General features: G+C 39.9%; 4 protein-coding genes and 1 long non-coding RNA gene across 7 annotated transcripts in view; 3 read left to right on the top strand and 2 right to left on the bottom strand.

Moving 5' to 3' along the window:
• Window positions 1-16,407: 16,407 nt before the first annotated feature.
• LOC141941512 (uncharacterized) lies at window positions 16,408-22,826 on the bottom strand. Its single transcript, XR_012628361.1, has 5 exons — window positions 21,235-22,826; window positions 18,418-18,553; window positions 17,918-17,989; window positions 17,511-17,639; window positions 16,408-17,319 (listed from the first exon to the last, which is right to left on the bottom strand). It is a non-coding gene; the product is annotated as an uncharacterized LOC141941512 (long non-coding RNA).
• Window positions 22,827-23,042: 216 nt separating this feature from the next.
• Window positions 23,043-63,676, top strand: PPP3R1 (protein phosphatase 3 regulatory subunit B, alpha). 2 transcript variants are annotated; one of them, XM_074864349.1, is made up of 6 exons: window positions 23,043-23,296; window positions 46,422-46,461; window positions 55,698-55,874; window positions 58,124-58,183; window positions 59,086-59,270; window positions 61,515-63,676. In XM_074864349.1, exons 1-6 carry the CDS (start codon window positions 23,294-23,296, stop codon window positions 61,560-61,562), a joined length of 513 nt encoding a protein of 170 aa, XP_074720450.1. In that variant the 5' UTR covers window positions 23,043-23,293; the 3' UTR covers window positions 61,563-63,676. The 2 variants fall into 2 exon arrangements, with proteins under 2 accessions (XP_074720450.1, XP_074720451.1); XM_074864350.1 differs by lacking the exon at window positions 23,043-23,296 and adding an exon at window positions 44,247-44,268.
• Window positions 63,677-65,188: 1,512 nt separating this feature from the next.
• PNO1 (partner of NOB1 homolog) lies at window positions 65,189-70,675 on the bottom strand. Its single transcript, XM_074864351.1, has 7 exons — window positions 70,357-70,675; window positions 70,055-70,204; window positions 68,115-68,198; window positions 67,415-67,475; window positions 66,545-66,662; window positions 65,948-66,018; window positions 65,189-65,469 (listed from the first exon to the last, which is right to left on the bottom strand). The coding sequence occupies exons 1-7, from the start codon at window positions 70,567-70,569 to the stop codon at window positions 65,402-65,404; spliced, it is 765 nt and encodes a 254-aa protein (XP_074720452.1). The 5' UTR covers window positions 70,570-70,675; the 3' UTR covers window positions 65,189-65,401.
• Window positions 70,676-70,681: 6 nt separating this feature from the next.
• DNAAF10 (dynein axonemal assembly factor 10) lies at window positions 70,682-79,114 on the top strand. The gene is made up of 8 exons (XM_074864347.1): window positions 70,682-70,929; window positions 72,090-72,190; window positions 73,263-73,393; window positions 73,880-73,981; window positions 75,322-75,437; window positions 75,782-75,916; window positions 77,381-77,478; window positions 78,234-79,114. Exons 1-8 carry the CDS (start codon window positions 70,744-70,746, stop codon window positions 78,439-78,441), a joined length of 1,077 nt encoding a protein of 358 aa, XP_074720448.1. The 5' UTR covers window positions 70,682-70,743; the 3' UTR covers window positions 78,442-79,114.
• An 11,846-nt stretch (window positions 79,115-90,960) lies between these two features.
• Window positions 90,961-106,162, top strand: part of C1D (C1D nuclear receptor corepressor) — a 15,405-nt gene continuing 203 nt past the window's right edge. The window contains exons 1-5 of one of the 2 annotated variants that reach the window (XM_074864345.1): window positions 90,961-91,126; window positions 100,885-101,031; window positions 102,357-102,423; window positions 102,900-102,955; window positions 105,808-106,162. The exon at window positions 105,808-106,162 is cut by the window's right edge and continues 203 nt beyond it. In XM_074864345.1, coding sequence (XP_074720446.1) covers window positions 100,885-101,031; window positions 102,357-102,423; window positions 102,900-102,955; window positions 105,808-105,984 — 447 coding nt within the window. In that variant the 5' untranslated portion in view covers window positions 90,961-91,126 and the 3' untranslated portion in view covers window positions 105,985-106,162. Of the gene's footprint in view, window positions 91,127-100,865; window positions 101,032-102,356; window positions 102,424-102,899; window positions 102,956-105,807 lie in introns of both variants that reach the window. The other variant, XM_074864346.1, reaches the window with a different exon arrangement.

Raw genomic sequence — 106,162 nt, 5'->3', positions numbered from 1 at the left:
TAACTTTATACCGGGAGAAGAGGCACAGATTCTCCCCAGTTAGCACACATTACCTGTTTTCACTTCTCTGGCTCCAAAGACAAATCTAAACTGTTTAGCAATCCACTTTCTGACAAGTTCTTCATGCAAGCTATTCTTGGCTGTGAAAAAATCACGAAACTGGAATCCTAAGATCCAAACTAATTATTTCTGCAGAAAGCACCATTTTCACATTGTTCTCCCTCCAGAAAGGAAGTGTTGTCTCTGTCAAGACAGCGTAAGGTAGCCCAGGAAAACTCACAGGCAAACTTCACTGTCACTGTTCCCATTTACTTGTTCTAAAGACCAGAGTAATTTTCTTTTTATTTTTCAGATTCTTCATTCCTTCGTGCTACAAATTGTGATGTAAGCTAATAATTTGTGTGGACAAACAATGCAATTACTTAAAGAGCCACCTGGTTTTCTCTTTTACAATATATCTGGTAAAAGTGCTTATCAGTTCTTATTTTCTGGAGAGAAAGATGACAAGACACATATTCATATGTATATTCACACACACAAGCACACGCAAAGAAGTGTTTTAAATGTGTTGAACGTTAGCCCCGATTTTAAAGATTAGTTACAAATAAGAAGGGCCAAAACCCAAGTTAACAGCAAGTTCAAGTGTCAAATCTAGGAAATCTTCCTCCTTTATGTGCTCATTACATGCATCATGCAAACACCTTCCATTCCATGAGATTCAAGCTTGTGTTACTCCACATTTTATTTGATATCGGAGAACTTCAATTGAGGAGAAAAAAGGTGGAATCAATTTTAGTCCATCTCCTACTTTCCTTCTGGGTTTTTATTAGTCATAGAAATGCAAGATTAAATGAGGTAATGTTCCTTAGGATGCTGTGAAAAAGGAGGCTGGCTCTATCATGTATCAGATCACTTATGAGTTACCTGCTGTGTAGCCCCTTTGATGCAGAATTCCTGGAGGAGGACAAGGCATTAGTGCAATCTGCATCAGGTAATCCAAACCAGTGCTTTAAATTACTGCAAAAACACCAGAACATCTCTCTGCAGTTCTGTTTCATTCATGGTCTAACAAATCTTCACAAATTTTTCACTTCATTTAAAGTGAGCAGGTATAAAGAAAATATATGATAAAGAATAAATGCCCAGCTCTGGTAAGTTTTCTCCTCTGTATTTTTATCATTATTTCAATTCCCATGGATCCAGTAAAAGAAAATTAACTGCTGAGGATTCAGGGATTTGAAGTAATGTTCTTCCAGCTCACAGTTCCTTCACAGAAATCACTAAAAACACAGTAAAACTTTTACTTTCCTTTTGTTCTCAGTAGTATATCTCACCGAACCAGGGAACTTTTGGAGACTAATTTCCTGTCCACCTCCCGTGGATTCTCTGGTGTTTTAATATTATGGTTAAACTCATATAGCAGCCCCTCTGTCATCATGGACACTAATTTCAATCACTGCACTCTGTTCAGATACGTAATTTCATAAAACTCGAAGCAACTCAGCCTCTCTTTCAATTTTCATGAAAAACATTTAACATTGGGGGTGGAGGCGTGCAGAGGAGGAAGAGCAAGGCAGAGTGTTCTCAACACAATCTTCAATTTCTTAAGAAACCAGACTAGAATTTCCAGAGGGAAAAAAGCCGCTATCAAAAATACTCCAGGCAATCACTAGATGGTGCTACTAAGAGGAAATATGTACCATAAAGGAACTTTAAAAACCCCGGAGCCATCTGTAAGCCACATGAAAAAGACTCCCCATCCCATTTGTAACTGTGTAGGCCAACTTCTCCCACGCAAACACACTACAATCTTGCAGAACCTAGAGCAAGTACTTACAGGCAGAAGGGATTCCCCTTCACTACTGCTGAGGTTTTTTAAATTCAAATTGGCACCTGAAGAGCAGCAGCCACTGAGTGCTCTGTGGTCCAGATGGAGAGCAGAGACAGAGGTGCACGTTGCTCAGACAGTACTGAACCTCCCTAACAGGGCACCTCTGCCAGCACCCCTCGTTACCCTGACTTTGGCCATCGTTGCATGCAGTCTCATGAGAAGTGTCTGCTTTCCCACAGGTTCAGGAGCTTGCATTTCTCAACATGCACAATCATAAGGACTATTCATCCAAGCTATAGGACCCTCACAGTTCTTAGAAATAAGGATACTACTTCCTGAATAGAGCAACTATTGCCCGCTTCAAAGATAACTCCAAACTACATAAAAATGAGCAGGTACACCATAAATTTCTAAAGACAGAACCAATCTCACTTCACCATTACATATCACAAAGAATGTGCCAAATCAAATGCTCTGTAACCAAAGTTACATCCATGTTCCTGTGTGTCACAAGCTAGAACCCAGCTAGCTCTGAACAAGATCCTAATTTAGCATTTTGCTAATTAACAGGATCTCAATACCCAACCTAAACACAGCATTTTTCTGCAGTGGGTCAGCACACTCTGTGCTGTCTCAGTCCTCTACCTGGCAATGAATCCGGGTTGGTAAATTTAAATCTCCTCTGTAATGCTAAATGATCTCTCTCCCCACCCCCTTCGAAGTGCTTCGTTCTCAGGGGAATAACATTAGCATTTATGGAAGTAAACGCCTCAGGGTTTTGCTAACGTGCTAATGAGCTAGAGCCTTCCACCTTCAGATCACAAGCATGAATCCTATTCAGCTCAAAGGTAAAAATACTGTTTCTAGCAGAAATTTGATATTAAGATGAGTTCTAGTTCCAGCTACTCCATCACAAATGCATCTTTATGCTTTCTGTACAGTTGTATTTTCCAAGTCAGACGAGGCTCTGAGCTCAGCAGAGCCTTCCACCAAGGACCCCCAATTGCGGCAAGATCCAAAAATCATTTTGATGCAGATCTTCAGGATATACAGAACAGATAATCACACTTAGAAAAGGGAAAAATAAAAAGAATTTAAAAAGTAATGTAAGCTCTACAAACTGGAATTCACAGAAGTGCTCAAAATACTGAGGTTTTTCAGAAAAGAGCTACAGAAAGCAAAATCTGTATAAACATCCACTGTTTAGGATAAAGGGTTTAGAACCCTTTAACACTAGAGATTCCACTGTAGCCACATTATTTAAACTATCCAGTTTTGCTTACACACAGCAAACAGCTATAACTGATATACATTTTTAGAAAGAAGTCATACAAAATCTGAAGAATTTGCTTTGGGAAAAATAACAGGGAATAGGGTTTTGAATTCCAGCATTTGCAAACCCCTACAGGGCTTGTGCCCCTTTCTTTTTCCTGCTAATTTAAACCCGCAGTTTTACGCCCTATCGTTGCTCCTAGTCACTGCAGAGGTTCCTCTCTTCCACAGGAGGGAGCTTTTCTCTTGCAAAGATGACTGAATCTCTTTCCCAGCTGTCATTTTGGAAACGTGTAGGAGCTCTAAACAGTTCTGGAGTGCCCCACGCCTGACAGCTTCCACACAGGATTAGCAAGGAAGATTCAGAAAATGAAGAGGAAAAAAAAACCAAAAAAACCAAAAAAAAACTGAAAACGAAAGATCAAGCATTTGTAAGCGAAACCATTCCTGGACCCTTGTGTTATATCCCACGATACGCCTTCCCACCCCTAATGCAGAAAAACCTGAGAGCGTCAAGTCCAACACCATTTATGTCCAGACATATATAAATTTCATTCATGTGACTGAAGGTATCAGCTATCCAGACAGTACTAGAAGAGGAACAATAAATCAGTACAGTAATCAGGAACAGTAATTCAAAGAACGTCAACATCTTGAGAAGAAATCTGGCCTAACAGCTGAAAGAAATAACTGAATAGAAATTTGAAAATATACTTTAAAGGACAAAAATGAAAGCAATCCTCTCTGGACAACCATTTCTTAATCCAGCAAGTGACAGTCAGCTTTTACTAGGTTAACCTGGATGGGTGCTTCTTCCAGAAAAACAGCTCACTTCCACCATTCAAAATTCTGTGCCACACTTATCTGCAGCTCTGAGCTGCGATTTCAACTAAGGTAGCATTGTGCTATCATCACATTTCACAGCTGCTACTTCCACTACTGTTTCTTTAGAAGAAAAAAAAAAAAAAAAAACAAAAAACCAAAATCACAAAATGCAGAGGTGACAAGCCAAGTGGGAACGATGCTTAAGCTGTGTTGTTCTCACCATCTAATAGCTAAAGAATTTCATATTCCCTGCTGTCTAAATTCTAGTCCAATGGGTATATCCTCCTCCTGATGTGTACAGCTAATCCCCGTCATCAAGAGTGGGAATAACACATGCACACAAAGGGGAGAATGAGCCCTTGAGGCCTGTTGTAGTAATAAATTCAAAATATCAGGGTAAACATATTTTGCATGTGATGGGTAATAACCCTGGACACCAGTTTCTGTGTTTGAGAATGCATTATGGGTTTGTACACTCAGAGCACTACAGATACCTTAGTCACCTAGTTTCAAGCTTTGTACGAGTTTCAAGAAACCGTTCTGCCATGAATAAGTAATTGCTATATATAAAGATCTATACACACAGATCTAATCACAGATCAAAGCTCTGTGGAGCAAAATGGACAGGAAGGATTAGGTGAAATACTTCTGCTGCAAAGGTCTTACAATCTTGACTTATGACTAGCCACTTAAAAAATAGCACATGCTGCTCAGAACGCTTTCCTCCTATTAAAGTAGTAACTTAAAAAAATATTACAACTCTTCCCAGTCTTCAATACTTGATACTACTTCAAAGCCAACTAAGGTATAAGCATGCGGCTGTGTTTTGGCTTACACATAATGAACACTGGTAAAGACAGATTCAGCTGCAGGCCATGGTCAGCTAAACAGAAAGCTAAATATTAAGTCAGAGAAGCCACCTCTGGTGTGACAACTTAGTGGTGTTAAATCTTCTTTAATCAAAGCCCTATCCAGCATTTTAGGAAAAAAAAAAATACATCCAAACAATCTGCAGACCACATCAGATCACACTCTACGCTCAGGGTAATTTTTCAGAACAAAACTTTTCCTGTTCACAGGTAATTAATCCTGCAAAATTATCCTGCTATATGGTAAATGTAAATTGCTAACAGAATATTAATAATGAAACAAAACAGGCCAGACAGTATAGTTTGAGAAAAGACTGCAAGTCCCAATACAAGCAAAGGCAACCAGAGAGTCTTGTTTGTGTAACACTTAATAAGTCCCAGAGGGAAAAGGGACAGCTGTGTAACACTGCCTTGGTTGTCCCTTTTTTCTCATCATAATTACATCTGTTAGTGATGTTTCATAAAATGAAATGTCCAGAGAGTGTCCTGAAAGTTCAGTGTGAATAATGACAAAGCCTGAACGTAGAAAGCAGATGAAAAAGCATCCTCAGTGATACATTTTGGAAGGTAGCCAAGATCATCCTGGAAGGTTAAATCTTAGGTCAAGTAAAAATCTTTACTGAGGAACACTGCATTTTCAGCACTCTTTTGACTTATTTTGAGTACAAGGACTTAAAGTGAACTTGACATTAAGTTTCCCAGCAGGACTTGTACCTTACAAAGTCAGTCAATATTTACACTTATTCCATGACTGCTGTTCTATTTCTTTAAGTAGATTTCCCCACACACACATTTGAAAAGAAATTATGGACTTCTTAAGGATCCTGAAAAGAATCACTCTTACAAGGTGAAACTGCAACTGAGAAACACCAAACACTGGAGTAGATTTTACTCTAAGATAAAAAGACAAAGGTCAGAGTACAAGGTAGGTAATTAGAATTCAAGTCTGGGAAACAAGAATTACTTGATTTCACTCCAGTTCCAATAATCACTCTTATAAACTGATCCAGAACATTTTAACCAAAGCTAGATACCTAGATATATAGCTTGAATTTCAGAATTGCTAAGTAGCTATCTGCTTTACTTGAAAGAAGAAGGGACATTAGAGCTGTAAGAATCAGAAAAATCTCAGACAATTCTGAAAAGGGAAAAATTGTCTCTTGTTATTTAAATCATTTCCTAATATTAAAGATCCTTCAAAAATTAGTTACTTTTCAAATAAAGTTTAGAAAAACAAGTGCCAAGTAAAACCTTACCAAAACATTTTTAAGCACATTTAGCAGAAATGAAACATTTACACACAAAAAGTTAACTGGATGTTTGGGCTGATTAATTTGTTTGCTCTAGTAGCTGGAAATTTTGTAACAGAAAATCTTCTACAAAAAAAACTTTTTTGGTCTAAAGAGCTATTTCTCCATAAGTAGTATTTCATAACTAAGATTGTATATAACTAATGTTATAGACTACTTACCTCTATACCATGCCTGTAAAATTACTATGGCACTCAGACATAAGACTGGTAAACATCAAGTGTGATGTTCTTTTTCCTTCTAAGTATTGCTTTCTAACAAATTGAAGGGTTAAAATAATAATTTGGCCCTCTAAAGTTCTCTTGGCCTCAACCCTTCCCTTATTCCAAATTAGCAGAAAATCAATGGTAGGGTATGATCCTTACTAAGCTACATATCTACTTAACCCTGAACATTAATGAGTACCAGATCTTTTATCCCAATATGGTTCCTTTTTGTGCTACTCTTGCATAGGAGGCATACCACAATTTTAACTAAAGGAAAGGGGATGTGACTGGAGAGTTCAACTGCAGTCTCCAGAGGGCATGATTTAACTCCTGCCTGGCAAAGCAACCACGAGAAAACAGAATAGTTATCGGAACTTTTCTGCTTCAATTAGACTGCTGTTTAAGTGTGAAACTTGAACTTGGGCAACTACAGAGCCTCCAGCTTAGGAGCAAAGTCAATACATAGATTTCGAAGCTCACTTTTCTGGAACATGAAACACTCACATGATGCTTGGACATCATTACAACATGTACGAAGCTTAACAGAAGCATTGAATCCTTTTAAAAGTTTTATGATCCAGAATGGCTTTATTTATTTGACCTGCCTGGTAAAAGAGAATATTTACAACGTTCTATGTGATACACTGCCATTTCCAAGTAATATGCATCAGTGAAATATCAATGGAGACAAAAGTGTTCTTACTTTTCATAGCTTGAGTACAACAACTAAATAAGAGCAGGAGCCTGCAAAAGTGCCTGCACTGAAGTAGAAGTGCGAGTAACTAAAAATTAAACTTCTCTACAAAGATACCTAATATTTAAGGAAAAGGATTTAAAAAGCATAGGGGTGTCTTCTCATATTGATCATACTGAAGCAGAGGAACCAAAATTGATCCCTTTTTGGTAATTTAGTTCCTCCCTGATACACGAGTATTGGAATTATTCCAAGTTGCTTTTAATCATGTCTATAATGGGAAATAATACTAAACCAAAAATAGATCAGCAAAAGTAACTGACAGTAGAAAAAAGGGCCAAGTCCAGTTGTGATAAAAGGTTTCAGATCCCATCAGGTTCACTGGGATTTGAGAGTACACAAACCACACTGAGTCAGGCCATACCTCTATTATATCTCCAATTCTAACACTGTTCTGTGAACTTTTGCACCTGTATTTGCAACACACCAGAAAGCTAGCACAATCATCCCCCCAAATACCAGTTGCCTCAGCTTTTCAGGAACTGAAAACTGGGGGGAAAAAAATCTGTCCATAGTATCAGAAATAAAGAAGTTTGGCTTCCTGTGCACTAATATTCCATATTTGATTGGTCTTCAGAAAGTTGAGACCTCCAGGTGAAGTTTTTTTATACAAGTGGGACAATAAGGTGCTGGTCCTCTATGGATTTTTAGCATTTTACAAAAATTAGGTTTATATAATCTTCTCTCCTGTTAGGATAATAGAAAAATCTTTCTCCTCTCCTCTGTGGCCTGTTTTGAGACAGGGAACTTAGTATTTTGGAGAATTTTGCTTATCAAATGCAGCTGATCATCACTGCATACACCTTGTTCCTTAAAGGTAGCTAAAAGAGGCTTCTCAAAATGCCAGTGTCAGTAATACTCCCCTTGGCCAGTTTTGGTTTGGTTTTGGGGTTTTCTTTTTAAAGCTCAAATAGTTATTGGCATTCACAACAGCAAAGATGCATCTATCTACAAATCTTAAAACAAAAAGGGGTGTGTGGGTGTGGATGTCTAATCCAGATCAGTTACAGCCATAATGTAAGCTCCATCGCAGCTCACTGCTAGCATACCTTAACCCTCATCTGGGAGGACCACATTTAGGCTTTATTTCCATTCCCTGGAAGAGCAGCAGGAACTCAAAAGTTCCACCAACAGTCTTTTTTTCATCAGCAGTGCCAGAAATGTAATGTGCACAGTTCTTTTAGGAGGCTACCAGATCACTCAGGCTGGCTAATAGATGAAAACCTTGCACAGTACTAACACCACATATGGAGAGCTGCAGACTCCAGTTTTCTTACATCTATGTTCTTTTTTAAACAGTACTCAGAACACGCACAAGATGTTTTTATTAGAGCTGCAGTCAAGGACACATCAGCTATAACGAAACAGTAAAATTTAACTGCTGCCAACAACATTCTGCTTTGCTCTACAGTCAGTTTGAGCTTCTGCCCAACATCCACTTGCTATCAGGCTCCCAGAGAGTGACACTAAGCTGCTTCATCAAGAGTCTTAAAGTTTATTTTGCTTTGACTGCAACTCTTCACTATGCGGTTGCGCAGTAGTAAACATGACCTTAACATCGAGTGGAAGTTTGGCAACAACTTGATAGCAAATGTAATCTACAACAGCCACAGAAGTTAACCAAGCCAAAAGCAGAGTTACAGCTCTTAAAAACTCAGACTATAAATGGCTATAAAAGATCGCATTTCATGCTGCAGTTTGCTAGCGTGATTAACTGTAGTGCTGTGTTACACCTGCAAATCATTTATCTTTTTGCAAATACTGCAGAAGTAATGTAGATGCCCCAGTACCTGACTGTCTTCAAATCAGGTAACAGTACAGGAAGAGGAATAAATCAGTGGTACTGCTCAAAACATGCATTGTTAAACAAGTGTGCGTGTCTCCATGGGATCAGGACCTTGGATGGTGAAGTGATGATCTAAAGTGCGCTGGAAAATAAAATGGCACCATAATTGTAAAGGCTCAAAATGAAGGCCTGGTTAATGTAGCAGATAAAAAATAAAAGCCTTCATCAAGTTTTTAGGATAAGTGTTTTAATAGCTGAGTCTGTAAAGTTTTGTAGTTATAAAACACATTCTATTGCAATGTTTTGTAAGACAGAGGGAGCAGCTGAAAAAGGAATAAGTCTGAGATTTATTTACAAATAGGCTACAGAAATAGCCCTTGCTGCTGTTAAAAAGAAAGCTGAAGTAAAAAGATGAGGCTTCTCTGAAAGCAATTGTCTAGGTACAGATAAAAAGAAGATAAATCTGAAACTAAAGAGCTGTAGTAAGTTTATTGTTACAGAGCTCCTGAAGTGAACATTCTGATAAAATACTGCAGCTGCTTTTCAGAGGTCAGCATATGGGAAGACACATCGTATTTCCAAACTTTTAGCATTTTCCATTCTCAGAACTGCACTTCACTATAGGCAGTAGATATACTTGGCTCTGGAATATACTGCTAAAGTCACAAAAACACTTCAAAATTAATACGGGTTAGATCATTTCCTCACTTAAACTGGCTTAACTCCCAACCCAATACCTGTTTTTCAACAATTTCAGCTACAGCATAGTCAGGCCCTAAACAAGTAGCTTCAGCAGCAGCTTTGTAATCAGCTTAATTTGTAGCTGTCTCTCCCCACACCTACCACAATCACACATGCTTGACCCTACTCCATGCATCAGTAGTGTTCAGCCAGATCAGAAGGACGATTTTGTGTACACTAATTTTTGGGGTTCTTTTTCAGTCACATTGTCTCCCTGATTCTGCCATACTTGCAGCCACAGGAATACAAAAAGTGTCACGAGGGAGAGGTCAAGAAGGTGCAGCAGGGACTAGCCATGTCTCAACCAAATCTGAAACTGCACTTTCATACAGAAGTTCAGGCCTTGGCTCACTACAGTATTTGCAACCCTGCTCAGCAAAGCACACTGATTTGAGGCCTCAGTTACTATGGTGATGAACATGGAATAAATGTTTATGTATAATTAGATAAAATCTCCCTTTGAGAAAGCAGTTGTCCTTCTCACAGGCAGCTACTCAGTTTTTTAACTAAACAGATGTAAAAAGAAGTATTAAAATTTTAAAGCTTAACGATCACTGTTATTCATTAGTAAGTTAATGATAATTTAAACCTATGGCAAGAATTTTAAAAAAAGAACATGAAAAACTAGTCAATGAGAATCCTATCTCTTCTGAAACTTAACTGCTAAACTCCCTAGAGATGGAAGCTAATGCTTGGTTTTACACATTTTGGGTTTTTGCTTAAGAAAAACAGGAATGATTAATAAAACTATCTCAGTGTTTAACAAAGCTTAAGAAATACTTATTGAATAAAAAAATGAATGTATGAGTCCTCTTCTTCTATGCAATCACTAAACTAAATCACCCCACTTGTAAAAAATAAGCAGTATTTCCTAACTCTAAGCTTACTGTAAAAGCAGTAAGGCGATATAAAGAATTAGTAAGGTAATATAAAGATATAATTTAGTTGAAATGCTTCGTTCATAAACTCATGAGTGGCTTACTTCCTTTTTCAAAAGATTATGAATCAGTAATTACAGCAGAACCATCTGTCACAAAGATGAATATTCTGCTCAGGGTTTTGGGGAACCCTTTGCCACAACATTTACATATAACTTAGACTCTTTTTTTTGATTAAGAAAATCCAGTCCTAAAATGTGATCACTAGTCATACTCCCTAGCATCTAAAATTGCTTTAAGGAATACTAAATTCAGAGTAGACAAGATGATTTCCTAGGATCAATGACTATAAAAAACTAATCACAAAAAACTTAGCCAAATACTGAATTCCTCCCTGAAGAAAAACAAATAATTGGCAAAATGCAGCAGAAACATTGCCAGCTGATGAGTTGCCTCATTCTTTCCACTATGATGCCATCTGTTGCCAGCTCTTCCCTGTCCACATGCACTATACTCCCTCCAACTCTCAGCCTGACCCAGATCCAGCCCTGGTCTCAAGTCTCATGATGAAATCCAGCTTTACCCACCCGATGTGTGTCAGTAGCTACACCTGTAGTTGGAGGCGGTGCTTTGGTGACAGTGGGCAAGTAAATCAGCTTCTACTCCCAGCCACTTATTACAGCTCTTTTCTTTCACTGAAATTTTTCTCCCTTCTCTCCAGTCTGCCAACATAACTGTATATTTGATCCCCAGCCCAATTGTCAGAGTAATTAAATCTAGAAAAACTTCAACTACGCAAAGTGTCGAAGCTAAGAGGGATAACATTTTAAGTACTGGGCTAGGAAGTAGCCACATGCAGGTTTGTGCAAGTAGATCATACGTGGGAAGCTTCCAGTAAGAAGGGCAAAACCAACAGTGTATACTCTTCTTTTTGTGCAGCACAGCAGGAGACAGTGTACACACCTGGCATCTATCCATAAAAGAACAGTGAGATCTTAACCCTAATAAAATCATTGAATAACATCTAGTTATCCTTTACATTTAGGCTGTAAATTCCTCCAATACAAAGACTTTCTTCTGTGCCTTGCACACATTGTTGCTACACAAGAGATAATAGGAAGCTGTACAGCTGATCGTGAAGCAGCAGAGTGTAATTTTGACTTGCTCTAAGAATAGGCCAAACGCCTTCCTCCAGTTCGCATGCAAATTTATTACTGAAGATAATGCAGGTATTGGAGGGAAGAAACTAGGCTTAGAATATGAATGTCTCTTCAGGGGCCATCCAAATCAAAAACAGATCTCAAACACCAAGGTTTACAGATTTAGCATCTTCTATTAAAGGATTTTGAAGTGACAAACATTTATATATTTACAGAAGTGATCTCTGTTTCAACTGAGTATTAGCTATAGCTGCAGGGAGCAGCGTGTTATTGCAAAAGGCAGTAACTAGATAATTAGGTCAAACTAAATCTCCTTTTATCCTTAAAAACCATGTGTTACTATTAATTCACAAAACATTTACATTTACAAAATAATCCGTAGCAAGGGACCAGACATCCCCAAACACTGACACTAGAGCTATCAGTTGTAAATTGTTTTATTGTACAGCTAAGCAATCTAAGTGGATTTTCTCATTAATACCTTTAATATTTTGAGTTGTTTTCAAACTTGTATGGTACACAGCCTTAGAGATCCTGTTTTATTTTAAACATGAAACAGTAAAGACTTTAGTTGAGTATCTTAAAAAGCTGGATTCATCATTAATTTAGACTGTAATATTGGAACAAAGGAAATACACAGCTTAAGATTTTTCTCCCTTTTAATACCTGAAATTTTATTAGTGAGCTATTCTGTTTATGTTTTTTACGCAGACTTTTGGCAGTAAAAATCCTCTATTTAACAGAGGTTCACAGAGGTGTGAACAGAGTACTAGTGGAGGTGTTCCCAAAGTGACAGCCAGCAAAGCTAGAAAATTTGTCTTAGACTTTAGTGTTAACGCTTATCCACCTCGCAGATGTTAAAGCAATTTATTTCTTAATAGTTGTAGCAAAGAATCACTGTAGTCCTGATCAAGGTTTGGCATCCCCAACTCCACAGGAAACTTCATAGAATCACAGAATGGTTTGGGTTGGAAGGGACCTTAAAGATTGTCTAGTCCAACCCCCCTGCCACGGGCAGGGACACCTTCCACTAGCCCAGGTTGTCCAAAGCCCCGTCCAACCTGGCCTTGAACCCTGCCAGGGAAGGGACAGCCACAGCTTCTCTGGGCAACCTGTGCCAGGGCCTCACCACCCTCACAGGGAAGAATTGCTTCCCAATATCTAATCTAAATCTACTCTCTTTCAGTTTAAAAATATGACCCCTCAATCCTATCCCTACACTGCCTGACAAAGCTTTCCTGTACGCCCCCCATCTCTCCTGTTTCCTCCCCAGCTTTCCTGTAGCCCCCTTTAAGTACTGGGAGGCTGCTATAAGGTCTGCCCGGAGCCTTCTCTTCTCCAGGATGAACAACCCCAACTCTCTCAGCCTGTCCTCACAGGGGAGGTGCTCCAGCCCCCCGATCATCTTCCTGGCCTCCTCTGGACCCACTCAAGTAAGTCCATGTCCTTCTTATGTTGGGGGCCCCCCAGAGCTGAACACAGTACTTTAGGTGGGGTCTCAATTTAGTACTGAAGTGCTTAGTAATCCCATAAAACAGAACAGAAACCGCAGGGTGTAGGCTAAACCTTACGCAGATAAGAACATCTGGACCTGCTCTGTGGTCTTCATCACCATAGAGGCAGGCAAGAGCACATTACTACAGGTTAGGACGCATTTGACCAAGGTGTGGTTCCTGAACAGGACTACACACTGCTAATGGGGATGTTAAGGATACTGGAGAGCCTATATGTTAGCTCTAAAGGAGTGGGCAACAGGGGCTGCCCACAGCAACAGCCTTTCCTTGGTCTGCTCAGGGATTCAGCACACTTCCAGCTCAATCTCATAGCTCAGTGGAACCAGACAATCCCTGGGAAACTATTTTCATCTCTTAACTGGAAGTTATCTGCAGAGTTACCCCCAACCCAATCTCTCTCAAAATATAATTATCCCAAAACTGTCATGAGATACACAGAAGACGACTCAAAGCTGGTTACTCAGGAACAGAGATCTTGAGCAAATGCTTAAACTGGCTACTATGATGCCAAGAACTGAGTATTTTAAGCTTCCATTATGTTCCATAGCATACATCTACAGATGTATGAGTTCAGTCAGAATGAACACCCACATATTCAAAACAAAATAAATGTACATGTTCACTAACAAATTAACCATTTGAGCAGCAAAACGTGCACTGAATGTTACTAAAATACCAATAAACTAAATGACTTGGGACCAGGGAGGCGAGTTCTTCCTCAACAATTATACAAACCAGATAGTTAATTGAACACTGTACAAAGATATAGTCCCAAACCTGGAGCTACAGTACTGCAAGTTTGGTTTTGTTTTGTTTTGTTTTTTTTTAATTCTCATATACTCTTCACATTAACATAAGTTGAAAGATGGCATAGTCCCTGGTTTAGTTATATTTTAGTTCAGTTCAAGAACTCACAAGAATCTAGTGCTTGACCCACAGATCCCAAACACTTTAGAAGATTCTAGCTCTGACTGCTTATATGATGGATGTTTTTCATCTTAGTACCACAAGTTTTACTGGTTTAAGACATTCTCCACTCTTTTTTAGCACCTTCAGGGGCCTTGATCAGCTAGCAGCATTTCCTCTTTAAAAAGCCCGTTTGCAGGGTCACTCAGACTTTGCAGGAACTGGGAGGCTCTGAAAGCAACGCAGCTCAGATCTGGGGAAGTTTTTTGTTTTATTTTTAAAACACTGCCTACTCCACGTAACTATTTCAAAGACTCTGACCTCCCAAGGTTTGCAACAAATGGTTTTCGGCTATATCCAAAGGCTTCTGAGTGTTGACAACCAGGTTATACTGGAAATTATTTCCCAGGAGAATTAATCTAAAATAGGCTCATTTATTGCACTCAGAACAGCAGTGCTTTAAAAAAAAAAAAAACAAACCTAACAGCCCACACAAGAAGGGCTGCAGGTTGTTCAATATAAAAGGTAAATCTCCATTTATGAATCTGAGAAAAAGAGGAAGCCTCCATACACACGGGACAAATTCTGTCACCGTACCAGATGTGGGTACATCTGACATGCTATTGATCAAGACTGTCCTGGTCAGCAGAGGGAGAAAGGGGCTCACTCCCAAGAGGATGACATATGTGCTCCTCCTTCTCCCTAACAGCAGTCCTTCTCTCTTCCCTGACCCTAAACTAAAGCCAGTACTAACTGCCACTGTATTTGATCATCAGAAGACTGGGTATGTATTCCCTGGTACTGAGGTACTTAGTCCCCTTCATCGCAGGGTCTGATTACAGGATGCAGACACAGGGAATGAAAGCTTTCAGTTCTTGCTACTGAAGTCTTGCTCAAAGTATCGCTAGAGCTGGAGAGTCCACATCCAGCAGGGCAAGACAGTATTGATGACCTGTGTTTATTCTTTGCCAAAAGAATATGCCAAAATCATATGCCATTCATATGCCAAAATCAGTAAGCAGCACGTTGCCTCACCATGCCACAAGGGTGTTTCTCAGAATGGTTTCTATTTGCAAGAGGGCCAGAACATAAACATTTCCCAGACATGTCCTACACTTTTAGCTCTGCTGGTTAGCAACAGGAAGGTAGCAAAATACTCCTGTGAGCACAAGTCAGCCAGAAAACTGCAAATTACGTTGACCAAAAAGCCACTACAGTGTTGTTTATTCTAGTCCAAAATTGGCAAGAGTTATAACAGGAAAAAGACACTGACTGCAACTACACTAAGAAGGTTTGTCAGAATGGCAGTACTGTCTCATCCACAGGCTGCTGTCACCTTGGGAAGAGGGAGTCCAGCAGAACTGTATACACCTCAGTAAATCTTCGTCCAGTTTCAATCCACGCAGTTGTAGCATTACTCAGAGGTAGCATGCTTATTACAACACTAAAGTTTCCATTTTTTTTTTTAATACCAAGATTACATGCATTACAGAGCTCTCATGGCATTGTGAAGTACCTCTCCATTACAATTTTACCAGCTATCCTTAAATCTGCAGAAAGAGTCACATAACAACTTCAGCTGAATGGCAAAAGATAAAGTTGAAAAAAATCATATTACTGTGGAAAAAACTTCAACACAAATAGTCTCATGTCATTAGTATTATCCTGATAATGAATAATCTGCACTGTTCTTTTTTGTGTGATACTGTTCTCTTAAACCGCTATTTGGTTATTTTTGCATAAGCTCATGCACCCAAGACACAAAGTGTTCTGTTGAGTTCCCCACCCGCTGAAAGGCATTAGAATCACTACTGGTCTTATTCTTCCTGCCACAGACAATGCTTACAGGAGTGGGTTTTCTGTAACTAGATTTCACACTGAGGACAGCCTGGAGTATCTCGTTGTATGATATATGCCGCTTAAACTAGGGACAGCACATTTGAGATTATCAGCCAGTGGTAAAAATGTTTGGGCTGTAGTAAAATTCCAGTGGTAGCACTTCATAGTACAAAATCTGAAGTTATTTTCAGTGTGCGAAGCAGGCTGCAAAATAAAGCGCACAGTTTCCAGAGAGCAGAATTCTTCCCTATTGACAGAGGAATGAAAAATAGTACTGTATGACTAAGTCACCCAAAATTTCATGGTATTTACTTAGGAACTTCACCTTTCATTATGTATACCTCTTCTCTTCTGGGAGATGGGGCAGGGGGAGGGTGCAGGGAGAGTCTGATATGAAAATATGAGCAAATGCCTTCATTCTGACTTTTGAAATCTCCTCTGGAAACTCTGCAGGTCCTTCCAGAAAGGAAAATCTCCATTTTTTCTTGTGGGAGAATTCAACAACAGCATGATTGATCAGAATATCAGAAGTTAATATTAAATCCACTGGAGTTATAAAGCCATTCCACACCAGAAAGTGGATGGTACTTTGCCAAACAGGTAGAAGGCAGAAGCATCATGACTTACAGCGTACCACGGTAACAAGCTGCACCCCATCCCTGGCAAGTGCCCCTTTTAATTAGGCAGTCTCTTGCAACATGAACACCCAAAGACTTAAATCACACAAAATCTCAGAATAGTACAGATTAACAGCAAATCCAGCTAAATTTTAACTCCTGTAAGGGATTCTTTAATCTCTGTGCAAGGCAAGAGCTGCCAGCAGCTGTAATGACTCCGCACAAAGAAAGTTGCAGCCTTTTAACTACTCTTTCTCTAAGGAAAGCTAAATCTTTTTATTTAGCTAAATCAGGAAGCTAAATCTTTTTATGATTCCTTAGGTGACCATACTGTGCCAAAAGTGTGAAGACCAGGCATTCAGTGGCAGTCTATCCCTTCTGGCATCAGGATGAAAGGATAAAACCTAAAGTGTCCAAACACTTTGGATTCAGGACCTGAACCTGTTTTATGGCAGCAAAACACAGAACCCCCATCCAGCAGCATGAGAGTAACTCCACTCTTCTACTGAACACAGCAAAGCAGGACAAAATCTTTGCCCACCACCAAAGAGCTGAGACAATTTTCTAGTCCTGTGCTGCAGATCCAGAATATCTGAAGACTACCAGGGTAAGAAAAAGGCAGTATCCAATGATCCAAACACTGACAGACAGGCACAGTTGATAACTAGGTGCTTTGCTCCTCAAGAAAAGAGCATCACCAAAACCAGTTTCACCACGTCTAAAGTAGTAAAATCTGTCACAGCTATAAAAATACAGGTAGTATGAACACCAAATTAGTTCCTGGGAAGTTCTTAGATGCATGTCTGAATTCCTGTGGCAAAAAAAAAAAAAAAAAAAAAATCACATCCTGTGGCAAACAGACCTAGTTGGCCTATGGGGTTATAGTCCCTCCTATTTCTCAAATTGAAACTACAAACACACAGTCCTCAATATACACTCCCAAGAAAATCTCTGCATGGAACAGAGGCACAGAGTGGAGATTCACACATACACAGTGCATACCTCAGCGCGGTCTCATCTCCTCAGCTGAGGCAGCCTGGAACATTTACATGAACACATGTGATCATGCTGCATTATGTTTCTCTTGAAAGCTCTTAACAAGCTACTTATTTTTTCACACAGCTGACAGCCCTGTAAATGAAAACAGATTACATGAGCACTGAGATCATGGCCATCAAAGCAATGGAAAAATGCACAGCTAAGATGGATGCGATTTACCATATCATACCACAGACAGCATTTGTTAATGCAATTATTCTTCTCTTCCATGACAACAAAAAGGGTTAATAGACACAGAACTTCACACTACATTCATTAAACTCCCCACAACACATACTCATATGGTCAAAGGTACTCCACATGACAATGGCATCTATGTTGATTAGTTTTGAGAGAGTCAGGTTACTTACTGGTACTCAAAATCTGTCCCCAATGCGAACTGTTTCGGGGATCAACAATCAAACAATTTCCCAGGTTTCTCTCTGCCACAAGAAAAAAAAAAACCACAACAAATTAAGACCTTTTGGCATTGCTTCAGTTCAGACTCTGTTGTTTCACTATTAAACTATTGGTCTGGTTTGCTGCCTGAGTCATCACCTTCAGAATTTGTACTGGCCAGAACCTGAAACAGTCAGCCAACACATGACCAGTGATAAAACACATACCACCTTAAAATAATTCAAGTGATTGTTTCCACAAGATCGCTACATACATTAACAGCTCATTAATATCCTGTGCAGGCCAATCTCTACTGCCTAATCAGTTACTGGAGGAAGATAAGAACTTCACAAGTCAGACCTATACATGCATCTCTAGCAGAGTTAAACAAAAGCACTAAGCCTTTACAATGGTGGTAGACAAGCACATCAGTGAAAAAATCAAACTCTGTACTCCTGCTCGCAGCACTTACCTCCAGCTGTTGCAAGGTCTTTGAGCAGTCAGCCCACAGCTCTTATCAGAGTTCCCCAGAACAAATGTCTTCAGAAAAAAGCAGCCAATTACACCAACCGTAGCTACAGCTGGATGCCATCAAGAAATCTTATCAGCTGCTAGGCAAATAAGATCACTACATGAAATTATTATGCAAACAGCAGAGTCTCAAGAAAAATGTAACCTTTTAGTCTCAATCTTTCTTGCAAATTGTTTCCATATATTTGTTCTGCAGAGAGCTATCTGATATAGTGAAACAATTACAGGCACAGGGTCAGAGATACAGAAAGCATTTTTATCCCCAGTTTATCCTAGCCAGAACTGGCAGTAAGTCTTGGAAATCAGAAAACCACTCTTCATAACCTAGTTAAGAAAAAGAAAGTTTCATGCAGGGATTTTCAATCTGTGGCTTCAAATCCTTGGGGGCTGTTAATTACCACCAAGAGCTGAAAAGGGTACCCGAAGAAATAATCCTACTGTCAGGACATTTAATTCACAGCACCTTGGGCAGCATGATTCTCAGATGAGAGGCATTTATAACCACTGTTTCAGTAAATGCACATATGCTAGAGACAACTATACATCTGCACTTGCTCTAGCAGTTTGAAATCCAGCATCCTGCAGTGATGCAGAATGAACCAACGGGTGACCAAAAATCAGCTATTAACCTACAGCTTCACAAGGCTTCTGTGGCTCGTGCCTTTCTTCTGGTCTCAAGGAGAGTCCTGTTCCTCATTTTCTAGGTAAAGAGAGCAGTGTTCCTCTGCATTCCTAACCCTTTCATTTGACCAGTTTTTTCAGCTGGGTCTCACTGCATCTGAAAAGTGTCATCTCCCTCTCCTCCCAAACCTTGGCAATTTATACACGCTCTCACAAATATGTAAGAAAATAAGGGCAAACTCCCTTTGATTTGTTTCAACTGAAAAGACAGATGTAGGTGTAAGAGAGATACAATGAGAGGCACTTTATCTTTCCAACCATTTGTCAGTTCTAGTCAGTATTGTATATTTAGATTTGCTTATTATTCTACCTGTTATTACAAATGAAACGACATGAATAAATATGGTGCATTGGTTTTACAGATGTTAGAGTTCAGGACCTGCACTAACAGGGCAATCCAAACATGCTGAGAAAGGACAGTTTTAATTTCCATCTAAAAAGGCTTCCTTTTTTGCTGATAAAATACAGCTTCCCCACCCACTGTAGAAGAGAGCACTTTCTCTCAAAGCCAGTTCATAAAAGGTGGCTTTCCTTTTTTCCTTCTAGAACATTAGAGAAGAATAAGAGTTTACTACACTACTAGAGCCCATGAGAATACACATATGCTTAAAAATCATGTATTTTCACGCTTTACTGCACCATCCCAAGAGTTTACCTGCTTTGCTGGGAAAAGCTGCTTACAGCCTGTTAAGGGTCAGGGCAGAAGATTATTTAATTATGTGGCAGCCCTCAACCTAGGTTAACAGAGAGGGAAATGCTCCGTATAAATTGCTTCCATCTACATTTGTGAGTAAGGGATGTTTATGTGAAGACCAGCACAAGGCAAGACAAAGAAGGATATGCTTTGGGGATCAAAGACACGTGCCATATTAAAAAACACCAAAACTTAGAGACAAAGCATCACAAATAGCACTTTAAAAGAAGCATGCTATGAAAATTACTGCAGCCAGAGTCCAGACACATAAGCAGGAGCACAGAAACTGTTTTCCAGACATTAGGTCAAGCACTGTGCAAGCCACATCATTAGGTTAATAACATTGAAGAACACAAACAGGTACAGAGTTTACATACCTGTTTTTTTATCTGTAGCTAAACCACATTGCAATTACATGAAGATACAATTTATCCTAGTTTGAATGGCTATAATTATGATGCAGAGTAGCTTTACAGAAACCAGAAACTGACAAAATACTGTGTTGTCTGAAACTTAACTCTAAAAAACACATTCAAATATTGGTAATTGCAGAAATACGAGTCAGAAGTACAGATAATATAATGCAAAGTGTTAACTCCAAGTCCTGGTTTTCTACAGACTCTTATCTACACACTAACAAATGCTATCTTGTATTTTAAACTTCTTTTATACATTAGATATAAAACATTTGCACAATAGAAAAAGGAATTAAAAATGAATTAGCTCATCTTTGTACTGTATCTAGAGGTTCAAAACTACTAGCAGTGACATAACTGTATTACAAGACAAAAATTATATTTTCCTAAGTTCTTGGCTGTCTCTACTTGGAACTTAAAAAGGTAACAATTAAGGTATTGTATTCCTCATTTCTGTTTATTTTAGTCCCATTACATTATGCAATAGAAATTCTAACCATATTCAGCTTCATTTAGCTGATTTTACTCCAGATCATGCATCAGCTAAATAACGCTGTAGAGAGAGAGGTAAGCAGCACAACTGTTTTACAGCAAAATTTATTTTTCTTTTGGAGATCTGAAGTTATTATTATTTTTATTTTTTTGGCTAGGATCCAGTCAGTTTTAATACTAGTTCTCAGTGAAATCTAGAAATGTTTTATTCCTAGACATCCTAGCAACTCAAATTTTTTTCTCCCCAAAAAGAGCAGCTGTCCTAGCCACCTGTATATGTTAATAAGAACAGGCAGGAAATTTCTTTCCTGGATCAAACCACTTTATGACACATAACCTCTCACTGTGGCCAGGCCCAGGTTCTTACCAGCAAGGCCTTTTATGCTGATTTTCTATTAACTCAGTTTACAGTCATGCATTGGTGTTTGTTTTGCTTTCTTCTAGTGCAAAGTACCTTTTGTTCGCCATCACTTACTTTCACTCATCACTGTGTTTTTCATTTAATTATTTTTGCTAGATTTTTCTGCATAATCTCCCTAATCCAGTCTTCGTTCTTCCTGGCCAAGTTCACCCTTCTGCAGATACAAACGCATGCCGAGTATCAGTTTCCAAACAGAACCTTTGTCAGTCATTAACAATTTCTAAGAACTGCACATTTATTGCCATGCTTTGCTTCAGTCTTTTAGATGAGAACTTCTAATCTGTTCTTGAACTTCATGGTCACCCTTTATTTAACTAGTTTCCTGACAAGGTTACAACATAGGAGATTCTCCATTCCTCTTAGCATTTTTGCATTGGCATTTGATTTCAAGATTCCAGATTTCTCCAGGAATTCTTAAGGTAACCTTTGCTAACCTTAGGCCACCTTACATTCCCACAAACAGGGCAACAGTGACGAGGTAGTTCTTTTTCCAGAAGAAGCTGAAAGGAGAGGAAATTACCATTTTAGACTGGAAAGCGCATGCTCAGCTACGTCCTAAAAAATTAACCTGGTTTTAAAGTAATAATCCAGTCTTCCCTTCTTCCTAAGTTAGGTTGTCATTCACCTTGAACTTGGCAGGATTGATCTGCATTTCCCTGGCAAAGTGTCTAGCTATTGTGAGCCAAATAGCAAATGCCTGAAAAACAACATCAGCATGGTACTGAATCTTCTCTTTGGCAGTATTAACACAACAATATTTTATATGTAATTATTATTTTCACATCACCACTTCATTTGTCACAGTGTTATGTGCTGTGTCATGGTGCTCCAAAATAAACATATTCAGCAGAGAGAGCACAGAAAGAAGGGCAAAACTAGTAAAGGGAAGGTGAAATCAAGCCATCTTTACTCACTGTTTTACTTTACCCTTCACAGAGGTTTTTAAAGGTGTCATCTGGCCTACTTCAAACTTTACAATATATAGAGATCACTCCCTGAGGGTCAGCCATACTTATGCAATCAGTTGCATTGCCCTAAATCTTGCCTCAAAGTGGCTACTAAGACTACATCTTTCATCTTCATTTGCATCCATCTCTATCGGTCATTTTAGGTAAACTATCCAGGGTACAAAGCATCAACCACAAAACATACATGTAAACACTTTCAAGAATTGTCTCATCAGAGCACACTTGCTCCTGTTTTGTGTAATTAACTATTAACACTACTGAAACACAATACCCTAAAATCTGTTAAGTACTGAGCTCCTTCCAGCCTGGATAGGCTCTTGCAATGTAAGATTAAAAACCTGATGAAAATAACAGCCAGAACATGAGGAAAGCCAGCACCACTCAGAGCTATGCTTCTAAAGGCCCACCTGTGCTGAGCTTTCTCTCTGCCTAGATTTTTTCTTTTACAGAGAACTGAAGTAACATAAGGAACAATGAAGCTAGAGGAGCACAAGCTCTAAGAGTACAGCTTAAAAAGTGGCTAAAAGAGACCAGAGGGCGTGTGGGATAACAACAGCCAGCAGCTCTCAGAGGACCCGTAGGAACCTTTCCTTGAGAGAGGCCTAAGGGAGCAAGCACAGGCCTATCTTGTGGTAACACTCAACATCCAAGGCCTTACAAAAGGAACCTCCTAGCAGTAGAGAGGATCCTCGGCCGACACTCCCACCTTTTACACGGCCTTACCCTTGCTCTTAATATACAACAGATCGGCCACTGCCACAACCCCTCCCACCTACCTGCCCTCCCGCCCTCCCCCCGCCGCCATTTTGTTCTCCCCTCCTCTCCCTTCCCTCCCCCGCCCCGGTGGGTGACGTCACGGCATCGCCCCGCCCCCGCGGGGGCGGTGCTCGTCGCGGCGGGTGCCCGGATGTGGGAGGCTCCGCCCCCGCTCCCGAGCGTTAGCGCCGCTTGCGCCCCCTCCCTCCTTCCCTCCCTCCCTCCGCGCCGTTGCGGGTCAGCGCGAGCCACTGCCGCAGTGAGGGGAACCGGAGCCGGCGGCAGCGGCGGGCCCGGGGCGCGGCGGCGGCGACGCCGAACACGCACAGCGTAGGCCGGGGCTCGGTGGATTCAGCTGCGGGGGAGACGCCTGACGCCCACCCGCCGCCATGGTGAGGACCCTCCCTCCTTTCTCCTCCCCACAGAGCCCCCCGCTCCCGCCCCGCCGGAATATTCCAGACCGGGCCTGGCCGCGGGGGTAGGGGGCGAGGCAACGGCCCCGTGGCCCGGCCCGACCGCCGCTCCGCCTCGCTGCTGCTGCCCTGCCTCTGACCCGTCTCCTCCGCCTCCCGCCCCCGGGCCGTCCACGTCCTCCCGCGGGCGAGTGCCTCGCTGGGCTTCCCCCTCCCTCCTTCAGGGCCACCGCTGTGGCCGCCCCGCGCCTCTCCCCCGGGGCAGGCACGTCCCCCCATTTCCCCTCCGCCGCCCACGGCCACCGCCTCGCCCCCGTGCGCCCCGCTGCCTCCCCGCCTACTCCCTTCGCCGCCTCACACCCCCCCCCCCTCGCCGCCCCGGCAGCGCTCATCGGGTCCGGCCCTTCCCTTTCTTCCCCCCCCCCCCCGCCTCGCTCTCTGGCACCCCCTCACCTCACCCCCGTCCCCAAACGCGCTCCCTCGCCTCCCCCTTCCCCTCAGTCCGGGGGTTCGCCTTCCCCGGCCTGCGCTTCATCTGTTTTCCAGATGTATCAGCAGCGCCCTGAGCAAGCCCGGCATTTTGGTAGCGATGTCTGGTGGGGGTTGTTTTGCAATCTCAATAGGGTTCCCCCCCCACCCCCGCCCTTGGTGCAGCAGCGATTTTCTGTTCATGTGCAGACCGGAAAGCTATAATGCACGTAGCCCATGGCAGGGAGACGGGCTAGATAATGTATACTTTAATTGGTCCGGGGTCAGAAAGCTGACACTTCAAATATGGTAGGCATGTGGGGTTTGAGCCTGCAGGAGGGAAGGTATGCGGTATGTCCAGGTGTGTGTATTACAGTCGCTCTGTTTTTTAAATCATGACGATTTAAATTTCCCTTTTATTGCCGTAAAATTAACTCAGAGATACAGTATGGAGTCCTGTAGTATTTTACGTCGACACTAGGGGTGTCTCCTGCTTTTCACCGCTGCCAAGAAATCAACGCCCTTTTTTAATAAACATTTATTTTAGCCTAAATTATCCAGTACCCTGGCTGCAGGAAGACTCTGGCAATATTTTGGTTTTACAGCTGGAGAAATACAAGTGGTTTAACCTTTTTCGTGCTTAACCCTTTAAGAGCAAGGCCAGCTGTTTATCACATTTCACATTGGACCTCACAGGGCTTGGGGGCCGAAAATGGGTTTCCGTTTGTTTTTAAGCAGGAAATTGCAGTCCTTCTTTTAAAAAATAAAGTTGTAGCAGAAACTGATGTGCTATGCTCAGGCCGGCTTTGCGTGTACACTTTAATGTCTGTTAGATGTGTGTTTGGAGAAATATTTTGAAATGTATAAAGGTTTGGTTTCAATTAGGGGCTAAATCTGTTTACTGAATGCCTTCACGCAGTCTTGAAGTACATTAAGACTGAGAAAAGAAGGCTTGTATTTCGAGAAGAAGGTATTAAAGAAGTTGAGACTTAAGAAGAAAAAAGTTGTTATGAGGAATTATGCTGTGGTTGCAATACTGCTAATTGCTGTGAATATATAGATGATCAGTGATCGGCTTCCACACAACAGTTGTGCTCATACTGCCATTAGTTGGGTCTTCTGTGAAAATTTTGTTCTCAAAGACTTGCCTGATGAGGTATGTTAACAGGCATAAAAGGAAAGAAAATGTTATTTAACCACGATGCCCACGTGGGTGTTAGTGACCTGTAGTTACCCTAATTTTCATGTACGATTAACTTTTTTTTTCTCCATTCTGTTGTAACTAAAGCTGCCCTAGCATCTGTTGATGGTATAATCATGTTGGTTATTACTTTCTGGCTTCTTGACCAGTATTTGGTTATGATCAATTGCAATGTGTAAATGCAGATGCTGGCAAAAAGGTATGCTGGATATTATCTCTACCAGTAAAGGTGTTTGCTTGCTCACATAAACAACACCAGGGGAGTTTTCACTGTAGCCATATCAGTACACTGATTCTGATAACACCTGATCTTAGGTGCCTCGTAGTCTGAAAACCAAGCTAAAACTAAACAGCTGATAAACATGAAAAAAAACGCATTTCATTTAAGTTGCTGTTCTTTTTACTGTCGCCCTCTGGATGTTTTCACTGACAGCGTTCACTTTTAATGAAGGAGTAGACCTTGTTTCAACCTATAAAAGAACAGAGCAATTCTTTTTCACAGTTTGGGGTAACACTTCTTTTTGTGTTCCTACAGGACCAGAGAGCTGACAGTTATAGTGAAGAAAGAGGTGAATGTATTGTTGTGTTCATAGTAGGTAGCTTAAGATAAAACATAAACATCTAGTAAGTTAAATAATGTAGTTCTGGATGTTTTGGTATAGCCAGTTCTAAAATAATCTATTGGGCAGAGCATAAGATGATGAGTCCATTACATAATGCTAGAAGTAATGTTGATAGGCTATTTCTGTCAGAGTTGACTTAGCAAGTTTTTCCTATGAGTAGTATTTTCTAGGCGAAGGTAAATAGCACAGATAGATGCTATTAAACAATCTTGGGTTTGGATAGATAAATTGTATTTTCTTGGGATGGTCTGTGCTCTGGTTCATATCCAGCTTTTGAGCTTTGTTGTAGGACAGAAGACGCACAACTCCACAGGAGTCACCCAAACCATGGTATGTAGTGCACCCATCTTAGCTAGTCTCTAGTCAGTTGTTTTGACTTACTTTATTTGAGGAGTGGTGCTTCTGGTGTGTTTTCTCCAGCTGAAGCTGATCTAACAGTGGTTCTAAATTAGTGAAACCAAGAACCACCAAAACTTTTTTTTTTTGCAGTAAAGCAAAACCCCAGAAGGCCATCTTGAGTCGTTGTTTACTATTTACTTTTTTACTATTTAGCAAGGAGGGTATTAAATAAGTTGGTTCTTAGCTGAAGAAAAAAATAGTTACTCCATTACCAAATCATAATTTCACTGCTATCATTACAAACATCTGAATAGTCAGTTAAGTTTTGTAACAGGTGGCAGGAACTGAGAGGCACTCACATGGTCTGTCTTAGGTTTTACAGCCTGCTAGTGGTCTTCTGCCACAGGTGGAGTAACTGGTCTAGGACTCAAACTGTGAAGCTCATGTGTAGGTATTCAGAAGTATTTGGTAGGCTTATTTAAGCCAATTTGTTTAATAAAGTATTTTATTTTGGAAGTAATTTTCAGAGGCATAGTTTAGATGCCAATTTGAATATGTAAGTTTACTTTGTGATCTTCAAAGGAGCACAGATCCTGTTGATGGAGGAGGAAAGACTTAAAAAGTGTTTTTTTTCACTATTTCTGCAGTAGAAGTAGAATTCTGTCTTTATATGGTTAAACTATTAATTTAACAGGAGGAATGAAAATTGAGTAGTTGAAGGGAAAATGGGTTGTGGTGGGCATGCCTCAGGAACTTCAGAATATTCATCTGACTTAGCACTAAAAAGGGAGCTTTAAGGGAGTGTGATTAATAACATCTAAATTGAGTTGTTCATATCATAAAGGAGATGAGAATATATTCTGTTGATCAGTGCCCGAAAAGGAGGCTTCAGTAATTCTGCTGTTTCTGAGGAAAGAAATGAGGCAGAAACGCACATTTTGGCGCCAAACCATTTCTTGGTCTGCTTCTGCCACCTCATTTCCCTCATTTTTGTATGTCAGAAAGACATACAAAAAGTTAAGTTATAGCCAGGTTTCTATAAGAAAATTATTTATCAGTTTTGATTGACATAATATACTTTCAAGAAGCAATGATTCTAGCAATGAAGATCTTCCAGCTTTCTTGTAGCTGGGTGTTGAATCAGTGCTCACCTGGCAGTGTTGCTGAAGGAATAACTTTTTTAATTGTAGGTATGCTTAATAGTGTTCTTCTTCTGTAATTCATAAATTACACCTCCATAAGATTTTTCAAAATGGCTTTGATTTCCCTGCTAGTAACAGAATTCATATGTTCTCTCTTTTCTTATAGTCTGTGTTTATCTGAGTTTCGTTAAAGAAAATTGTATCCTCTCCTAAAATGTTGCAAGTCTGAATGGTAGTTGAGCATGATGCTGTTAAGACTTCAGTTTAGTTATATGAAATGGTGACCAAAAGTTGTGTTCATAGGGAAAATTTATCTGTAATTTGAGCTACTATATGACTTCTTGAAAGCAATTTGCTCTGGATTTCCTTGCCCCTCCTCTTTCCTCCGAAGCCTGTTCTCCCTGCTTTGGATAGTATCATTTGTGAACTTCTAATTGGGAGAAAAATTACACTGTGCTGTTCTCTGTTGATTAGCAGCCAATTCATTTAGTGACACATTTCCCTATTTTCCATCCTTTCCTGCTTCTGGCTTATATGTTTTTCTCTTTTCCTAAGCTTGTTTATTCCTGTGTGTTCCCTACAGAAAGACCACAGGGGCAAAGGGGGCTGGCTGTTCCCATGCTTCCTACATGCTGCTACTTTGCCAGAATCATCAGCAGAAATAGGGAAGGTGCTACTGTGTGATGTCCTTGTCACGATCAAACTCCTCTGCTTCTGGAGGAGCGAACACTGCAAGGCTGGGGGAGTAAAGATTGAAGTGATGGGGAAGGAATGATGAGAGGCATGGATCTACATCAAAGGAGAGGACTGAAAAGTGCTTATGCTTAAAGGTTACGCAGTTGGAACCTTCTGAGCAGGATATTGTAAGAAAATAAGTATCTTGTTTTACTTGCATGCCCCTGTTAATTAAACCAGAAAAAAAGTTGGAACTCCTGGAAACTGTAAGAATTTTATTGGCTGACTTGATTATATAAATTACTTAAACATGTTCTTTCTTTCCCAAAGACCGTAAGAGCTTATCTTGCTGTGCTCTTGTGAAGCTGGTAAATACTGTCCTTGTTCTACAAATGAAAAAAATTGAGATCATGGCGTGGTAATAACTTACCCAAGACCCTTCTTATTGTTTAGAAGTTAACATAAGTGTGTCATGTCGGAAATGGATAATGTGTTTGTAGCTCTGAAAATAAATAAGTCTAAATCAAATTAACTGCTATGAATTTTGAGGTCTTGGGGCTGATGGAGATGGAATGCAGCCACTAGAAAACATGCTGTGCGTTGTCCATTTGGCTTAAGGCTTGTGATGCTGTGTAGTGTCTGAAAGCTTGATCATACACTACTTTCTTTCAACATCTTTGTAGCATTGTGTTAGACACTTAAGTGACTTAGAGATTAGACCTGGAAACAGACCGTTTATATCCCATAAATGCTACTCAGTTTCTTAGGTGTCAGTGGCCTATAGTAATCTTGACACCAACAGTTTGAGAAAGATCTGCTACAAAGATTGCCTTAATGTGCTGAATGAAGTGGGACAGACTTTGGATATGGACCAACATCTTTTAATCTTGAATAGATAGATATTTCAGTATACCAGTTGAAGTATTTTGGGAATGTTTTCACGCTGTTTCCCTGGATCAGTGATCAGGGAGCTTAAATGACTTGAAATTCATGATTTCGTAGTGGTTTAAGTACAGAGCGAGAAGCAATATATTCTGCTTGCCGTATGACGTAACTAGATTATTTTGGTCACTCTGTGAATTACTATATTTCCTTAGTAATACTGAATATTGAGGTAAATTTAACCAGGGTTAAACTTAAATTATGGCTTGTCTTCCTATTCAGGTTTGTTCTATATAGTTTGAATGGCAGAAGTCTGTGGAGAGGTGGTTTTTTTTTTTAAAGTTTCAGGTGTGTCTAAGAATAAAACATCTTTCAAGTGAAGTAATTTTTGGAGTGATGGTTCTTTTAAATAGGAAAATTTAATCTTGACATTTTATGTAACTTACTAAATGTGTAGCTAGAAAATTTTAATTTGGCAACTGTACTTTATTAGGCCTTTTCCACAAACAGAAGGACCATTAAAATGTTTTATATATTGCTTTTCAGACTGTACCTAGCACAGCCACAAGTGCATTGTTACTTTAACTGCTTGGGAAAACTGTAGATGGTGTAAAACAGGCTGGAGACTATATCTGACTTGCTTGTAACATGACAGTCGGTTGGCCCTGCTATTGATACTCTGTTCCACAATTAAGGAAGAATCCCTAGCGATATAAATAATAATCCTTAACTGCATTAAAGAAGTCTCAGAAACCCTTCAAATGCTTTGGATTAAAGGACAGCATTGCTCATGAACTGCCAATAAAAATCTTGGCTTCCAAGCTGTAAACAGGTTGTGCCAGTTATTATACACTCAGGTGGATATTTGTGAAGTCTGTGTTGATGGACATTTTTAAGCAGACTGTTAAGGCAAAGAACCGGAACTCCCCCAGTAAGCTGATACTGTGCCTACTTTAAAAAGCTTATGCAGTCAGCTTGAAGTTCACAAACACTTTATATCATTGTCTAAGTTAGGTAAAGTAGGAATTAAAAAATATAGGAAGACATTTGTTAGTTAAAGAACTTCAGTCAGAATTTGGGAGGGGCAGGAGTGGAAGGGATGGGGTAACAGATAGGAAGCCCAGAAATGAAGGCCAGGGTTCATATGTTTCTGGGAAGAAACGCAGCTACTAGAAAAGTGGATTCAGCTGTGATTCTCACAAGAATATCATCTTAGGATCATCTTTAAATGCTGTGGAACTTATTTCCCTCTGCTTGTATATCTGTGACAAATATGGAGGCTTTTAACTCTATTTTAAGCAGCTGGAAACTTTGGGAAGGAAGACCTCAGCTACAGTACTCATTTTCTACCCCTTCTCCATTGTCACTCTGTAAATAGCTTCTCTGTGTTCGTTTATCAGGTGTTTTGGGTTTTTTTGTAATAGGTAGTGAAAAACAAAACAACTGCTGTTTCGCTGCTGTGTGGGTTCTGAATAGCATCACTGAAGTTGAAAGAAGTTGCTTGAATTCCCCCTGCTCAATGGTACTGTGGCTAGCAGAGGGGACTTTAAAAGGAGGTTTTTTGTAAAATAAACTCCATGGATATGACTTTAGGCCTGAGCTTATGAAGAATGTTTCATGTACCTTGTAAGCATGATGTCGGAGCAGTTTTTTTGGGTGTTGTGTATGTAACGATGTTCCCTTGGGGAAGTTTAATTTAGTATTGAGCCACTGCTTAACAGGCTTAGCACCTTGGTATCTGAGCAGTCGTGGGTCAGTTTTGTTATTAATACTGAAGGAACACTTCACAGATTTCTCAGATAAAAGCTTGATTTGCATGTAGATCTGCTAACAAGTCTAGGAAAAAAATAATGACAAATAGGCTAACTTCTAAACAGCAACAACAAAAAATGCCATATGAATAAATAGACTTGATTTTTATAGCTGATTATCTTAGCACTCTAATCACAGTTCTTCATAGGGGTATCTAGCAAATTATCTGTTCCTTACATAAACGTTTTCAGGGTTTCTCATAAAAATGATGTTAGCTTTCCTGAAATATTTTATTCAAAACACTAGGTTTGGTTATTTTACTAATAAGATCAAAGCATTTGCATTGGGTACCGCTGGTGTCATTTATTTCAGACAGTGTGTTGAAAAATCAGATTAGTGACAAATGTAATTTATAAAATAGGAAAGGTTAATAAGTTTTAATCGTGTGTAGTCTTGAATGTTGGAGTGCAACTCTAGTGTTGGTGCAGCTGAGTTTGCCAGAGTTCAATTCTGGAAAATTCTCTTTTGAGAGGCCTTGAAAAAATGAACACTGAGCTAGAAGGTGGCCAAATTCCCTTTTTTGGTGGGAAAACAAAAAGTCTCATGAGTAAAAGGGACTAAAATTGAGGCAAAGTAGAAGATGGTGGTTTAAGGTTTAGGCATTCTATGTAATGATGTCCTGTAATGCTCTGTAGCGGGGGTAGAGCAGCTAAAGATTCCAGAAAAATTGGGAAGATAGTGAGAGAGCGGGTGGTGTTTAGCTATAGTTTTGTTGGCTGCTTTCTCAGAGGTATTGTTTAGCATCTGTGCAGTCATAAATGTTTTGTAAAGTCAATCCATGTTACCCAGCATCTCACAAAGAGCAGTTAAAACACTTTAAAATTAGAAGTGTTCTTTGATTTGCAGTTCGTATTACAAACTGGCTTACAAATGTATACATATTATGTGCTGCCTTTAAGGTGTGCAAGCAGTACATTTTTGAAAGTATAGCCTATGAAGAGGTAAGATGGGAAGTAGGAGAAAGATGGTAACCTGTGGTTCTGTGGGCAAACTGTGTACACACGCATGTTTGTCAGTCTTTGGGGGGTGGATGCAGTTACTTGGACTGTGCCTTGGACTAGGATGACTTCGTTGTGAGCCTCCAGAGCAACTGGTAATTATTACTGGAAGTCACTGGGGCTCTGCAGGGGTGCATCTACTTGACTTATTTTGGGACCCGTGGACCCTATAAATAGCAGTAATTTTTCTAATGCTGCTCTGTGTGTACTTTTATGGTTGCTTTTATGTACATTTACAACTTACAAAAATTTGTAACAGCTGTTTTCAATTGTATTGCTAGTTACAGCAATTAACAAGCTTTGATTTCTGACAGGATGAAGGAATCTTTTCTTTAGCAAGTGCTGTTAATGTTTACCAAAAATAATGCTAACATCTGTAAGTAAATGAGATTTTGGATAATTCTTCAAACATTTGACATATTGTTTATAAGCTACTGAAACTGGGTTTAAATTCTAATTTAATCTTTTGAGTACTCTTTATTAGCTTGTAGCAAGTGCTAGATGTCTCTATTTGATACTGAATGTAAATATTTGCATTCCTGTACATAAATATAAGAAACAAGTTAGTTTCTGCCCTGAAGAACTTAACCTAAAATATTAGATCTTTTTACTTGCATTTGAATATTATGTCCTATAACCAACTCCTGAATGAACATTACTTCAGTGTTACGATTTAAAAAAAAAACCCAGTATTTTCTCCATGACACAGGTCATAAAAAAGAAAACTGTTTCAAGGTTTTGGAATATTTCATAGCAGTGAAAACCTTAATTGAAAGTAGCGTGGTATTTTTCTGTGTTTTACTGTTTCATTTTGCTTTCCTTTGATCGGGAAGTCTATGATAATGATAATTGGAAGACTAGAAATTTGTAGGGCATCTTTTTCAGCGAATAAATTCCAAATTTGCTGGAAATTCTAGGTATTCACTTAGAATGGAAGCTGGTAATGCCCAGAAGACCTGTTTAATGTTTTGTAAAATTCTTGATATCTTAATTACAGTGGTTTTGATCCCCCTGTATTGGATCACAGTGATGGTAGGGTCTGTTTTCAAACCGTATGACTCATTTTTATTCGTTACTGAATTCTTGATGAGTCCTTGAGTGGTATAAACTAAACCAGAGCTTGTTAAAATGTCTCAGTTTAATAGCTGACAGGTGTAAGTTCTGATGAAATTATTTTCCTTTTGAAAAAAAAACCAAACCAGAACTAAGTATGAAGATTAGCATTAACTATTAGAGATGGTTAAAAATACTGGAATGCAATCTCTATTTTTCAGATTCTGTATCTATGCAGCAATTCCCCTTCATCATGGTCTGCTTATTCCTTTGATTTGCCTGTTGCCCAGTTCTGCATCTTTGCCTCCTTCATTATTTTCTGTTCTTGTCAGTTTGTGAAATTAAATCCCATTTTTTGAACTGTCTTTTCTGTTATCAGATACATGTCCTTTACACAATTCTTTGCAATGTTCTTCAGCCTCTTTTGAGATAGATCCTGAGTGACGTTTTAGTAATTGTCTACTTTTACTTTCAAATTTTTTTTACTGTATTGCTTCCATTTTCTCTCTTGTTGGGCAGCTGTAAGATGCTTATCTCCCTTCTTTCAAACTCAGATTTCCCTTTTTAGCACTAAGTGGTATTAAACTGTTTATAAGTTTCTTAAATGGGAAGAAAGGCTGGTGACAGCATCTATTTCTGCAACCTGTTTCTGTACTGTTAGATCATTTGATCAAGTACTGGACACTGGCCTGTGTGACTTTCCTGAGTCTTTTAAGTCCTTGTGGTATAGCCTATGTGAATTGGTGATATTCTCTGAATTGGTACTTAAACTTGCCTACTCAAATACCCTGCATTGGTACTTAAACTTCCCTGTTTGAGTCTTTTAACTCTGTTAGTAGTAGACTGTTGTATGCAGTAGAGCTGCATCAGCTTTCTTTTTCCTCCAGGCCTTCTCATATCTATTTAAAAATATCTGTGCAACTGTTCCCAAAGCCTTAGGCATTGTGGTTAACCCATCACTGAAATATGCTATTAAAATCTAAAAACTTAGTATAATCAGTTAGTAGAGAAAGATGAGCTGGTCACATTGTTCTTGAGTATTTCCAACCTACTTCTGTGAATAGGGAATTATACTCAACTGTAGTATAGTCTTTTACACTAAGTAGTATAATACTGTTACATGATGCAGTATAATCTGTTACCTTCATTTCTTCATTTCTAGACTATATCTTTGCTATTTTCTTTCCCCTCTACAAACACCACTTGCAGCAGTACAGTGAATCTGCTATGTCTAAACCCCCTGAAAAAATGAAGCCTTCTAAACATAATTTCTAACTGATACTGATCTCCTATTCGCTTGCACAAGTCTGTGAACAGTTTGTGGTGAGGGACCTTTACCAGATATGTTGGAACAAATACATTAATTTGTATGTTTGTCGGTTGCTGTCAGAGGATAACGTGCTCCATTTCATTTGTAGCTAGGTTCTCATCTTTCATATTTGCCTCAGCCTGATACGTATGTGAGATATATCTGATCAGTCACAAGCAGGCCTGTGGCCATTTCTTGCAGAAGTTAGGGGGGAGGTTTGTTTTCTCTGCTGAGGGTTCTGTGACTACTACAGCTCCTTTTCTGCTTTTGGAAAACCTTTGCAAAGAGAAGTATTATTACTCCTTTCTAATGCTCAGAGTGTTGCTGAAGAGTAGTAGTGTGAAGCTGATCTAATGATTATCGTTTTTCTTCTTGCCTGTAGAGTTACGGCTTCCAGTATTATATCTGATCTGGGTACAAGCAAAATCAGGAAGTTCAGAAATTTCAGAAGACTGGGCCACCCTTAGTTTCACTCACTTTTTTGTATTTGGAGTGTCACAAATCATATTTTTAAGAGGTAGAGTTTTTGATTCTATAGATGTTGATAACACTTGCCTTTACCTTTTTGAAAATTATTTCAAAAGTAAGTTTAATTTTGAAGCACAATACAAGTACTATACCTTTAAGTGACAGTAATTTCCACAACATACTAAAGCATGTTTAAAAAACAATACAGAGAAAAGAAAGCCTACCTTTGACACCCCTTATCAATCTAGTGGCAAGAATGCTTGACTGAAGTATTGCAGAGAATATCATTAATTTTTTTGACTGTTAATTTTGCAGGGAGGTATTGAACTGCTGACTGACTTGGCAGAGTTTTTACTGGGATTGTTCCAGAGAGCTGTTTGCTGAAGCTCCCTGGTTCTTTTTGGTTTTATAGTACCTGGAAGTGCTGAGAATTAAATTGGTGTAATTGAAAGCAGCCTCATGAGAGTATACCTATATATACCAAATTACATTTCAATATGGCTTGAGGTCAAGTTAGTATCTTCTTGTAAAGTAACTGTTCTGTTCCTATTTCTATGTAGGTCAGCCAGTGATTAATTCTCAGTTCTGCTGGACCACTGTTTTATTGCTTTGTGTTGGAGTGGAAGTTTTGAACATTGTTTTCTGGGAAGGTACTTGGGACAAAAACTGTTTTATCTCAAAATCATTGCAGAGAAAAGGAGAAGCTGAAAGAGCTTTAATTGCCTACTAAATATTTTACCTGTAAAATGTGTGGTTTGACTCTTGGGTAGTTTTGTCTTTCTTCATTTGACAGACGCTGAATAATAGTATAATCTGTTTTAATTACTGGTGAAAACTGTGTGACTACGTTCATAGTCCCTCCAGGTTCTCAGTGATGCTTGCATACTTTGGCTTAATGTTTTGAATGAAGTTTTGTTTCCTTTGTTCTGTATGTTACTCTACTTTTCCAGATCTGAAGTTGTTGTTCTTTCATACAAGCATGACACAATTTACAGTTTGCAGTTGCTTGGATCTTCTCTGTTCATATTCACCAGTGAAGGGAAACAATTCCTGTTTATGAATGAAGTGATTAAATCAGAGAAGATCATAAGTAGCTGATACCCAATTTATATCCATCAGTAATGTAATAGACTTTTTGTTTCCCTTTAGTATCCTATTAAGTGTAAGTTGATGTCATTTCTTTGTTATTAAGATGTTGACCCTTAACTCTTGATAATCCCCTGACACCTTAGTCACTTGTTATAATCCTCAGTCATGTTTTATGCTTTCTTCCATACCGGTTATTATAAACTTTTGCAGTATATACTTACAAACAAAACTGCATTCTTTGAAATGTTCTCTAAAACTCTTCAACTCCACTTTTGTTATGTGCAAAGATTTAGTTTTGTTTTTTTAGTGTTGTTTTTTTTTTTTAAATTTGTCATTTAATCTGTTGCAGTCTTCTCTGTATCTTCTACCTTGTTCTGCGCTTTGATTACAAATTTTCTGGTTGGACAGCATGGTCTTTTCATTTTCACTAGTGTGAAATTTTGTCAGTGTAATGGCACAGTCCTGGCGTGGACTGATGGGAAACTTTATTGCAATTAGCTTTAAAGTTGAGAAGGAAGGCTGCTGTGGCCTCTTCTTTAGCTAAGGGAACTGGATAAACTTCAGTGAAGAGGCTTATGTAGTAAACCTGGTAAGAGGTTTTGTAGGTGAAACCAATATGTTAACCTAAGTGGAACAAATAAATTAGTGTCTTGAAAATTTTTTTGTGACTCCTCTAGAAGGAATGGAGGACCAACCTGTCTTACCCCAAAGACTTTCGAATGTGAACTCTTAATTGCATCAGAATTTACTTTGATTTAGCAGTGGCAGAACTTTATTGTTCCCCTACTAATGGTTGAGTTGCTTCAGAATCTTTCTGGGAAACTCCTCTCCTTGGCTTTTGGAGAGTTCATTATTCATTTATGCACTTAAAATTACAGGGTTCTGAGAATTTTTAAGAGTGATGCAAGCTTTAGAAATGCCAACTCTGTAGTGATTGCATAAGTAGGCTGGGTTGTTGCCTCTAAAGATTAGTAGCTGTGAGCTGCCAAAAGTGAAATTGTCTAATACCACACAGGGAATTGTACCTTAGCTCATAAAGTTAATACTTTTGTTCCTGTGACTGTTTTTCTCTCAAGTTTTATTTACAGATTGCTTATGCAAGTTTTTTTAGTGAGAGCTCTTTTTTGTATGAGAACTTAGGTTTCTTGTACATATGAGGTTTTGTTTTTCTCCTTCAGATAACAAGATAGTAAATTTTCTAAATGTGGTACAGTCTTTTTCTCTGTCTCACCTTGTTTTAAAAACTTCACTATGCTTGTATCCAGCACTGTTAATTATCTTCCTACCTGACGTTGCAAACTCTGTCAGGGAGGTCATAGACTTTAATATTCACACATTACAAATGTAACAATTGAGTTATGTTGTTTAAAGCAATCCAGTTATCCTTTAGGTTTTTAGTATGTCTACATGAAACTTGTGTAAGATGATTTGTGGGGATAGACATATACCTAGGGAATGGTATTATCAGTGTGCTCTGACTTGATGGCTCCTTTCTCTTCCAAATTCAGGAAGAAGGCTTTGCAGTAAAACTGTTTTCCATCTTTGATCATGTGTTCTTAAGCAGTTTTACAAACTGTTTTTTTGGTGTTTCTGCTGGGTCCTTATGTGTCATTCTGATTTAGGTGACAACTTTTTTTCTTGGAGACCCTTTAGTTTATCTGCAGATGAGTAAATAGTGTGTGTGTATGTATAGATGTGTGATTAAACCAAGTACTTCTATCATACCTTCAGGATCATGTGAGTTGAGATTTTTTTCTGAAAGCTCTGCAATTGTAACTGAGTTCAAATAGGAAAAGCTATGGCATTTATATATATCAATATAAATAATATAATCCCTGCTATAACTGGACAGACTTCAAGGATTGATTTTTCCATCCTGAGCACTTCAAATTCAAAACATTAAAATTTAAAATGAATGTTTTTAATCTATTTGACTAGACGCACTTTTTATTTCCATTTCCTTTAATACTAATAAAGCCAAAGGCCTATTAAAGCTAAAGGCTGAATCCTCTTACAATTACGCTCTTTATTCCTTCAGTTTTCCTGTCTGGTAGAGGCTTTGGCAACAGTAGCTATCTCTAATTTCAGGTTTGCTTCTTGCTTCGTTGGTTTAGGGCTTCCCTGTGATATCCTAGAATAGCTACTTGACTGTGATGGCCTTAAGCCATTAATATCTCATTTTGGAGGAGACCCGTGGACAGTGGAGGATTTAAATAAAGCATAGCAGAAGTGACTGGCCAACTGCCAGCCAGAGGACAAGTGGCTTCCCTTAAAATGACTGACAGAGCTTGAGCAGAGCCATGACTGGATTAGGTGGTGACTAAGGAGTAAACTGCAGGCTTTTCCTAAGACTTGTATATAGTCTTTTTTGCCTCCTGCATCCTGAAGGGGGATGTGGTAGAACCTGATGTACATCTGAGAGGGAAGAATCTTTTAAAGGATCATCACTACTTTTGTTATGAACAAATTGAATAAATGTATCCAAAATAAGGTATTTGTAATAAGGCTTTTTATTTAAGTGTGACAAAGGGAAGTGTAACACTTAACTCTGCATAAACTCTGCAAAGAACAACAGTGCCACAATGCTGCAACAGCTTTAACCTGACTTGATCTCTGCTGTAATCCCAAATCCTGCAATCCCCTTTGCCTTGGTTCATTATCTCTGATGCGTGCAATTTAAATGCCACATTGAAGAATTAGGTATTAATCTTTTTTTGAGTTCCTTCAGTTCTGAAGGTCACAGTGTTTTCTTTAGTCAGGATTAACAAATTTAGGCTACTTTGGGGGTAGCACATTTAAAACTTCCAATCTTCTCCTTACAAAGGTAAGTTAAAACAAGCTTTTTTTTTTCCCCAGCAGTGCCCTTTTTGACTACAAAATGTTTGTAGCTTTTCTTGATGTTTGCTGTTGGTTAGCATGCAGGTGAGATATTGAGTTAGAATATTAACAGCCATAAGACCTGTCCCTTGTACCTTTCTAGTTTTGCCTTTCAGTTAAGATCATACATAAAAACTGAGCACTGAGTCAAGTTCAGTGGTTTATCAGAATTCTAGTAAACCTTCCAAGAAGTGTAACAAAGTATTGGGGGCAAAATTTACCAAAGCTTCAAGGGATGATGATTACACTCGGCAACAGGTATAGTAGAGAGCATGGTTTATGCTGTAGTCCCAGAATGGAGACTGTAACCAAAGATGAAGGTGGAATGGAAGAGTATGTTGGCAGACTTATCTTGTTGGTCTTAAGCAGCTAGGTGGAATTGTAACAGGGATGCTGAGGAGTTGTGGATGTATCATGCTGGATAGTTGTGTCCTCTTGAAAACTGGGGCTACCAGAAAGTGGAAAATGCCTCTGCCTCCTCAAAACGAAACCATAAATTGATTGGACAACTAAGTGTTAACTAAATACAGCTGTAAAATATATTTTTAACCCCAAATGAAACTGGTCCATTTTCTCTAGCTCTTAAAGATTATTTTTTAAAAGAGAAAAGATTAGTACACCTTCTAAAGCATTTGCCACTTCAGATATTACATTATCTGGGCCATTAAAAACATGCTTCTCAGTTTTTTTCAACTCTTGTAGAATTTACATTTGGATAATATTTGTGTATGTGAATAAAAAGTAGAGGAGAACATGTTAGCAATCCCTTGGCAAATTTAGAGTTGAAAAATGTGTACATTTTTGCATTAAGGTGCAACAGCTCTTAGGAAATGCTAACTAAATACCAAGATTTAAGGTCAATACATAAATTTCATAGTTTGCTTCTGTAGATATATCTTGTGTTCAGAGGTTCAGGAGAAAATAACTATAAGCCATTGCTGTAATATGTGCCTGGTTTCTGGCTGACTAAAGAATTAAAGAAACCAATGGTGGATACTCTCCCATAAAAATACTGCTCGTTCTTTGCTAACATATCATTGCAAAATTTATTTGGTAAAGACCATGTTCTGTGTTACTTTCATGACCCATGCCATTCTGTGAATTCAATATATGATGGCAGTTCTAGCTGCTGGAGTTTTAATAATTAGAAATTACCCATTTTAATAAGAAATTTTACTAGAAAGAGCAGGATAGCACAACTGAAATTCCAACTGAATGCCTGAGTCCTTTACTGTTACACCTGTGGTCTGTGCCACTTAGCTGGTACCATTACTGCTGCTTCTATGTTCTTCTTTGTCTTTTCTTTCCTTATTTTTTTCTGTCATCCCTTGCTTTTCTGGATAACCTGTAAGAATTACTTTCTCATTTGTAACCTATTTAATTCCTTCTGTTGCACATGTGGACGACTGAATGTTCACACACAAGGTGCCCAGATGCCAGAAATGAAATGGTTTCCAGCTTTCAGGTACTATACTGGACTTTTGGACAGACAAGATGATGGCTATGAAATATGTGGTGGGACTCTTCCACAGCTTTGACTACAAAAATGCATAAGCAGAGCTGAAGTTGTGAAAATTGTGTAATTGTGAACGTTCAATAAATTGTCGTCATAGTTGGATTCAGCTTGGAAGTCTTGAATCTTAAATTGCTGTCATGCTATTTTAGCTTTGGGATTAGAGGGGCAAGGAATTAGGCTGTCCCTCAGAAGAGTGAATGGATTTGTTGATGACGTGGTAAAATGATGTAAGATTGAGAAGTGTAGTACAGGATACTGCTAGAATATATTTAATTTTGGAACCTACTGAATGTGAGAGGCTGGTGTCAGGCATTTTTATGTATTTCTTTAATTCCTTCTGTGGGTCATGGTTTTAGAAACTAGGCTGAGAATTTGGAGTCAACAGTGAAACTGTCACTGCTCTTAAATTGCTCAAGCTTCTACATGCTTTCTAATTGCTTGGCTTCACTTAATTCTTTTGCATCACAATATCTGACTCAACATTAATATGATCATAAGAACCTCAGAGGTAGATTTATTCTCTTAATATTTGAGTAGAAGTCTTGTAGAGAGCTGCTAATTCTGAGGAGCTAGGATTTGGTGGAGTTGCACTCTCTGTGCCTGCGATACTTTCATGCAAAGCAAGTACTTAGTAGTTGCTTTGCATAAAACAGTGTAAAAGTCACCAAGTTGTTTTAAATGTTAATTTCTAAATCTTGGCAGTTAGTCTTCACTATTATCAGCTCTTAAATTAAGTCCAGTCTTGGTTTTGGGTAACTGCCTTGTTGTGATATCCCAATTTTAAGTAGATTTCTTTTAGTGGCTGCAAGGAAAAGTCTCAAAGGTGACTTTTAGACTTTTGTGACAAACACAAATGCCAAATTCCCTAGCGATCTTATCTAAGACATCTTCACAAGTTCCCTTTTGTAGTGTACAAATTAGATATTCCTGTTAAATATACTGGAAGATCATTTTCTTGATTCTTGGGCTTCTCTCAGGATAAGACACAACTCTTCTTTATTGAGTAGTTTAAGGGTGTTTAGGTTTTTTTGTTTCTAATCAGATTTAAGCAAAAAAGGCAAAGTATATTCACAGTTTTTGAATGGGGTAGATGAAGGTGTTTTTCTTGCTGCTTTTTTCCACTCAAACCTTATTCCTGTTTGTTTTGTGTTGTGGTGTCTACAGAAACTTTGGGCATGTCTTTGATCTGTGCTTTGGTAAACTCCTTTTAGGCTTTAATTGCTCTGGTATGTCACATATGAAATGTACAAATTATAGTAGGTGAGATCTTTCATATTTTGTGACCAACATATAATTCAGAAATTCTAATATTAAAGTGGCTTAAAGCCTCCTGGACTTGGTGTGAAATTCATTTTAACAAATAATTAAACCACTGTGGATGTGTCTGTGTGGTATGTTCTGTTCATGCAAAAATTAGGGCCTTGATAACAAATACCATCCTTCTTAGTTTGCCAACTTGCCTGGTGTTTGTTGGTGAAGAATACAGTGCCAACCCATGACAGCCAAAGCTCTTGTAACTTGTTAAACAATGGTCATTTACAAAAAAAATCCCAACCACCCCAAACTTCTTTTCACCAAGCTGGCAGTTCTTCATTGTTAAAGCCTTGTGAAAATGGCAATACATGGAAAATGAGCTCGAAGGAGGACATGGAGGAAGAATTCTCTGCAACAGGTAATTTTCATTAATCATTAATTTTGGTGGTATGGAGAAGAATGAGAAAGAAGCATTTTGTGTGTTTGTGGAAAAAGGGTCTTTTGAGTAGGCTCTTTTAAAATGCTGACTGTCAGCTTCTGCCATCTTTCTTCTTAGCACTCCTAGTTGTAGTGGATGATGGAAAGTCATCTTTTTGTGTAACTTGAGAATTGAAGTTGATTATCTTGATAATCCCTAGTTCTGACCCCCAGCTGACATGGCTTGGTTAACTGTTTCACTTGCATACTGTAGTTTCTTTCTTTTAATAACGAAGATAATTAGTAATGTAGAAGGTGCAGGAGCAAATGCAGGAAGCACAGCATATAGCGTGTTGCCAGCACCCAGTGAGGTGCCCACACATCAAAAACGCCAATGCAGAAACATCGGTAGTGTTCTGTTTCTGTGGGAAGCTTTGGTGCACAGGTGTGACAGTCAACTGCAGTGTCAAGGCAGTTTGCACGTTTGAGGCCATTTACAACAAGGATGAGTTTATTACACCACTTTATGTTCCTGCAGAAATCGTTGTAAATCTGACAACTACTGTGCATGTACTAAAGAGATCTTAGGAGGCATCTTTTGCCACTTATTGAATTAATTCGTTGTCTGGCTATGGAAAAAAGTCAAAAGATTTGAAACAATCTCACGTAAACCATTGCAGGAGTTCATTTTTATTTGTAGTCCCTCACGCACCACCTTTTGAGGACTAAATTTGAGATGAATCCTAAGCTGACATTGTGTCTTGCTGGCATTTAAACACATTTTCTGCTTTTATAAAAGCAGAAAACTAATTAAAGACTGACACTGTAATTTAAGTGTCTGAAATACTTAGAAAATCATGCAGGAAAGTAACATACAATCAAACAGATCTAGAAAGTGTATTCTACTAATGTGTGCTGAAGAACTGTTTTGCAGTCTGATGTCTTACTGTGTACAAGCTGTTTTGTGTAAACAACTTCAGCTAAGAATTTAGATTCTCTTGCTAATTTTGCTAATGGCAAACTTCCTTTTTTATTTTCTATCCACAGCTCTTCATGTCCTTTGCTAAGAGGAAACTTGTCAAGATAATTGCCCTTAACTATCCTACCTTGAAGGAGCATGTACAAAACTGATCTTAAGAAGAGAGAGTGATTAGTAGTTGAAGTAACTGCCACAGAAAAAGAAATCAAGAAACACATTTTTGTGGACAGTCCACAGCAGATATTAAAGACTGAAGTCAATCAAAAGGTTTTCCTTAATCAGTAAAAAGGCACAGCTGCTGAAAGGAGAAAAATAAGTTGCAATGAACATTTCTTAAAGGAACAAATCACATGTCATATGAACTGAAATACTGTAGTGACATGTTTTGACTTCTCTCTAGTAAACTGATACCTCTGCAGAATTCAAAATTTGGTCAGCCTTCTGTTAGTAGACTCTGGTCTGTTCCTTGATCATGTAATTATTTTTGTCTGTAACTCATGATTTTGCTGCTGTTTAACCAGCAATTTGTAGGGATCTAACAAGCATTCAAGAAAATGTCAAGATTATTCTAAAAGGATAAGGCTATTCAAAATATCCATCGTATTCCAGCCACTTGTTCTAATCATGTAACTTGAGAGAAAAGAGTTGAACTCCAGCAGTAGGGTAGTAATGCCCAGACGCAGCTGAGCAAAGCATGTTTTTTACTAGGCATAGGTGCCAAGTAAACTTCTTGTGGAGTGTTGATGCTGTACAAGCTGTGTTTCTTCAACAAACCATGTGTCACTCGTTTCTAAATGTGCCAATGTGGTGTATATGAGAGAATACTCTCACTTCATGTGAGGTATGCTAAATATATAGCTGGTAGGAAATACTAATGTTATAATGAGTTTTTTAGGTTGGCAATATTAACCTTGTTACTCTATACATTTATTTGTATAAATCAACTTTTCTGCATCAGAGATGAAATGACATGCTGTTTAGAGATTTTACAGTTACTTTTGTCTTTATAAATGAGCATCATCTTAAAACTACAAAATAAATGTATCTCAGTGCAGTGTTATTTTGCTGAATAAGGTTTATAATTACAATGATTTCTTGCAGTAACTGTCAAATTTTCTGTTAGTGCATCCAATCACTAAGTAGTATTTCCAGTATTCTTTAGAATGCTACCTAGTCCTGGTGTTAAACTTTGGTAATTCTTTGCATTAAAACTGTACAGATGAAAATGTGTACCTGATTTTTTTTCCCTTAAAGGGCTCATTTGATACTTTATGAAGTCTCATAGCTGTGCTTTTTTTCATAACACATTAATGTGGATATAGCTCTAGACCTTCCATCTTACTACCTACCTATTCTTAAACAGCAAGAAAATACTCAACCTATTTAGCACTTGAGTTTCAGGACTTGCATCTCATAGAGCATGTACGCATGCTGATTGTATATGGGCAAAAATAAGTGACCTTTTTGTATTGCTGTTCAGAATATAATGAAGAATGCCTGCCGCCAAGACCAAATCATTAATCTTCATCTGTGAGAATCAAGTCTTTGGTATAGAGGAACACCTTTGTGTTTGTCCAGGTCACAGCTGTGCAAACAGGAATCTTGGCATGAGTAGCTTGAACATTTATTTGTACCAAAAAAAAGGATTAAAATGTTTTTAAAACTTGGTAGACTTTTGGATTCTCCTGTGAAGATGAACACTCAGCACATCAATAGCAGGTAACTACTTTTTAAAATACCTTATTTAAATACTGTGTAGCAAAAATTTGAGTAATCATGTAACTTTTACTTTGTCACTTACTGGATTTTTCTAATTTTTTGTAGATATCCAAGTTCCAGTCCTGGATAGGTAAGTATTCTTAACACTTCTTTTTAGCAGTTACTGTTTCACAGAAACTAAGCTGAAGTTTATTCACTTTTTTCCTCTACTCTCCAAATACATTTTTTTTTTAGGCTACTTCATTTAGATAACTTGATTATGGCTTAGTATATGGATCTAGATGCATAGTAAGACTCCTTATAAACATTACACTCAGTTCATGAAATGAAGAAAGTTATTCCCGTTATTTAATTTTTCCTGCTCAATTTTCAGAAGCATTTTGTGCTTTTTTTAGGCAGATTGATTTAAGTAGCCTATAGTAGAATTAACTTTCTCCCAACACCTGAACAAGGATGTAAGTGCCCAGAACAGTCTTCTAATGTAGTTATGATTGTATATTTGTGTGTGCATGTGCATAAGTGCACTGGTTTTAATTCAACTTTCTCCTTTAATTTGCAGCCTTCCAGTCTGGTGTTTTTCTTGCCTCTTCATGACCTCGTGTCTTGAGCAGCCTAGCTGGATCCCCTGGTTCCTGTTTCTTCTTGTTTCAAAATTCTGCTTTCCTCCATTTTAAATCCCCCACCCTTTTATATTCATATACATACACTAGGCTTTTACTACCTGTTTTGGTCTTCATGATGTTTCTAAGACTTTGGGTTCCGTCCAAGATTTCCCATGTGGCAGTGTTCTCCTGGATTCCCTGCCACAGTGGAATGTTTCTCTTGTAGAACATCTCAGTCATGCTTTTGAGGTTTTAGGGACCTGATGGTCCTTGTCCACATTTCTGTTCTGCTACTTTGTCTTGCTAAAAGTAGACATTGGGGAAGAAGTTCAGGCTATATCTTTTGCTGCTCTACTTACAAAGTAAATGTATTAACTTTTTTAAAGAAGCAAGAGAGCGTGTGGGTTGTGGGGCTTAAGCAAACTCAATGTGTTCTGGAGGTAAAAAAAAAAGCAAACAACCCCCCCAGCAACACATCTCTTCTTCAGACATGTTTAGATTTATGAAATGTTTGTTCTGCCCCTTTCTGTCCTTATTAGGAAATGCAGTGGCATGCTTCCAGGCTAAATGTAGTTCTTCCTTTTTTTTTTTCCCTTCTGTCAAATAATATCTGTATTCCTGTTCAATTTTGTATGATTTTGAGGAGTCTTTCTGTGCAAGTGCTCAGCTATGGAATCCCTTACACTACACACCATAAGAGAAACACTGCTGAATAGAATGTGTCTTAGACTAACCTTAAATGTTTTGTTTTCTTGTATAAAACATTCCCTTAAAACATAATTTTTTGAAAATGTTTGGTTATGGATCTCTTCAGTTATCTGGTCACTCCTTTGACTGATTCCAAAAAAATATTAAGCATGTGTTGTATTGTGATCTTCTCTGGCTCTGAGTGAGGCATTTGGGGGGGAAAAATAACAACTTTTAATTTTAGTGTCTTTTGGCGTTCATGTTGCAGTAGTTACAGATTTCAGTACGTGCAAGTTCAAAGTGACTGTACCCTCAAGGCTTTAATTTTTCTTGCTATGACTGTGTTGTAGTGCAGCAAGGATTTAAAATCTTAGTTTAACTTTCCATTCAGCTACAAAACAGGAACATATTGACATAGTACATTACAAAAACATTTAAATGTAAAGCTGTAACGTCTGAACGTGTGGTCATGTAACCCACTTCTTGGCATCGTTCTTCCTATGTGAATCCTTTTGGGGGGAGTGGGCAGGTGGCTTTGTGGAGAAAGTATGCTTAATTGATTAAGGTTTGTCATGGTAATTCATAAGGATGTGTCTGTTTCTGCGTATAAAATGGTAAAGTAGATTCTGGGAAGCCTTGAAATTATTTTAACTTAAATATTGTGCAAATGCTACTTTTCAAGTAGTGAGTTTGATTTCTGGAGTTTAGAATATGGGATTGAAGTTCTTATTGTTGTATGGACTGCTGATATTTTCATGGGAATTCTCATCAGAGACCACTCAGTGGTTTTATATCTCTTTGTATGTTTTGGCAACATAGACCTATCCAAATAAAACACTCTCCATGGTTGTTGGGTTTTATATATATAAAATATATATATTTTTAAATAACCATGTAACTTGTATTGCCTGAGATTTTTACAGTACTGAAACTTAATAGTTCCTCTAAACTAAATCGGGAATAATTACAACTTTGTCCTTTTTTTGTGTTTCAGGGAAATGAGGCAAGCTACCCTTTGGAAATGTGCTCACACTGTAAGTTTTTTAATTGCTACATTATATTGTTAGAGAGGTTGATTGTACTTGGAGATCAATATGTACAACTTTCATGTATGAATTTACTGAATTTACCGCTTGAAAAATTAGGCAGTTTATATACTAACCAAAAGAGTAAAATTACAAGGTGAAAGATTGCCTTTGGAAAAAATGTAGCTTTTGCTGTTAGATTGTAAAATCAAAAATCAGTCCATCTTTTGAAAAAAATCTTTAAGTGTGTTTTTTATTTTTCTATTGGAATACGAAACAAAGATGATAGATTTGATGTCTGTACAGTGAAGCATTATAACTGGTAGTTCAACTGGTGGGGTTTTTTCAGTCACAGTGCCAGCTCCTCAGAGATGTGGAACAGCTCGTGGTGCAGTGTGTGCTGTGTTAGGAGGGAAGTATATTGCTTAAGCTGTCTTTGCACCCTTAGAGGAAAGGGAGGTTGAGGCTAAAAGAGCATTTTTTTCCTGTGTATGCTTGCAGCCAGACATTTAGGTGAGAAGCCACTTGGTGGTGTTCGCTTTTGGCCACGTGAGCATGAATTTCATTGCTCCGTCTCATGAGGTTAGTCTACCCTGTAAAAATAAAGTACTTCTTGCCTAAAGTCGACCAGAGAAAGGGTTGTCTTGTGAAGTATCTCTGGGGTGTTATGCTACATGTACTTATTTTTAACTGCTTTTCTCCTGGAACATTTTTCTTCAGCACTAAATCATGTGTAGACCTGGGTATGTATGTATGGACTGCTTGATAAAATTCCTCATCTGAATCAGATCTTGTTTTTAAACAGGAAAATAAATTCTTCAAGATAGAGACTGTCTTCTAGGTTGCTTTCACAATGCTAGTCATAACTGAACTCCAGCTCTCAAAGTCAAAACAGTAATACAAATAATCATGGAGGAATCTTTTTTCTAAATGTTTTTCAGAGAAATGAGGCTTTAGCCAGTAATTTGCAAGTCCTCTATGCCTAATGTACATGTCCACATGAATTACAGTTTTGAGTCATCAGTGTGTAAACACTTGAGAATCTTACGTGCAGCACTGCTTTGCTGTGTTATGCTCTCAGTGTATATTTTGTTAAATATGGGTATGTGGGTGGAAGTTTCATATTTGGTGACTTCAGTAGTCTTTTCCTGAATCATGTATATCAATCTTAGGTTACTACTCCATTGGTCAGTTTTTCCCTGGGGACAAAGTGGCTTCTGAAGATTTTTTTTTTTTAATTTAAACTAGATAGGTGTTTGCCAGAGTTGTAAGCAGCGTGTTGCCATCCTTAACTTTTGATTCTAGACAAGCTGTATTCAGTGGTAGCAACTGCCAACCTAAAAGTTTATTACTGAGCTCGTTTGCCCCTTTTTATTGCAGAGAGAGATAAGATTACCACATTAAGTTCTGTGGTTAAACTGTACGTTGAGGATATTGTTGTGTAAATCTGAAGTTTTGCATTATTAAAGCTTTTTCTACTTTGGCCCTTCTCACAGAGTCAGTGAACTGCTTCTCTGGGCAACATAACTGCATACACTGGGGAAGATGCAGTTACCACAGATCTCCCTTTGCTTGACTGTGCCTTATCACTGCCTGTGCTTAAAGATTCTGCATGCCTGAATATCTTCAAAGAGCAGGGTTTTTTTGGGGAACAGATGTGTACAGTAGCATGTCTGAAGAGGTTCACTAAGTAGGTATTCACCTTGTTCTTCAAATGTTAAATGTCCATGCTGCTTCCAAGTAGTTGTCAGTGACAGGACAAAAGTTTTTCACAGCAATTCTAGAAAACGTTTTTGAAGGTCATTTGATAAGGATTTTGAATGTTTAGGCTTCTGGGAGACTGTCAGCTAGCAATAATGTATTTCTGCTGTCTGCTGCATGGTATTGGGTCATAACCTTTGGCTGGTGCCACAGTTGCTATTTTGGCATCTTGTTTTATAAGAATAATTTTGTTTTTAAGTTTGCAGTTACAGGTAGCAAATTCAGGTTACTGTGCAGAGCATGCACACCATTAAATAGTCAAGAATGTTCCTTACCTTTCATTTTAGAACATTACTTCTTTTCAGTGGGTGAGCTAGTGCTGTTGGATTCTTTAGAACAGTATGGGTTTGTTTCTCAGCTGTGTTGTCTGAAAAATTACTGAGAATCTAGTGCTGTCTTAAATGGTGAAAATTTGATGTCAGCCAAGCTATGTTAAATTATCCATAAGAAAAATTTATCATAGCAAAAAGCTGTGAATAAAACTATTATAGTATAGTAAGCAATACTTCATAGTACAGTATTTTATAGTGGAAAATAGGTTATAGTATAGTATTTGATAGTATAAACAGTATTTTATAGTATGTTTTGTTTTTAGGATAAGGAGCCTAGTATCTCTTTTCTAACTTAGGAAATTGTAATTGACACATCTGAAGTCATGAAAAGGATTAGGCCAGCTGTGTGTAAGCATATACAAGACAAGCGGTTGAATGTGTTCTCAAGGGCGTCATCTTTTTGAAATCTGATCTCCAAGACTGAAATGGCTGTCTTGGTTGCCACTCTGAAACATTATATTCGTGAATCAGACAAGACTGTAGATAGAGGTGAGAACTTTTGCTGAAGGTCTGTTTTATTTTGAGATCTCTGCAATCCATTCTTGGGGGGGGAATTTTTTTGAACCTGGAAACATTTAAAATAAATTTCAGAACATGTTTTATTTACAAAATCTTTTTCTAATACTTTAGCAATATTCTTCTTTATAATGATCTCATATTTGAAAAATATGTTGAAACTAGGCAATTTGTGACCACCCTCTGGTCTGTTTTTTGTTAGTCATAACTCTGAGCCAGTATTTGAAGAGTATCTGAAAGGCCAATGGTTTAAATACAGGTTTAAATATTTAGGTAAACACTTAGATTTCAGAAGGTGCCCAGCACCTCGTTGCTGAGATGTCCAGCTTTTCTAAGGTTTGTACACTTTGCTGATGCCTGTGTAAGCATTGTGTACTTTGCAGCAATGGATGTACAGCGCTTCTGAATACATAAGCAATTATCCTGTTAAAATATCACTGAGTGTAGTGGATTTGAGATCTGTATTTTTAAAGCATTATTTACTTTTGACTGTTATTAGCCATGCACCTTTACTTTGACTAGAAAAAATATCATTAAAACAAATTTTCTGAAGTTTCATTTCTCAACATAGAGCATATTGCACTGCAGATATTTGCTTTTAATTAAGCTTTTTGAATTGCCCCTTGAATGCTTTTTACAATACTGTCTGAGCATCAGTTATGTGAGTAACAGCTTGAAACTAACAAGTGTTTTAAAACATCATGGATCATCCTTTGTTTTGGGGGAAAGGAGTAGGGTATTCAGTAATACATATCAACATATTAGTGTTCAGCTTGAAAGATAAAACTACTGTACTAAAATAGGAGTTACACAAAGCATTTGCATGTGGTTTCTTGGAAGCATGGAGTTCTTACATTTTAACCTGATTCGTCGCATTTTTAGATCCACGCAGATGTATTCAAGATATGAAGCAGGTATTGTTGGCTCTAGAATTTTAATACTTGAATGAAAGAGGAATCTTGAAAATACTGACAGTTCTTTAACCAAAAATCCTTAATACTGGAACTGCTTAATAAAAACCTACCTTGCGTTAGTTGCCAGGTGAATGAAATTCAAAATGGATTATGAAATAAAAATAACTGTGTGCTTTAAAACAGTGAATAATTTGATGTTTCTGCAGGGTTACCAGTGAAGCCTTTGAAAGAAAAATATTTAACAAGTAGTATTTCTAGCCCGTTAGTAAGTTTGTAAGCTCAGGCGTCAGTGCCAAGCGGATGAGATACTTTTTGATTCTGCTGAAGAGTATCGGATGCGTAGAGCCTCGTGTCAGCTGGTGAGCAAAGCACAAAAAAGGCTAACTTGAGTTTGAGGTTAGAGGAACGCTCACCACGGCCAGAGCTCAAGGAAGCTCAGTCCACTGTGATGAGTCACAGGCAAACTCTGCCTCAAATGATGTAAACAAAGCTTGATCCTCCTTGTTTTGCTCAGTGATGTTATCACCCTGTTTACACTATTGTGGACTTAGACCTCCTTTGGATTTCCTAGTGTTTCCATCTCTATCCTGGTCTCCTGAGCTTGAGTCTTGTAAAATTCTGTCTACTACTGCCACCATGAGTCCTTCCGGCTCAGAAACCTTCGCTGTATCTGAACCTATCCTGTGCCTTGCATTTCCAGGATAGCTTCGGGTTTTTTGTGTGGGCACTGGGTTGCCTGTAATTACGGAGCCTTCAGAGTTGCAGGAAAGAAATATTTTGTTCAGGCTCTGATAAATTGAGTACCTTGTTCTTCAGTGACAGCTCTGTGAAATACTAAGAAAGTCAGTCTGCTGCTAAATACCGAAGAAAAAGTGATCTTGTAAAAGGGGCACATCTGTCATAGGTGAGGACTGTTGTATATGCACATTTGTGGAGGAAATCTGAACAAAAAATAAATAGGATGTTTTTGAAATTTGCTGTTTTACAATAAATGTGTGCTGTTTTCCTTTAAAAATTCAAAACAAATTAAAAAAAACCCCAAACAACAAAAAAACACAAACCCAGAAAACCTGCATGATTTTTAAGTAAGTTCAGCCCAGGCAGAGGGAATCAGCAGAAGTGATGACTGTGAATTAAAGGAAGAAAGAACAGACAAAAACTATGTAAAATTAAAATAAGGATTATACTGTAATGCATTCATCCCTTATTTTATATTCTTATTATTTTATTTTTTAAATCTATTTTATGAAGACAAAGATGTTACTGAAATGACTTTTTAAAAGTGTATAAGCTTCTTAAATTCCAGCTTATGGAAAGGATTTTAAAGGTAGGTGAGGTCCTTGCCATGTATTTAGGGAAAAAGTAATTAAATTGTTCTGATATGAAATTCTCATACAGTCGGTTATGAACCACTGATCTGCAGATGTTTTTTTATCCATATATGTGCACTATAAACAGAGGCTTTTATGCTTGTGAACTAATAAAGGAAACTTTCCTATTCCAGTAATTACTTTGATTTTTCATCATGTTCTTCTCCAAGTAGTGTCATCCATGGTGTGTCCGTAGCCAGAAACAAAATGTTGGACGAGATTGATATTTGGTCAGCTTTTGGCAGAGATACTAACTTCTTCAGTACTATTCTTTGACTTGTTTTTTTCCCCCAGGAGTAGAACCTCAGCTCTCCAATGCAGGCAAACCCTTTGCGTGAATGTTTCAAGGTTAGGAATGAGAAATTTGTAATACCCATTTCTAGTAGAAACTGCTGTTCAGCATCTGTACCTGGACTCTGTATTGCAGGTGAACTGGAATTGACCATATGAGATATGAAGTTGGATGTGTGCATGTGTGGAGAAAGAGTAATGAACACTTTAGAAGTATGAGGACACTTTTATTTTCATAATTTAGGCAGTTGCTTTGCTACAGCTCAGCAAAACACAAACATTCTTGAGAAATATTCTTATACACGTCTGCAACATCTTCCTCTTCCCATCATCTGATTCTTATCTTTATCATCCATAATCTTGACGTCCTTGACTACAGCCTTTAAAAGAAAAATAAATTTGTGCTTTATCTTCTCTTAAGCACTGCTGGTTTGTAAGTTTAAGTATCTGGCTAATTGCAAATGCAAGGCTGGTTAACTAACAGTGGGTCTTATGACCAGCAGGTGATGGTAGACCATGCATCTTCGGTGTAGCATCACTGCTTAACATTTTGTGCTGGGGATCAGTTTCTGAATGTCCCAATAAAATGTTCTTTTAAAATTCATATTGATAGGTCTTGCTAGAGATAATTTCCACTGGAGCAGACCAGTGTGATGTCAGAGGGATCTGTCTTCTCTGCCAGCTGTAATAATTTAAAGCTATGTAGCAGTGTTTGACTTGTATACGTGGTAATTAGTGCCACTTCATAGCAGAACACTGACAGAACTCTAGGTTTCACTTTCAGTCTTTGCTTATTGTGAGGAAAAATATCATGGACTTCAGTCCATTTCCTGATTTGGGAGCTAGAGTCACGAAATAAGGCTTTGCTTAATGCTGCCTCTGGGTTCTGAGAAAATGATGCTATCTAATGACTGCTGGTCTTCAGTCTTAGCTCAAGCATCAGTTTACATCCTGATTTGTAAAATTGTCATAGCTGTGTTTTGATACTTAGGGTTTTCTTAAGTGTAAGTTATGTTTCAAAACTTGCAGTTCATTAACTCATTAGTTAGTGCGGCAAGGGAGAAGAGATCCAGCTATGTTAATGTTTCCTTCACTTTTTTCTCCATTGTGATTTTGTGAAGTTACAGAACTATGAAGTATTTCAGGCTGCTTAGGAGACTTTAATCTTGAGATTTTAGTCACTGATAGTCTTCCTATTAATACTGGAAGTGAGATTTCACTGATCTGGAAAGAGAATGAAACGTGCATTATATACACTAGGTAATACTTTCACTTTGCTGCTTAGTTGTTTTAAAGTGAAGTTATTTTTTTAAGGAAATATATAACATATGTACCTTTTTTATTTTTCTTGTTTTTTCCAGTAGGAAATAGTTCTAACAGTAACCTTCGTAGAACTTATTTCAGGGTTTCCCAGCGTGAGTTTTAGATGGAATTGCAAACTTCTGATTTCAAAAATAGATCATTTTTGAGGGATTTGTCTTAAAATAATAGCCAGTTACTTGAAAGATGTTGCAATTTCTGAATCCAGGTAAGGAAGCAGGAGAGTTGTGGTTGGACCAGGACATTGTTTTAAACATTACTAATGAAAGTACAGAGACACTGATGCCATGGCTGGAAAGGTCCTTATATACATTATTGTAATATAAATTACTTCTATCTATATATTCGTTTTACATTGGAAAATCTGTTTACATGTGTAGTATGAGAAGTCAGACTTAACGTTTTTGTGTTTTTTCAAATGCTTGTGCTGTGAGGATTTTTTTTTTAGGTTATTAACTTTCTTATGTGAGTTGCAAGTCTGGAGTAGAGTTTGCAGTAAAAATGAGGCTCCCATGTCAACAGCTTGCCAAGGTGCTGGCTCTGCATTAAACTTTAGTGGGTCCAATAACTTCAGGGTGGCAGGGCAGGGAGCGAGGGTGGATAGTGCCTGCCATTTCAAAGACTGACTGAGTCCATTTACAGTTTTTAAGATTTTGAGAAAAATGGAAACCAAGGAGTTTCTGCGGACAGAAACAAGAGTTGACAAATACCATCAGTGTGCTGGTGAGGAGAAGCATTTTGTGCTGGTCGAACTCATAAGCAGCTATTTGGGCTAATTGCCAGTGGAGGTCTGCTTTGCCATTCTCTTCTAATACTGTTGTCTTTGGGTCTCACAGTTATGCTCTACATACAGCTTACCATACAGTGATATGGCTCCTTTTGCGTGATCCAGAGGGGTTTCTGTGTAGCTATGCCGACAGTAGCGTGCTCTTGACGCTGTGATGCAATGACGTGCTGTTAGGGGCACGCTTTCAGTCACGTTCTAGGTTTCTGTGTAAACTGGTGGAAGAATGAATGCAGTTTTATCGCAGTCGAGAGCCTCATTAATTGAAATGCCAAATTGCATACTGGAAACTGAGGAAACTAAGCTTCTGCAAATGCTTTTTAGCCTTGTTTTTATAGCCCTGGAGGCAGAATCAGATCTGTTGCTTGCTGGCACAGCAAAGGGAAGATTTCTCTGGGTGTACTGACCCTTTTTTTGCCCCCTGCCTCCGTAGTTGCGAGCAGTTACCAAGACTAACTGCAGAATGTCAGAATTTACTATTCAGGCGAAGTAAGTCTTGACAGAAAATCATCTTGGGCTTCTGGCATGCTCTTTTCCTTTTGTTCTGAAATACTGCAGTTGTGTGTGTGTGTCTGGATTTGTGTCTGGTTTTTAGACAAGGACATCAAGAAATTTAAGTGGAAGTTTGTTACTGCCTTGGTAGAGGGTCAGGTCTCTGAATTGCCTACAGTTTCCAAACATAAAGCTCTACATGTTGGCTGACCTTACATATTGGAAAGACTTAAGTACTGTTTGTTTTCATGCTGCACTTTTTTAAAAGCCTAAGAAGGTATTAATGTGATGTAAAGTGGATCAGGTGGTATGTATGTGCCTTGTAGAAGTTAAGAAACAGTTTCTTTTACTACTGGAGCAAACGCACTGGATGGAGCTAAGAAGTGTTAAGGAGACTGTTCACGTTAGGAAAGAAACTGGTGTGGGGAGTTTGAAAGCTTAGGTTCTATAAGATATGTTTGCAGTATGCTGGCCCCTTTCTAGGACTTCTGAAGAACCTCAGTTCCTTCTTCATACCCAAACATGGTGAGCAATTTGTGACCTTACTTTGGTCTCATAAATCAAGCTGCTGATAGGGAATTTTCAGGTTGTTAAAGGGATAATTTTTCAAGCTTTTCAGCAGTAACAGAGCACAAGTTTTTTTAGCGGTATTTATGGATTCACAGATTTAGGCTATTCCTGGCAAAGTCAGAGGTATAAAGTAGGGTACGAGGTATATGCTTTAATTGAGATTCTCTTTAAATTTGAAGAGGATAGATGAAGTGGTACTGCTGCAGAACCTGAATCTCTTAATTTCTGCGACAAAAAAGTAGATGTATACAGGTCATGGCTACAGGTATCTCTATTTCCTGTTTGAGATGGAGGGGAAAAAAAAAAATTATTTTGGGTCTGTCTGGGTGATATTTTGAGTAGGTGAGTAATAACTGGTCAACAGTGGGACTGTGTTAACCTGCTTAACTTGACACGTATCCCAGGAAATCTCATACATTTGGTGTGCTGAAGAAGTGCTAGTTTTGCTAGTAGGTTTACTAATATAATTGTCTTTCTGACTTATGTTAGTCTTGTGTAAATGTAATACTAGCTCGTTCAAAGAAAACTCGGGTCTCTTCTTTAGTTTCTTCATACCTGGTATTTGTAAGAGCTGTCTGACTAAGAACTAGCTAAGCATCCTCAATCCTTAAAAATGTTGTGTCAGCATGTGGTATTCAGTGAGTCACAAGGCTAACTATTATGGCTGGTGCAGGGAGGAAAAAAGGTAAGGTTTATTTAAAATAAAATGAAAAGGCTTGTGCTTGTCCTCAGAATTTGACGCTATCTTTATAATCTTCCATGAGAGGGTTTAATAGTTGTAATAAAGCAGGAGAAATTCTGGAAGGAAAGCAATGAAGAAACGTGTGTTGTGTTTAGCTGGCAAAGGGTTTACTGAAGCATGTCTAAGAATAGTTGTGGCTTTTTTTCCTTTCAGTTGATGCTGATGAGATAAAACGACTAGGAAAGAGATTCAAGAAACTTGATTTGGACAACTCTGGTTCTTTGAGCGTGGAAGAGTTCATGTCTTTACCTGAATTGCAACAGAACCCATTAGTACAGCGAGTAATAGATATATTTGACACAGATGGAAATGGAGAAGTGGACTTCAAAGGTAAGACACAGTGCTCTGTGTTAGGTGGTGGCATTTCATTGGAATTCCTGGAGCCTTGGAATTCAAGTTTTGCTTCAGCTGAGAAAGGAAGGGTGAAGAAAACTCTGTAATCAAAATAAGGTTCTAATTCCTAGTGAAACTGAGTACCAGTAAAACTAGTTTCTCTGGCACCTTAGGGCAATGCACTCCTGAAAGAAATGTGTAAAAGAGCAGATTGTTTAGTAATAGCTTTCCAGGTCACACGATTTAGGACCACTCATTAAGTATCTCTTGAAGTACACTCATTCAGACTCTTAATTGTGGTGCTATCTGGAATATACTCTTAGGCTGAAGAGACTGGAAAAAGTGGGGTAGATTGTGTAAGCAGTGTGTCTGTGCATAAGTTGTATTCATCCAAATGTTATGAGATCTGTCTTTTGGAGTATTTTGAAAATAGTTTTCGAAATTGTGAAAGGAGTCCACATTTTTCTGTTGGTACTTCCTTTGTAGGATTCTTTTTATGATCTTGGGTAGACACTTCAAGTGAAAAACAAGTTGTAATTTATTACATTCCTCCAAAATTTTAGACTTATTTTAAATATTCATGATTAAAAGGGATGGCGGGTTAAATATCTTCGTTACCCGTTTATGTTAAAAGAGTCTCTGACCCTTAGAAGTGATAATGTCTGTAACTTCTTTTCAAGCTAATACTTATTATTTCTTACTGCTCATGACTAGAAAAGGTTAATTGGTTTTTCCTGAGGTGTTTTTTTTAATTGGAGCAAGTTATTAAATCTCATTTGTATTGACAGGCTGACATTTTAGATAAAATATTAACATACAAAAGCTGGTAACCTTCACAAAAGCCCTTACATTTCTGTAGGGAGAACTACAGCGTGACTGGAATGTTGAGTTTTTGAGACTTTATTGGTATCGGTTTCCAAAGCACTAAATATTGTATGTAACTGTCCAATATTCCCTTGTGAAAAATAGGGAGTGGTGAAAGATGATGATATATTGTATATGACATTGAGCTGTGATTAATATAATTACCAGGAGCTGTTCCTCTTGGGTGGGAAAAGGAAGTTGTCAAAATCGATTTTGTAGAGTAAAATGATGCAGTAAGTGGCAGTGAATTCTGTTGTTGTCATCTGGCCAAGTTTGATTAATCTAAATTTTTTATTTCTGTCTCAGAGGGAAGCTCGAAGGAAAGGTTTTAAACTGAAAGAGGGTAGGTTGAGGTTGGACATAAGGAAGACTTTTTTTTAATGATGAGGGTGGTGAGGCACTGGCACAGGTTGCCCAGAGAAGCTGTGGCTGCCCCCTCCCTGGCAGTGTTCAAGGCCAGGTTGGACGGGGCTTTGGGCAACCTGGGCTAGTGGAAGGTGTCCCTGCCTGTGGCAGGGGGGTTGGACTAGATGATCTTTAAGGTCCCTTCTAACCCAAACCACTCTGTAATGCTATGAAAAAGGAAACTACTAATGTGAGGAAGCTTGCATTCTTTTGTTGAAAGATCTAAACATTTTTTTTAGATGAAGCACAATGGTGGGAAAAAAAAAGTAAAAATCATGTTATCAGTCAAGTGCTTTATTGATAAATCATAGGAATTGTTTTAATTTCACAAAACTGGTTGCAACTGTAGTAGGACTTTCAACCTACTGCTATATTACTATATTGCTATATTCTTTCTATACTCTAGTTTAGCTTGTGGTTTTGCACTGCTGTCATTTTTACCACCCAAAACCTTTAAAGTGTAGTTACAGATTGCATCCCAGGAGGTTGTTTCTTTGGCAACTCAAGAGTTTGCTCGTGGGACAATGACTTCATTGTTAAACAGTGTAAATTTTTCCCCCTACTTCTTATAAAAAAATATTATTTTTAGGAATTTGTTTTAGAGCAGTTTTCAATTTTAATGTAATTCTTGCTTTACATTGTGAAACCAATCTTGAGAGGAGCTGTATGATTAGAATCCCCCCTGTAGTAGCTTTAGTAGAGATCTTGATGGGGTTTTATATCAAATTCTTGTGAAAGTCTAGCAACAAAATTACTTAAATACTGGTGTGAACAGTATTGGATTTGGAGTACTTCCTGCTAAAGAGCATTAAAGTATCAAAGTATGTGGACACTTAGGTGTCACAAGATAGGCAATATTTTAAAGTTTTTAGGGTAATTTAGATTCTTTTTACAATTTTTTAAAATTTCTGAATGTTGATTTACTTGGTTTATTAAAAAATACCCTTTTTTGTAAATGTTTTTCTTGTATTCTTTAGAATTTATAGAAGGAGTCTCCCAGTTCAGTGTCAAAGGAGATAAGGAACAGAAGTTGAGGTGTAAGTATTTTGATTTTCCTTAACAAAAGTGTCTTGATCCTCAGAGATATCAGAGTTTTGTTGGCTAACATTGAGAAACCAGCAAATTGAAATTTAAAAAATTTAAAAAGCGGGAAATAATGAAGGTAGGTTGTAAGCTTTTTGCACACATTGTCATTTGTGTGAAGAATTTGCCAGTGTTCTTTTCTGCAGGGAAGGCTAGAGGAGGTTGCCTTCTGAATGTCTTCAGTTGTTAACTGTTGAAAAAAAAAATCATTTAAGAATATGTAGTGCACAAAACTGCATAGCAATATGCTTTGCTTTATGGGAGCATAACAAGAATATTAAAGTTTTTGCTACTACAGTAGAACAGCACTGAGTTCTTGTTTGCGAACTGCATCTCAGGACTGCAACAAAACCCAAGCTTTTGGAGTGAGGAGGGGACAATTTCAGTCATGGATGTAGGTTTCAATAACTAAGACTGAAATGTTTAAAAGTAAATTCAGTCTTAATGCCAAATTGTTTGCAGCAAAGTAACCAAGTGGGATTTTGATTAATCTGTTCCCTGGAAGGTTGTAATTTTTTTGTGCTGCGAATGAACTGCTACCGTGGTGCTTTATGTGTGGTGGTGAAGACTTTCCAGTTCAGTGTTTATAGAGTTCTTTTACTGCTGGTGCTAAACCAATTCCATTTCAGTGACATTACTAAAGTGATTTTAAATTTGGTAGTAGCACCATTCATTGTATTGTTTCTGATGTTTCATGTTTTTCAGAATGAAACATGAAGGCTGTTAGAAATCTCACTTAAAATGCAGTTCATGCAGGATTGTGTCATCGCTTGTTAATGCAAAGCACATGAATGTATATTGCTCCTTTCTGACCACATTTGTTACTGAAAGTTTTACATATGTTGTACTTCTGCAGTTGCTTTTCGCATTTACGATATGGACAAAGATGGTTATATCTCAAATGGAGAGCTCTTCCAGGTGCTGAAGATGATGGTTGGGAACAATCTCAAAGACACTCAGTTACAGCAAATTGTAGATAAAACCATAATTAATGCAGATAAGGATGGTGATGGAAGAATATCCTTTGAAGAATTCTGTGCTGTAAGTAACTTCTAAAGAAAACTTTGATAATTAGAAATTTTTTTAAAAAACGAGGAAAAACAGTACACAGTATAAAGGATAAGATTATAGAGATATAGAAGCAGAGTGCTGCTTCTGACCTGGCAACAGATATCCTTTGTCACAGCTTTATTGTAGGTGGTATTGTTGTCTTGTGGCTTCCAGTAGAGCAACGTGTCTTACGACTTGCTGGTACACCATGAGTCGGTTCCTTCGGGATGCAGGCTTTCCCTTTGGATCTAGCGTGCCTGAAGAAGAGGGCGTTTTGTTCAGAGCGCAGCAACTTTTACGAAAGTAGTTTGTGTCATTTTATGACATGCTAAACACAAGACCAGTCCTAATTATTTTTGTGTATAGACAAAACTGCTAGCCTGATACGAAGCCATATATTGGATTCCAGTCTCTGTGCTGGTAGAAAATAGCAGCTTTAAAGATGAGTTGTGAGTGATTGGCTTGTCGTAGGAGGCTGGTTTTCCTTGTTTTCAACAGTTTGATTAAAAAAGAAACGGCACTCTCGGTCGTTTTAAATTTCTCTAGCTGCTTAACAGAATACACTGAGTGAAAAAAAAAAAAAAATATGAAAGCATGGTGGGCAGGCATGTACAGTCTGCTGATGGTGGGGGGATATGCTTCAAACCTCCCAAAGCTGTAAAACCAGAGTATGTCATAGCAGACCTCTTGCTCAGAAAGTGTCGCTATCAGGGTGGTGCGTGGAGGGGAGAGGTGTGTTCCACAGAGGTGAACTTTAGGTTAATCTCCCAGTCTCTGAACTAGGTGTCTGCTCCAAATCACCCTTTAGAAAGGTTTATCTTTGCAGAGTGTGGAGAGCCTGGGGAGATTATCACCATCTGCAGAACACGGGGTGGGATTTGTGTCAGTTACAGGGAGAGTAACTCCTCAAATGCTGCTCTTGACAAAGGACAAACAGTTGAAAGGTGCATTTTAAAAACTTCGGGTTTTATGGAGCAGCATGCTTGAATGTAGCACTTGAGACTTGAAAGGGTTGATTTTTACTCATATTTTTAATTAGTTGACAGCAACTTTTACATTCTCTCTTTAAAAAAAGTAAATGACACATTGAAACTTCAGAATTGCAGTAATGAGTGTTTACACATTAATTTTAAATAGTCTATGAATGAACATACACCTGGGTAGCACAGTTTGAGTTGGTAGGCACTCAGGCATTGCTTTTGTTTCCTACTCTTTGAATTTACCACTTCAGTTCAAACATAACTCATACTCCTCAATGAAAGTTCTAAAAAAAAGTTTTAAAAAATCTGCCCTCCCTCAAACTATTAAAGTAAAAAGGTTCTGCTGCCTGCGTGGGTTTTTTTGGTAGAGTTTAGTTATTTTCATGGCATCAAGGTGAAAACGCATGGTCATCTGCAAAGAATTGGGAATGAGTTGCAGCCTGCAAACACCCAGCCTAGTGAAATACCTGTTCATTTCTTGCCCTGGACTGTTGTCTTCTAGCCATCCATCAAATATGATGTTGCCTTTTCTTTTGTCCTTGGACTTCTGCCCAGACTTCCTGTCTCATACTACTGTTTGATTTTCCTCTTTTAATTTCTTCAGTTTTCGTTGACCTCCTGACAAGATCTCCTTCATTCCTGCAATCTCTTATCTTCTTTTTCTCGTGTTTTACCTTCTTTGAATTTGGTGCAATCTATCTGCTAAAGTACTTTTCTGTTCCTGGCATTTGGCCATACCATTTGGCCTTTGAATTTTATTTACGCATGATAAAAAGTTCCTCTAACATTGCACCTTTTCTCTTCCTTTCTGTGTGCGTGAGTCATACGCCTTTGAACACTGGTAGTTCTTTTTTGGCTACATGTGGTTTTGTCAGAAACCTGCTGCCTTTCCTAAGGCCCTTTGTAAAGGTGCAGAGTTTTAGAGGGTGTTTTAGAAGTAAAGTTAACATTTAACATGCAGAAGCATAATACAAGGACAGAAAATGAGATGGGGGAGGAAAGCCAAAATGGTGTAATTTACACTGTCTTTCAGGCCATTGAGTGTGTAAATTGTACCAATATAATTACCTTGGATAATAAATAATTCATTCACATATCTCACAGTACTTGCGAAATGTAAATTAGTTTGGAGAGGCCAGGGAAGTGCTGTAATTATCAACCTGAATGCATCTTCTGAATAAAGTGTGTTCTTTGTATATTGCTAACTTTCAATTCTCATCTGTCTCTGAACACTTATTTTTTTTTTTTCTCCCAGGTTGTAGGCGGCCTAGATATCCACAAAAAGATGGTCGTAGACGTGTGACTCTGTAGGGCACCACCCAACACTTTTGCTTTCTTCTCCATCTCTGAAGATCTGCTCAAGACGTCCAGCAATGCTCTCTGTGTATTTAAATGGAAGTATTTTTCTCTGTGAAGCCACATTTTCCAACATGAGCCTCATGAAGCCAACTAAGTGTTATTGAACTTTTATTCTCTCAATAACTCAGTGTAGCACTTTAAAGTCTGAAGGACAGCAAAGATGGAAAGAGCATATCAGTGTGGTGGAGAAAGGGAAGGGGTTGGCTTTTTAATTTATTTTTCTTCATCTTTTATAACAAGGAAATATCTATCTATATATATATGTGTGTGTGTATTTATATATAGATATATATGTAGCTTTCTATATGTAGTAGCTAGGTGGGCTTTAATTTAATATACTTGATTCAGAAACAAAACTAGAATACAAAGTGCCAAGCAGAATATTAACAGTTCAATATATGGATATACATCCTTACTTTTATTTCACACAGTTTTATATATATAGTAGAAGAATGTAAAATTTTAACTGGGTGTTAGGTCAACTCTTTTCCTTTTCCTGTGACTGTTCAGATGTTTCTATATATTGACTGGCTGACAAAGCATTGCTTCTTATTAATTCACCTTAATTACATTTTTTGTAACACAGGAGACTAAGTTTATTTATACCTGTTAATATATTTACCAGGGACTGTGTCTCTTTGCTAAATAACTTAGTACAGTTCTACTTAATATGAGAATATAGTTTAATGCTACTGCCAAGATCTAGCCCTCGTGTGCATATAGTAACTGCAGAATGCTTTGGCCGCTAGATTTCGTCACCTAGGAACTGGGAGCAGTTACAGCTGTCCTGAAGTTAAGGCAAATCTGCTGTTCTGGATTCACTTTAGATACAGCTGCTCAAGGTGTTAGACGCATTCATGATTTTCTCTTGCGCTTAGCTTAATGAAATTAGGATCAACGTAACTGTGCAGGATTCCCATCTACTTATTTTATACAGTACTTAGATTATAAAATGTTCTTGCCATTTAAATTCTGTTGTTTCAACCATGATAGTTTCCCCTCTGCATTTAAAGAATACTACAGGTAGCATAAATAACTGGTAATATTTTATATATATATATATGTATATAGGATTCATACAGGGGGAAAATCTTGTTAACCTATGCCATAGAGGAGGAAAACTTCACACTATCTAAATTTATACCTCTTGTGGTTCTCCAGTCCTTTGCCTGGAGAATTTTTTTCTTTTCTAGATTTGTCCATATCATAATTTGTAATGGATGGTAACTTGATATATTTGTGTGATATAAAAGTAGCGAGCCATGTTTTACAACTTTATATCATCCCTTCCCTTTTCTGCAATGGTACTATTGGCTGGAAGAAAAACATTTGCTAGATTTTTTTTTAGGACAGTACATCTTTCCTGTATAGTAGTTTTTCTATTAAAAATTGTTTTATAATCAGCAGTGGAAAGTGCAGGTTGTCTGAACCTACTTCAATCGAGCACCTGTCTGCCATAGCTGTTCCTTCAACTGAGTGCTGCACATCATGGGCTCTGTCTGTGAGAGAGAAATCCAGGTGCTTGGTGTCCTTGCATGACATGAAGTTTTGCATGTAGATCGATTTGAAATGCTCCTCTTGTTTACATAATTTGCATAATTTAAAAGATAATGTTGCCAAACTTTGGTAAATGTTAATGTTCAAAACAAAAATCTCCACTACATGTAACTTTTCTTCCTCTGGATCAGTACGTGGTTTATAATCCCAGCCAGTGGTTGTATCTGTTCCAGTGTCAACTGCCATGTGCTCTGCTTCAAGGGGGAACTAGTCTTTTGTGAATTTTTTGTACATAAGTATTTGTTACAAACATTTTAGCAAATGCTTTTGATTTCTCTTACTTGCTTGTGCATATCTTGGCTGGCATTATAGAAATTAGTGCTAATGTTATTTCCTTAGGGGGACTGAAAGGGGAGGGATGAGGTTTTTTTTTTTAGTTTGTGTGGGGAAAAATGATTTATGTTGAATGTTTAGTTTTTCCTCTGCATGCTACATCATATGTTGTGGGAACTATAAGAACCTTCATACTATATGAATACAAAATAAAATATTTGAACCTTGGCTGGGGTGCTTCAGTACCTACCTTGACCTTTCCTGTTCAGCTTAGAGCAGCTCTGCACCCTGCTCTAAAGAAAAGAAAACTTGCTGTTTGTGGGTTTTTGTCCCCTCTTGTATTATAAAGATTTATTGAAAAAGCGTTCAGGGTGCAGACAATCCCCTGAATACTCCCAGGCTTCATTTCAGTGTTTCAGGATGCACTTACACGTTTGTTTTTTGTAAAGGCACATCTGGTTCTCTTCGCTAAATGTCCAAATTAGATAAAATCCCTTGTGTTAAATCCTACTAAATTCAGGATGATTGTGGTAAGTGGAAGATGGTTTAAAAAACAAAACAAAAAACCCCGAATCTTAACGTAGGTGGGGAATGAAAGGCAGCTGCTTTCTCAAGGGAAGGTCGGAGACCTGTGCTGGTGAAGAGTCTTCCCTGCAGCAGGTATGTCCTTTACAGAAGCTGTTTGCTGTTGCTGTCTGTGGTGCAGCTGTCTGGGCCTTCTGTGGGCTGCCCTCTGCTGCTTTTTGTCTGTATTGGTATGCACCTGCTTTAGGATAAAGTTTAGGTTACTTCTGTGTGCCCTTGACTCACTCTCCCCTCTCATCTTCCAAGTGAATTGAGATAAATGACATAAGCAGCTGATGAACAGAAAATGTGCTCACCAGGCAGGTGCACAGTTTTACCTTGAGCTGCTCAGAATGGCCATGATCTCCCCTGCATTGCTCAGACTGCTGAGTGCTGTACATCTAGGTAACTCGGCAAGTCTTAAATCTTAGTGATTTGAATGAATTTGGCTGTAATAATAATAATCCCATACTACAGAGCACTGCTCTGGCAACTCAGACATTGAGAGAAATGCTTACTCCATTTGCTAGGGGTTTTGATGATCTCATTTCAGGTTTTTTTGTTCACAAACCTAAACTGAATTAATTATTCTGCAAGAGACTTGGTAACAAGTTAGACCGGCAGGGGCTGGAGAAAAGGGCCCATGTTTAAGTCAAACTGGGACTGTGGCTGGGCTCTGTCATCTGCCCCATCTCTCTTGGACACGTGCAGCATTTTAAGGAGCAACAGCCCTTTACAGCTGTTTGTGCTCTGATAAACTGGCAAGTACTTTACCTGGAGGCTCTCTGCTTCACTAGGCTGCCCTTACAGATCATTTCTGAGAGAATAAAAAAATAGAAGTCTATATAGGTACAGATTCTAGGATTGAATTCACATATGTTATTTACCTCTTACCATGCTTGTGTGGTACCTTGTTCCACCAGCAGCAGAGACTCACTGGGCAGCGTGCCAGTGAACTTTCCCTTCCTGTTGACTCTTCCTCTTTCCAGAAAGGTACTAATCCATGACGTGTGGTTATGAACTTAACTATGCTGATTCCTTTAGGCTCAAAAACGTTACGCACAAAGGCTTTCTGAAGTTCTGACAGCAGTCTCTTCATACTTTGTTCAGAAAGTCGGTAATGAAGCATGTTTTTATGTAAAATCAGGTACCTAATACTTCTGATATAGACACAACCACTTTAAAATAACTTTTAATGACTATAAACAAATATTAAGTGTGTTTCAGTGGGACAGCATGTCTGACTTTGAAATTAGGCTGTACAAACAGTCCCAGTTTTCTTCTGGGCTTCCAAATCAAGCAGAAGACCAGGTGCTTGCGTAGCTCCCAGCCTCTCGTGCATATAGAAACCACAACTCCCAGTCCTTGGTGGCGCAGCCATGCTGCAGCTCAGAATCTTTCAGCTGCTCTGCTGGCCACTGCTCGAATATTGCCATAAACTTTTGATGGGGGACTTCCTGCAGAAGAAAGCACAAATTCAGTCAGCAAACAAGAAAATGTATGTCACAAAGCCGGAGGTTTTGCTCATGTCTGCGTTGAAGTGGAGAAATAAGACCATGAGTGAGAAGGATGGTCAAGGTTAGCCACCTTGTCTGTTACTGCAAGCACAGAGTTACAACTTCTGCTGATGGCTGCCCCCTTTGGCTTTCTAGACTTCATTCCAAATCCAAACAGCCCCTTGGGGAATGCTGCAGCTAAATCAAAGCAGAAAATCTTCCTTCTCCATTGTGGAGAGAGTTTTGGAGCTGGAAACCAAGCCCTAGGCTCCCTCCTTCTTCCCAAACCCTTCTCTTAAGGGCAAACCAGACAACTCCCAGTAAGCTACCTGCTCCAACTGCAGGTGTGGACACACCAGGGAAGAAAGCAAGACCCCCAGAAAGCCATTTCCAACTGCAGCATCTATTTGTATGTAACAGATTAATTAGCAGGACTTACCTAAAATTAGATTGCAAATTGCTGTTCGTGCCATTTTAATGTTCTGAAAAGATCCCAAAATATGAATTTTCCTGTAAAAAGCAGTCAAAGCAGCATTAGTTTACTGGAAGAAAAAAACCTGGTTACATACTTAATAGAGAATTGGAGGTTAGAGATTAAAATGGAATTTCAGATCAGTCTAGTAGTTCATTTTCTACACTTGTAAATAAAAACCCACCTCAAAACCAGAAAACCTACAATGTAAAACCTGTGCTCTTCTAAATCCTTTTTAAAAAGAGATTTTACAATTTACAAATTTTAAGTGTAGCAGTTTTAGGAGGAAGACCTTGTTGCAGGGTTAGTGGGCCCAATTCTGATTATTCATAAGAAGGAATTCTTATGCTGTGGGGAATTACTCAATTCTAGATGTGCTGGTGACATTGTCATCATTCTCATAACAGAGGGTTAAATATTCAAATAACATTCCTTTAAAATAGCACTTAAAATATTAATACTGCTCTACAAATGTTTCAAAAATTCAAGTTACCTTTTTTTGCTGGTAGAGGACATGGATTAGTTTAGGGATTATGCTTTGCCTAGAAGGAAATCGGTACTTACGCATCAGCAAGAACGATTCGTGTCCTGGTTACGTTTTCTATAGTGAATTTTGTTTTTCCACCTTTTCCTGCTATTCTCCCTATTGCTCTTGACAGATGATCTCCTTTCAAAGGTTTGACTAAAACGAGAATAACATGCTCAGTATAGTGGTGCACGTTTCTGCACTGCTTCCCTTGTCTGAGTTACTGGGATCAATTCATTCTAAGCAACCCAAAAGCAACTTTACTGTGGTGAATACAGATACACACATTATTTCACCTTGGGTGATTAGAAGTGAAAATCTCATCCAGTCCTATATGACTGTGAGGTCTGTGACAGCTGAGAAATTCTCATACAGAACTGCAGTGGGAGGCATTCCTTTCATTCCTGAGCAATTGAGATTGAGGAAAGAAACAGAGCCAAAGCACACACAATTCACCCTGCTAGAAATGAAATGGGTTGGATTTAGATGCTGCTCTAAATGGGACTCCAAGGAGTCTGTTATTTCATGTGTTACTGGGACATTTCTGCTATGTACTACCCTCCTCACTGTTGGGATAGTGGGAGGAACAAAGCCCAGTCCTGTTTAAAAATCTAACGATTCTCCATGTCATCTCTGAGTTTAAAACATTTATACTGTGACAAGACAAAGCAAATCACTGGCAAAGTGACATACTTTTAAGGATGAAGGTTTAGGGGGTTTTGTTGGGACATCTTAGAAAAATGACAACCCTTTCAAGCTGCCTATACCCAGACAATAATTCTGTGTAATGGCATAAAGGTTTTCCTGATTCCGGAGGAGAAGTGATACAAGTGGAGCAGGGGGGAGGGAAAAAACATCCTTGCAGATGGTGCACACAACTACTTGAATACTGCAGCAGTACTACTTACCATCTGTAACTTCAAATGATTCTAGAAAAAGATCATCTAATCTGATGAGAGCAAGAGCATCCTAAAATAGGAAGAGATTTGTTATCAGCATGAGTGTTGCAGTACCACAACAGAGGTGAAAGCTGATGGGTTTTTTACACATATAAACAGATGACATCAGTAGTATTTTTCTACTTAATGTATCAAACAACAGTCACCTAAAGTTAGATCAGCTACCTTTTCAATAGCAATATAAATTCTTATTTTTGTGTAAAGAACCCTACGCATGCTTACACCCCCCCATTCACCCATACTAGTGAAGTCAGTACCGGTCTGCAGCAGTGAGCAGCCCATATGATACTACAAAAAGCAGCTGTTTTCTCCAAGTACCGTTTGAGTTTTGAAGAGACTGAAGGTTATTGGCTTGGACTAAAGCAAAGTGAACAGTCTCTACGTGTGCAGAGCACCTCAGAACCACATTATTGCCTCGTGCCTGCCTCTCACAGCTTAACATGTCCTTTATTTTGTAATTTTAATTGTGCTGTTTGAAGGTTACTTTTTTTATCCTGCATTAGATTAAGAAACTAGACTACCAAATCACAGTTTCAAACAAATTTATTCCTAGAAAACCACCTAAGGATTTTTATTTCTCACTGTAATTTGCAGAGAGGCCAAAGACATCATGCAAGCAATCTCACAACCTAGCTGTTGGGAGACTCACCTCTACTTGAAACCCAAGTATAAATGCTTTTACAAAATCAGCTGCTTTTGTTAGAGCACTGAGATCCTTTGTCTCTTGACAAGTCTGCAAAACAAAAAGTTACGTTTGCAAATTAAGACCATGCAAGCAGGATCAGGACTTTGAAAAATCTAAGAAATACAGTCTAACCCTAAAAAAGCCACATTTAGGTAATGTTCCTATATTGTGTTTTACTGAAAGATGCAAGTAATCCACTTTGTGCTTTTTTAATAATGTTGACTCTTGACAACAAGAATGCACCAGCTACCACAGCCTGTGTTTGGAGGGGAGGGAAAAGAGAAGGTGCTGCAAATCCCCATCACCACTGATGGAGGAAAACCCTTTTTATGGAAAAAAAACCCCACAAAGTAAACTGCAACACAGAACTGCAGAAAAAGAGAGAAGGACAATGGCGGGAGGCAGCTTGAGGAGGGAAAGTTACTCCAATGCCAATATTCTAAAGATGCTTTAGCAGGTGAATAGAAACCCAGGCAGGTTCAATAAAACATATGGGACAAGATTAACAAGATATTCGGAACAGGAACAAATCGATCGGACAAAGCAGCAAGTGTTGGGAGTGTTTAAAGTTTTATACTTTTTTTTTTTTTTTCCACTGCCAGCAGAGGCCACAGGATTTGCTGCCAGGGGGCATTTGTTCAGTTCATGTTCTAGAACTGGGCCAAAGCACTGCTCTGCTACCAGTGGAAACATCTGTGCACATCTGTGTTTACAGATCCTAACAGGGACAGCTTAGAAAAGAGCAGTCTGTGAAGCTCTACGAAAAGAAAAGCAGGAAACAATACTCAAGGAGGATAAATACCTTAAGGCCTGGAATACGTGCAAGGTACTGTGAAAATATCATTTACAGCTTCCACACCGTATCAAAGAAATGATAAACTCATTTCAAAGTTTTCAGTCATCCTATATTCATGATAAATACCGGCAAAATGAACTCAGCTTGATCAAGAACAAAGCTACCTTGCTTTTCAACCAGACACCGTTTTGTATCAAAAAGCAGAGTTAAAATCCCAGGTTCTTCACCTGCACAGTTATTCAGTGGAAGTGCAAGAGTTCCTGCTCTTCCCTACCTTTTCCTTCAAGTTATTTCTAGGAAGTGTAAATAAGGGGTAGTTCTGTCACCTCCCCTCTAGTGGCTACCACTGAAGCTGTAATAAGGTTTCAACGTTAGGAAGCAAAATTACTGTTGGTGTCTGTATTTTCACTATTCCATTAGAAGATCTCGTACATCAACACTGCTAATGCAGCAAGTTGTACGTCAGAGACTTAGCGTGAGCTTTGGAGATACACTTAAAAGCAGCTACTCTGAATATTCCTGAGAAAGAATAAGAATGAAGAATGAAAATCTACAAGGTTTACAATTATATATTGGTATTTGTATCCTAAGCTATTTCATCGCAACACATTAAAGAAAAATCACAAGCTATTAAACTACAGGCCCTTCTGCCACAAACAAAAAATAACAGATGATTCGGTGGCCCCCTCAAAAATCACTGTTAACTCCAAATTGTCACATAAGTACGTGGTAGCCTTAAATAGCTGGAAACCACTGCATCCCAAAATCATACCTAACACACAGACTAAGGCTCCTCCTTAATTCTCAAGTATCTACTTTTCTCCTATAAAAATTGGAAAAAAAACCAACACACCCGTTTATGCCAGCCCCCTCCTGAAGAGAACAACGTTTTTGAATTTTACTTGTATTAGCTACTTGCTTCTAAGCAACAACTGACAGATTTTATTTTGAACCCCAGTGAAGGTTTTCTGGTTGGGTGCAACTACACAGTTTCCACTTTTCCAAGGACTTAGGACGTTTCCCTCGTCTCTAACACGCAGAACAAGAACACCTTTGAGGAGAGGCACTGCATTACAGGTAGGAAAGCAGGCGAAGGAGCCCTCTTTACCTTGATTTCCACGTTCCTCGTTTTCAAATTAAACCTGATTTGAAGTTGCAGGTGCTCCACGATCGGCGTGAAGATTTTCATCCAGTTTTCTTTCAGCGGAGTGTACCTGTTGGCGGGCACGGGAACCTTCCTCATTTCGCCTTTTCCGACCTAGCGGGGGGAGAGAGAGGCCCTGCAGCCAGGGGAAGCCCACAACCGGACACCGCTCAGCCTCCCCCCGCGGCTTCCCCGGAGCGGCAGCCCCCGGACACTCGGTCCCTCCCGGCACCGCGGCCAGGCCGGTGCTTCCCCACCCCGCGTACCCCCAGCGCCTCGGCGGCCACCGGCGGGAAGGCCGGCCTCTTGCTGGGCCGCGGCTCCGACGTATCCATGGCGGCCCCCGCCGGCGGCTCGTCCCTGCCGGTGGCCGCTCGCCGCTTCCGCCGGCTCCGCTTGGAGAGGACGCTGGTGAAGCCACCGTCGCCCTCGCCGCCTCCCGCTGCCGCGCTCTCCATGGCGACGCCCGGGGACGCCATTAGAGGGGCTCGCGCGGAAGGAGAAGACGGCGTGAGCGCGAGCCCGCGTGCCGCCGGAAGGGCCCCGCCGCTCACTTCCGCCCTCCCGCCCGCTTCCTGCGGTGCCCGCGGCGGTGCCGGAGCGCGGGGGTCAGGCGGCGGGGCGGGCAGCCCCGGCGGGGTGGCGGCGGCGGGATGTCGTCGGGGTTGGAGCGGCCGCAGGTGGTGGCGCACGTGCAGCAGGCGCTGAGCTACACCCTGTTCGACTGCAAGTGGGTGCCCCGCAGCGCCCGCCTGCTCTGCCTGGGCAGCGCCGCCCGCGGCACCGGCCTCCTCCAGCTCTACGAGCTGCGGGGCGGGCGCCTGGCGCTGCTGAGGGAGGTGAGCGCCGGCGGCGGGGCGGGAGACCCGGGGCGGGGGGGGGACACGCCTCAGGCCGAGACCCGGTACGAGCCAGCCGAGGCCCGGTACGAGCCGAGGCCCGGTAGGCCTTCCCCGGCGGTCGCAGCCCGCTCGGGAAGGCGCGGGGAGGGGGACACGACACCCAGGTGCTTGTCCGGAGCCAGCGGGACTCGCCGGCGGGAAGAAAATGAGAAGAAACCCGCGGTATTTGGCCTGTCTTGGCCGTTCCGTTCGCTAATCCCGTAACTGGTGTCGCTGCGTTCCCTCGCGGTGGTCTGGCGGGCGCGGTCGCTGTGTCACAGTTCGTGTTACATGAAAGTGCCCAAAGTGTGCAGCTTAACCATTTCAATAAGGCAGAAGTGAAATACAATATGCAGAGGTAACACCACCTGGTAATACTATTTTAAATAGGACGTAAGGGATTGAAAAGTATTTAAAAATGGATTATGGAAGTCCTCATATAAGATAGACTAAATTTAACGATCATCTCAAGAACGTTGTCTTGGCTCAGTATTCTCCTTAGCATTTGAAATGAGAATTTCCATGTTAATTTTTTTATATATCATCTGTTTAGGAATCAGGAAGGCGGAGACTCTGGGCTCAGGTTGTGTTTGGGTTGCTGGGGTTGGTTTTTTTTTTTTGTTTAACGCAGACTGACCTTTGAGGGTTTGTTAATTTTCAGGGGTAACAGCGCCTCAGGTGCCTGAAGACCCCCCAGGGCCGCAAGCAAATAAACTTCACGGTTAACGTAGTTGTGTAGGGCCGAAGTGCTGCCGCGGACCGACGCAAGGGATAACGGGTTAATTCTCCCCCTCCCGGCGGGGCTCGGGGCAGAGCTGGGCTTCCCTCTGCCTTATATTTGCACGTCAATAGAGGCAGCAGCCTCCGAGTATAGTTAGCCAGCCGAGGTGAGAGGTTTAAGATCATTAAGCTGAAATCCCTCCTTTTATGCGCGCAAAAAAAGCAAACACGAAGTGTAATTTGCCTTTGATGGCATTTTAATTGTATTTTACGACGAATATCCTGTGTACGTTTCGCTGAATCTGCCACCTGTGGACTCTCGAGAAACTGGTGCAGCAGTCTGCGGTTGTGTTGCTTTTTCCCATGTGCTGACACAGAACGTATCCTTTTTTTAAAAGATTGAAAAGGCTAAACCTATAAAATGTGGAACTTTTGGTGCTACATCTCTGCAGCAGAGATACTTAGCTACAGGAGACTTTGGTGGAAACCTTAATATATGGTAAGCCTGCGTATTCTCTTGAAGCTTTCTTATTTGATGTTGTACGTGTCTGTTGAACCGATGTTTCATGTTTCTGTATGTGGCTGGCTTTTGATGCTCCCTGTGCTGCATGTGGTTGGGACCCAGTCGTAAGCTTCGCTGGCTACTGTACTGGAACATGCCTGCTTTGTAAAAACAATGTGAATTCTGCACGGTGGTTTAATTCAGTGCTGTTTCACTTGCATCTTCTGTGTGCAGCTACAAAAAGTTCTGTTAAAGTTCTTCTAGGTCCTCTTCCTGAAACGAGGCTTTTGAATGGATGGATGAGTACAAACAAGAGGTTGTGTTTAACCTAAATTTGATTTCTAGATTAAAGACGTATTTTTAATCTTGGTTTCAAATGTTTTTTCAGGTCTCTGAATAATTTGACAATCAATTTACCTACATGGATTAATTATACAAGTAAAGTTATAGGATCAAAAAGGGGGTGGTTGTTGTTATTAATATATTTATTATTATAATAATATAATAATTATTATTCTCTTGCCAAGGAATGATTAGTTTTATTTTTTTGAAATAAAAAGAATGACATGGATTAGTTACTAGTCAAAATTTAAAATAAAATTCTGAAGGATTCTCAAAGGATGAGAATCAGTGGGAAGGAAACCCACAGTGAAATGCAGCTTTCATTTGAAGTTGAAGAGCAGCAGTCAGAGCTAGGTGGGGATCAGTGAATAAAGCTGTTGTATGTACTTACTGAAAGTAAAGCTAATTGGAGAATTTTGATCCGTAACATGATTCATTTTGAGCCCAACATAAAAATTGGTTCTTAAGGGTTGCTGTGGTGAATCCCACAACTGCCTTTACAAACAGGGAAGTCCAGAACTGAGCAAAAACTTCCAGCCAGGTCTAAAGCAGTAGCCAAAGAAGGAATCGCACAAAGACTCGTGGTTCTTAATGGCAATATCCATATTTTGTTCCCAGTGCTAATCTGAGTTTATATAATCTGTGCTCAAGTTTCCTCTCATTTTTATACAAATCCTGAGTGTCAAGGAAAATGCCATGTTATCTGTTCTTTTTCTTTCTTGCCTAGGAATTTAGAAGCTCCTGAAATACCAGTATATTCTGTCAAAGGTCATAAGGAAATCATAAACAGTATAGATGGTGTAGGTGGCTTAGGAATTGGGGAAGGTGCACCAGAAATTGTGACTGGCAGTCGAGATGGTGAGTTAGAGAACTCTGCAAGTCTTTTCAGTTACTTGGAGAAAGTAGCCTGCGAGCTTTGATGGCAGGGCGCAGTCTGCCATCTGAACTAGTTACAAGTCTGTTGCAACTAGTTCTTCATATGCTGTCTTTTGAATCTTGCTTGGGACAAATTTTCTCTAGTTCTTTTAGAAGCTACAGACAAGCAAAAGATACTGTTTTTTACTGAGCATGGGACAGAAAGAATGCAAAGCAGAACAAATGCAAAGCATCAGCTAGAGAAAATACATCCTTAAATACTTTTGCTTTTTTTTCTGGTTTGGTGGTTTTTGTGGGTTGTTGTTTTGGTTTTTTTCTATCCACTAAATGCAGTCTGGCTTTCTGGAATTGAAAGAGATGTTCCCGTGTTTTGAATGATCAGGGTGAAAAGCAAAGGCCTTCCGTGGGAAAATGAATGCCACGTGACAGTGTACCCATAATACAAAATCTGTTGTCTTCCTTTCACAGGAACTGTGAAGGTGTGGGACCCGAGACAGAAAGATACTCCCGTCGCTAATATGGAACCTGTACAGGGGGAGAGCAAAAGAGACTGCTGGACAGTGGCATTTGGTAATTAAAATTTGGTAATCCTCCCTCTAATATGACTGTGCTTTCATAATTATCATTCCAGGATGTTATGGAGTAGTTTGTTTTGTATGGATGCATAAGTAGCAGGCTTTGCTTTTCAACGTTGTCAAATTTATGTGTTTTTAATGTTTTTTTCAAAAGAAGCTGGTTTTGGACTCATTGTCTTACCACCTTTGGTCATAATTTGTAGTTGGACTTGATCTTAAAGGTTTTTTCCAACCTAAATGATTCTGTGATTTCACAGATAAGCTGTGCAAGCTTTATTTCTGTGCCTAGGAATGTAAAAACAGTATCTCCAGCTGCGTTGTCCTGAAGGAGTGTAAATGTTGCGGTGCACAAGGAACCAGTTGCTCTTGTAGTGTAGTTCCCAGTATCAAGCATTAAGGTATTAATTGAAGAGAAGATCCTTGAAGCTAAGAGCTAATTAAAGACAACAGCGATGCTTGATGTGTGCTCTGCGTTTTTCTTTCGGAGGGAACAAGCTGCTTGTGTCCTACACAAGCTGGTAGCTCTGGATTAGCTCCTTTTTTGCCTCTAGAGTCAGGGAGTAAGTTTTACAAACTGCTAATAAGTGCATGGATTATAATAACAAAATTGATAGTAAGGAGATGACATTTCCTGGCAAGAACGTGCAACCGTAATGCTCATCGCTGTTGATCGTTGTCTTCTGCTTTGGCGAACGGAGGAAAAAGCGTCCTCGTATTTTCTTCAGTTTTCTTTTGAGTTACTGAAGCTTGAGCCAAGGCCAGGTTCATCTTGAACTAACTTCTTCCAGACACTCATGTGTTTCCTTGATCCTGTCAGCTGAGAATTTTTGGAGGCGGGCCTTGGCATCTGTCCACTCATGGCCATGGTAACACCGAGGCCTCCCTGCAAGTCTGCGTCTGCAGAAAAGTCTTCCTGTCCTGCTAATGCTCCACGCCTGAGAGGCTGGTTAAGGAACTGCCCAACTACTTTCTGTGCCGGTGCCGTGATGCTGTCTGGGAAGCGTAGTTCATAGCAGATGAAGATTTAAGGGAAGGAATGTGTTTGTGTAGGTTGACAAGAACAGCGTGCAGTACTTTAGTCTGCGGTTTAGGCAGTACTTGGCAGGAGGAAGACGAATTTTGTTCATATTTTTAAAAGAAACAGATTGCTGCTTTTGAAGCTATATATTTCTATACTCTTTAGGTATGAAAACCACCTGGTTCATTAAATCTTAATATCCCAGTAGTAATATTTTTCTGCCATAAATATAAATTGAAATTGCGTGCTTAGGAGGTCTGAAATTTACAGACTAAAGAGGGTTTCTCTATTCTGATTAATTCTTCCGATGTATCCAGGCAATGCTTACAATCAAGAGGAACGTGTGGTGTGTGCTGGATACGACAATGGGGACATTAAATTGTTTGACTTAAAAACCATGTCACTACGATGGGAGACCAACATTAAGAATGGGGTAAGGAAACCATAAAAGTATTTTTCATTCTGGCTCCTGTGCAGGGTGGAAAAATTAAAAGGATTTTGTCGATCTGAAATTGATCCAGAAGACATTTCTGCTGAGATTGTACAAAGGAATCTTTAAGTTCAGTAGATTGTACCCCTCAAATTCTTGGTCTGGATAGCATGGGGTATTTTTCAGCAGATTCATGTTTTCAGATGATTTTGTTATTCCCAAATTGGTGATATTGTCATTGTAAAAAGTAACAATCATTAATACATATTAACAAATTGCAAACCTCCCATTTTTTTTTTTAGCAGTGGCTAAATTTCAAGGCTGAATGTATTGTTTTATATTTCCAGGTTTGCAGTGTGGAGTTTGACAGAAAAGATGTAAATATGAACAAGCTAGTGGCCACATCGCTTGAGGGAAAATTTCATGTTTTCGATATGAGGACTCAGCATCCAACCAAAGGTTTTGCTTCTGTTTCAGAGAAGGTATTGGGGAGACAGAGAATTTCTTAACAAGAGACAAACTTTTTGAATGTACACTGGTCAGTGTACTACAGGTCTAAAATGATTGTCTTTGATAGGCAAGAGATGCCCAGGTTACTGGGGCACAAGCCCTTGCTCCTGGCCATCCAGCTGCCAGCTCTCACCCGGGTTTCCTCCCTTTTAAAACCTGATATTTGGGCTTCTCTGGTCTTTGGGTTCTGTTGCAGCTGCACCTCTGTGTGCTCAGCTGTGCCCCTAGTCTGGGAGTCATGTTTATCGGAGGCCATATTAAATTGTGATGAGCATGCAGATACGAATCTTAAATATATCCCGAAATGAAGTGAGCCCTCTGCAAAACACTTCTCATCCTGCAGTCACCAGACCTCATATGAGACATAGAAATCATTATTTTTCTTCAGAAACAAACATTCTTGGATTAGGATATTGAGAGTGAGTGAAAGGATATATAGGAGAGACTTAGTGGCCTGCAGGCTGTTAAATACGGAGAACTCTTATAACCTTTTTGTCTTCCATCTGTGACCACTGCGTTCATTAGCTTAAGTTCTTAACAAAACAGTATTTTTTTGGGGTTTTTTTTTGGTGAGCAAAATCTGATGGTAATTAGAGAAAAGGAACTTTTGCGGTGAAGTTCTCCAAGGCTGCCTACATTAGAGAAAGCTGAGTTTCAACTTAATACCTTTAAATTAATATTTTCCATGCCACCATTCAAAACAGATGTTAGAAGTACTTTGATTAGATAACACAAAAATATTTACGGAATTAGTGTTTGTATTAATCAAAATGAGAAAATGGAATTTCTTACCTTTCATTTGCTGCATTTCAGGTTTTCCTTTTGGACATTTGCAGACAGATACACAATAAGTCAGAGTTCGTGTGGTGGGGTTTTTCCCTAAGAGATTTTTGTTGCTGTGTGAGCTTGCCGTGCCCTGGCTGAGATTTAAATTTGAATTGTAGATTGATTGTTGTGTTTGCACAGTACTTGTAGTATATTCCCTTCCAGTAATGATTTTAAGGGATGTGAAATTAACCTTGTGGTGACCGTGTCACCTGAGAGCCCGGGAATCCTGCAGTTCTAGAGCAGTTCCAGAAGCCGTGCTTACGTGGCCTCCTTACCTGTCTTCAGCCTTGCTCGCGTGGCCAGCCCCAAAGGAGCTGAAGCAGTAGTGAGTGGAAGCCTTGGTGGGTCTGCTGCTGTATCCCTGCGGAAGAGCGGAGTGCGCTGGAGGCCTGGCTTGGCTTCTCTGGCGTGGGCACTGGCCACTCCTGTGGCAGCAGGTCGCAAGGCCAGGGGGAGGAATGGTACCCCAGAAGAAATGTTCTGGTACCCACCCTCAGCAGTCAGGTTCTCTTCATACGAGCCATTGCTGTTCTAAGATTCTGCATCCTTTCTTGTGAAGCACTGATTTCTATACAACACTGATTTTTTTTTTTTTTTTTTTTTATTAGGCACAAAAATCAACCATATGGCAGGTTCGGCACCTACCACAGAACAGGGATATATTTATGACGAGTGGAGGAGCTGGGAGCCTTCATCTCTGGAAATAGTAAGTGATTGCTCTCCAGCCTGCAACAGGGAGAATAAGAAACAAACCATTTAATGTCTTAAGAAAGAATCGTCCTGAAAATGATGAGTGGGGTCCTGCTTCCAACCTCAGAATATCTAGTTGAAATTATTGCTTACAAATGCGGTAGAAAGGACGATTTCGGTGTCAGTACTTGATCTGGAATCTTGAATTAATCCCTAAAAGAATGTGAGAACAGCACAGGTGAATTTTGCCCTGGTTAGTTTTCTTCACATAATCAAGGTCTAATTATATCCTTGGTTAACAAGATGATAAACGGACGAAAACGGATTTCTTATTACTGCTGCCATAAGAGCATTTTGTTTGAGAAGAATATTGAAAGGCTGAACTTTTAAGGATTCTTATGTCTACATCTTCTTACATCACAAGGCAAAATAATCCTCCTACATGCAGTGAAGTAGGTGCATTAAGTTTCAGAGGAATAGCTGAGGTTAAATTTTCTTGTCTGTGGCAAAAGCCAAGCAGTTAAAAAATGAAGGGCTGTAGGAGAGGTGTCAGGATTCAAAAACTTCCTGCCTTATTTTTTCTTTCATGAAATATTTACTAAGTATGCAGTGTGGATATGGCTGGATATGATTATTCATTATTTGCAAGACATTTATTTGCCTTATCTATAGAACAGAGGAAACCCTGCTTTTGAAAATAAAGAGGATAATGATGTGTTTGTATCAGTAAATCCTAAGTGCGTGTTTTTGTTGTACTTCTCTTATTGCCAGTGAGTACCCAGCTCAGCGCTCGAAGAAGGATTCTGAAGGAGCTGAGATGGGGGTGGCAGGTTCTGTCAGTCTCTTGCAGAACGTGACTCTGTCAACGCAGCCGATTTCTAGCCTAGACTGGAGCCCTGACAAAAAGGGACTGTGTGTTTGTGGTGCCTTTGACCAAACCGTGAGGGTGCTGATAGTTACAAAGCTTAACAAAGTTTGACAGGAAAACTAGAATTTCTGATGAGAAGGCAGTATAGTTTACGGTCTGTAAATATGGGAGGGAGAGCCCTCCTGTTTCTAATTTAATTTCTTCCTTATTAAAACTGGATTAAAGAAATAGGAACCAGATCTTTCTATTGAAAGTTCAGATACATGCAGTTAGAATTGTTTGATTGTGCCTGGGCACAAAACTTTTCCCTTCTAGAAATGTGAATTTACATTTAAAATAAAATGTGCCTTTGTGTTAGCACAACCTGTAATTTTAGAAATCGCTTTAAATTGTTTGTGTTCAGTTTAATCACAGCGCACATCTGTTCACACTTGTTAAATGGTTTGGCTTTTTCATATATAGTATTGTCCATACGCATTCATGCAGTGGAAATTACTATATACTCCCTCACAGAAACCCTTTGTGTTATTGGATATATTAGAGTGTTTGTCAGAGTGACTTAGGATTCTTCAATACACTAGAGAAACTATAGTGAATGCTGAAATATTCAGGTTTAACAGAGTAAGCTTTTTACTGAAAATCATATTGAAATTAAACTATTGGGCAAAATGCACTGTTCTGTTATTTCAGTTTGGTTTCCTAACAAGTTTCTATGTACTGTTGTTTCTATATCTGTTTGCAACTTGGTATTCTACAAATAAAATTATATGGAGTGTTGTCTTAATATGAACAAAGTATATTATTCAAACATCCAGAGATTTAGAGAAGGAATGTACTTGTATAGGTTTACAGGAACAGTGTGCAGTACTTGGGTAAAACTTAACTCATTTTGCCGCAGGAGTCACTAAAACTTACCTCCATTGTGAAAAACTTTAAGGTAGCCAAAGTACTGCCTCTTTCTTTTTTCTTTAACAGATTCAGTATTTCTTCAAAACCAGACATGACAGAGTAACTTTGTTACTGTAGTTTCACTTGAGCTTCTCTTTGTAACTCCCCTTGTCTCCAGCCTGTTTCTTTTCTGAGTTTTACCAGTGTGTGCTGGTGCCAGTTCTTTTTAGCAGGCACATCCAGTTACTGTCCTCTATTTGCGGATGTATGGTGGGGGCTTTCCTAATATTAGTAAGCTCTAATGATTTCATTTGCCACTTCTTCGGTATTAGCTCTCAGCTGACTTGTATGTGCGTATGCAAGTTTCAGGAACAGCTAAATACTTTTACCTGAAACCAGGTTGTGATGGGAAAATGTCAGCTTTGTCCAGGGTAACAAAAAAAGAGTCCCTGTGCGGCCGTTGGCAAAGCAGCTCTGTTTTCTCAGGCTTCAGAATGAGGGATTGGTATCTGGCAAATTCCGGTGAGTCACCTGTGTCGCATGAAGCCACCGCTCCGGAAAACCAGAGGCTGGTCTGCGGAGAGAGAGGGGACGGGGCCTTGTGTCTGACCAGGTCCTGCCACCAACCGGCGAGATGCCGGAGGAAGAGGCAACGGCCAAATACTGAAGGTTAAGGTAGGGCGAGCGGCAAATGGGGGAAGCAGTGGGGAAGTTGGAGGCTACTGGAAGTAGAAGGGGAAGCTGGCTTGAAAGGAGAGGTGAGGAGCTGTAGCAGAAGGGTGACGCTGAGGCTGGGGTGAGCTAGTGAGACAGATCGTGTGTCTGCCATCCCTCGCTGACCTGGCGCTATGTGATGTCCTCAGGCTGCTTGGGCAATAGCTCTGAAACCTTTTCCAAAGCTGGCTGTCCCTTCAGTTTGCTGGGGACCGATGAGTTCTCTACTGCAGCAAGTCACATCCTATAGGGTGAGGCAGGTCTAAAAGGTCTGAATGTGCTGATGGATCCAAACTGGACCTTGCTGCGCTACCACTGTGTTACCGTTATTTATAATAAGAAATTACAGTGTCCCACCAGCTTCCCAAAATCTAGAAACGATGCCCCTCCAAATAACAGATTGTGTCAGAGAAATGATATTGGGATAGCTAGATCACAAACTTAAAAGGGAAATGGGATGCAAATTTGCCTGTGTATTGTCAGTCAGGTCTGTTTTGGAGAGCACATGGTGACGATCTTAGGGCTGAGAGACTGTGGACTTTTTCTCTCAGATTCCAGCTAAATACAAGCGAGATAAAACTGTCCTTACTAACTCCTGGGTATCTTCATTGATTAAACCAGCTGAGGGAAAAGAGAGCAGGCACCTGTGGGTAGAAAAGGCTCACAGGATATTAAACCTTGTGGAATGTAGAAATCAATGCCTGTGTAGCAGAGAGGGGTCAGCAGGAGAATTGCAATCAACCATAAACCCAACGTGTCTGTAGAAGTCCATGATTTTAGCAGGTCAGGCTCTAGCCTTCAAATTTAGCCTCTTGTATCTCAGGTTTAGCAAGGGCCAGGATGGATGAAAGGAATAGTAACAAACTGGGGAGGTATCTGTAACTAATAAAAGCTTACTTCCAGAAAGGCAGCCCTTACGTTTGACCAGTGGGAATCCATCCCTCCATGAAGGAGGCATCTTGCTCTGCGGCTTGGCGCTGGGAGGGTGCCTCAGCATGGCCAGAACCATGGGGATGCCCTGGTGAGGTGCGTTCCCAGTGCTGTGGGCTTGCACCGAAGCTGCTAAGGCTGAGCCTAGAATTTCAGGATCCCTGAGCAAGGGCTAGTGAGGTCTGTCCATCTGTCAAAACTGTACTGTGCTAACCGCTGGTGCAGGTGGGCATCCAGGTTTCACTTTGGCTTGGCAAGCAAATGGCACATTGGGTAGCATGTTAGATGCATGTAGGCCTGCAAGTGCTCTTTCGAGGCATGTAGGCTAAATATTTGGTGGAAGGCAAAGATTTATGAGATCCAGCTGTCTTCCTTAAGACTTGATGGTTTGCTTTCAAGTGTAACATTTAGAATATGATGATTTTTTTTTTTTTTTTTTGACACGAGTAATCCCATCTGGTTGTGTGCATAGCATAATGCTGAGAGCATATTCTGAAATTATTTTAAATGTTGTCCCTCTTAGGGTGCATCCCAGCAGGAGGGAATAGGGGGAACTACTGCTGTGCAATCTCGGCTGCAGCTTACTTTGAAAAGCTGGGCGTATGGAGTTCAAAGAATTAATTCTAGTGCTTTGAGTCTAAAATGCGCTGTTCGGAGATGGCCTCCACTAGCTTTGCGCTGTAAATAAAATATACTCACTGAAAGGTATGCTGGGCGGCAGAAATTCGTGGAAATATGGTTTCTCTAAGAGTCAAGCACAGAGTAAGGGAAGAAAAAGCTCTCGGCATAGGTACCTGTGAGGGAAAACAGAACTCTTGAGGGCAGGACTGGGCTCTTGGTGGTATTTCTGTTACGTACTTGGCCTGCAGCAAAAATGGCCTTTCCCTATACAAACAATTCGAGGGAGAACTCCTAGTGAGCCTACATGATGGTGATACAAATTAGAGCAAGAACTAGTGAAAAACACTTCTTAAAGCTCCAGGGGCCTCCAAAAGATGAAATGTGTGACGTTACGTCTGGGTATTTAATTTTGGGATTCATTTTACTTGTTTTGAAAATACAGGAATGCGTTTCCCTCATGAGTAGCTGGTTTAATGTATTTTAAAATACATGATGGTTTGCATGGCGTGAGTTTGGAAAAAGCAAAGAGAGCTGGAGGGAAGTACAGATGACTGGTAGTGCTGTCCTTGTTCAGGGAAGGGAAGCGGCTGTATCTGTGTACCCAAAAAATGGAAGATAGTTACTGGCTGGAGAGAAGAGCTGTTGCTAGTGCCTGTACTATGACGTATCTCCTCAGCAGATTGGATTTCTGCTTCTTCCAGGCTAAACAAGAAACTTAAGCAGACCAAAAGCTGCCTGTGGCAGCCTAGCCTGCTCTATTTATACTCCTTCCCCCTCTTGCTGGAGACTGGCACCTTGCCTCTGCAGCCTGGAAGCTGAAGAACTAAAGTGTGTTCTAAATAAAATCATAATGTATCAGAGATAAAATGCACAGGGCCAAATCCTCTCTGACACAGCACCAAGGCGTGCTCTGGAAAACCCCTGCCTCGCCCAGCGCCAGGGAATGGAATGTGCTACCGAGTTTGATGGCTCTACCGCCAGTGACCGCGTTTAACCAGTATATCTGCTTGGCAGCTATCTCTTGTTTCCTGTGTAAACCATCCCTGTATGCACACGGAACAGAAATACCTGTTTATTGGCATGACTGCAGCCAGAATATATGTGTTACATAGTGGGTTTGGTTTTTTTACTAGGTGTTGCCCCAATCCCCAGCTATTACAAATCAGGGTTTTTTTCTTTCACATCTGTATAGTTACTTTGACTTTCACCATTTGTACAGATCCTTGGACATTACAGCCCTCCAAGGTTTCTGTGCAGGTAGTCTATATTTGGCCTACAGTATATCGTTTTTATCACCAAAAAAAAAAAAATATTTACAGCTTAGCCATGACTTGGATTGAATTTTAAGCAAAGTAAGGCAAGTTATGGTTCTGTATGGGAAGCTACAGTACAGTGTGCTGTCAAGGTGGGTGAAACATCACCTATTGTCTCTGATTTTTCCAAAGTTCAGCTGTGATATAGAAGGTATTAAAAACCAAAATCAGCAACAGAAGAGCCATGACAGAAGAAAGGACTGAGGAAAAAGTTAAGTAGCATGCCAGCATTTGAGAATTGACCCAATGAAGTTAGAATGGCTCATGTGTGAACTGTATTAGTTTATAATAACTTATTGCTTGTGCCCTCCAAGATAGCAACTGTAACTCTGAAGGACAGAGCTGAAGCAGGGAATAAATGGCAAACCTGTGAGGTGCACAGCATATACTGACATTTGGAAGTGCACGTGCCCTTGCCCCTTCACAACCACTGGGGCTGGTGGGGACATCACGGAACTGGTGCAGAGATGGAAAACGGGGGATTATGTGGAAAAAGGACATCTGACCTCCAGCGATAACTTCGGACACAGCAGATACAGCTTGCCAATACAGTTCAGTTCATCTTCCCTAAATTACTGCCATCAAATATACTCAGTAGCAAATAGGGACTGTTTGGCTAAGCTGGCTGATTTATAAGTAAGAAGCTACTAACTTGTGGCCTGCATATTCATCACTGTAATAACGTTGTCTAACTGTAAAGTTGGTATCGACAAAATGACAGAAAATACATTGATTTACTATTTTTTTTTCAGTTATTAAGCCTGCATTTTCTTGCTCCTGATGCCGTTGCTGTTGTATTTTCAGTAGCAAGCACTCTGAACAGAACAACTGCCCACTCCTCAAAGAATCTCCAAATCACAGTCTGTATGTTTAGAGTGTATTTAAAGCCTTTGTGCATGCAAGATATTTTGTAGTAGCGAGCACAAGTCCCAGTACTTTGGGTAAGGGCAGCTGTTAACTCAGGAGCTGAGAGCTGGGTCCTTTTGTGTGCAGTGTAAAGCAGGGCTGTGGCACTGCCTGTGGCAGCACAGAGGAAAGACCAGGTGGGATTTCTGTGGAACTGGGCCAGAGCTATTTGGTGACTTGGTGATGTGGCCAGTTCTAGCCTTGGCTGTAAAAGGTTTCCATTCCTTGCTGGCCTTTTTGGGAGGATCTGCTTCTCACTGCACAGCCTGCCCTTGCAGTTGCACAGCACTGACTGCAGAGGATGCTGGAAGTGGGTCCGTGTTGCTTGAGGACTGCAGGAGTATCTTAGCTCTCAAGGGCAGTGAGAGCTGCCACACGCTCTGGCCTTCCTCTTCCTCAGCCACCAATAAGGCAATTGCCAGCAAAGAGGCAGAGATATTTAGTAGAACCCTGCAGCAAAGGGGATCACAGCAGAATATCTCTTCCCTGTAATACTCTTCAGTGTTACACTCTTAACTAGTTGATCTGGGTCAACTAGCAAGTGGCCCAATAATTTGCTGGTGTGATTCAGGACTGTAGCATGAGCAGGGGCTGCTCCGAGTAGGCAACCTGTGTGTGGCAGCCTGACTTTGGAGACCAGCTCTGTTTAACAGTGTGGTCACAAGCTGTGCCAACTGGTCTCCGAGCCAGGGAACAAGCCCATCGCTGTTTAGCTCAGTAGTACAGCTACAGCCTCTGGGACAGATGAGTCTGTCCAGTTTTCCCTGCTTCCAAGAGATCTCCTTCACTCCTGCCTGTACTCCCTGCCTCCACAATGTTAGTAGATCTTTAGTCACCACCTCCATGTCTGGGGATGTGCAGAGAGCTCTGAGCTGCAGAACCACGTGGAGGCACCTGTAAGTTCCCTCCTCTGTTGAGCTTGGCAGTGAAAACAGCCTGTGCTGATTGCACAGATTGGGATTCCCTTCACAGACCAATGGCTTCTTCCTCTCTTGTCGGCGTGCGAGAGGCCACCCAAGGTTGCCAGCACCTCTCAGGATACTTCCTGATCAGAACTTTACACCCTGACCTTCTTAAGCATGGCAGTGAAGCTGAATGTTTTTCATCACTATGAAAAACCCATCAGCAACATAAATAAAACAAGCAGAGGAAAGCTCTCCGAGGTTGCTTGGGATTTTAAGGTTCTGAAACATTTAAGAGATTCTCTGAAGGCAGAGGACACATGAGTTGCAGAATGGCAGTAAGGCCCACAGAACTGCACAGCAGTCGAGACCTGATGGGACCTTTTTATGTGGCAGTGATTCAGAAAAAGTAGCTCAGCCTGTTTACCAGATTGCATTGTATCAGTTGCCCACTGTTAGACTGACTGTTACAGCCTTGCAGTTGAAACTACTCTTTCTTTCAAGTAAATTACTGGTTAAGTCTCCAAGTCCCAGCTGCTTCCAGTTCCTTCTCTTACAGGCAGAGGCTGCTTACATTAAAACCCACCACTGGCAATATTTGTGTTTCATAAAATAACGAGGGCCTGATTTTTTTGCGTGAACGTTTCCATCAGCACAGAAATGCTCCTTTATCTTCACTTTGCACCGATGTGAATGACTATGTATGTTGCAAAGCCTTAAGTTGTTCTGATTTGTGGATTTGCTGGGAGGGCTAAGGGAGCTGCAACTTCTTGCCCCCTTCCCTGTGTCACTGATCATAACAGAACCGTGCACCTCTCCTGCTGCAGTTGTAGCTGCTTCTGGCTCTGGTTATGCTGGGATGTTGCTCCAGCCTGTCCTGCATCTGTCCTCCAGAAATAATCCAACACTAGTGATGTCCTCTGTGTACTAAAGGCTTTTTCCTCCTGCTCTCTTCATCTTTTGTCTTTTGCTTACTCTTTAAGATTCCTGAGACAGAGGCAATCTTCTTATGAGCATTTCCAGCTTGGAGCACCATGAAGCTCAGGTTTCTAGGCAACGCTGCAGAAACAATGAAAAATAACAATAAAATGTAGGTGCAGCTAATGAAATCTGTTCTGTTCAGTTGCATCCCATGCTAAACCTTTTATTTTCTGAGTCATCAATCTTCCTGCAGAGATGACAGAGTCTTTCCTTCATGTTTCTTTCTGTCGTAGCTTGACTGGGCAGGACTTTGCGGCCTGTTCAGCAGATGTGGGGGACAGACCCTTCCTGCTGCCTTGCAGAAGTGCACAGTAGCACGGGCCTGTGGCATCTTCATATCCGGCAGTGTTTTCCCTTCCTCACATTCATGTTCCCTTCCTCCCACATCCTGCTGTTGCAGAGTGTATGAGAAACGTAAGAGCAGCCACACTGGGTTAGACCAAACAGCCTTCCAGTCCTGTATCCCACCTCTTCAGGGGCCATGTGCAGATAAATAAATATAAAAAAACACGCTTTAAAATGACAACTGCAGTTTGGGTCCTAAGTTTGATTTACTAGTTGTCTTAGGCTTCCTGCTAAAATGAAGTTGGAGTATGAAATATATGGTTCTATTGAATTTACGCACAGAAGCTAACAAGTGAGAATGGTGTAATGCTAATGCATTTAGAAATAAGCCTCATTTTCTAATACAATTTACTTCCACCATCTTAGTGAGAGAGACAGCTATAAAAAATTACAGCTTTACATACTAATTGGAAGAAATGCAATCTTAGAACAGTATCAGACCAAATACTCTACACATGGTAGATTGCTTTCAGTTTATTTCTACTGTTTCCATATATAAATGCATATAACCTAATAGATATATCTGCATTCAGCAAATAAAGCTTTGTATGTAAAGTAACCAGATAAGGTACCCAGCACTCTACCACATCCTGTCATTTAATCTAGTTGGCATGAACACAAGCTCTTTTGATCTGTACTAACTATCTTTATCTCAGTGTACATCTCATCCTCCCTATCAGTTATGTTAAATAAGCTTTAATCAGAGGGTTTAAGCTAGTCTTATTGAATTATATTCTTTTTCCTCCCTAAAACAAAGCTACATCAAGCTCAGTTTCCTTCTTTCCATGTACTTTCACATCTGTATTTTGATTAGAAATGTTATGTTTTCAAAAGGGAAAAGACTCTGTGTTTAGTAGGTTTAAAGTCATTCTAATTTAATTTGACTGCAGAAAAAAAAGACATTTCCAGAGCATTTTAACTGAAAGGTGAGTCTAAGTTCACCTGGGCTTAGGCTGCCACCTATGCTGTCCACAAATCTAGCAAACTGTATCACAACATAGAAAATTTTGGACGCTACCCTTTTTTCCACTGTCCTAAGTGTCACTGCTACAGTTTTTTTTATTCCTAAAGATGCGAGACATCCCTGTGGGTTAGCCTCAAAACTCTGTTCCCCTCCTTACCCTATCTAGTGGCTTGGGCGCAAACCTGGGCTCTCTTCTGGACTCACCTTCTGCCTTGTAATAAATCACTGTAAAATCTCTATTCCTGCCCTGCCTCTCTCCTCCCTGCCTGTATCTGGTCTCTGTAGAATGCAGGCAGAGATCTAAGTTGCCATAAAGATGCCATTGAGCCAGGCAGCTGCCTGTAACTGCCCTTTTATGAATGTTTGTCTTCTGATTTACCAGGGGAAACATCAGGTACTCGCCCCTCTTCCACTGAGTGGTAAGTGCACGTAGGCAGGCAGGTACTGGCGAGCAGATGGATGTTCAAGCTTCAGCTTACTCCTGCTACACCCTCTTCTGGTAACTTGCTGGTCTGCCCACACATCAGATGATCGCAAATTCATTAGATTACATTGCGAGGAAACAGGCCTCACAACCACAAAATGCCTATCCCAGAAACGCCCAGTGTGGCTGAGGCCCTTCAGCCACAAGTGTACTACACAGGTACCTCCCAAACTGGTCTGCTTGCTCCAAGCTGGGATTTTAAAAGGTACCGCCCCATACTCTGCTTTTCAATGACTTTGTCCATAACTTGACTTTAAACATGCTGGGCCAGGAACTGTTGTGAAATGGTCTGCAGCTCAAGTAACGCAGGTGCAGACTAACTCACTCTTGAAATAGTTTAAATCGTGATGTTGCACAAGTTGAGACAAACACATTTGAAACTCAAGTAACAGACTGACCAGAGGTAACAAAATTTCTCAGTTTAGTTTCAACACAGAGTAGCTGCACTCTCACTGACTTAATCGCATTTAAATCTGCGTTGGTTTAGCATTTTCAGCACAACTGCTGAATCTCCAGAGGTTTAAGGCAGAGACAGACAGAATAAAAGGGAATGTTCTCTGTGTTTGGATGTAGAGGCTTTCCGGTAATTGCTAGAAAGGGCTTATGGTGGACACCTGATAAAAGTGTCTACTTAGAAAGGCTGAATTATTTAATGAAGTATCTCAGCTGCTCTCATTAAGACTCGCATTAAAAGGCCAAAAAGAGCAATTAGTGTCAGAAGAAGCTGGACTTCCAGACAAAGCAATTCTATTGCTTTATGTTCTCCCTTAGGATGACCATAGATGCCTGTTAGAACCACCTTTTGCTTTTGGTCTGATTTTAGCATCTGTATTTTTATCCTGCCGATGATTTATTAACCCCTTTGTTACAAGTAGCTTCTAGCATCCTTCTCTCTATTCGCACTGGATTCACAGCAGAAGATTCTAGGCTATTTTTTTATCTTGTCTTCTATATGAGCATTTCCAGAAGCTTTTTCAGTGGCACTGTTTCTGGGAGCTGGAGTTGCCACAGCTGGTCAGTACGTCAGGCTGTGGTGCTTTGCATGACCCAGGCTGTAAGCGTAATGTTTCCAGTGAGGTCAGGACAACAGGATTTGGCCTCTACGTCTGCTCCGCAAAGAACGTTGATTCTGCAGGAGTCAATATATAGTGTGTACAATGAATGAGATACATCATAATAAAGGAGTAATTATGTTAAAGATGTCTGTCACTTTGACTGCTTTGGAGAAAATATTCAGGATTGTTTTCTGTTGTTTTAGGAATGATGGAGAAAAATCAATAATCATTCACAGGCCTCTCAAATGAAATGGCTTCCATTAAGTACCGGACAGCAGTATAGCTTTACTTGGATAGATTTTTGTATAGATATCCATATATAAAATCATAATATATTTTCAGAGTGGCACCAGCATAAAACAATTGAATTATATGAGCTGTATCTCAATCAGATTTTGTCTGGGATAAATGTAAATCCTTAACTCCTCACTCCCTGCTCTTGAAAACCAACCAAGCAACCCAGCCAATTTAAGCAGAAAATGAGTGCTTATATACCTAGTAATCCTCTGAGTGAACTGCCTCAAGAAATTTCAAGCCTTATGGTACTCGGTATAGGAACTCCCGTTAACCGAACAAAAGTATAAATCTGTAGTAGTTTGGACCCAGTAGCAAATCTATAACAAATGTAAACCGCTAGAAGGAGACAGAGAGCCACACTGTATGACCGTGAAATACTTCCTACAACCTGCACTGCATTAATGCTATACGTGCTTACAATCTTCTACAAATAGAGTTGGCTGAATCTGAACATTGATCAGCATGTATTGCATTCTCCTTTGATCTTGTAATTGAAACAAAATATTGGGTTTAGGAAATAAGACTCTGGCAGAAACTTCTGCCTAACATTTGGTAAATCAATTAGTCTATCAATCAACTTCCCTCTCTGTATTTCCCAACCTGTGAGATGTGAATACTGCGGTAAGAATGAAGTAAACATATGTCAAGTGTTCTGAGGTCCTTGTAGACACTTGACACACTGTAAGTGCAAACAAAGTATTATTTTATTTAGGAGTACAGGTCTTGCTGTTTCTCTGCTACCCTTCAGACCGTTGCGTTTCTGAATTTTCTGAAAAAAAATCTCTCCTAAATTCTCTTTTACTTACAGTGCAAAATTCTGTCGTTGTGCTAGTAAAAATGAACAAGATAAAATAATTAAGACTGTGTTTTTTGAAAGTAAGAAATGGTTATGAAAATTCAGTGAAACATTAAAATACTAGCAGACAGTGGAGATATCATTCCCTACGCCAGTGGTTCTACGGTCCATATGTGCATCCCACACAGAGCTGAAAGGCTCTTAAAGAATCCCTGTGTTTGCTGCTTTCATAAATACTCTGTTATTTAAAAAAAAATATTTGTATTGCTTTTGCAGCCATTTTTGGTTGAAACTGAAAACCTAAACCTCTAAATATCCTGGAGGAAAAGGAGATGACAAGAGGTAAACAAGTACCTACTCCATTTGAAGATCTTTAGATATGTTTCCAACTGGGAGTAGGGAGAAAGACTCTCATTTGCAGTTCATACTGGTTTAATTAGAATCGACGTAGCACTTTGATGTAAACCAATTTATTAAAAGGATTCTCAGTTTTGCAATATTTTAAATTGTTCTGCAGGCACAGAGAAGTGCACTGAAGCTGGATAAGACCCCAAACTTCTAGTCCTGTTCCCCCTACGAATACATTCTTCCACCTTCCCCAGCCTTGGCCTTGGCCTTCTTCAGACTGGACCAGTTTTTCTCTTCCTCTAGAAACCCCCTCGCTGAGTAAGCCAGCTCAGCACATTCCCTTCAGGCAACCAGCCACGACTTAATCAACCACATACACTCCTGCTACACTCCTCCGTCACCGGTAGTTGAGCACAGGCCCTCTTTAACCACACTGCAGGATCCAGCGATCCTATCTTGACCTGCCTCGGAGGGGCTAGGCCGCGGGCTTTAGTTACGGTAAGCTTCAGATGAGATTGTGAACAGAAAGGAGGTGAAAAAGGTCCTTGGCTGGTCACGGCAAGACTTTGGATGCAGATACCGACTTCTGTTTTACTGCTTGTCAGAACGTCAATCTGTAAAATATGACCTGATCTTCAGGCGCCGCGGATGTGTTTGTAACAGTCTTCCAGCCAGCAAGCTCTCGCAGCAGGGAAATATTAATCCGCCACCTTTTGAACCCGGATTTGCTGAAATCGTGAGGAGGAACACGGTGGGAATTGCAGCCCACAACGCAGTTAGAAGTGGAACCCCACTGGAGGATGTGGCGGAGCTCCCCCCCCCCGGGCTGCCCCCGTGTACACGAGGGATCTCTGGCACCAAAGGATCTAAAACCAGGGTTTTTCCCTTTTTTCCAGGGAGACATGCCGGCTGTTCACCCCCTCCCCCTAGCCGAGCTGGCTGCCGAAAAACCCCTTTTCTGTCCTAAAAGCGCGGGCCCGATTCTCTCTAGCTCAGGCCGGAAGCGGCCGCCCCACGTACCCGGCACGTCACTAGTCTCCCGCCCGCGGGCGGGGCACACCCGCCCCACGCGGAGGGGCGGTCACACGCTCGCCCCGCCACCCCGTCACCCCACGGCGACACGCGTGTGACAACGGCCGCCCCTGGCGCCCAGCGGCCCTGGCGCTGACGTCGCCGCGGCGCGCCGGAGGAGGCCCCACCCCTTCGTCGCTGTCCCCCGCCCCACGCGCGGGGCGAGGCCGCCTGCCCCGAGGTAAGAGCGGCTGCTCCCGCCTCCCCCGTGTCCTCACCCCGCGCGTGGGGCTGCAGAGGCGCTTCCCCACCCCGAGATGGGCCTGCCCGCCTTCCCCACCCCGTGGAACGGCTCGGGGGCGGCGGTGGGCCCGGGGCAGGGACGTGGCGGCCTGCCGGTGGGGCGGGAGTTGGGGAGGCGGTCGCATCGCTTCTTGGGGCGTTGGGGTTTCTCAGAAAACGTTTGAAAAAGAGGAGAGTCTGTTCGCAAGGGGGTTATCTCGGCCCCGTAGGTTTTCAGTCTGTTGAGAAGAGACGCGGAGGTGAGGCTGGCAGAAAAGACTGGCGCCAAACCGGGGCGGTGTGCTGTGGGCAGCGGGCCTCGAGGGTACATCCCGCTCCCTTAGGAAATCCTGTGACCGAGCGCATTCGGGAACTCGGGTCAGATGCTAAAGTCCCATTTTACCATGTCATCTTTCATAAAGAGGTGTTAGGACAGGGGGTTTTGGTTATAAACTGTTGGGAAAGCCTCGGTTTGCATGCATATCTATTTCACCTGGTACACAAGCGTATCAAGAAACCTGTGTGTGGCCCAAGAGCTAAACTTGGCTTCCAGGGCAGCTGGAAGTCGATGTGAAACAGTCCAAGTTGTTCTGTTGTCACTGCCCCAAATAACTTCCCAGAACTGAGGGTGGAGTGCCGATTCTGTTAGTGAGCAGTTTAATTCATGACTTTAGTTACCATGAAAAAAAGAATATGGCTTTTCAGCTGGAGTCATGCTTGAGGATCGTTGTACCTAGGGAAGGCTGTACTGCAGGCAGTAAACGGTCATGTTCCTATTAAAAGCCAGTAAAATAGTGTTGCAATTCGAGGAGCCTTGAGAACCTGGTAATTGTTGTAAGAAGAGGGTGTTTTTCAGAGAGAAAATACAGTTTGCACGTACAGGCCATGGTTAAAATAGTTCAGCAGCACTCTTCCCTTAGCAGAAGGGCAGGTAATACTTAAAATTACTAAGCTCAAGTACTTTGTAATAAAGTGGATCTTACGGTTTTCTCATGTTGCTGCAAAGGTGAAGATACGCCCTTCCCACTTTGTCACAGCTTTCTGATAGCAAGCATACTTGCTGCTAGCGACTTAGAAGGGACTTTGACTTGCAAATTAAACTTTAGATTATGCTAATTAAAAGGCCTCATTTTTGAGACAAAAATGGAAAGACTTGATTGTAAAGTAAATTAAAATTGAAAGGTGTCTGGCACATTTCTTGGCTTTAGAAATATAAAAGAACAGTTCCAATCTAAGATACTTGGATATTGCTAATCCTGTGGCAGTATGACCCTTGCTAAAGAAATTGGAAAGCACTTAACGCAAGGCTATACCCCAGAACATGAGAAACTTGAAAGTGGTAGTTAGAATTCTTAGGCTTCCTATCAGAAATGTGGTGCAGAAGTCGCACAAACCTTTCTGATAAGTGCCTTTCTCTTTTAAGTGGCTTAAGATTTTTAGAATCAATTCTTTATCTGTGCACAGTTGGTCTACTTTTCATGTAAACTGCCTGCATTTAGTAAAGATTGTTTTTAATGGCAGCAGTACAAAATTGTAGGATGTGTATGGAACGGAATGGTGAACTGAGAACATCACTTCCTTTAAATAAATAAACTGCACTGGAATGGTACCGCATGGTACCAGTAGTCGCCACAGCTCCAGGTAGATGTTGCAGAACCAGAGCCGGAAAAGGCAGCACAGAAATAAGAAACAAAGGTGTCTGACTGAGGCGTAACAACAAGAGTGAATATTGTTAACTTTAGAGGTGATGCTAAGGGGATGTGTTAACAGACTATGAAAGCTTTGAGATTGTAGGCTTTATTACCTTTGTTTGAGCTCTCCGTTCACTCTAACTATTTGCTTTTCTCCGTGCAGGCTTGCTGTGAGGCATTCTGCTGGGCCTTGGGACACACACCACTTGTAGCTATCCCTTCACGCAGGCAGTGTTCCCCATCTATGCTGTTCTGTAGAAGCTCCATTTTTCTGTGCTGGGAAATTACTTGGGTTCCTTTGTATCGGGTCTGGCTGAGCCAGAATTGGTTTTCCCCTGTAGCAGCCCTCATGGTGCTGTGTTTTATGCTGGGAGCTGGCAGGGTGTTGATAGCACACTGGTGTTGTGGCTACTGCTGAGTAGTGCTTACACAGCACCAAGGCTCTTTCTGACATTTCCCCCCCCACAGTGGGACGGGGTGGGCAAGATCTTGGGAGGGGACACAACCAGGACAGCTGACCCGAACTGACCAAAGGGATATTCCATACCATATGACGTCTGCTCAGTATAAAGCTGGGAGAAAGGAGGACCAAGGGTGACCCCACCCCCTTCCTCCTTTCTCCCAGCTAACCTAGACTGTATCGGGTCTGGCTGAGCCAGAATTGGTTTTCCCCTGTAGCAGCCCTCATGGTGCTGTGTTTTATGCTGGGAGCTGGGCATGACGTAAATGGTATGGAATAAGGGGTGGAGACTGTATCGGGTCTGGCTGAGCCAGAATTGGTTTTCCCCTGTAGCAGCCCTCATGGTGCTGTGTTTTATGCTGGGAGCTGGCAGGGTGTTGATAGCACACTGGTGTTGTGGCTACTGCTGAGTAGTGCTTACACAGCACCAAGGCTCTTTCTGACATTTCCCCCCCCACAGTGGGACGGGGTGGGCAAGATCTTGGGAGGGGACACAACCAGGACAGCTGACCCAAACTGACCAAAGGGATATTCCAGACCATATGACGTCTGCTCAGTATAAAGCTGGGAGAAAGGAACCCCTCCACCCCACACCCTGCCAGCTCCCAGCATAAAACACAGCACCATGAGGGCTGCTACAGGGGAAAACCAATTCTGGCTCAGCCAGACCCGATACATCCTTTTTCTCTTCTTCCTCTATTCTCCAGGTTCTTTTTTCTCCTTTCCGTGTCAGGCTGTGGTTGCTACCGTGCCCTTTCTTCCTGTGCCAGACGAGAGTGCATCTATCTCTGTTCTCCATGCTACAATGTTCTATTTCATCTATTTCAAACCCTGTAAAAACTCCATGTTCCCAAATGAGTGTTCCCTGTTACTCCCTCACTTCTGTGATTTTGCACATCCCTTTTCTTTTCTGCTATTAGTTGGTGTCCTTTTTGTCAGGTTATCAGCTCTTAAATTCTATTTAGGAAATAGGTAGAAAAGATTTTCCCTGTTTTTCTCCTGCATCAATAAGATTGATGCGTAGAACACAACATCCCACAGTTACTGCGTTATATTCAACCAATAAAAATATGGGTAAATATGGTTCTAATAGTTGAACAGAGTCTTGTTGGCACAGTCAAGTAATGGACAGCCAAAAATAGATTGGTGTCGCTGTTCTAAACAGTAGAGAAAGGTACTGCATGAAGTGCAAATACAGGAAATTGAATTCTGATAAAAGGAAGTACTTTTTCACACATTGTGGAACTAGTGGCTAAAGGAAACAAAGGAGGTCAGCAGTTTAAAAGGGTTAAGAAATTCCTTGGCTTTGATTCTGGATATTCATGGTGCTGATACCAGTGGAGAGTGGCAGCAAATTTTAGAAGAGGTAGTAAACTCCATGGTTTTAGAGCATATAGGGGCTATAGACTGGAGGCAGGTTATTTCCCGTTTGCTGCAAATTTGGCAGGACAGAAGTATTCAGTATTGATTGCTGTCACGAACAAAAACCCACTGTGTGTAAACTGTTTTGTGCAAGGAGACAGTATTTTGCTGTACAAGAAGTTCTCGCTAGGTTCAGTGCAACCGAAAGCATATGTTTTAAAGACCAGTTTAAGACGTACAAATTTAACATCACTTTAAAGCCCCAGTCTTGAACTGAGCTGTGGTAGCATAGTCTGAGAACTTTTATGAAAACCTCTCACTACGAAGTGTTCCGGACGTACCTAAAGAAAGCTGGTTTTATCATTGTACTTGCTGATGGGTGTCCTGACAGGTTGGAGCTGAACAAGAGCCAGAGTATGTTGGATTTATTCAGAAGAGGAAACGACTGTCATCAAAGACGTGGAATCTAGGACGGTTGATTACAGAGAATAAAAATGTTTTATGAATCATGCAGGTCAAGTTGAAGGTTTATATCAGTTGGTTTGTGTGGGTGTGGCTGGGGCTGTTGTGAATATGGGTTGTTTAAGCCAAGCTGAGATACCTGATTTCTCATGTGGTATCCACCATGGGCTGAAGTGTAAAGTGAGCGTCAAAAATACTATTCCCTCCCTTTAAATTTTAATTTTTGTTTAAGAGGATCAGAATAAACTTTGCAGATTCTTTCAGGCTCAAGAGACTTTATCTCAGTGGCATCAGCAAGAGCCTGATGGCTGTGAGCTGTTTTGTAGGGTTCTGTGCACGTTGAGATGCTGACTGGAGCTTAACTTCGAAGGCAGGGCTAAAAATGATTGCTCAGGTAATATAGTGCAAATAGTGCATTGGGTAACTACCATGGGTTGTGTTGGGATATTTTTAAGGGGATCAAGATAAGCCTGTTCGTGCATACTTGGTATTTCATGGTAGGCTTAATTACTTTTGCAATGGAAATCTTTCTTGCAAACAAGATTGTGAGTTGGCGTTGCAAGAGCGCTCTGACTAATTGTACTGGATGTGCTCTCCAGCTGCCCCGAGCTGGCTTGAAAGGCATTAGTAGCAAAACAGATCTGTGGGTACAGTGATGACTAGCGGGCAACTAATTATTTATTATGCAGCAGTAATGCTGAGGAGTGTCTGTCACAAATTAGAGCCTGTCGTGCTTAGATTTTTGCAAACATGGAATGAAGTGGATTTCTCTGCCCAGCAGAGGTTTGTGATCAAAGATCTTAGTCATGATCTCTGGTAGCTTTAAATTTAAGATGCTTGTTCCTCGTTGCTTTGTTGTCCTGTAGCCACAGCAGTGAACTACAGTGTTAGAGCAGAAGGGACACCTGTGCTGGGCTTGCACATCAGCTACATTCACTGCAGGTTGTGAGTCAGAACTCACAGGAGGGAGGACAGTGTTAGTTTTTAGGAGCTGATAGAGATGGTTTGTCATATTGATGTTGTTAATGCATTTGTTTTGAATTTGAGAGCATTTTTATATGCCCTAACCAAAAGGTTTTGGGTTTGTTTTGGCTTTCTCTGTATAATCTGTAAATATCCATGAGAAGAAGGAAAGTCTAATCTGATTTTTCTTAGATGAATAACCTGAAAAAACAAAAGATCTGAGCTCAGTATGAAGGCAAGGCCTTCTAGCACTTAGGAAATAGGTAAGAATTAACATGAAGTATGAAGTGAGTTGCAATATTAAGCAGAATGAAGGATGCTGAATTACTTTTGTCTTCTGTTTGCATGTTACAAAATATTTCAAATACACAATTTTTATCCTGAACTTGCAGTTTTAATTCCAGTTGAAAAGCGTGTGCATGACACTAACACCGAGCATTTTTTAATTCTGTCTTCTGGGGTTTCCTATTGCCATGTTGATATATGCATGTAGCTTCCGTTATTTTCACCATGCATCTTCAGCAGAATCTCTCATAGAGGTACCCAGGGCCTAATTAGAGTTTATATCTTTCAGTATGACAGATATAGTTTTGCTGAGGGGGTGGGTAGGAAGGGAGGTTTGGTTTTGCTTTTTAAGACAGCTGGCAATTATTTTCTAAGGCTTGTGCTAAAGCACCAGATATCTTCAAAGATTATTCGTAAAAGCCACCTGCAAATTGTCTGCAGTTTCCTTTTTTCCTTTTCTTACCTTTGTATGCCAGTCATGGGCATGCTTTTCTTGAAAGGAGTCTGCTGAATTCTTCTCTTTATTCTCCTGAAAGATAAATACGAAGATGGACGACTTTGCTAGTTGTATCGTGCACAATCATCTGTATTTTGTTTGTTTTTATTTAAACTTCCTTAATACAGCATTTAACTCAGTTGGATCTTCAATCAATAGCCATGTTAGCACAATAACAAACTGCATCTGATTGACACCCGTTTAGTCTTTTTTATACAGTCTGCAGAAGATGATGTATTTTCTCTTGCTTTGTCCTTTCCATATTTGTGTCTTCCATGTGGTTCATAATGTCTGATATTTCCCTCCCCTTTTTGCAGGTTGAGTGTATTACTTGCTCTGGTTTAGACTATGTTGACTGGAGAGAAAACAAGGTGTTCCTTGTTTCCTTGCAGAAGTTTACTTAAATGTAGTCAGAAATTTTCAGAAATTTCAGACATTTTCAGAAATTTCAGAATACTCAGAAATTTTCCACCTGTGGAAACTAATTCTGTTTGACCAGACTTAAAAGCAATGTATAAGTTTTCTCATGAAAATGGTTTACTTTTGTTATTCAAAGTCCTTTCCTTCCTCAAATCTATTTCTCTTTGATGCTGTTTTCCCAAAAACTACACGGCAGTTTTTGAGCTCAGGGTTAAAAGGGAAAGTTGTTTCTGGTAGATTGATGTTATGAAGTCATACTGCATTTTTTATTGCTATTTGTTTGCCTTGGTGTCCTTAATCAAAGTAGGTCCTTCCTCTTCTGCTTCATATTTATGGCTTGTGAACTTTCCTTTGCATTCTCAGAATTAAAGATCTTATAAAGTATTCTCATCATGCACACAACCACAGATTATGTGTTCTGCATCATAAATGTTATTACTTGATAATGAAAATGCTGTCTTATCCTTATTTCCCTTAGACTTCCCCATTATTCACAAGCTTACCCAGCATTTGTGCTGTCCTTAATTTTTTTAAGTGGGATCACTGTGCCAAATAAAATTTGGTTGAAAGTCAGCAAATTCAACAGGGAAAACCTGTGTAGTAAACATCGACTTGTTCAAAATATATAAACACTTGTAAAACTTTGAGGAAAATTTTGTTTGTGGTTTAATAACCGAAATGTAACTACTGAGGGCAGTATAGCCTTTAGGTATGTTTAGAGAATCACCAATGTGGCCTTAGTTCCTCCCATCCTTGGCTTTGTCATTCTGCAGGTGTGACTGTGCAGTCTGTGTGTTGATTTTGGCAGAAACAATTTTGTGGAGTTTCCGGTGTACATGTTTTCTAATGTAGTGTAAGTTTGCTCTCGTTGATTTAATGTTATCAAAACTATTTTAGGCTGTTGACTGCTGCCTTATTGTTGGCATGTGCCAACACTGTAACATATCCTCCTTAGAGATTAGTAATGCTGAAACAACAGTCTAATGAAAAGAGAGAGGTCCCTACGCAGCAGGAGTAGGAGCTTGCTAGTTCCTGTTGAAATGAACAGAAAACACAAGTTCAACAAATTCTTCCCCCTCCCTGGGCAGAAGGAGTGGACTTATCAATGAAGGGTACTGTACACGAGCTAATGTGCAGCCTTGTTCCATTGAAGGCTGATGCATTTTTTTTTCCCTTTCCTTGGTAATTGAGTGTCAAGTAAATACTTTGTGATATGAGGAGAAACTTAATTCTTTCTGGTTCACGAGATAGCAATTACAGAAAAATATGTTTTGGACTGTATCTGTTGTCTTTCCTTCTATCTTCCCATTCTTTCTCTGTTTCATTCTTTAGGTCTAGCTTGGGATATTGGAAAGAACATCATATAGGCTTTAGTGACTGTTTATCCTCGCAAGTCTGGAAAAAAGCTTGAGTTAGTTTTGATTGGTAACACATTCCTGCTACAGGTTTTTGTTGGTGAGTTTTTTATTCCTGCAGTTGTTGGTGCTGGATGCCCTGATAAAGGGAGGGAGAAAAGTTGGAATTTATCACTACATTCATGCCTGTCCGTCAAATTAAGACCACAGTAGATTAAGTGTTGTAGTGATGGTAAGATCTGTAGATGATTTGTTGGATTGGATTGCACCTCTCTCCCTGTATGTGTAAGTATAGTAAATGTGTATTGACAGACACCTTCTAACCAAGCTTATCTGTATTAACAGCTGGGGAAATTTAGATTCTTCTGTAGCTTTGAGTGGTTTTTATGCTGTATGATATGAATACTGTTGGGTTGATGGTTGGACTGGATGATCTTCAAGGTCTTTTCCAACCTAGACAATTCTGTGATTCTGTGACTAAAAGTTAACAACAAACATTGTTTCTGGGCTCTTTTAATCAACCTAAGAAGGGTGATTATAATGCAGATGGCCAGATCAGAGCGAAACGCAAACAATATACTATTGTAAATGACAGAAATAATTGTATTGGTATTTTGCCTTTCTGTGGGCAGCATCTTGTAGGTCTAGCTCCGCTTTCTTGCTTAGGTTTGCTGCAGCTGGCTGAAACAGTATTTACGTGTGTGAGTTACATGCTGGGGTAGGGAGGGGACCTTCAATATGTCATGGTTAGCATTGTGATTCTGTACTCAATCTGAAAAATGGCTCTGACCAGGATGAAAAGTCATGCAGCTGGGTAGGATTATAATTCTAAACTGTGCAAACAACAGCAGTGAAACTGGGCTTGTTAACTGGCTGATCATATTTCTGGAATTACGCTGGTGCGATTAAAACTGGAGTTGCAGACAAGCTTGAGTAGCTCCACACTGTTTTTCCTCCCAGTCTTCCTCCTGTTTGACCTCCAGGAGACATATAAATAAAAAGAAACCTCTCTCACACATACCATGCTTTTGCCAGGAAAAGGGAAAGATCGAGTTGTTATCTAAAACAAACTCCAGTGATGTGACAGCTGTGTGCTGTTTCCTTTGCTGTTTGCACTGGCTGTGTGGCTTGGTGTTCATAGATAAAGTGGAGTTTCTCCAATTTATGTCCCCGCCCTCTGTACTCAGCAGTTGGGTAGCGGGATTATCACGCTGATCCTGAGTCGGAAGGACTGCAGTGATCCAGGTGCTCCCAACTGTTCTTGATGCAGCTCACCAAATGGGCAGGAAAATCAGCTATTTCTTCGCTTCTTTCCTTACAACGTTCCAAAAGTTGTTGCTCAATCAGTAGAAGTTGTAGAAAATAACATAGCTTTAAGTAACATTAACTCCCCAAGATAATAATATGTGATTTATGATTTGAGAGGAATTAAAGATATCTATTGTAAGCCAGCAGCCAGATGGCTTGGCAGTAGCTGTGCCATGTTACCGTGAACACTGGGATCAGAAAAGGGAGTTTTGGGATTTTTCACATCTTTGATTATCTCGCAGTTGCTGTGCATGGATGTGTCTACAAGATTTCCAGAGTATTCTGAAATCCTCAGATCAACTCAGCTTTGTTACTGGTAGAGTTATATCTCAGATTATAATGCTCCATAGAGAATTCAGAGAACTGCATTCAGGGTTCACAAGAAGAATTTCTTGGACCAACTCCTAAATTTAGTATTGGAAGATGTAACCGACCCTGACATAAGCAGTGCTGCATAACCGCTTTAAAGCTGAAGTAATGTCTGTTCCTAAGACAGGCTGAAGCCGTATCTCTGGTGGTGGTTTTTCTTTTTTTTAGTGTCCTGCCTGTTGCTTGGTGTAGCTCTTTATATACTGTGATTTATAGAGCACTTCTTTTAAACAAGCAAATAATTTCTTTCTATCACACACCATAAAAGCTAAATACTGGTTTGGGACTGTTACAAGAATAGGTACTACAGTCATGTAATTTGTAATGCTCCTTCGTGCCATTTTGCACGGTGGTTAGGAGATATCCCTGAAATTACAGGACCTTTAACTGTGTCACTATTGACATTACCTGCTAGAACTCTTTAGAAGTAAGCATTTCTTACAATGTTTAATGAATGAATGCTAATGCTTTGGATTGTAATATACAGTCTTTTGACTCTATAGGGACTTAATGAAAAGGATTATTAGTTTTGTTTCCTCTTTCCAGATGGAAATGTCAGAAGATGATATTAATACAGAAGAATACCCCACTGAAATTCATGATTATCTTGCAGCATTTGAAAAATCTCTTGGTTCTGTAGATGAGATGCTGAAGACAATGATGTCAGTTTCTAGGAGTGAGCTTCTCCAAAAGGTAACTTTCCTGTTGACAACCTTTTTGTTATTAATACAGGAACACCTGGGAGCCTGAACTGAAATAAAAGGGTGTACTAGGCTAGCCACTGCACAGAGAAATAACAAATATGACACTTCCTACCCCGGATACCTAATAGTGAAATTCTTACATTTCTAAGATATCCAGACAGCCTTACAAACTAAACAGTGAAATATATGCTCTTCCAAGCTGAAAAGTGATGATCTTACCAGTGAGTCATTTAGGTAGGGGACATTCTGGCTTATTCCTGACCTTCCTTAAAGTGCCTGCTGAGCGCTCTTTCATAATGGAGAGGTCGTTCACATTTTTGTCTGAGACCTTTTCACAACAAACTTAATGGAACTTAGTATACCCAGAAGGATGTAAAGGTGAATTGACAGCAGTGAGAATTGATCTGATGCTGGAAGTCTAGACTTGCAGAACCTGGTGCTGTCTCCTCTAGCTACGTTATAAGTCTGTAAAATGTGGGTTTTTATCAGGGCATAAAGACAGAGCAAGGTACTGCCCGAAGACTTCATACAATCCTCTCCATATTTTAACATTTAAAGCCTAACATGTAAGTTCTTTCTGTAGGGCAAGAAAAAGCCAGCACATGAGGGAACTTCTTCATCCTCTGAGGATTTCTAACACAAATAAATTATGAAGAAAACAGTCTTGACAACACCAATCTTTTGACAGTATCCATGTTAGAACTAGTGAGCTGTACAATGATGTTATCAGAGTTTCTGGAAATCCTATAGGACTAAAATAATAAATTGACTTTGACAGTCAAGGAAAAAAACCCTTCATTACCTTTATTCTTCCTTTGCTTTACAGCCCTAAGTATTCCAGCATGCGTTGAACACAGAGTCTACCATGTGTAGTGCAGTTCACTGATTGTAGCATACTATGTTCACATTTGAGCTTCAGCAATCTTACGACTTCTTTTTTTTTTTCTCCCATTGATAGCAACAACTATTTTGAATTAAGTTCTGTAGAAAAATAGAGACTTATTTCTGACTACAGGAACAGTAGTCTTTAAGAGCTATGTGCCAAGGGGTTTTTGTGCTTTTGGCCATATGGGACTGTGGCATTTAACATCAAACTGGGAAAATTACATGAATGCTTGCAGAGGACAGAATGGTTCTGTGGTGGCATGGAAATAGCCATAGACATGGTCTCAGTGAACTTGTGGTGCAGAAACGTGCTCATTCAGTGTGTATTTTTTTAATAAATATATTCACAATTATAAAATGTGCATATTACTAAAACCTGTGCACATCTTGCCTAAAAATATGCAATGTGGTGGTTTGTTTTCATTCTAGCTAGAGCCTCTTGAGCAAGCAAAGCTGGATTTGGTTTCGGTGTACACGTTAAATTCAATGTTCTGGGGTAAGTATGCGGTAGGAGGAAAAACTAGTTTTTATAATTGCCATTTGAACACCTAGACAGCTGCAAATATTAAATAATCATATTTCATAGCCAAATCATTAGAAACTTGTAATTACCCTGAGGACCCAAGTTATTGCCATCCATAGGATAAATGATGTTGGTACTCCAAATCAAAAATTGGTATTTGCAAAAGCTGACTTTGTATATGCATGAGGATGTTTCTGTTTTTCCGTGGCAACCTCTTCTGTCCTTTTAAGAACAGAAAGTTTAACCGTGTTAGATTTATTTTTTTTCTTTTTTTAGCTGCAGTATGTGATGATAATAATTTGTCAGGTACTTAACAACACAGTTAACTCAAATTCTTATTAATGGTTTCATGTGGAAACTACTGTTTTCCTATGTGACTTATTAATTGGGTCCTCAGTCATGACAGCCTTCAGTTTCAAAAAAAAAAAAAAATGTTTTTTTTCTTGTAGTGTACTTGGCTACTCAGGGAATCAATCCAAAGGAACATCCAGTGAAACAAGAACTGGTAAGATTCTTACACTGCATGCATTGCAATATCTTACTTGCCCGGGACAGTTAACTCATATAGAAATAAAAAAAAAATGTTTATATCTACATTTAAAATTGATATGTTGCCATAATAGCAGGCATATGCTACACGGTGTTTTATAACTGTTCATATGCCCTGCTGGGCTCTCTAAATTAAGAAAGTCATATTTTTAGTTCCAAACAGTACTGTCTAAAGCAAAGTTGTAGAGTCTGCTGAAATTAGAAAAGAACAAGAAGATGAATGGTGTCATCTTATCTTTTCTTCACCTTTGTTTGAGAACTGGATTCCGAATAGAGCAGCTTTTCACTTGTATCTGTTAAATGGAAAAATGTTACATGTCTCATAATAATTTATAACTTCCAGTACGGCATTTTTTTCTTATAAATACTTGGAATCATGTTAATCTCTGAGGCTGCCTTTTCTTACTTTTGTATGACTCTAAAAGTATAGTGTGGTTGATTTACTAGCGAAGACGGGAAAGAGCCCCCCTCCCCCTTCCAAGTCCTCCATTAATTCATTTTCTCAGCAGTAAAGAATCCAGTTCAGCAACAAAGCTAAAAGCTTTTTTGGCACCAGTTGTATGTGTATTGTCCAGTAATTCTGCATTAGTGACATATTTACAACCTATAATAAATCTTTTAGGTTTGTCTTTATATTCCATTTAGATGCATGACTACAGTATAGAAGGCCGGCTATCTTGAAAATTCTGCTGACTTAAAAAATCAAATCATTTAGCCTGAAGAAAAAATAGAAATCAAAACTTATAGCTACCCATTTTAATTCCTGTATAAATGAAAATATTAAATCTGGGCAATCGTAAAATACTTAGCTTAAATGTAATCCTTACATAACCAGTAGAACGGAAGATAGAACTGAAAAATGTGGAAAGCTAGCCTGAATAACAAGAATACTTCTATTTTTAATTTTGTGAGGTTTTCACTAGTCTAGACTGTATCATATTAAAAAATGAATCGGTTAATATTTCATGGGCTTTCAGTCAGTTTCTTGTTCCTCCTATATTATATAGTGTCTGAATATTGTGTTAATTTAGTGATACTAAAAAATAACTTTTACCTCTTCTGCTGTGGATATTTTATGCTGGTATTTTACTTCACAATTGCCAGTCGTTTTAACTCTGAAGAATGAGTGAATTATCATAGCCTAGATTCTTAGCCAGTTCTCTTTTATTTTTACAAGTATCAAGGTGAATGAATGGCACATTCCTTCCTTCCAAGAGCGTTGTGATGTTCTTATTCATGTGGAAAGGGAATAAAAAACCCCTGTTCTGTCATGATTGTTTTGTTTTTAGAATTGCTCTCCTTGTGTACATAGAGGGAATACAAGGGGATTCAAACTGTATTAATAAAACTCACATTCAAGCTATCAGAGTTCATTTTTTTTGTCACGTTGACATTTGTCAGCTCCTTTTTCTCATGTTGATACATGTAGGTTTGCCATCTGTTCTCATTAGCCATCTCGATCACCAAAGAAATACTACAGTCTATCATGATTTCAGACCCTGTAAAGCTCTCCTCATTAAAGCTGTATTTTTGATACAGAAGGAGTGGCCAACTTTTTGACAAATCAGTTGCTTATAATGGTCACTGAAGAACTGAAAATCAGTTCTGTAGTGTAGGTCTTGTAACTTTTGTTCCAGATTCAAAGAGCTATCAATGGCTGTGTGAGAAACGTGTGGATTACATCATACCAACATTTATTAGTTAGCAGTATCCATAAACGTTCTGTTAAACCACATGTACAATTCAGGTATCAGGTAGAGTGCTATATGTATGTTACTGTTGTTTGTATTACGGTGACACCTCAGGGCCCTAGAGTTGAAGGCCATAGTAGGATAAATATGTAGACATGAAATCTATCAACCAAACTTTTATGTATTTTACAGAATTACTGTAAGTGTCCTCTCTAGTCAGTAAAGAGAAGCAGGCACTTAACAGAGGGTGATTCCCATCTTAGAGGGGTTTAGTTACCCTCTCAAAGTAATTTTCTTTATTAATTGCAGAAGTAGATGAGGACGAGTAGGCACATAAAGGAGACTGTTAATTTGGGAGAGTATTCTTAGGTGAGGCTGAATCCAAGCCATGCTTTGTTCAAAAAGAACTTTATACACCAAATGAGTATGGTAGGCTAAGATGGCAAGAAGATAACCCCTTGCATTATGGAATGACAGAGGAACAGGCATTTTTTGTTATTTATGGTCATAAAAGGAACTTCTGGTACAACTGGAAATTCATCAGGCTGCCTTAAATAGGTAAGTCCCCTTCAGGATCTTAACCACAAGACTTCTGCGTAATTGCCTGTATAATGCTTGTAACATCTTTGATTTTGTGTAAGATGCTTTTTGGCTTTGCTTGGATATGCAGAATTTTCTTTTTTTTTTTGTAGACAGTAGTCAGGCAGTATAATTAAGATGTCGAATACCTAAGTATTATTTTGCCATCTTTAGGTAGGCCAAACTCCAAATTCAGTTCAGTATTTTGTTTTCTAACTTTGCTTGCAAGAACAATTCTCATCTCAATGCAAATTAGATGCAGAGTCTTAATCTCAGTAGGACTTCATGTTCCTATGACAGTGGATGTCATGCAGATATTAGTGTGGTAGGTACCCGTGATGGAAAATCTGCTAAAGGGAAAGCCTCCAGTTTGCAAAGAGCCTGGTATATATATTTAAATGGTGCTTTTTTCCTAGGTATTATAGTTACAGAAATGTACAGTGTGGAGAGCTTTTACTCACTGATTTTATTTTAGCAGCAATCTTGGAAGAATGGTGTGAAATATACTTTTCCTTTTTTTTTTTTTTTAATCCCCTAGGAGAGAATAAGAACATACATGAACAAGGTCAGAGAAATAGCAGACAAGAAAAAGGCATCCAAACTTGATAAAGGAGCTGCTTCTAGATTTGTAAGAAATGCACTCTGGGAACCAAACGCTGAAAAAGAACGTACCTCCAAAACTCCTGCTAAAGGGAAAAAGAGAAAGATGGATTAAATTTTTGTTTCCTCTTATATAAATTAGAGACACCTAGAACTTATTTCAAAATGTGTTTTGAATACTGCATGCATCTTGCAGAGGTGCTGTATAGCAACATCCTGATGAAGATATACTTAAGAATCTTACAGGATTGTATTTTGTCTAGAACACTTGTCACTGAGGTGATTGCATTGTA

Source organism: Strix uralensis, chromosome 3 (assembly GCF_047716275.1).
Source record: "Strix uralensis isolate ZFMK-TIS-50842 chromosome 3, bStrUra1, whole genome shotgun sequence".
In the NCBI taxonomy this organism is placed as follows: Eukaryota; Metazoa; Chordata; class Aves; order Strigiformes; family Strigidae; genus Strix; species Strix uralensis.
Note: the sequence above shows the minus strand (reverse complement) of the source record. Positions and strands in the feature narration are given on the sequence as shown.

Excerpts from the sequence above, each read along its gene's own strand:
- PPP3R1 (XM_074864349.1), top strand. Across the intron at positions 46,462-55,697 it reads TTTGGAAATGTGCTCACACT|TTGATGCTGATGAGATAAAA; the intron begins GTAAGTTTTTTA and ends TTTTCCTTTCAG. Across the intron at positions 58,184-59,085 it reads TAAGGAACAGAAGTTGAGGT|TTGCTTTTCGCATTTACGAT; the intron begins GTAAGTATTTTG and ends GTACTTCTGCAG.
- DNAAF10 (XM_074864347.1), top strand. The coding sequence starts at position 70,744 with ATGTCGTCGGGGTTGGAGCGGCCGCAGGTGGTGGCGCACGTGCAGCAG. Across the intron at positions 72,191-73,262 it reads GGTGGAAACCTTAATATATG|GAATTTAGAAGCTCCTGAAA; the intron begins GTAAGCCTGCGT and ends TTTCTTGCCTAG. Across the intron at positions 75,438-75,781 it reads AGACCAACATTAAGAATGGG|GTTTGCAGTGTGGAGTTTGA; the intron begins GTAAGGAAACCA and ends TTATATTTCCAG.
- PNO1 (XM_074864351.1), bottom strand. The coding sequence starts at position 70,569 with ATGGCGTCCCCGGGCGTCGCCATGGAGAGCGCGGCAGCGGGAGGCGGC. Across the intron at positions 67,476-68,114 it reads TACTTGGGTTTCAAGTAGAG|GATGCTCTTGCTCTCATCAG; the intron begins GTGAGTCTCCCA and ends TTCCTATTTTAG. Across the intron at positions 65,470-65,947 it reads AATTTGCAATCTAATTTTAG|GAAGTCCCCCATCAAAAGTT; the intron begins GTAAGTCCTGCT and ends TTTCTTCTGCAG.